Source organism: Ceratotherium simum, chromosome 10 (assembly GCF_057802395.1).
Source record: "Ceratotherium simum simum isolate JZ-2026a chromosome 10, ASM5780239v1, whole genome shotgun sequence".
NCBI classification, from domain to species: Eukaryota; Metazoa; Chordata; class Mammalia; order Perissodactyla; family Rhinocerotidae; genus Ceratotherium; species Ceratotherium simum.
Window position 1 is genome coordinate 29377413 of NC_141909.1, and position 144179 is coordinate 29521591.

The 144179-nt window shown below is 37.6% G+C and overlaps 1 protein-coding gene across 1 annotated transcript; it reads right to left on the minus strand.

The window, feature by feature from the left end:
* Positions 1-52964: 52964 nt before the first annotated feature.
* Positions 52965-118351, minus strand: NDFIP2 (Nedd4 family interacting protein 2). Its single transcript, XM_004423100.3, has 8 exons — positions 118016-118351; positions 81441-81606; positions 76892-77025; positions 71116-71209; positions 63247-63371; positions 58741-58807; positions 55930-56035; positions 52965-54503 (listed from the first exon to the last, which is right to left on the minus strand). The coding sequence occupies exons 1-7, from the start codon at positions 118334-118336 to the stop codon at positions 55932-55934; spliced, it is 1011 nt and encodes a 336-aa protein (XP_004423157.1). The 5' UTR covers positions 118337-118351; the 3' UTR covers positions 52965-54503; positions 55930-55931.
* Positions 118352-144179: the final 25828 nt, after the last annotated feature.

Here is a 144179-nt window from a genome sequence, read left to right on the forward strand (position 1 = left end):
TGTCCTCCTAAGTCAGTCCCTCCAACCCCCTCAATCATCTTCCTGACTTCTTGTCTGAACTTTTTCCAAGAAAATGTCTCTGTCTTTCCTGGTCTCAGGCTCCCAGAACAAGTGTGGTTTTCAGGTGCCATTTCATCCAAATCACTTCCCCACCCTGGGGTAAATCTCTTGAATTCTTCACATCCCTTTGGTCTTTTCCCCTCTTCCTATACCCAGGGTGGGTCTAAGGTATGTCACTGCCCACGGCAAAATGAGACTTTTCTTTTATGCCACAAAATTGGATTCATTTCAGAAAGGTTCACACCCTCTCCTCCCCAGTTCTCCCTTTCACTTCTGAATTATAGAGACACTGCTAAATTATCTGGCTACAAGAGACCATAAATAAATCCACGGTCTTGTAGTATTTGAAGAGGTTACAGGCTCTAGGAGGCAGAAGTGAGAAATCCGGCAATTCACTTAATTTCTAAAAGCCTCAGCGTCCTCATCTGTAAAAGTGGGCGATAATAAGAAAATGTATATAAAAATAAGAAAAAGTACACAAAATTATCTGCAACACTTAAGGAATTATATAGAGTAAGGCTTCTTGTTCTTTTGTTATGATAATTTAGGGTTTGTTAGAAAAAATAATTAGGTAACAGAATGACTTAGAAAAAGTAAACACGGCATAAGGAAGAAATGCTACAGGTAATCCAGATTTCATTCCTTCTCCCTCAAAGATCCTCAAAATCATGAAGGATCTGTTGTTTAAATAGATACTGAGTCAGCTTTAGCCCTATCAGGGAACGGTAATTTGCACACTCCTCAGAGTCTGTGTTGTCCCTTTATTACTCCTTAGAAGCAGCATTTGTGTATCTATGAAAACTCATGTTTTCAAAATCCACGTTACAAAAGCTAATTTTTCGGTCAGAATCTAAAGGGGAAGGAATTTAGAGTATATAAATTATAAGACTCATTAAAAAAAGTTATTTTTTTCTGCAAGAAATTTTTAAATATAAAGGCATTTGCTATAGCTAGCTTTAAAAAAGTCAGACCATTATACTAAGGATACTCAATGTTGAACACTCTCAGCATTTGTTCAAGAGTAAAAGCATTTCTTTTCCCCATTTTTTCTGACACGTTTCTCACTGCCTTTAACACTCATATTGTCAGGATTATCAGCCTACTTGCAATTCCTGTACAGCCTTGCACAAGATAAAGACTAAACTCAATAGTAAAGCAAGACCCACTCACCTCTCTATGCGCACTGAATGTTTGAACTTGCTGGAAGCTGGCCCAGATCCTGCTCCAGGATGGAAGCACTCACTCTCTGTTTATTGGGTGTGTTGATGGCCTACGGTTCTCAGTTACTCCTATCTCCAGTAATAGCCTTGCATTGAACACAGCCCCTCACCCAAGTTTCACTGCCCCACTTACCTGCGTCCGATTGTCAATTAAAGACATTAAAGGCCTAAGAATTGGCTGAGGCCTTTGTTGTAAGTGCATTGTAGTCACTTTCTCCCAGGGCCCAATTCTGCTTCCTTGGTTCCCCCTAGATGTTGAACTCTCGCACTCTCCGATGAACTTCCTGCACCTGATTCTCTGTCTCAGATTCTGCTTTCCAAGAACCTGATGCAGTCCAAGGAAGCAGACTCGAAAGTGGGATTTTGTATAAGGATGAACAGCTGGCCTGCCAGCCATAAGGACCCCCTCACTGGTGGGGGAAACACAGGAAAAAGCTCCTTGCACCAGGAGCAGTACAATTGTTAAAACTTTCACCAGTGGAGATCTGGGCGTGTGTAACAGTGGAAGGGAATGCACAGGCTGATGCAATATGCCAGGCATTTGGATGCATGTTGCGGGGATCAATCGATGATTTGGGGGCAGACAATAAACACCTGAGAGTGATTAATCACCAGTTAAAGTATGTGTCCAAGCCAAGGGCCTCTTTAGCAGTATATAAAAAAGACTGTCATCTTTTGTTTTTTCGGTGAGGAAGATTCACCCTGAACTAACATCTGTTGCCAACCTTCCTCTTTTCTTTGCTTGAGGCAAATTAGCCCTGAGCTAACATCTGTGCCAGTCTTTCTCTATATTGTATGTGGGTCGCCACCACAGCGTGGCTGACGAGCAGTGTAGGTCTGCGCTCAGGATCCAAACCCACGAACCCAGGCCGCCAAAGCGGACTGCACTGAACTTAACCACTACATGATGAGGCTGGCCCTAGACTGTCATCTTTTACAACCAGAGGGCAAGAAAAATTTGAGATTAGATCCAGGACTTAACTTAAAAGTAGCAGAGCTAGAGGAGAGGTTGTATTCTCAATCCCTTGACCAATTTGCTACTCCAGGGTCAGGGCCCTGATTGAGAAGTAATGGAAACCTAAGATACAGGACGGGGATACCTGAGTTGATATATTAAAAAATCCTGAATACTCAGATTTTCCTGAGCCCTCTAGGCTTGCAGAAGTGGTCCACTCCTTCCTATTAAAGGCTAGTGACTGACCTCGCTTTCCTAAAAATTATGAAGAGATGTCTGCCTTACAATATCACACACACACAGACACACCCACACACGGAGGACTCTTGATCTACTCCCACCTCCTGGCCACCAGAGCAATAATTAGAGTTAAGTTAAAATACAGTCCCACTGAAGAAGTATTGGGTCTGCTAAAAAAGCAGAGAGATTATACCTTAACATTGCTGCAGGACCCCAAGATGTACCAGCAGAAACTGGAAGGGTACATATGGGACTGAATTCTGAGAGTACTATGTTCATAGGAGCAGAACATACAACTGGCCTAGAAAGAGTTTCTGTTATGGCAGCACTCTTCTGTTATCTAGAATTTAACACACGGGCAAGGATCCGGAGAGATAATACTAACACATTGTTAGGATGACTCTGGAAAGCTTGGAGAAAATGATGGCCCTCATTAAATGAATAGAAATGCCAGAAATATCATGGTTAATAGTGAAGACAGAATCAAAGGACTCAGAGAAGTAGACACTTTATAGTGGAATAAATAAATGGTAAGAATGAATGAATAAATGATATTGATCTTACCTTTCCTCAGCAAGGTATATTTAAACATGCTGCCAGAACTATCTTTCTAAAATTCAAATCTGATCACATCACTCCTTATTATCACATACCAAATAAAATTCAATTCAATTGTGGGGCTGGCCCAGTGGCGCAAGCAGTTAAGTGTGCGCGCTCCGCTGCGGCGGCCCGGAGTTCGCTGGTTCGGATCCCGGGCACGCACCGACGCACTGCTTGTTAAGCCATGCTGTGGCGGCGTCCTATATAAAGTAGAGGAAGATGGGCACAGATGTTAGCCCAGGGCCAGTCTTCCTCAGCCAAAAAGAGGAGGATTGGCATTGGATGTTAGCTCAGGGCTGATCTTCCTCATACAAAAAAAGAAAATTCAATTCAATTGTTTTAGATTTATTACCATATATATTTTTTATTGTATGTACCTGACACATATCGTACTCAAAAAATATTTGATGAATAAATCAACGGACCTACCAAGCTCTCAAGACTCAGCTCTTTCCACTACCCTCTCTTCTAAATACCTCTCATTTAAAAGGACAGACACAATGACTTTCTCACCATTCCTCAAATACAACAGCCATTCACATCCTGTGCCTTTGTATAAGCTCATCACTCTGCTTCAAATGCTATTTCAACATTCTTTCATTCATTCAACCAACAAATATTTACTGAGTCCTACACACACCCTCCCTGCCAACTCCAATTCACTATTTATGTCATCCTCTCTGAGAAGGGATTCTAGTCTCCCCCAGGAAAAATGATGTCCTCTGGGCCATAGCACTTTGGACCTTCCCCCCTAGAATTCTCCCCTTTGAATTCCTGTTTGTCAGTTTACATGTCTTTCTCTCCACTTCATTGATTACACTCAGTGCAGAAAGACTACCACCTAGCTTAGACCCCAACAAATGGGAAGGTGTGTTGCAGATACCTTTTTCTTTCTGCCTAGTCTCACTTTCAACATTCTTCTAGTAGCAACACTCCTACTTCTTTTAGGGAACTACTGCTTTCTCCCCCTGCTCCCCAATCTATATGGCTCCTACTGCTAACGACAGTTGATTAGTCACAGATGTCACACATGCCCTTAATCACAGAGGGGGGCATGTGACCCAGTTCTGGCCAGCAGTGCACCTCCTTGGAAACCGTGCTTGGTCCAAGGATGGGCAGGTGACCCAAGCCAGACCAATAAGAGTCTTTCTCTGGGATATTATATATGGCCCCTGGGAAGGGAGGAGATCCCTCTTCCCTCTGGAGTCCCTAACTTAAAGCAGCCTGTGGTCATGCCCTCCTGCTCTCACCATATGAAGCAAGGACATCTGAAATAGTGAGAATGTGACCAACCACAGAGAGAAGCAGATCAAGGAGAGCAGACCTGACAACATTATTTTAGTTTCAGAAATCCCCGAGGCCAGATATACTCTAGTCATTCAGGTAAATCGTCAAAAAAAAATTTGTTGAATGAACACAAACAGAATTTTAAAAAATACTTTCAAAACAGTGTTCATTGTCAAAACTCAATTCAAACATATTAAATTATCCCATAAACTATTATTGAGCCTCTACTATGTGCTGGGCATTCTTTTAAATGCTAGTCTGGCACAAGCAGACAACTTACTCTTTTCATAATATAATGCCATTTTACAATGCTCTTTGGAATTAGCCCTTATATTAAAAAGAGTAAAGAAGCCCTCAGAATTTCATTAAATATTTATGTGTTAGAGTAATAAACACAACGCTCTTTTATTGTATTTATATTCTTGGTTATTGGGGTAATTTCTTCTCAATTGTGAAAGCAGATAATACCAAAAAAAAATGGCATGGATATTGGATCAGTACCATAGAAGTCAGCTAACCAGTAAACATAATACATCAAATGGGGTCAAGAATAAAAATGTATACTGTATATGTTCACCTGTAAAACTTGAGACTGACTTGATTTTTGATAAAGCAAGAATGATAATGTAAGAATCGTATTGGTTTTTAAAGATCTTTCTAACTCTGCCACCTAAATTCACTGACAAGTTTTCCCTCAGATAGATCAGCATGGAGTAGACATGTCAGATTGCAAATTCAAGTGGTCCTCCTGAAAAACATGTAGCCCCAAACGTAACATCTCTAAGGATGTGATCCAGTCCAAACAGAATATAGGATTACTACCACCTCCCAACTGTGAATCCTGAATGAAGTTTGGCATTCATGGATTAAATACTTGAGGTATAAACTCTTGTAGAGTAACTCAAAACTGTGATGTGTACTTTTCCCAAGGCACCAAATGATGAGGTAGTTTCAAGCAAATCTAGACTCATGTGTGTTTCCCAAACCTATCTATATATCAGAATCATAGCTTTTTAAAACTACAGCTATCTGGGTACTAGTCTGACCTACCAGTCAGATTCTGAATCAATGGATCTGAGATAAAGCCTGAGCATCTGTATTTTTTTCAGTTCCCAGGATCACAGTGACGCAAAGCCAAATCTGAGATCTAGAAAACAGCCCAGAACTCCTGTCTGACTGAATTTTTTTCTCTACCCGTTATCATGCACGCTCAACTTTTTTTAATGTCCATTAAGTGAGAAACAAAACTTCAGCTAATATTAAAGACGTGGTTAGCTTGTGTCATAAAGATATACTTAGGAAACAAGTGACATATTTCTGTATCCAAGAATTGGGGAATTCATGAAGATCTCAGAACATAACCCTCCTGAATGTCAAGCATCTAGTCTCTCATAAATTTTGTTTAAGATTGCAATGGCAGCCACGTTATATTTAAAATTATTGATTTTTAGAACTCAAAGAGACTTGGGAACTCATTCAGTCTAACTTCCTCATTTTACAGAAGAGGAATCAGAGCTATTAGTGTTAACATATTAATGGATTTCACTCAGATGGCAAATGAACTCTGAAATGTATATTTTAATGTAAATTTTTCAAATTCTGCTTTGATGAGCTCAGCAATCTCCCAAATTACTAAAATCCTTCAAAAATACTGAAACTGATCCCTGGAGTCCATTGTGCCATTGGGTCAGTAAATAAGGAACTGATTCCATCTGTAAGAACCTCTCCGTTGGCAACCATGACTTCTTTCCATCTGTTAAAATGGTCGGTTGACCTGACCATTTATAAAACACCTAATTTTAAAAACAAGGATTCTAGAAATCACGTTGAAAAATCTTGAGAAATTATTGTGTTGCATTCCAAGATGGAGCATATTCTAAAACAGGTTAGATCATGACATAGGTTTGTGACTCAGGTTTACTTTCAGGAAACATTCAATGCTTCTTCAGTTTGATTAGTGAATCTAAGCAGAACATGTAACTTTCTAATCACAACAAACATAATGTTCAGCAATAATACTAGTTATTGGTTTTCAAGAGAACTCTACCTCAAGTGAAACTGATATAACATTCTGTGTAGACATCCATACATTGGCTTATTTGTATACAGCGCCAGTTTTTATAACATCAAAAATACACTGCAAAATGATACTAGTTCTTAAAAGTTATCTTTAAATGTTTAATGCCTGTCTAATTAAGGACACTTGTGACCTTAGGTGGCTTATGGTATGTCAATATTTTATATAGCAACACTTCAAAGAAACCTGTCAAGTGGAGACTAAATTTGTACAAGGCAAAATTCAGTATGAAACATAACCCAGATCACTTCAGACAGCTTCTGCAGCCCAGGGTTCGTGGGTTCGGATCCCAGGCATGGACCTACACACTGCTCATCAAGCCATGTTGTGGCAGCTTCCCACATACAAAATAGAGGAAGATTGGCACAGATGTTAGCTCAGGGACAATCTTCCCCAAGCAAAAAGAACTCTGGTTCAGTACCACATGGGTCTCTCCATAGAGCAGCTCAAAACATTGCAACTTGCTTTACCAGAGGGAGGAGTCAGAAAGAGGCAGAGAAAATGAGAGAGAGTGGGCCCAGCCCCGTGGCATAGCAGTTAAGTTCGTGCAATCCGCTTTGGCGGCCCAGGGTTTGCAAGTTCAGATCCCGGGCACAGACCTACACACTGCTTATCAAGCCATCCTGTGGCAGGCGTCCCACATATAAAGTAGAGGAAAATGGGGCCAGCCCGGTGGTGCAAGCGGTTAAGTGTGCGCGCTCCGCTGCGGCAGCCCGGGGTTCACTGGTTCAGATCCCAGGCACACACTGACGCACTGCTTGGCAAGCCATGCTGTGGCGGCGTCCCATATAAAGTGGATGAAGATGGGCACGGATGTTAGCCCAGGGCCAGTCTTCCTCAGCAAAAAAAGAGGAGGATTAGCAGATGTTAGCACAGGGCTGATCTTCCTCACAAAAAAATAAATAAATAAATGAAGTAGAGGAAAATGGACACGGATGTTAGCGCAGGGCCAATCTTCCTCAGCAAAAAGAGGAGAATTGGCAACAGATGTTAGCTCAGGGCTAATATTCCTCACCAAAAAAATAAAGTCTTACAAAAAGAAATGAGAGACAGAGCAAGAAGCAGGTTGCAATTTTTTACAACCTAATCTCAGATGTGACATTCCATCACTTTTGCATATGCTATTTGTTAGAAGTGAGCCACTCAGTCCAGCCCACATACAAGGCGAGGGGATTACACGAGGGTGTGAATACTAGAAGGTGGGAATCCTTGGGAGCCGTGTCAGAACTGCACACCACACCTGCTCTACCCTCATCTCAGCCCCTGTCACTTTTGTTCTTCAGGCTCCAGACACCTTGGCTGGAGTCCTGTCCTTTGAATACACTGAGCTCTATTTTAACTTAGGGCCTTGCCCTAGCTAGTCCTCTGCCTTGGAAGCTTTTTCTTCAGATCTTCATGCGACTAACTCCCTCATGAGTCCATGTCTTCACTCAGATATCCTGCCTTTCCCTGAACATGCCAGCCAAAGTTATGATCAGCCCCCAGTCCCTCTCTGTCCCACAACCTCTGCTTTATTTTGGGCTTGGGACTAAGTCACCAAAACAATCATTCCTTCTTTCTGATTCTTCCTTCAGGACCAAAAAAAACAATACCAATCAAATCAAAACAAACAAACAAACAACAAAAACACTTAGAACTGGCCAAGTTAACGGACAGATAGTGGAAAGAATTCCCCAAAGGTCTGAAGCATCAAATAAATTAAGAGCAGACAATGCCCCCCTTCTATCTGGTCACAAAATTCATGTTGACTTCTGATGCTATCATGGGCCCTGATTGGACCCTGTGCAGCCGTACAGCAAAAAGTAAGAATGTAGCAAATGCATTTCAGGATGTTTTTCCCAAATTAAATATCTGCGCAAATTAATAAGGCTAATTTATCACTGACCTCAAATTTTCCAGTTGTCCCCAAAGTACGATCAATTAAACATTAAAAAAATAGAAAAAATGCTGATCTCTAGAATAGAGGTGTTGGCATATATGCTGCAAATAGGAATAATTTTAATTTAAACAAGTACATCTCTGAGACACAGGTACTCTTAAAACTTAAAGCAGTGAAGGATCAAAAAAGTTTGATTAGCTGTGAGAGGAAGTTCTTCATGGCAAGTCAGAACATGCAAAGAAGTCAAAACTATTTCATAAGATTTGCACAGTGGTTCCCTACAAACTGAAAGGACTATTTGGCCGTAATCCACATACTTCCCAAAACAATGACACTGTGATTACAGCACATGCCCAACATTGATAAGGATGTCTTTATTACCCAGGGAGATGACTTCAAAAAGGTTCAGGTTTCATGTGCAGAATTAAAGACAAGATTCAAACGAGTAAATAAGTGTTTGTTTAGGTTGTCCTTTTTGAATGTTGGCGTTAGAGAGAAGCTGGTTACGAAACGCTAATATGCTGCTTGCCATGGTCTCCCCTGAACTGGATGACCTTCCATTGTTATTGGAGTCCAAAGGCCACAGCAAGGTACATTAATCCTTGGAAAACACAGCCACAGGATACACTAGCAGAGCTTGCAAAACACTACTGTGAAACAGCAAGGACTGCTTTAGTTGGTATTTACAGTTTGTTTCCCAGCCAAGTCTCTTAGGACAAAAAGCAAACTTGGCATTGCTAAGATTCATCTACCATGCACTTTCAGAGACTTTATGAGAGCAAATTTCCTCTTTTTTTCCCTTATAATATCAGTCAAAAAATCAGTGACTGACTTCAGAGGGACATTTTAACCAAATCTAAAGAGCAAAAATCAAAAAAAGGAAAAATTCAAATTGGACTTTTCCCTATTGCCTAGAGACAAATTTGTCCTGAGAAAGAGAATTAAGCATCTTTAGTTTAAAAACAAAAACTGGACCCAAAAAAAGTGAAAAGACATACTATGCCCTTTGATAGAAAAGCAAAATATCAATTAAGATTTTCCTAGGTTAGTTTATAAATTTAGCTTAATTCTCATAATCATACACATTAAATTTTTTGATTAGGGAAACTAAATGAAAAAGCAAATAAAAATTTCTAACTACAAAATTTCTGAAATAATAATGTTGGTCAGGGAGACTACCCCTCCTAGATATTAGATCAATTATAAAGCTGCAGTTATTACAAATAGTATGGTACTGTCATATGAACATGTAGATAAATCAACAGAACAGAATAGAAATTGCAGAAATAAATGTAAAGGTGCTTAATATTTGATAAAAGTGATGCTTCAAATCGATAGAGAAAAAATAATCAATAAAAAGTGTGAGCACAAATAAGTAGCTATCTAGGGGAAAAAAAATTGGATTCCTGACTTCATAACTTACATTAAAAGAAATCCCAGTTCACTCAAGCATTTAAACATGAAAATAAAACATTGAGAGTGTTGGAAAAAATTTAAATAATCTTTGAGCAGGAAAAGCTTTCTAATATTCATACAGAAATCACAAAATAAGACTTTAAATTTAATGACATAACAATAGAACATTTCCACTTGGTTAGAAAAAGAAAAAATACTATAAATCAGGTCAAAATGCCAAAAAAAAACTGGGAATAATATTTGCAATTCATGTCAAAAAAGTCTAATTTCTCTAATACCAGAAGCTTCTAGAAATCAATAAGAAAAGACTAATAAAAAATAAGCCAAATTTGGAAACAGACAAGTCGCAGAAGAGTAAATACAAATTTCTCTTAAAAATATGAAAATATTTTCAATCAAAGAATAATTTTTAAATACTAATTAAAACTGGACTGAAATTCCATTTTTTACCCATCAGATTGGCAAAGTTCAAAAAGTATGATCATGTATGTGATGGCAAGTGTATAGTGAACCAGGAATTCCATTGCTGCTGGAGTGTAAATGAGTCCAACCTGCATGGAGAGTAGGAGGCAATATCTATCAAAATTTAAATGCACATACTTAGGACCCAGAAATTCCATCTCTAGGAATTTATCCTATGGAAATACTTGCACATGTGCAAAATGACATTTATATAAAGATCTTCACTGCAGCACTGTTTGCATTAGCAAAAGTTTGGAAATTGCCACCAGTAAGGTATTGCTTAAATAAGTGACAAGTCATCCAAACCATGGCAGATACTCTTACCGGTCTATCCAATAATCACTCCCTGTCTTTTGCTACAGGCCATATTTTGCTAATCCTCTCTCCAGCCCTAGGAGATTAATCTGAAGAGTCTAAATCAATCATGCTCATTCCATTCTCCTTGTTGGAATCAATAAAATCTCCAGACCACTGATCTCGGGGGGAAGCCAGTAGCTGGGGGATAGGGACCAAAAGGAGATTTACTGTTCCCTAAATACCCTTTTGAACTCTGAATTTTGCAACAAGAACATGTATGTATGAAAAAAATACATAAAATTTGTAAATAATATCATCCTCCATTTTTTAATTAAGAGACTGAGTCCTAAAAAATAATTTTTGTAGCTTTTGAAAACAGTAGTAGAAATAAAACATAAGCCTACTGTCTTCTAGCTGTGGAGTGAGTCCCAGCAAGGCTCAGCCTTTCTGGATATGAGGTTTGCTGTTATTTGTTTTATATCATCTCTTCTATTTCCATAGAATGGTTAAGAATCTGATGACTCTATCAGGCAGACGAGTTCAAATTCTGTCTCTGTCACTCCTTACCAGCTACATGATTTTAGGCAGGTAATATACTTACCTGATTCACCATCAAACAGGACAATAATGAAACCTTAAGGTTGTGAGAATTCTATTAGTTTAAACGAGATAAATTAGATAAAGCCATTAGCCCTGTGCTGGGCTTTAGTGAGTTCCCTAGTAGATGTTGGTTGTTGTAATGTGCTCATTAAATTAAAGTAGATTTAAATGAATTTTTGGTTCAATACTGGGGAAATTTTCAGCACTTCTGTAAATAATCAGAAACACTGCATCAAAGATCATAAAACTAAGATTGGCATAACTCCTGTTGAATTAGCAAAAGAAGAGTATTCTAGACAGCATTCTCACAAGTCAGCTTTGCCTGAACATTGGAAACACCTGGGGAGTTTTTAAATATACTGATGCCTGGGTTCCACCTTCAGAGATTCTAATTTAATTGGTTTGGGCTGCAGTCTACGCGGCAGAATTTTAAAGAATCTTTAAAGTTCTAATGTGCAGCCAAGGTTGAGAACCACTGGCATAGACTCTTCATTAAATCATCTGCTCTTTTTTTTTTTTTTTTTGTGAGGAAGATCAGCCCTGAGCTAACATCCCAGCCAATCCTCCTCTTTTTGCTGAGGAAGACTGGCCCTGGTCTAACATCTGTGCCCATCTTCCTCCACTTTATATGGGACACCACCACAGCATGGCCTGACAAGCGATGTGTCGGTGCACGCCTGGGATCCAAACCCGGGCCGCCAGCAACAGAGCACGCGCACTTAACTGCTAAACCACGGGGCAGGCCCCCATCTGCTCTTAATTAAGTCTTAGCTATTCTTGTAACATCGGTAGAGATTTTGAGGGCGCATCCATTTCCCTCATAGATTAGAAGTTTCATCAGCGCTAGAATTATTATCTCTTTCTTTATTCATTTTTATTATTATTTTTTTAACCTCCACCTTCTATCTTCCCTTTAGTCTCACTAAGTGCCTATTTGAATCTCAGTCTTCTCTGTTGATTGATTGGCTATTAAAAATTGAATACTGTTACAGCAGCTGGCAGCCTCCTTCCATTAAGGTCTTCTCCTTGGGTGGCAAACCTGCTCAATGAGAATGGCAATCAGGTTTGGCACATCTGCCACACAGCTGTTGCTTCTTCTGCAGGCAAATATTTCAGAAACGGGTTCCGTTCCCAGCCAAGACAGTCATGTTCCCTGTTGTTTTTCTTCCCAATTGTTTTCAACTTTTGCTGGATTAAATAATGATGCACATGAAATCGTGCCGAGAAGAAACCAAATATTTTGGTTTTGCTTTCAGATGTTTAGGGCAGGAATGTAATATAGCAAAAGAGCGCTGGCTTTGAGGTCAGGACACGGCTTCAAGTCCTGGTCTGCCACCTACTCCTGGGGAGTCACGTTGTATCATTGCTAGCTCTCGATTTCCCAATCCATAAGGTGGGTAATAATAATATAGGGTTGTTAAGATAACGAGATCATGTGTGTGATATAAAACACAAAGCATTTTTCAAATGTTAATTATAACATTATGATTAGGAAAGAAGTAAAAACCTTAGGCAACTGATTAAATTGATTCTATATAACGATTACTTAGCATCCCTCATTTAGAATAGAAATAATTTCCCTTGAGTCTTTGTTTGACTAATCTATCAGATCTCGCATCCCTGTCTAAAATTTAACTTGGTTACCTTTATTCCCAATACTGTAATAGGACTAAAATTTGTCGTCTAAACTCAGAGCAACTATGTCATTATTGAGATATACCTTTTCCCAACAAACTCTTCAGAAGGAAGACACAACATAAAAGGCAAAGTGAAGGAAGCTAAAAGGTGCTCTTCATTCACTCATTCTTCAGGTGCGTATTGAGAATTTACCAGGTGTCTTGAGAGCCTGCCAGGTGGCAGGCGCTGTGAAGGATCTGTGGTTGAAGTAATGACCGGGACAGACATGGCGGAGTGTAAGTCTAGTGGGGCACATGTGATAAATGTTACACCTGGGAAAGATGGTGATCGTTAGCAGGAGATCTCACATAGTCAAAGGTTAGAAGAGTGAAGCTTAAGGAATTCTCCAGCCTCAACAGAGCTGGGCAGGATTAGCGCCCAGGCCTGGAGAACAGGAATGTCTGGGCGAGAGAGAGCATTGGTTCATTAGAATAACTGAAAGACGTTCAGTGTACCTGGAGTGTGTGAGAAGGAAAGTGGTGAGAGAAGAAGCTGGAAAGGTAAACATTAGCCATAAGGTGTGGAACCCCTGTCAAGAAATTTGGATTTTATCCTGAGGGCATTGGGAAATCCTTAAACGATTTGAAACAGGAGGGTGATATAGTCAGATTTCTAGGGGTTTTCTTGTTGGTTTTGCTGTTTCTTCGGTTGCAATGTGGAGCATGCATTTGAGGGGAGAAGGAATGAGACAATGAGACTGGATGTAATACTTCAGAGGAGAGATGCTTGTGTCCTGGTCTTGTGTTGTGACAAATGGGGTCAGAGAGATGGAAGGGAGCAATCTTTGTAAAACTCAAATCTGATCATGTCACTCCCGTGCTTGAAACTCTTCAAACTTTTCCCATTGTTCTTAAGATAAAATTTCAAAAATTTTTAATATGGCTTAAAGTGTCCTTCGTGAACTGGCCCCCCCTTCCCCCTGCACACTGACCCTCTCTGTTCCTTGTAGGTACTAAGCTTTATGGACCTGAGGATGATCACACATAACCTGCCTAGAAGCTACATACAGGTCGTAACTGTTTGGTTCACTGAAGAATGAATGATTGAAGTGGATGATTTAAGAGACATGTAGGAAGTCAAATCAATAAGACTTAGAAGGAAGAAGGACATCAAGGATGAAACAAAGGTTTCTGGCTTGAGTAACTGGTTGGTTTAGGGAACATTTGGAAAGGAAGCAGAGAAGATGGTTCCATTTGGCTTATATTGAGTTTGAGGTGGTTGTAAGTTATCTAAGAGGAAATGCTAAACAGGCAGTTGGATCTAAATACTTAACATATGCCAGATTCTGTGCCAGGCACATTCACATATATTATCTCATGTAATTAACTAAAGCCAAATGTAGATAAAAACAATTACCTATATGACCTAATTTGCTCTACACTAATTATGTTAATCTGGACTATGAATAGCCCACACCTATTCATCTGGGGAAATGAGCAATTTATCCTGGGGGAGTTAAAAACCATCTAATGATTTGAATCACTTCATTTCCAAAGTATCCCTATGGCACAATTATAGGAAGACTTAAAAAACAAAAGCAAGTATAGATGGGTTAGTGAATAATTTTATCTCCATGGAGCAGTTTTAGCCTTCCCTAGCCTTTTGCATGAATACTCAAGGCGCCCAGTTTATTTTAAATAAGCCCAAGAGAGATAAAGAGGAAAATATTCTACCGCTTTGACCTCCAACACTCCGCATTCTTTATTACCTTTTACACCCATTTCTGTCAGGGCTCCCCTTTCCTGCTTTTGGCAAGGTATTAAAAGCCAGATCTGTGAAGTATTTCTTCTATCTAGTTTATATATTTTATCCATCTTTGTTGTATGTCTAACTGCAACATGATGCATTCCACAATACATTTCCACTGCATCCTTCAAAACTTCAGACTGTAAGTTCCTCAGCTATAGAACTAAGTTCTTTGCTCCATAATATTTTAGAGCAATGTTTATCAAAGTATGATCAGTAGCCAAACACATTGGAATCAACAGGGCTGCTTTTAAAACAGAGGCTTCGGGCCGGCCCCGTGGCTTAGCGGTTAGGTGCGTGCGCTCCGCTGCCGGCGGCCCGGGTTCAGATCCCGGGTGCGCACCGAGGCACCACTCCTCCAGCCATGCTGAGGCCGCGTCCCACATACAGCAACTAGAAGGATGTGCAGCTATGACAGACAGCTATGTACTGGGGCTTTGGGGGAAAAATAAATAAATAAAATCTTTAAAAAAAAAAAAAAAACAGAGGCTTGGGTCCTTACCCCCAGATCTACTAAGTCAGACCCGGGAATCTGCATTTTTAAAAAGCTGCCCAGGTGCTATTTATTCACACTAAAGTCTGAAAATTCGGATAAATTTTTTTTTTAAGTAAGGTAGATAACTTTATTTTTTTTTTTTCCCTCAGTGTTTTAGTAGTCCTTCTCTGTTCCTTACTTCTTCTATACAGAATTGATGGTCACTTTAGTTTGACCTCTGTCTGAAAGCTGTACTCTTTAACTACCCTCCTCCCTCCTTTTATGTTTTTGATATCATATCTAACCTCTTTTTTGTGCATTTGTATCCATTACGTTCTAATCGTGGAAATAGATAATTTTTCCTATTTGTGGTCTTCTCTTTTCCCCTTAAATCAGTCCCTTTAACATTTCTTGTAACACTGGTTTCTTGGTGACAAACTCCTTTAATTTTTGCTTATCTGGGAAAATTTTGATCTCTCCTTCCATTTTGAACGATAACCTTGCTGGGTAGAGTATTCTTGGCTGTAAGTTTTTTCCTTTTAGCACTTTAAATATATCGTGCCACTCTCTTCTAGCCTGTAAGGTTCCTGCTGAGAAGTCAGCTGATAGCCTTATGGGGTTTCCTTTGTATGTAACTTGACATTCTCTTGCGGCTTTTAGGATTCTCTCTTTATCTTTAATTCTGGACATTTTGATTACGATGTGTCTTGGTGTGGGCCTCTTTGGGTTTATCTTGTTTGGGGCTCTCTGTGCCTCCTGTACCTGGATGTCTGTTTCCTTCCTTAGGTTAGGGAAGTTTTCATCTATTATTTCTTGAAATAGATTCTCTGCCCCCTTGTCTCGCTCTTCTCCTTCCGGGACACCTATAACACGGATGTTAGTGCGCTTGATGTTGTCCCAGAGGTCCCTTAGACTGTCCTCACTCTTTTTAATTCTTTTCTCTTTTACCTGTTCACCTTGGGTAATTTCTTCTAGTCTTTCTTCCAGCTCACAGATCCGTTCTTCTGTATCCTCTACTCTGCTTTTGAGTCCCTCTAATGAATTTTTCATTTCCAGTATTGTATTCTTCATTTCTCATTGGTTCTTTTTTACATATTCCATTTCTTTGTTGACATTCTCACTGAGTTCATCTATTCTTCTCCCCAGATCAGTGAGCATCCTTAACACTCTTAGTTTGAACTCTCTGTCGGGTAGGTTGCTCATTTCTGTTTCACTTAGTTCCTTTTCTGGGGTTTTGTCCTGTTCCCTTACTTGGAATGTATTCTTTTGCCTCCTCATTTTGCCTCTTTCCCTGTGCTTGTGTCTACGTATTAGGTAGGTCAGCTACGTCTCCTGCTCTTGGATAGGTGACCTTATGTAAGTGATGTCTTAGGAGGCTTCCAGTGTGCTTCCCTCAGTTCTCAATGTTCCAGGGGTGGCCCCTATGTGGGCTACGTGTGTCCTTCTATTGTGGCCTATTAGCTCTCTCTATAGGCGCCCAGGGAGGCTGAGTTATGCTCCTGGCCAGCTGTTGTAATGCTCAGCTGCTTGTAGTTGTTGTGGGCCCTTCAGTCTCTTTATCAGGTGTGGGGAGCCCCAGCACAGTTGGCTGTAAGTTCTAATACCACATTTGTGTTGCAGTATTTCTTTTAAGTGAGTAGGCCCCCACCGTGGCAGGTTGTTAGGCTCAGGGCCTTACAATTGCTGTAAGCCTCTAGCCTATTAGGTCTCTTGTCAGCTCTCTGAGGATTGCAGCTGGGTGGGGCTGCCCTCAGGCACAGGAGCACCCAATTGTTTCAGGCTTTGGAAGGTGGGGCAAACCTCCTATGTGGGTCTTTGAGAAGCACAAGTCTTCTGCAGCTGACAAGCCCTGTTGCCCACAGGTCCACACACACAGTCAACACAGTCCTGCCCCATGTGAGCGTCCCGACCTCCCCAAGCGGACCCAGTCTCTCCACGGCGGGAGCCCCACACACTCCGCCACCACCCCACACTCTCCACCCGCTCCTTGTGCACACCCTGCCCCGCTCAAGTCCGCTCAGTTGCCAGTCTGCAGAGAATCCAGTCACCAGTCTATGCAGGCCCACACGTTGCCTGAGGGCTTGTTGTTGGGTGGGGCCAGTCTCTAGGGTGGGCTGCCTGCCCTGGCTGAGCTGGATTAAATCGGTGCTCTAGCGGGTGGAGCAGACCCTGGGCTAGCGTCTGTGTCAGCACGCTCACACCAGGCCACAACAATGGCCGCCGCCAATGTCCCAGTCCCTGGAGAGGTCTCACCCCTCACCGTGATGCACTCAGGGCCTATTAGGTGAGTCTCTTGTCACCGAAGCACTGTGTACCTTTCTTTCTGGTGATTTTAGGATGCTTTCTGGAACGGGTGAGTTTGTGCACGGGCCCTTTAAGAGCCAGTTTTAGTTTCTTTGTGCACCGGGTTTTCTGGGGGTGCTACCCAATGCTTTAGTAGCAGGCACAGTCAGATATTATGCCGCTGGTCTCGATTGTGCTGGGTCCACAATATGCCCACAGCTGGGGCGCTCCCGGCTCAGGACCCCGCGTCTCCAGGGAGGCTGCGTACCTGTGGGCTGCTCCCGGCGGCCGTGAAGCTGGCGGCTTGTGAAGGCGGCGTTTTTCCTCTCCAGAAGGGAGTCTCTGCCTCTTCTACCCCAGTTAGGATTGTCCGTTGTTGCAGGAGTTCCTCTTATCCAGTTTTCAGTTCTGTCTCAGGGGTAATTTTTCCACGAGTAGTTGTAAATTGGCTGTGTCCACGGGAGGAGGTGAGTTCAGAGTCTGCCTACGCCGCCATCTTGACTCCGCCTCTCTAAGTAAGGTAGATAATTCTCATTACACTTCTTGCTATCAGAAATAGTTATGGAATACCTTCTCACAGAGAAGTAATATACCAGAACAATAAATACATACAATAAATTAATGAAAATTTGAATCCCTAAGTAAAAACGAGACTGTTGTTCAAACACTCTGAATTGGACTCCATGAAAGAAGGTTTAAAAAGATTTTAAACCACCTACTGTTGCCACTAGAGTAATTGGTGGAGAACTGAGTTACAAATATTTCACACAGAACTACTAAATACCAGATAAGTAATCACTGATGACAAAAAAATAGGCTAATTGAGAGGGCGCTTTATAATGAAGATGTTTTACTTAGAAGAGGGAAGAGTCACAGTACAGGGTAATTCCTAAGTTATGAGGTTTCTGTTTTTAGATTTTGTTTTCTTTTTTGTTCATTTTTTTGTTTGGCTTTTGCTAAGTGCTTTTCATGGAAGTTTCCTGAAACGAATGGCAGAATTGATTCACTGAATTAAACTCTCAATTATTTCCCACAAACCTTTATTCAATGTCTGTATCACTACTCGTAGGATGACTGTGTATGTTTACGTGTATATATACATATTATATATATAATCTCTATTTACATTTATATATTATATTTCAATATTATATATACAAAATATATATATTCATATATATGAAATAACTCTGAGTTACACACACATCTATATTTAATACTCGACACAAATAGAGATATTTCAGTGTGGCTAAAACTCTTTTTCAAGACACACAAAAAATTGTTATTTGAAAGATGCTGGACAAATAGAAATATATGAGACTAGATCTCTGCTTAATCTGTATTTCTTAAATTTGAAAAAGAGAAGAAAAAATCATTTCTGTGGACATTTTTAATCCACAAAGTTGAATAGTCTTTTTTATTCAGATACTAAAATGTTAATTTTTAAGTACTTTTCTTTTGCAAAATAAATTGAAAATTCTATTATCCATCAATTAAACATAGGTAAGAAGTAACAGACATTGAACAGAAGAGAGATACACATTACACATGCAAGGAAAATTAAAACTTGGGATGTTGGGGGGGGGGCATGTACTTTGATGTACAAAAGAATCATTGTTAATGTGGGACAAAACCTCCCCAGTATGAAACAGAGATAAAAAGAGTTTCTAGCAGATCAAGGTCAGTCGAGATCTATGAATAACATAAATGCTATTAATCTAGTACCGAATGAATCACGGGAGTTCAGCAGGGTATGGTTGTGTGGCAGAGTTCGTGGTAGGAGTGTTTTATGTCACTTTGTATTAGATAATGAGCATATTCATCAAGATTCCTAAATACTATCCAAACTGGCATAGAAGAAGCTTTAAGGAGCTGAGAGAACAAATCAAAGAACTAGATCTAAGGCTCAGAAAGGTAATAGGGATGTTCAAACAGTGCAGCAAGTTTAGATATTTGCAGGCATCCGTACAATCTCACTCTGCAGGAAATAGCGTGAGAAAGGATTTCTTAGTTGGATGGCTAGCAGCTTATTATGAATAATGTTGCCTCCCTCATTATGTCCTAGTTTAATAGTTAGAAAAGATGCAGACAGTAAAACCTGAAAAGACTGTATGCTGGAAAACATGGAATTCTTTTCCTCTTATGACTAATTTAATATCCAAAATAGTTGCTTCTCTTTTCTTCAGGGAAACTTAGTATAAAACCACTAAGTAAATACCATTCCTTTTTGTTCCAGTTTCAAATCTACCTAAATGTTTGAGATCTCTTTGATCTAAGTCTTATGGAAATATATATTTGTTGAAATATACATTGAAATATATATATTTACATTCCAGACCCATACATTTTCAAAGCACAATTATGAGGAGTTGAAAAAAGGGAAAAAGACGTGAAAAGAAGAAAAGGAAGGGGAACTGTAGAAGAAAACAGAGGACTTGTAACTGGTAATAGGTAACTGGTAATAAACTAATCCAACAGAAAATAGGAGAAAACAAAAGAAAGAGAAGAAGAATGTAAAAGCAAGGAAATAATATAAAGATGAGTTTTTTAAAAGTAGACTGCAAAGTAATACAATTTTCGCTAATGGATTGTATTTCTACCAGCCCAACAAGGCATAGAACCTTATACAAATACTTTGGAAACTAATAAAGAGTGAGCACCCTGGAACACTGGCCCATGACATCTTAATTCAACTGCAGCTGGCAATGTATACCAGATACTTAACACTTGGACTCTAGTTCAACCTTATTTATTCATTTATTCAACAAATATAAAATGCCTTGAATTAGGCATTGAGGATACCACAGTGAACAAGACAGATGTAATTCTTACCCTCATAAAGCTTACTGTTTTAAGATTTATTTTGGTAGTTATAGTGGGTTGAATAATGTTCTCCAAAAACTCATGTCTACATGTAACCTCAGAATGTGAACTTATTTGGAAATAGGGTCTTTGTAGATGTAACTAGCTAAGGATCTTGAGATTAAGTCAACCTGGATTTAGGGTAGGCCCTAAATCCAATGACTGGTGGTGTTCTTATAAGAGGAGCAGACACAGAGAGGAGGTGGAAATGGGAAGATGGAGGCAGAGACTGGAATGATACATCTACAAGCCAGGGAACGCCAAGAATTGCTGGTAGCCACCAGAAGCTAAAAGAGAGGCATTGGCTGGTTCTCCCTCAGAGCCTCCAGAAGGAACCGACCCTGCTGACACCTTGATTTCAGACTTTCTGCCCTCCAGAACTGTAAAAGAATACATTTTTGCTGTTTTAAGCCACCCAGTTTGTGATCATTTGTCATGGACAGCCCTAGGAAACTAATACAGTGGTGAACAGAGTTAATGTAAAAATCAGCACCCAGACTTCAGTCTCCCTTATCACAGGGCATACTGAGCACGTGAGTGGCCTGAGGAAACAAACGTGCAGATGGGGCACTTTATTAAGAATTTAACAAAATTCTTAATAAAGGACCAAAGAGTGAGAGTGGGTTCACTGACAGAAAGGACTTGGAGATCATCTAGAGTCATCCTATTCATTTTACTGCCGAAGAAACTGAAGCGGTCTGCCTTTTGGCTTCCTTCCTCCTTTGCTCAAGTGAGATGCAGATGGTCTGTCCTATCTCAGAAGGAAATCTCTGTCTGGCTGACACCCTGAATGATTCAGCTGGATTCCCCCGGCGGGGTGCGGGGAGGATTTCTTGCCAGGAAGATGGTAACTATAAAACCCATTTATTCGACAGTTATTCTAGAGTACCTACTCTCTAAGTTACAATGGGAGAAGCAAGAAATACGAACTCTTATCCTTTAGAAATACTCACACAATCCCAAATATGAGACCTACTACATTTAAACTGTAAGTAAAGTCAAACAAGTATATTTTTGTTCCTTGGATTAAAACTAAAGGCTCAAAACAAGGCAAAAGAAAAGGAAACTGTAGATCATTTCCACAAGTGGCATTTAAAACAACGGCAGGACTTTGCTATCTGGCTTATAGCAGACCAATTCTCCTACTTAGAAAAAATAGAGAAGCAGGACAAAACACACACACACACACACACACGCACCTATTTAATGTCACTGAAGAACCATGAAAGTAGCCAAAAAACTTGAGGGGGGTCAAAGCCCTTGAAAGAAAGAAAATTAATTGAGCCCAGGCAGAGAGGCTGAGAAGCCAGGCGGAAAGTGACTGCTGAGGTGCAGAGAAACTGTTAGCAGTCTCCTGGGACTGGAGAATCAAAAACTGGAGTTCAAGACTCAAGAGCCCCAAAATGTGAGAAACCAAATTCCTAGAGAGAAGGCAAACACAGGAAAATAAGCCTGATAGTCCAAGGTACTTTTCCTCTTGAGACAGCCATCCGTTTGCCTGTGGTGTGGGCCAAGAGAGAGAGAAGCTGATCCAACAAACTCTGCTAAGAGGCTGAGACACTAAGCAGAGCTATTGGCAGTCTCACTGTGCTGGGGAGATAAATAAAGAAATAGAGGGTAGGGGTCGCCAAAGTGGAGGTGCCCAGGCAGACATTCCAGGGTTTCATTTGAGACTTCCTACGCCTTAGAAGTAAGGGCAAACCCCAGATAGTCAGAGCCTTAAAGACTGAGATGCAGTCTCAAATCGGCTTAGTCCCTGATTGGATTCAGGTGATCTGCTCCTATACTAACTGCCTTCCAGAAGCTAAATAACATTCTCTCTGAAAAAAAGGGATTGCCATCTAGACCTTCTACAATTTTTCATACACAAGGTCCAGTATTCCCTGGAAGATTATCAGACACATCCAGAGAGAAGATTAAAAAAAAAAACCGGGTCGGCCCTGTGGCTTAGCGGTTAAGTGCGCACGCTCCGCTGCTGGCGGCCCAGGGTTCGGATCCCAGGCGGGCACTGACACACTGCTTCTCTGGCCATGCTGAGGCCGTGTCCCACATACAGCAACTAGAAGGATGTGCAACTATGACATACAACTATCTACTGGGGCTTTGGGGGAAAAAAAGGAGGAGGATTGGCAATAGATGTTAGCTCAGAGCTGGTCTTCCTCAGCAAAAAGAGGAGGATTGGCAAGGATGTTAGCTCAGGGCTGATCTTCCTCACAAAAAAAAAAAAAACCATAATAGAACCAGACCCAGCAGTGATTCAGATATTGAAGTTATCAGACCCAAACTTGAAAACAAGGGCAGATTTCTCCCCCTACCACAGATAGTTCATAAATGATCACAGACAAACTTGTACCACATGAAACTAGAATAGGAGCTGGCGAGGAATCTTGGTAACTCAAAAATGGGCTTCTCCTCTGAAGGCTATTGTTCTGTGTGGAGAAACCTGGAGTAAGAGGAAGGAATTCTTACCATTGCTTCAGCGCCTCATTCCTTGACACCTTAGTGATTATTCGGATAAAGCCAGTACCTGTCTTCAAAGTCTTCAATTGTTGCAAGGTACTTGAATTTTTGAATAGCAAAGCCAAATTGAGTGTGAGGAAAGGAGATAGGGTAGCCTGGGTGAGTGGTCAGGTGAGGAAGAGGGGCTCAGAATATCACCAGAGAGTTTCCCGTGAGTTGTAGTAGGGGTCAGCCCCTGACACAGACTGTGGGAAGAAAGAAAATGGAGTTCCCACATAGACTTAATTAATATCTCTTTATTTTTATTAATCAGAGGTTAGGGGAGAACACAGAACAGGGGGCTTTGAGAATTTTAGTTCCCCCTCCTATCCTTTTCTGCTCCCACACTCATTAAGTCACAAATTAAAGAATTAATGAAATTGAGACAAGCCTCCCCATTACCTAATTCAGTTTACTTTCTTTGGTCTTTTCTCTCTTGTTTCTCCTTCCCGGGTTCCCTCCATGGATACTGCATTTTACCCTCTTCCCTTAAAATGCCCTAAAAGCTATGTGAACCCCCCTTACGTTCCCCCAAGCCTTGTCATAGGACTGTCCCTGGGGTAACAGATTCGGGGAACAAGACTAGCAAACAGAAAGGAAACAGGGTGCGCCTGGCTTTCTCCACTGGCAGCATCAAGGATGCTCTCAATGAAGGGAGAGTTCTGACCCTGACAAGTGCACACATGGGAGTAAACCATTCACTTCATTGTTCCGGGCCAGATGACAGGCTTTGCTCTGGTCACCACATCTGTGCTCTGAGTGTCTGCAAGCTAAAAACAAAGGAAAGGGTTTTTACCCTCCCTCTCCCTTCCCGTAATTACTTTTAGTGGTGAAGCAGTTAATGCAGTATTCCTCCTCTTGGCTGGAGTTTTCTTTTTTTATTGGCACCGTTTTATCCCCGGAGACAATAGCAGATTGTTTCTGGTGTGCGCAGAAGGATCTTGTTCTGGCAGGCAGGCTTCCAGTCAACAGGCTTAACATCCTCTGCAAAGAACGTGCGTGTGCCTTGTTCTAACCTGACTTTCAAGTGTCTTTTATAACGACAATCATCCTAATCACAACCTGCAACTGCATTAGGAACTTGCACAAAACTGAAACGAAAATACTCTTGAGAGAGTCTGAGGGAGAAGCAAAGAGAGAGAGGAAGCCCAAAAGGGTACAGGGGAAGGAGTCCACGACCGAAATCCTTGGATCAAAATGCACCTGACCTCAGGCTAGCTTCTTGTTACCTGGTTAGAAAAAGCCCCTTTTTTCCCTCATACCTCTGACCTGGTTAACAGCCTTAAAACAGCTATATTGGGTAATCTTAACCACAGCAATCACCCCAGATGGCGAGCTTTCCCGGCAGGAAGGGAAGGAATTTAAAGCAATACAGAACTCCCTACTGGGGCCTGAGGGTCTGTCCCAAGCCACTGACTCTTCCTGAGGCTATAGCTCCTCCTCCACCAGCGGCTGGTCCACTGTCATTGACAGCCAGGAGGAAAGCACCTCATAGATGACCTCCAGGAAAGGCTCTTGGGGACAAGAAATCTGAACTAAGAGAAACAATTACTAAGACCTTTATATAGTCACAGTTTATAAAGCACAAAGCATTTTGGCCTACCATGTCTCAAAAATTTATGGGAAGAAGACAGATTTTAAAGATAAGGAAACAAACTCATCAAGGTAAAGTGACTTGCCAGAGGTCACATGGCTGGCAGACAACAAAGCTGGTTATTAAAATAAACTTTCCAGGGGAGAAAAGACAAATCTGTCATGCAGAAAAATTCCAAATAATTTATGGACATGCTCTGCCCTCAAGGAGGTGGAACTTCACTCCCCCTTCCTTAAGTGTGGGCTGTGCATAGTGACTTCCTTCCCAAGAGTACAGCATGGAATGTTGCTGGGGGAGGGTGGCCGGGAAACAGTAACTTCACAATGGAGAAACCTGACAAACACAACCTCAGGCGGGCGATCAAGGTCAATATTAACAGTGATAAGTCATATTTAGTATGTACCCTTGATATGATGTGATGAGAACAGTACTTTACCTCTGTGGCCTTCCTCCCCAAAACCCATGACCCCAGTCTAATCATGAGAAAAACATCAAACAAATTCCAATTGATGAACATTTCTACAAAACACCTGACTAGTACTCCACAAAACTGTCAAGGTCATCAAAGACAAGGAATATCTGAGAAACTATCACAGCCAAGAGGAGCCTAAGGAGACATGGTGACTAAATATAATGTGGTATTCTAGATAGAATCCTAGAGCAGAAAAAGGACATTAGGCAAACACTAAGGAAATCTGAATAAATTAATGACTTTAGTTAATGATAATATATCAATAGTGGCATATTAAGTGTAACAAATATACCATACTAACATAAGATGTTAATAACAGGGGAAACTGTGCTGGGTATATGGGAATGTTCTGTACTATCTTCCCAGTTTTTCCGAAAATCTAAAAGTCTTCTAAAATTAAGAGTTATTTTTCTAAAATATCAGGTTCTCTGCCCCAACCCTCAAATCTTTCTGTAACAGCATACAGTTCTGCCCCTTATTAAGCATTTTCTTGGAAGGTCTGTAATTCAATTAGTGACTAGCTTCTCTACCAGACACTAGATTCTGAGAAGGCAGAAACTATGCCTGGTTTTGCTGAGCATGAGACCCCTAGCACTTTGCACGCTGCCTGCGTCGTAGTAGATGCTCAATAAATATTGGCTGAATGAATGAAGCTAGATCCAGGAGAGTTTAGAACTTGTTAGTCTAAACACATGAAATTCAAACATTCAATCCTAGGTCAGAAAGGATGCTAAAATATTTAAAGTATCAAAATAAAAAAATAGGATGCCAGAGCCTATTTCAATTGTTAAAGTGTTAATTCCGATGGGGTCGAAGGACATTTAAGAACAAAGCACAAACTAGAGCAAAGTTACAAACACAAATTGGAACCGACAGTACAAAGAAGAAGAATAGAAGAGTCAGTGAACTTCAAGATACATACAAACAATGTGGTATCACATTAAAAGTCATTGATATGAGTGTGTACTCACAGAAATACAATATTTGTAGGCCCACAAGTTATCCTTTCACTCTCTTGGCTTCTTGGCTTTGTTCAAAATACTGTTTACAGTTTGAGATTGCCTACAAAAAGAAGACAGAATATTAAAATGATCACAGAATAGACAATACCCCTATGTAGGAAAATTACAATGTTGAGAAAGTTTAGCTAGAAAAAGGAAAAACTAATAAGTGACTCATTAGCAATTACTTAATATATAACAAGTTTTTGTAAGGACAGAACTGACCTCTTCTGTGGCTTCACAGAAGACCAGACAAGAGAAAAATGAGCTTAAATTGTCATGAGCCTTTATCATCAGAAATTTCCTCTTTTATATCCTGGATAACTTTAAAATTAGAATGGCCAACTATCTGGTCTACGTGGCCTGCCAAGAAAGAAAGGTAGCCCTCGTGCAAGTCTTTTATACCCTGATCAACCTGTGATTCTATTATTTGACCCTGTCTTAACTCTGCCCTTACATAAAATGATGGCCACAGTGCTTTCTCCCATCACCAACCAGACCACAACCTTCATGTAGGCAGAAACCATTTCTGTTTTGTTCACCTCTCTCCTCAGCAACTAACTTTAGTGCCTGGCAGTTGTTACTCAATAAATACTTGCTGAACAAACAAATTAATAAGTAAATCAACCTTGAATCATGAAAAAGATGACCAATGATATTCTGCTTTTCTAGACTTAGGAGAGCATGAAGTAGAACAAGAAAAGAATGTTGCTATCATTAATTTCTATTCAATCATCTAAAAGAACTTAAAGAGATATTCTAAAGAAAAGCCTAGGAAAAGGCATTAACTCAGTGCCTGACGCATTATAGGCACTGTGGCAAATGTATTTTCCAAAGATGACCACATTTAATATATAACCCGTCCCACACGCTCTTCTTACAAAGTGACATTGACACACTTCCATTAGGGTCTATGTTCCCTTTCCTTGAACATAGGCACACCTTGTAACTGTCCCAAGTGTTGCAAAAATGATACTGTATAACTTCTGAAGCCAAGTCATACAAGGGAATATGTGGCTTCTGCCTCTCTCTCTCTTAGGATGCTTACTCTTGAAACCCAGCCACCATGTTGGGAAGAAGCCGAGGCCACATGGAGAAGCCACACATGGTGACACCAATGTCAAGCACAAGACATGTGAGTGTATGAGCCTTCAGAAGATTCCAGCCCCCAGCCTCCAAGTCTTCTACCTGGGGCCCCAGTCATCATGAAGCCATCTCTCTTATGCTATGCCTAAATTTCTGACCCACCAAAATTGTGAAAAATAATGTATGGTTATTGTTGTGTTAAACCACTAACTTTGGGGTAATTTGCTACACAGCAATGGATAACTAATATAGATGCTTACTAAATGCTAGTTTAGTTGGTTTAATTGGCTTGAGTATTCCCGGTTCAGCTAGACAAAGTTGCTCAATGCCAGCTCCCATATGACTGGCACAGTCTTAGGCACTGGGAATAGACACAATCGAGTAAGACATGGCCTCTCCTTTCCACTAGCTTCCTATAAGGGAAGTACACACAAAGTAAAAAGTTAATTTCAGAATAATATAATCTATATTATTTATTATACTAGTGGGTACCTCCTGGCTCAAATTTGGATCCTGAATTGGGGACCTGGCAACCCCTGTGGGCACCTATTTACTTGAAGTAATAAGCATGTAGTCTTGTGGCTTTTCTTGTGAGGGTGCGGACAAGAGATGTGGCTAAAGAAGGAGGCAGAAGTTACGTTTTCAGTGAGCTGAGGCTGCTGAGGAGGGAGGAAGAGATACAGAATGAGGGTTGGTATCTGTTACACACCCTAGGCCCGATTCTGAGTCTCTCTGAGAGAGGAGTCAATTGAGAAGTGGAGGGAATTAAGTTCCAGAAAGTTCTTGTGAGACCCTCAGCACTGTGAGGGCAATTTCAGGGGCCCAGGAAGGAAAGGCACAGTCTACAAGACTTCAACTATTGTGTTACTGTGTTGGTTATTTCTCATTGAATTAATACAGTCAAAGTCTGTTTTTTCTTAATTGTGGTAAAATATACACAACATAAAATTTACCATTTGAAACAATTTTTAGTGTGCAGTTCAATGGCATTACTCAATGTTGTGCAATGATCACCACCATTTATCTCCAGAACTTTTTCATCATCCCAAACAGAAACTCCGTATCCATTAAACAATAACTCCCCTCCCCACTCCCCTCAGCCCATGGTACCTACCATTCTCCTTTCTGTCTCTATCAACTTGACTACTCTGTGTTTGTTCACAAATTGGGAGCTTCCAGAGTGAAATCTGAAACTGGCCCCTGTACACAGAGGGCAAGGAGAGACTCAGAAAGAGGCAGACCACTCCACATTGGGAGGTGGCAGGTTTAATAAGGAAGGGAACTTGCGAGGCTTGTCCTGGGTGCTGCAAGACGAGTAGTTCTCCGTACCCACTCGCCAGAATCTTAAAAGTTTACAGGGAGGCCTTAACGGGGTTCAGTCACATATGACATCCAGATGATGTTAACAATACATTGCTCTCTCAAGGCTGCATCCTTGAAAATGGCTCCCACTGCAGAAACGGTGGGCTGAATGTACATTCCACGGACAGGAGAGGGAGTGAGGAGCCTCAGATTGCCCATCTCAGGTCAACTGGCGGTCACCTCCTCCTGATCACCTCCTTTGACACTCCACTCCTTGTGACCGGCTCTTAAAATCTTACCCACGCCCCCTCTTCCGCAATGTGCCCTGAACAGTCAGCAAGAGGCTTCCTTAGCGTGGAGATGGCTCGTTTGGGTGGCCCTCTGGCTGCATTGGAGTTGGATACCACAGCAACAATAATATGTACATGCAAGAGGTAAACACATATTAAGATAATGATTCCCAAAATAAGTAACAATTTTTTCCATTAAGAGCCCCATGATCAGAACTATTGATTTATTAAGTCTCCTAGGCTGGGGCTCAGATCACTCAGGGTGTTCACTTGTGTCCCCATGTGATTTAATAAAGATGATACATTAGCAGACTCATCTAGTACGGACACACAACTTTCTGTTTGGATAATGGCACAGGTACCTCCTTGTAGTAATAATGCCATCCTATTTTGGAGGACAGCATTTCTCATTAGAGACATTTCAGGCTATTATTTAATGCTTGTTGGGTGAATTTAGTAAGGGCTTCTCTGTGTGCTATTATGTCCTCCAAGCCAAATGAGGGGACAAAGATGGCAGCCAAATGATCATACCAGTGGAAAACAGAATATGCCCATTTGGCCTTGAGGAGAGGGAAGTTGGCAATTTTTGTTACCATGGGGCAGATTCTCCACTGTGCCCAGGGAAAACCCACAGTGCAGTAGCCCAACCACCCAGGTGGAAGCAACAGCCAAAGATTTGTGCCACACGACCATTGAATCCCATCCAGGGCTACCCAACAAATACCTGGGCCATGAAACCAGTCAGTGCCAAACCAGTCATTATCCTTCAATGTGACAGAATTACTACACAATCATAGTGATATCCATCCTATATTCCTGGTATAATTGGGGTGGTTCTGTTTAGGGTGATTTTTCTGTTCCCAACATAGGGATGCCCAGATGTTCAAATGTCCATAACCCAGGATAAGCCACATGCACCCATCCCAAATCTGAGTGCAGCCAGCCGTGGCTCTGATGGTGGTATTTTTAGGACCCTTCCAGTCAGCAGTTTGATAGTCTGCCTGTGTAGTTTGATTGAAGAAAAAGAATACCCATGCCCAGTGTTACTGATGGTGTGTGCCACAGCCATGTTTCTGGATCAGTATTGATAATATCAGATGAATTAAGAGTACTAGTCCTTGCTCTTAAGGTACTGCTTTAGGACCTTCCAATACTCAGGCTCTTGCAGGTGAACTCAAATGTCTTTCCACATATCTTGACCCTACATGGGCTTATCCATGATTATCCACCCTTCTGCTTTCCATTATCCAAACCATAGGGTTAATCCCTTTAAAAGAGCCCAACTGTCAATGCCATGTCCTCTTGATGACCTCCTTCAACACTAGGTACCTCATATAAGTGGAATCATACAATATTTGTCCTTTTGTGTCTGGCTTATTTCACTTAACATAATGTTTTAAAGGTTCATCCATGTTGTAGCATATATCAGAATTTCATTCCTTTTTAAGGCTGAATAATATTTCTTTGTATATATACACCATATTTTGTTTATCCACTCATCTGTCGATGGATACTTGGGTTTCATCCACCTTTTGGCTATTGTGAATAAGGATGCTAAGAACGTGAATCTGAAAATAGCTCTTTGTGTCCCTGCTTTCGATTCTTTTGGGTGTATACCCAGAAGTGGAATTACACTGTATGGATGATCACTCTGATCACTTTCTCAGAGGTTCCTTCAATTTCCCTGTATCTCCAACCCTTGATCAAACTGTCCCCACAAAACCCACCCTGGGATCCATGCTGGCTTCTTGGTCCTTACTGCAGGTGGCTGAGCTGCTGGGACAAATCTTACAACCACCCAGATTGGCTGGAGAACAAAGTCGCATGTCTCCAGCCTCAGCTGGGCCTGCAACACTGCTTACTAATTCTTCCATTATCCTAGAACTCCATGGCTCACCCCTTCAGTGTCTGTTCCAAACCTTCACCACACCCCTCAAGCCCGACACCTTCCCGGGCTCTTTTCTCTCAACTCCTCACCTCATCTCTTATATCAAGGTTCTCCAACCTCCATCATTCAGAAACACCTTCATGATTTTTGCCCTAATCATTTACCCTGGGACTATCATTTACTTAATATTTTTCTTTAAATCATTTTGTCTTTAATTTTTAATTTATTTATTAGCAATAACATCCAGAAGGTCCAAATTGTGCTATGTGAGATATTTTTTCTATAACACAACTATTAAAAATGTTCATCCACTCACTGCTTAAAATTATCATCATCAGTAAGTATACTATAATTTGGAAAAGTGTCTTCTGTAAATGAGAAGACTAAAGACATTCAAGCAAGTGAATGCCTTTACCTCTACAAGCTCTCCTACATCCATACCCAGACGATTCCACCACCTGGAATCTTAATTCTATCACTCATTGTCCTACTAGGAAACTTGATCCGTCAGGAGACTCCTCTCTCTTCTACCCTCCCATTTCTTGACCTCTTCCAGCTCTTCTGGTTCCCGTCTCTTATACCATGACTTCATCATCTGTCCCTGCTTAAGTCTCCAGGCTCTTCTCCCATTACACCCTGCCTCTGACTCTTCACTCAGCAACACTAAACTGCTTGAGTTTTTAACATGTATTGTTTTCTCTCACCTTCTTACCATTGCTCAGGCTCTTGTCTCTGTTTGTAATTGCTTTCTTCTAACTCCGCTCTCTATTTAAAACAGAATAATAACAAGCAACAGCTATGGACCTAACAGAGGATAAGGGGTTTTATTTATTTATTTTATGATCTTGAATTTTAAATAGACATAGCACGTGGACAAGTTATATAAGTTTGCTCAATTTTACCACAATCCCTCATTCCCAGCCACTACTTTTTTATAATAAATGTTTATAATATTTTTTCCATTCTTTATTCTGGCATCAAAATGCCCTGTAGTTTTATAATATTGACAATAACACTATCAAGTCCAGAAGCTTAGCTCTGAGTTCAAGGTAAAAGAAATGCATCAAAAATTTCTCTTGCCACAATATAAAGTCACGCTCAGTAGATATATTTATATGTAACATAAATTAAATCTTTAAACCACATCCCATTACTAAAATAAAAGTTCTCTCATTTCACCAACAGATATCAGACAATATAAATATTTTTAAAATTTATTATACTTAATATACTGATCTTTTGATTATCAATTGATAGTTATAGAATTGCTATATACAATATAATAGTTTTGATTTGTTCAGATTATTTGACCAATGTAATCTTTCCTTGAAGATTTCACACCGATGAATTTGGTCATCCAAGTTTTTGTTCATGGTAATATTTGCCAAAAAAAGAGCTAAAATCTAAACTCAAAACTAGGTTTTAAAATAATTTGACAATGTTTATAGGAAAGATATTCCCTTATAGAGACCTAAGCTTCTTAAGTGTCTTATGAAATTTCTTCCTAAGTTTTATTTTTCCAAGGTCACAAAGAGAAATAGAAAATTTAGTCTACCACCTCAGTTTCCAAATCTAGTATAATGCCAGCAACTTTCTATTGCAATATTAAAGCGGGAGAAATTCTAGGGACTTTCTTTCTTCTCACAGACTTCCCATAGATCCTAGATTCCACTGGATTCTGGACAGTGCTTATTGAATAGGCACATTTCAAATGTCAGTTTTTTACAGAACATGTCTATAAAAATATTAATCATTTTAATATTGTTCATAGTTATCCTTGAAAACTGGTAAGCTAGTAGTTAGGAAATATCCCATATTTTATGCTTCAAGGTTCTCAACCTAATAGAGTCTTACACTGTTTGTTCTTTCACATATCTTACATCATTTCATCTCCATCATAATCCTATGAGGTAGATAAGGTTGTGTGGCAAGTGCCCTCTTCCCTTGTTCCACTCCCTTCTGAGAGAAACTTACCTAGTCCATGTTTTGGAAGGCCATATGCTTTAGAGGAAGCTGGATAATTCCCCTACTTTGTTAGCTTCAGTTGTGATCATTACATTGTCCTTGCCAGTGATTGGTTTAGGAATGGCAAAGAGAGGTGAGGGAAAGTCTCTGAGGGGCCTCTGGAGAAGTTTTAAAACACAGCTGGAGGGAACATCTCTCTTTTCTTGCCTCTGCATGTGTAGTCACAGAGGAAGAAAGTGAGCCCATGAGGGGTTGTTGGGCCCAAGACCTGTACATTAACGGGAGTGAATAGGAGGGAGTAAACAGAAGGGAGAGATACTTATGAACAGTAGGCAACATATGTAAATATAAAATAAATATATGTAAAACATATATAAAAGTGTACAATAACATGCTGACATAGATCCTTAATGCCCCAACCAAAACTACAAAGCAATAATACTCTTCAACAAAAGAGAAATTGGTGCCAAAAAATCAAGGAATGAACTACAACCATATGCATCAACACCGCTGAATCTCAGCATTGAGTAAAAGCCATCCGCAGAATCCACATAGAGTGGTTGCATTCATATCATGTCCAAAACCATGCAAAACTGAAAAAACATATCTTGGTTATACAGATGCAAAAAATCTACAAAGAAAAGCAAGACAATGATAAATACAAAGTTCAGGAGAAGTTCCCTTGTGGTACAGGTAGAGGGAAGGCATCAAGGAGGGTTCACAGGGCCTTCAAGAACACTGAGGTTATCCTATTCTCAAAATGGGTGATGGGAGATGGGTGTTCTTGTGTTCGTGTTACTGTTGTTCTTTACGCATTGCAGGTTATAGATATTCCTGCATAGTAGTCAATATATAATTAAAAAACTGTCTACAGAGGCCGGCCCCATGGCTTAGTGGTTAAGTGCGCGCGCTCCGCTACTGGCGGCCCGGGTTCGGATCCCGGGCACACACCGATGCACCACTTCTCTGGCCATGCTGAGGCCGTGTCCCACATACAGCGACTAGAAGAATGTGCAACAATGACATACAACTATCTATTGGGGCTTTGGGGGAAAAAAAGGAGGAGGATTGGCAATAGATGTTAGCCCAGGGCCAGTCTTCCTCAGCAAAAAGAGGGGGATTAGCATGGATGTTAGCTCAGGGCTGATCTTCCTCACAAAAAAAAAAAAAAAGAACACTGGGGTTATCCTATTCTCAAAATGGGTGATGGGAGATGGGTGTTATTGTGTTCATGTTACTGTTGTTGTTTACGCATTACAGGTTATAAATATTCCTGCATAGTATTCAATATGTAATAAAAAAAACTGTCTACAGGGGCCGGCCCCGTGGTTTAGTGGTTAAGTGCATGCACTCCGCTACTGGTGGCCGGGTTCGGATCCCGGGCATGCACCGACGCACCGCTTGTCGGGCCATGCTGAGGCCGCATCCCACATACAGCAACTAGAAGGATGTGCAACTGACATACAACTATCTACTGGGGCTTTGGGGAGAAAAAGGGGGAAAAAAAAACAAAAAAAGGAGGAGGATTAGCAATAGATGTTAGCTCAGGGCTGGTCTTCCTCAGCAAAAAGAGGAGGATTGGCATGCATGTTACCTCAGGGCTGATTTTCCTCACAAAAAAAAAAAAAAAACTGTCTACAAATAAAAAGCAATAATGTGAAGTGACCAATTAGGTCTGTGGGACATTTGAGACTATTGGAATATTTTTACTTAGAGAACAGAGTTGCTTTCACTCTGTGAGAATGGCAAGGCCTCCTATGTAATCCAAGGTTGTGTGATCAGGTCCTGGATCAAGCCAACTCACAAGTTTTGTTGATTTCTGAGCATGATAAGGTAAATAGGCCTTTTGTGTGAAGTTCTATATTTTTCTAGATAGGAGTCAGTCTGTCTTTACTGTTTGTTGTAGCTGTAAGTATCAGGGGCCAAAATTTTCTCTACCATCATTGTTTTTGTCTCCTCTGTTGTCTTTGGGTGTCCCTAGAGACTCCTTCTTAAATGGGATCTAAGGCTTACAGTACTTTCTGTGGTAATCCCTGGTTATTATATAGGAGCCTTATTTACGTAGTGAGACTTGTCCCTGGGCTGTGATATTCACAAGTGCTTCTCAAATTTTTTTCCTCCTTAGATGAAATAGGAAGGCTAGAGGAGGCTATAATTGGGTATTTTCCTTCCCCCACATGGAAGGCTGGAGGGAGTTAGAACTGGGTATTTCCCTTCCCTTAAGTCAGGTAGGCTCTGATAAAACCCAAGTCAGTTAGGCTCTGGTAAATAACTCCTCTTGAGGGCAGGCTTTTGTTAAGAAGAATGCTCTGGGCATATTTCAAAGTAGCTACTCCCCTTCCTTCCACCATAAACATGACATTTTTCTCCATCTTCACTCTGAGAATATGCTGGGGCTCTGAGAGGTAAACTCACAAAAGTATGGAAGACTGCTAAGACTGGCCTACCCAGGGATTTTCATTCTCTAGTTTATCCACACTCAGCCTCCAGCAATTTGTCAATTAGAGTTTAAGTTTTCCTACCCTGGTACTGCCTTCTCCTCCCATTAAGTTACAATTCTCTGTAGTCACCCATCTCTCTCTAATTTTCAGGACAACCTCATACCCTGTGACCTCAATCTTCTGATGGATCTAAGCAGAGTTGTTGATTTTCAGTTTGTTCAACTTTTTCTTGTAGTGAGGACAGAAGTGATGACTTCCAAGCTCTTTGCGTATCAGACAGCAATCAAGCAGCTCACAATTCACTCTACAAACTTTCAGATTTTATAAATAAAATTTTATAAGACACTTACTTACATTTTCTTCCCTTCTACATAAATAGTATGTTTACAGTCCTAGAGAAAAGGAAAGGAAAGGGAGACAAAATCAAAAGTAAGAGGACTAGATGAGATGAAGGCAAGGCATTGGGCCACTGGTCCCAGATGGGTCACTCCAGAGGATGGAGTAGAGAACCAAAAAAGCAGACCTGTGCAGGAGGATGTGCTATACATGTTCTTCTAAGGAAACACACCAGCAGATATAACTATTCTCTAGAGTAGGTTTAAAATGCTGTCAAGAACAGTTTCACTAAAACACACAGACAAGTTTTGGGAAATGCTCATATCAAACAATGTTTACTTTAAGCCAAGAAGCATTTTTGGAGACAGACATTTTTCATAACAATAAAGTATTCAATGCACTATGAGCACCATAACAATTATAATACTATATATCCAGTGACCTCGCTTCAAAATACATAAAACAAAAATTAGTAGAACTAAAATCCTGGGGTACCACAGCCAACTCACAGGGGGGCCACAGGCTGATGGAAAATTTTGAAAGAAACAGCAACGTGTATCAGACAATGCACAAACTATTCATTCAAAGTGGTTTCACGGCTTCAACATTAGATCACACTACGTTTTTTTCCACGACACCGTATTTTTGTGAAGCTGTTTTCAGTGATTGCTGTGATAAAAAATAAGGGGCCGGCCTGGTGGCATAGCGGTTAAGTGTGCGCGCTCAGCTGCGGCAGCCCGGGTTCACAGGTTCGGACCCACATGCACCGATGCACCGCCTGTCAAGCCATGCTGTGGTGGCGTCCCATATAAAGTAGAGGAAGACGGGCACAGATGTTAGCCCAGGGCCAATCTTCCTCAGAAAAAAGAGGAGGATTGGCATCAGATATTAGCTCAGAGCTAATCTTTCTGACAAAAAAAAAAGTATGCACCACTTGAAAAATCAATACAGAACAGGAAACAAGAGTGATGGTGTTGAATCTGAGTCCAAGGTTTGATAAGTTCAGTAGTACCCAACAGGTGCATACATATCATTGGTAAGTAATTGTGGTTGTCAAAGAATAAATTAGATAAAAAATAAAATTATTTCTTTTCTCTTAAAAAAATGAGATATCAGCCAGGTCATATAGGGCTGGCTCAACAACCTATGTGAGCTGAATTCAGAAAGAACACTTGGATTGTATTGTGTGTGATTCACACATGTTTGAAGTGGGATATGGAAAAGTCAGGGAAATAGAGACCCATATGCCAGGCAAGACCCTCTGATCTCACCCAGGACATTGTAGTAGGGCCTTGTTGCCTAAAGTAGATTTATTTCTTTTCATTAAGTAAGGATACCATTGTAAGTAGGAGTTAAAAGACTCTTGGTTTTATACTCATGTGGCTGTCCAGTTTTCCCAACACCATTTGTTGAAGAGACTTTCCTTTCTCCACTGTATGTTCTTAGCTCCTCGTTCTATTGGTGAAATCTGGGAAGTGAAATGAGGCGGCTATTTCACTTTTTCTAGGTTCATTGAATTTGCTAACATAATCAGAAAAAGCTTTAACTTAGTACTTTTTGAGTAGATTTCTTTCAAGATACACTGATTCTCAGTTAAATTTTGGTCTAGTTGCTAAATCGAAGATACTTGTTAGTGTATCTGAAATGCCACTTTCATAAACTTATGTTTTTTACTGCAACTGAAAATAACAAATCCCATAAAACTTGTTAGATATTCTCAAAAAAAAAAAAGACTCTTGGTTTTAAGTACCAGAAACCAATCTAGCCAACTTAAACAAAAATGATGGAAAGATTTTAGGAAAGCACATGAAATCCAAAGATTCTTGAAAACCAAGCTTTCAAGACTCCGCTCAGGCCTTCTCTGAGAACCTCACCACACAAATTTACAGTGTCTCGGTTACCAAAATCTCCTAGCCTCTGTATTTTAAGTTCTGAATTTCCAGAAAAGAGAATCTGATTGGCCCAGCTTGAGTCAGTTGTGCATCTTTGGACCAATTAGCTATGGCCCGAGACTGTAGAAATGTGACAGCTAGAATAATACCTCCATGGTCTACATAGAAAGCTCTTCTCTAAGAACCAGATAGAGTCAGCTTAACAGGGACCCAGTATTTGGGGTATTCTTTTTCTCCCAAAGGGGAAAAGGCACAGTTCTAACCTATTGACTTCTCTGAATCAAGGTCCTCATTTAAACTTAGTTTTATGTTACAATATGTTTTTCTCCACAAAGGAAACTACTGTAACAGCACTGACATTTACATCACAAGAACACTGTTGAAATTAGAGTGGGAACCCCTTCCAAATGTATTAAATCTTGATGGAATTAATCTATAAAATAAAAACCTCCCTCTAAAGGTTGATATTTAGACTTTTATATGTAAGTATTTTAAGATATTTCATTTTATTTCAATGTGTAAGGTTCTGATATAAATTTTTGACTGGGTCTTTATGCTATTGATTATGTAGAGACATTGAATCTCATAGGCTGCAAATTCAGGTGGGCAAAACATATTTGTTTTTCTATAACTAAACATTTTCTTTCTTGAGCCCTCATTCCATTAATGACATAAAATTAATGCTAGATAAGCAGAATTTCCTGAGCCAATTCAGAATGTTTTTCCCATCCCTTTTCCATTTCTCCAAGATTTCATCTAAGATTCAGAAGGATCTATACCATCCAGACATTGGGAGTGGAGGTTCGAAGGCATCTGGGCCCTGTTGTCATCAGACCATGCTGGCATTTTCTACTGGTCCTCATTCTGACTGGTCCTTAGTGTGGGACATCCACCTCTGCTGACATCTATAGTCCCATGGTCCCATCTGGTCTACAGTCTAAACTCCTTGACAGTTTCTCTGTGTCATAAAACCTAACCTTGGGGCTCTGCAGGTCCAACAGCCCTCCGTGTTTGTTTCTGTGCCCATCTTAGGGACAGGGCAAGGTTTTAAATGCTCTCCATGCCAGTTTGCCTAGGACCCTGACCTGCACTATAATGTAGGAGAGATCTGGAACCTCATCCCTCTCCCAGTTCCCACCCAGGAGATAAAGCAGAGTTACAATGCACTCCTGTACCCTCAAGCATGTGTATGGAGTCTTTCATTCCCTCGTACCATCCCCTAACCATAGCTCTCCTTGTCTACTCTCATCTTCCCCCAAACTGTGGTAACTTTATCTAGTCTTGGTAGGTAGGCTACCTGGATCTGTCCAATATTCTTCTATGCCTCTTGTTTGTGGCATAGTCTTATCCTTCAGTTCTTCAGAGTACTGATATTTGACACTGATTTTCTTACAACTCAAAAGGCTTTTTCTCTTCAACTACTATCCCTGCCATGAATGTCAAATGTGTATTTGAGAACACAAAACTGAACACAGACATTTTCGTTAGTCAAGCCCCTTACTTGTTAGTCCTTGCCTTGCTGTTCTAATAACCAAACACTAAGAACTGTTAGTATTACCCTCCCTTCTGCCTGACTGGGGAGCACATGGCAGGGGTTACAGGAAAGACCAAGAAAAGAAGCATAGATTAATATTTTAGGCTATTATCTCATTGCACTAAAGAAATTTTACAATTATTTTTGATATTTCATTTCAAAATAACATGGCATTAATGATGTAAGATATTTTCCTTTGACTTACTGTAAATAAGTGAAACGGAACATTTATTAATGATATATCAATGAACAGCAAACTTACTCATGAAAACTCTGATCCATCTTTATTGTGGGGTTTTATTTTAACATATTTTGAGGGTCTTTAGTTAAAGGTGATGATGTTAAATTAAAATGTTTCTTAAATATATTTCCAGTGGGACAACTAAAACCCATATCCAATGAAAACCCAAAGTCCCAATTTGACCTGGCCAATTTGCCCTGCTGTATCCCCACAGGACACAGATCAGAACTGCAAGGGTACTGTGGGCATCAACCACAACCTCAGCTCTTTCTGTTGAGGGAACAGTTGCAATTTTCACTGGGAGCTGAATATTCTGGTCTATATTGGACCAGCCCCACCCAGGTTGTCTGCATCCAGGTTTCAGTGCAGTTTAATCCAGTCCCTCCACACCATTTTTGGCCTATCAGGTTACTTTCTCCTATTCTGGTTTCCAGAGCCAAGTGACCTAAGTCAGCTCACCACAATAGTCCTTCCTTATATAAAAACCTGATGGGAGGAACCGGCCCCACGGTTGAGTGGTTAAAGTTCCACCGCTCTCTTTGGCCGCCCAGGGTTCACGGGTTCGGATCCAGGGCGTGGACCTACTCCACTCATCAGTCATGCTGTGGAGGCATCCCACATACAAAATAGAGGAAGACTGGTACAGATGTTAGCTCAGGACTAATCGTCCTCAGGAGAAATTTTTAAAAAAGAAGAAGATTGCCATCGGATGTTAGCTCAGGGAGAATCTTCCTCACCAAAAAAAAAAAAAACCTGATGGAAAAGAATAATGTCTTCAACTTGCCAACTCGTCTCTGCTTATAGCGCTGCCAAATTTTGGAGTGTATTTCACTTTTGTTTTGTTCTAAATACCAACAAGTGGTTAGGCCGACACTGGGGCTCCCTTATCCATTGGTCTTCTCCTCACATTCTGTCTGCCAAGTGAGGCTTTTTGTTGGAGACACAACACAGAGGACAGCACGGAAAGATTGCTCAACCTGCTGTGACCCTCAGCTTCACCTCCAGAGTCCCTGGAGCTGACCAAAGAGCCATGACCAGAAGCTTCATCTTTTTGGCTACTGTTGAAAGCACTAACGTCACATTCCATGCTGTTTACAGGCCATGATTGCCTACTGCTGGACAATGATTGTATTCATTATTTTGTTATATATAAGGCTGTCGTGAACATCTTTATAAAGTATTTGTTTCTTCTGTTGAGTTCTTTCCATGTGATAAATTCTCGTAAATGAGATTATGGAAACTATTACAAATGACAATATGACAATTGTATAAAAATAAAATTTACGGTAAAACATTGTTAAGAAGAAAGAGAACACAATTTGCCTGAAGAATAGCAATGACCATGCATGGGGCCGAGACCTGGAAGTAACGTGCCAAAATGAAAATTGTATCAAGATAATGGGATTATGAGTGATTTTTTTCCCCAAAACTCTATAAAATAATGTTAAATTTTGCTGGAATTTTTTTAGAAGACTACTGAAGTTTTCTGATTATAGTGGCACATGAGTTTCTCATTGAAAAAATATTTATTCTTATTCTTTAAGGAGTACACAGGAAAGGAATGGCTTTTCTTCAGAGCATTGTAGCTTTTATTAACATAACCAAACTACGCTTGTATTGTTTGCATTGTATTGCTCTTTCGATATTTGAAAAGTATCTGAAGAGCAATAACAACAAAAAGATTCTCTAAGTCCCTGTTTTAATTGCACTGCTCTGTCTCATAAATATACACATTTGGGGGGTTGTAATGATGGCTGATCTACTAATTAAACATAATTGAATAATAATCTTTTCATATTTTAGTCTTCATTCATTCAGATTTGATTTTCGTTTACATCTTGTTTGTAAATTCCAGAGGAAAGACAAAATACACAAGAAGAAGGAAATGACACCGAGGATTACAATTTGTTTTGTGTGGACAAGTAACAAAATATTTCCTCTATCTGTAAAATTGTCTTAAAAGATGGCTAGTAGCATTAATGGGTTCTAGTTCCTTACTTTAAATCAAAATATAACAAATCCCATTCCTTTCTTCTTTTGCTTCCAAGTATCATTATGTATCACTTTAGCCTTACTTCAACAATTAGGTAGACTCCAGCATTTAATAAGAAACTTTTGTTCTGTGTCTAAAAACTTTCTACATAGGGTAAAGCAGATACTATTTAAAAAAACAAAAAATCAAATTCATCTCACTCTGAAATCATAGTACAAAAATGCTATGGACTGATGCTGTGAATGCTGTATTTTTTTTCTTAAGAGTTTATTCTGTATGGGTGTGTGTGTGTGTGTCTATGCGTGTGTGTATGTCCTGCCTTAGTAGGTTTAGCAGGGGAAGTACAAGGAAAAGGAAGTTACAAGAAAAAGGTTCCCTACCAACTTGTATTTGCCAATCCGGAAGGGAGTTTTACAAATAGGTCACTCATTAAAAGTTTATATGGTAAATTCAGGAAGGCTCATCCTGAGGAGAACAAGAGTGAAGGTTTTATGGAGCATTCTGGGTGGGCAGATGCATGGGGCAGAACCCAGAGCTTACATAAACCATTACTCTTTCAGATACTCATCTAGTCATTCAGTAAGAATTCAGTTATTACTTACCCTTAAGTAAACACATCTAATCATTTTTTTTCCTCAAGAATCAAAAGGAGACAAACTCGGTTACACAATTAAACAAGTAATTCATTTCTCATACCTCTTTTACAGATATGTGAATGCTAAAGAATGCCAGACCTGGGGGATGGGAGTGATGTAAAATAAATTATTTAAGGCATTAGCAATACTTTTTATTTTTTTACTTAAGAATGTCAGCTTTTTAATTTCTAAAAATTTTCAAAACTCACCCAAAAAAATCTGTGGACTGATCAGCAATAACACACTGGAGATGGAAATTTTTAAGATTTTTAGAGCATTTTTAACTTTTACTGACATGGACAACTTAATAGACGATCTATTTACCTAAAAGAACATAAAACATTCCTCTACTAAAAGCCAAAAAATATTCCTCCCTAAGAAACTTACTAGCTTTATTTTCCACGTATTTCCAGAAAAATTTCAGAGTATACAGGTCCCATTGCACACCTGGATTCTTTAGTCTCTTAATAAGACTGCTTCTTCATGGATCTCTGGATAATCTTTTTTTTTTTTTTTTTTTTTTATTTTTTCCCCCAAAGCCCCGGTAGATAGCTGTATGTCATAGCTGCACATCCTTCTAGTTGCTGTATGTGGGACGCGGCCTCAGCATGGCCGGAGAAGCGGTGCGTCGGTGCGCGCCCGGGATCCAAACCCAGACCACCAGCAGCAGAGCGCGCACACCTAACCGCCAAGCCACAGGGCCAGCCCCAGATCTCTGGATAATCTTGTTCCTCTCGTTTCATTCTCCTTCCAAGCTCTCATCTCCAGGGCTCTTTTACATGTTCAGCCCAGCATCAAAATCAGAGCTTAATAATCATAAAGCTTTACCTGTTTCTCCCCATTAGCATTCTTAAAATACATTGACATAACCAATGACTGGAATCATTTGGATTTTTCTCCAGTCTAAGTTACTTGTAAGATTACTTACTTGAACAGTCCCATGAGCATTTCCTGACATTTTTTTCCTGGTTTAGATTTTAGTAACTGCACGATTGAATCTTTGTTATGACTAGTGATTTTTGAATGAAACCTGGACATTTCATATTATGTTGTGAGACTCTAGATCTGATTTAAGCCTGCTTTAACTGGCTTTCTCTGGCGAGGGAAAGGACCTGCTGCTTCATTGCTGCCCAGTGGAGTGGAAGTCCAGGCTCCTCACCCAGCCTGCGCTGACACTCAAGGAAGGGGTCTCCTTGTTACTGCTGAGGAGGGAAAGGCGTTCCAGCTCCCCACGTGGTGTCTGCTGACACTGAGGAGGGGTGGCCTTGTTATCACTTGATGTCGAAAGTCCTAACTCCCCACTAGGCCTCTTCTGACACCAGAGTGCAAACTCCCTACTTGGCCTTCTCACCCCAGTGGAGAGTGGGGCGCCTTGCTACAGCCTGGCCAGTGTGGAAGTCTAGGCTCCTCACTTTGTTGGTGGAGGTACGGATGAGACCATAGTTTAGTAGAGTGGTTATTGTCTCAAAGTTTTCTGATTGCCCCTTTCCTGGTCCTTTGGTAGAGAGAGCATTTTGCTGGGGGCTATTTTTGTCTGTGTTCTTTGACGTTTCCGGGTTGCTGGCTTCTTCAGCTCCATGTCTGGGATATACAAGGCCAAAGAAAACTCAAGGAACTCACCCCCGCATTTTTCTCTGGGTTCCAAGGTCCCTAGCTGGTCTGTCTTCTTCTCCACCTTTTCTTATGTCTGTTTTATGTAGTGTTCAGGTATAAATCTAACAAAATATGTACAAGATCTACGTGAGAAAAATTACAAAACTCTGATGAATTAAATCAAAGAAGAACTAAATAAATGGAGAGATTTTTCATGTTCATGGATAGGAAGACTCAATGTTATCAAGATTTCAGTTCTTCCCAACTTGATCTATAGATTTAACGCAATCCCACCTAGGATGGACTTTCACATATTTGGTCAGAACTGCTTTGAAAGCAAAACATTCGAGCTTGAAGTTAAATGAAGTTTGAGGGCAAATTGTGGTCATCTCATAAGGGTATAGTTTCTTCAGCTTTTGTTCCAGGCAAAATAAAACTGGTTAAAGGATTTTATCTAGGGCCTCCCACTTCTAGGAAGATGGAGTAGACATAACTTTTCCGATGCCTCCCACTATATACAACTAAAAACCCTGCTTTCACTATATCCTTCATCAAAATTTTGCGACAAATTTTGATGAGGTGTGTTTTCATTTTCATTTCATTCAAAATATTTTAAAATTTCTCTTGAGATTTCTTCTTTGGCCCATGTGCTATTTAGAAGTGTGTTGTTTGGCCCCATGGCTTAGCGGTTAATTGCGTGCGCTCCGCTGCTGGCGGCCCGGGTTCGGATCCCAGGCGTGCACTGATGCACCGCTTCTCTGGCCATGCTGAGGCCGTGTCCCACATACAGCAACTAGAAGGATGTGCAGCTATGACATACAACTATCTGCTGGGGCTTTGGGGGAAAAAATAAAAAATAATAAAAAAAATAAAAAGAAGTGTGTTGTTTAAACTCCCCATATTTTGGGATTTTTCAGTTATCTTTCTGTTATTGCTTTCAAGTTTAATTCTATTGTGGTCTGAGAACAGACATGGTATGATTACTATTCTTTCAAATTTTTTAAGGTGTTCTTTGCGGCCCAGAATGTGATCTATTTTGGTGACTGTTCCATGTGAGCTGGAGAAAAATGTGTATTCTGCTGTTGTTGAATGAAGTAGTATACAGATGTCCATTATATCCGGTTGATTGATGGTGTTGAGTTCAACTATGTCCTTACTGATTTTCTGCCTGCTGGATCTGTCCAAAAATCCTCCTCTAAAAGACTTCAAATATAAGAATTCAGAGAGTCTTGCATTTGAGTTATGTATATTGAAGATGGCTAATGGGACATCCAGTCAACAGCTGATCTAACGGGATGTATATTGTGAGTTTCTGAAGATCCCAATAAAGCACTTCTCTTTTCCATCTGGGTTGTGTATAAATAAGTAATAAAACAAAAGAGTGGCATATAGAGAACTAAACTATTATTACTGCTAAAACTAGATTGGAGGGCATAGTTAAATGAACTCCACAATTGGGAAGATGTACTCTTCCCAAGTAGTGCGGGATTGTGGCTGGCTTCCCTGGGCAGAGGCAGAGCACAGCTCACGCCGGAGAACAAAGCACTACTGGAACTCCTGTGAGCTGCTAGCTCCCCAGAGGAAGAAGAGAAGCCGAGCTGAGCAGACCCAGGTATTTACATTTCAAATTTACCCATCAAATAAATTACTTCCCTGAGGAAGAGCTAATAAAGAGGGGGAGGGAGGTCAGGAGTTAACACTAATTTCATTCCCTCCACATGGAGGAAACATCAGAAGTGGTAGAGGACTTACCCCCACCTTCCAACAGTACACTGAACCTTTAAAAAAAATCTCTAGTTCACAAACATGTAAGATATTAGCATTATTGGAAACATTTTCCTAGAATTTGAGGACCCAGAGATTTGCGAAATGTAGACGTATGGCTGAAGTTAATACACACAGGATGGAGCTCATATTACAAGTAATTTCTCTTCCAGCATTTTTTTATATTTGGCCTTTACTGTTGACTTCAGACAATGATAAACTAGGTTTATATTAGCAAAGAAATGGTGAGAGAGGGAGGAGGGGATAAAGGAAGAAAGGGCAGGAAGTAGGGAGGTAGGAACAAATAAAAGAAAGGGAGAGCAGAGGAAGGGAAGAAGTAATCAGTGTTAACAGGTAGATGTCAACAGTCCCAGACTCTCCGTACATCTCCCCTGCGTTCTGCTACACGGAGTTGAGAGAGCAATCAATTTCCGAATCTGGAACCTGAACAGCGAAGATGTATTTATTTCTGTAGGACTTCTTTACATTTTCTTTCTTTAACTCTGCTGTGAGCAAAAATTATTTTTGTCTGGGGATAGAGTTTGAAGAGGGGAAACATGTATTTCTAACCAATATTAATGGGGAGTGTGAAGCAGCCCTCAAAGCTGTAGTCATCACTGCAGACACATTACAGGGGAGTGTCTGTGCAAGGCTCTCCTGGTGTGGACACCAATGACTCTCAGAGTCATTTATCCTGCACTAGACCGGAGGGCAGAACTCAGGGCAGGTGGAAGTGAAGATTGTGGGTGTCCTTTTGGCCTATATGAGCAGCAAGGTCTTTACCTAGAATCCTCCTTGGCTCAAAAGAAGAAGCAGACAGTTTCATTTCTAAAAATAAAAACCAAGATCATGAAACTGGGAGCTGGATCATTATAAGACAGAATGCCTATTTCACCCGGGCCCTTCTCATTTGTTGTGTTACCAAGCAGAGATTTGAAAGTGGCACCTGCTTTCCTTGGCAAAGTTTTGTTGATGGACAGTGTGGATAGCGTTGAATGATCTTTGAGAGAGTGGTTGAGTTGTGGCTGCTAACATTTTCACTAAGTCCAGCTCTAGAAGCAGTTGTTGGAAAGTTAGTCGCTCTGTGGGACTCCCAGTTGGAGAATGAAGTGAATGAAGGGGTGGGAGTAAAGCAGATATAAACCCACTGCTTACACACTGCTGCTGCAGTGAGTTGATTGACAATCAATAAATCAAGTGCAAGGAGCCTGAGCTGTCAGTAACCCCCAGGGGGAGGTAAGAGTTGTGACTCCTTTTTCATGTTGGTGGCTTCGGATGGCCTGAGTAGCTCTCCTGTCAATTTTAGGGAAATGGATGGTTATGCCTGTGTATCAGTTTGGATTGCTCTTAAATATCAGTTTAAAAAAACCTGACTAACAATAACTAGGCAATTATTTTTCTCTTTGAGCAAAAAGTTGGAAGGTGGGTGGGTCCAGGGCTGGTGCGGTGCTCCATGATGTCAGCAAAATCAAGGCTCCTCCTTCCTTACCAGTCCTCATCCTTAGTCTATCAACTGTTGCCTCAATGGTACAAGATAGCTGCTTTAGCTCCAGATGTCACACTTGAGCTCAAGGCAGGAAGAATTTGGGAAGAGGAAAGAAGAGATTCTAAAGTCTGTTGGCTTAGCTAAGGAACAGTGACTGTCATTCTGGGACAAAATTTTGTTCCTGAAACAAGAGAATTAATTTTAAACCCAGAATCATTTTGGTCTTCCCTAAACCTATCCAGTCTTTATATTCTTGTCAACCCCGACTCCTTTCCTCCTAACAACCTGGTTCCAGAGAACTTCTAACCAAAATGGAGCTATAAGAAGATCATAAAGCCGGACATTTATGCACTGCAAATATCAGATCCTGGAATAGCCCAGCTCTCAATGGCCTTGAAGCCACAAGTCACCCTTCATCTAGAGACTAAAGGACCAAGAAAAGAAACTTTGGTTTCTCAGGAGAAACAAACTACGTTTGCAGGAAGAAAAAGTACTCTTCCCTGAGAGTTGTCTCCCAGAATACAGAGAAAAAGGCACGTTATCTCAGACGTTGTACCTGAGATCACCTCGCCTTTATATGAAATCAGAAGTTATGATGACATCGCAGAACATAGGGCCATCCTAGTAAAAAATGTATGTGGAAAAAGTCTGAAAGAGTACATAATAAATAGTTAACAGTAGTTACTTCTTGCAATGGAGAGGGAGTTGGGAGCTATGTGAAAAGGAGATATCACAATGTATTCTATATACTTTTTTTACCAGCGTATTTGGAGACGAGGGTGCCTGTACCGCTGTTGACTTCTGAGGCTAGTAATATCTGCAGTGGCAAAGTGAGTGGCTCGCAGTGATGTGGAAAATCTCGGACTTTATGTTTCAAAGGTACTTACTATGTGCCAAACACATTGGAGGCTATGAAGTTACACTAGGTACTGGATCCTGCCCTCAAGCAGAAGTGATGAGGCGTGAATGCAAATTACTGTGACCCATAGCAGAAAGTGGTTGAATAATAAGGAGGCTCAGATGAAGTGTCGTGAGAATTGGAAAGATGATTACTTCCTTCTGAGGAGGAGCAAGGCAGGCAGAGCATGACACAAGAGATAGCAAAACACAAAATGTTTATGAAAGGTTTAAACATACTTGCACAACTCTATTTTTTAAGATCTAGTTCCAGTGTCACCTCTATAGTGAAGGGGGCCCTGGTTCTCCCAGAGATCAATGGCTTGGACCCATGACTTTTGTTCCTACCTTATATTAGCACATTTTCCTGTTTATAAATCTTCCTCCATTAGACTCTGAGTTAAAGGACAGAAAGCATTTTATGTATGCTAGTACACACACACAGCCTGGCACTAGCAGCCATCCCCTCCAACGCATCCATCCATTCATTCAATTTATTGAGCCCTGTGCTAGGCTGGGGAGGCAGGCAATGCTGAATAAGATATAATATCTACCATTGAGGATAGCAACACAAAAATCAATAATGACACTGCAGTGTCATAAGTGCCTTGACAGAAACAATACATAGGGCTATGGGAACCAAGAGGACCAGAATCAGAGGTTGAGAGAGAGAGCCTGCCCAATAAGCTCTTTTTGAAGAAGGTGGAAAGAGGACAAGGGTAGGAGATGGATTTCATGTAGAGGCAATAGCATCATCCCTTCAAGAACTATAAACGGGCACTCAAAAATATTTAATTGACCCCAATTATGATCAGAGTAGAGTCTAGGGGACTTAACTCCCATCTAAGTATTTCCCTTTCGAAGTAATAGACTTTTTTTTTTTTTTTTTGGTGAGGAAGATTGGCCCTGAGCTAACAACATCTATTGCCAATCTTCTTCTATTTTGTATGTGGGACGCCACCATAGCATGGCTTGATGAGCAGTGTGTTGGTCCAAGCCCAGGATTGGAACCTGCGAACCCCGGGCCACTGAAGTGGAGCATGAGATCTTAACCACTACACCACCAGGCCAGCCTCTCGAAGTAATAGATATTTTTGAAAATAAATCCAAGATTAAGAACCCATAATTAAGGGGCCGGCCCCGTGACTTAGCAGTTAAGTGAGCAAGCTCCGCTACTGGCAGCCCGGGTTTGGATCCCGGGCGCTTGCACCGACGCACTGCTTGTTTGGCCATGCTGAGGCAGCGTCCCACATACAGCAACTAGAAGGATGTACAACTATGACATACAACTATCTACCGGGGCTTTGGGGAGAAAAAGGGAAAAAAAAAAAAGGAGGAGGATTGGCAATAGCTGTTAGCTCAAGGCTGGTCTTTCTCAGCAAAAAAAAAAGAGGATTGGCATTGATGTTAGCTCAGGGTTGATCTTCCTCACAAAAAAAAAAAAAAAAAAGAACCCATGATTATAAGAGAAAGCTAATGAAGTAATTTATCCTAGAATCAGAAACAACCTGCCCATCAACTTTTTTTCTGATCACTTCCCAACCAGGATTTCAGGGCACTGGCTCCCTGAGCAAAAAACAATGTCACCAACTCTAAAGTAGCATCATCTGATCAATTCACAGTGAGACCCAGCCGCTGGCCTCCGGGGCCTCCAAGCTTCAGCCTGGAGAGGTCTGTGTTATCTTCCTCACACCCCACCACCTGGAGTGCTTTATTGCTTGGTAAATGGGAAAGTCCCTTCCCCTCTTGCGTGATTGTGTCCCTTAAAATCAACTGTCATCTAGCAACCTGTGCTTTAATTCCACTTGCCGCAGAGAAGATATAAGGAGCCAGTACTAGGCCAACATGATCCTATTATAATCACCCTCTTCAAAAGGAATGGCAGATACAATGCCCACATCAGGCAAGGGTTTATTTCACGTCCTGGAGGCATCTACTAACACTAATAGGCAGCCTGGTCAGGAAACACACTGAGCAAAGATTTAATAATGCCTACCTTTTTCTTTCGTATAAATCTCACCTAATCCTCAGGTACATATTGTGCGTCCCAACAAACAGGTGAGGAAACTGAGGCTTTGGTTAAGCAAATTGCCTGGATTTGCGTGAGAGTCGATATTTGAGTCCAAGTTTTATCTGGGTCCAAAACCTAGTCTTTCTGTTACACAAAGACGCCTCTTAATAATCCAAAGGCTCCTCAAGGACAGAGAAGCAAAGATGCTGGTGGCAAGAAATTGTATTTTTTTGAGGCAAGAAAAATCAACTGTATGATAATTAATCCAATTCTGCTTGCTTTACAGGATTATGGAGAAAAGAACTGCCTTCTCAGCACAAACAGTTCCATTCTGTCACAAGGTCCCAGACCGCCCTGGTGATAACAGCCCTGCAGAACCATGTTGTGTGTATAAAGGCATGAAAACCAGAAGGGCTTTCATTCAGAGAGGTCACAAAGCAAGAAGTCAAGAAACGCTCATTAACCCTTTAAGATCTGTTTTATGTGCCTTTTCCTTTCCCTGCAAAAAGTCTAACTGATACATTGATCCTAACACCTGTAACCTTCTATCGCGTGTAAACAAGGAGCTAGATAAGAGCAGACACAAGGAATCAGCAATACTACTAGACCAAAATCCAAGAACTTCAAACTATGGGAAGGAAACATGCTGTCATGGGGCAGATGTATCGCATTGGAACCTCTTGAAATTGAAGCTGGAATGTTAATTTCCCAAAAACTCCCAGTTGATAATAATGTGCCATATTGAAGAACAATCACAGCTCTAGAGAGAGGTCCTAAGAATCATTCCATCAAGAATTCATCCCTGGAGATCCCACAGGATTAGAGAAATGTAAGACTCAGATGTCTTTTAAAAGTTCATAACTCTCAGTGAACTGATGCTACATACGTTTTTATAGTCTGCTCATCATTTTAAAAATCTGGATTTAGGAAGTGATACTTCACACTTATTCCATCACCACCTATTATATTAGAATGTCACCAATAGTCACCAATGCTTGTTAGCAACTAAGAATCTTTGTCTTATCTCTGAATGAATAAAATAGGAATTAAAATTTTAGAGCCCAAATCCCATAGTTTGCATAGCCAAACCAAATCACGTATGTAGGAATTCAGATGGCTGATAAACTAAGCTTAACGAGAAAGGAATAATAAATGTATTTCCACACTAGGGATTTATGCACAAGTACTGTTCTTGTACCTCTGAAGAGTTCATACTTTTCAACAAGGTTATTTGCTACTTTTCATATTCTGAGGGCAGAGGCTGCCCTCCAGATTTCTTCTGAGCTTTGGGCACTTTTGTACTTGCTGATCTTGCTATGCTTCTGGTAAAGGTAAAAGAAAAAAATAAACCATGCTCTAAGGATGGATAGACTATACCCCCCTCTTCTTGTGTCACTGAAGGTAAAATGTTGATTTAATTAAAACAAACATAAAAGGAGTGGAAAAGGAATATAATGGTTCTTTTTGCAAGTGTGAGATAGGAAAACAACGTCTAAGATTCTACGAACAGGAAGTGTGTGATTTCGCCTTGTTATAACCTCAGCTGTTAAAGAGGTCAGACTCTATCTCTTCTCTGTTTAGCTACCGGATTTTTTTTAATGGTTTTCATGAAAATCAAGAGGGTTTTTTAGAAGCAGGTAGCTCAATGTCTCAAAACAAAAACAAACAAATGAAAGCTAAGCTGAAAACATCAGGAAAAGTTAAAACAAGCAAACATGTTGAATTCAAAATAAACATTTTCTTTTTAACTTTTATGAAGTAGGGAATGAACTTTTTGATTTCTTTTTTCTAAATAACTTGAGGCAAGTTTTTGCACTTTAGGTCATATGTCCCAAATAAGAATACAAGCCCATAAGCAGGTCTGACATATGGTGATCTTTTGCAATGTAGAAATGAACATAAATTATTTTCATAAAGCTGATTTTTTTGCATTAAAATGAAACTGTAATTTATCTCCTAACATACAAATTACTGACAAGTTAAATGATGTTCCACACTCCAACCTAATTCCACACCAGCTGCTTTCATCTCCATGAGGTCTACCATATAGACATTTTGTGAGGCCAAGGTGATGATAATATATTGTGGATCTTAAACTGATTTTCAAAAGGATGCATCACAGGTTCACATTTCCACATCTATAAAACTTTATTAACAAGTAAAACACGTCAGCATGTTTTATATATGAGCAAAGATATTCCTATAATACTAAATGGCACATTATCATCTGACAGTTGAACTTTATCAAGAATGAGGTTTTAAAAAATACTACACTAACATTTCATACGACTTTGAAGAATTAAATAACAATTAAAATAACATTTAACAGCAGTTTAAAAATATAAAAGCTCATTGTTTACCATTTACCGTAAGCTGCAAGCATTCCAATACAACTTTTATTAAAAAAAAGAAGATACTATGCAATGATCTACAGGCCAAACAAATGGCTGGCTTTTAGGAAAGGCTGTGACAACACAAACTGGTTCCTGCCCTAATACTCCAGTTCCTTCTCTCAAAGGGCAATGGGCTTGGGCAGTCACTTCTCAGTACAGTGTACAGATGTATATTATATATATATATGATCATACATAATTTATCCTCCAAATTAGGACACTTTTGAGAGAGGAGGCACTATTTAAGCTGAAAAAACAGAATAACCAGGACTGTCCCAGCAAACTAAGGCTATATGCCACTCTAGTTACAAACACTATCAGATGCATTATCGTTACTTTTCTGCTTTTGGGGACAGTATAGAACAGTTGAAAAAAAATTAAGTTAAATTAAGGAACCCTGAATCTTTCCCCAATAGGACTTTTTGGACTCCACTTTTCCTGTTATGAGAGGTTTTGCTGGAAATATTAGCGATTATTGTTTTAACAGATTAAAATTTATGAACAACCTCAAAGGCATGGGATATATCTTACAGACTCAAGATAAAAGGGTAGAGATTAATATTTTTTCTGTTAAACAGAGATTTTCATTTTAACTGAATGGTAAGATTTGTCTATCAATTTTAAATTTCTACAATCTATCCTGAACATACTATATAGAAAAATGTATTTTTACCTTAAATTCAGTTTATTTCATAAAGACACAAAAATGGATTTTCCTGGCCATAATTCGCTTATTCATATACAACAGAAATAATTTAATAAACTTTTGCATTAACTCCCAAGCCCCAGTTCACATTCAAAAATCGTTTAGACATCCTAACAAAGATTTTGATTTTCAATCTTTAATGTGAAGTGTAAAGGTGATTAAGTGTCCCCAAAACACAACAGCAGCTGTTCTGTCCAAGCTCACAGGAAATGAGGGAAAGTATGCAGGGTTTGATAAATCTGGAAGGGAATGTTAAGTTTTTTAAAATAATATTCTGACATCCCTGATTGAATGATGAGATTTAAGGCTACCATTGAATTGCAACAATTATGAAGGATTAGGTAACATGCACAGTTAATTCTTGCAGATTTGGAGGAAATAAAATCAAAACAAAAAGTAAAGTTTTGATGTTGATCAAAAGTGACACATTCATATTCAGAAACCAAGTATAAATACCACAAAAACTAAAATAAAATTTTAATAAATTGATGTGTTGATAGCTGATTTAGTAATTTAAAATTACCGTGTCATCATAGCTTAATTTCATTTAAAAACTATTACGAAGAACAAAGTATAGGTCCATAGGAAGCTAATGAGATGAAGAGATCTAGCATGAGTTTACATTTTTTATAAGTATATTCAAATTTTAATTAATTTACAAATCAGACAACTAAATTAAATATTTTGTTTTCTTTACCCCACGCTATTGTTTTACTTCAAGGGGTACAACACAGGTACTTTAAATCCACCATAAAATTCTATGCAGGGGAGGAGAATGAATGTGGGGAAACAAAAAATAGGAGGCTCAATTAGCAAAACAAAGCTGCATGTTTTATTTACCAAAGACAATGAAATAAATCAGAAAATACAGAGAAATACAAAAGAAGTTATAAAGCATAATAAATTTTATTTTTTCAGAAATGGAAAAATGTCCCTGAATAGTTTTAGATGTATCTTTTAGTAGTAGTGTCTAATAATAAACAAGCAATTTTATATGCTCTATATAGATGTATTAAATGATTTAAGTTTAAAAGATGATATAATTCCCAGAATTTTTAATGTTGGCATTCAAAAGCAAAGATATAACTGAAAAGAAAACAAATAAGACATAAAATGATTTGCAAAATGTAGTAGCTTATGAATGTAAAGTAGATTCCAGTTGTAACAATGGTCACATACACTCATACACTCACAACACACATACACACCTCACACCCCCATATCCCACAGACATGTTTCCATAACTTGAAAACAGATATTTCGCATATCTCAATTCAGGATATGATTTTCACAAGTTATTTCCACAATCGTAAAGCAAGAAGCTGTTAATAGTACAAGTTTTTATTTGCTAAGTTTCAGAAACTAAACATCTAAAGAAAAAATTATTACAATGACGTTGAAAGATACTGTTATTGGCTTTTTAAAAGGTAAATGCAAATTAGAATATCTTACCAGAAAATTTTCAAAAATGTCTTAAATGAAATAAATATAATATCTAATACAATCGCTTCCTGCAAGAATCTCTAAGATGGGCAATGCTAAAAACCAAGCTTCTCATTTGAGAACCCCTAAAACCGGCAAGTCCCTTAAAAAAATTTTTTTTCTTATAAAGGACATGTTGAACACCCACATTTTCTTAAAATTTGAGCTAAAACAATCTATCTTTAACACCCAAATTTTCTCTATATATTAAGTTCACTTAATTTAAAATTAATGAAAAAATATCTAGACACAATTTCTAAGAAAACAATGCAGAAGGTAATTTATGCATGGTTATTTACAGAAAGAGTTTTGCTAAACAATGATATAAATACCATGTTCAAAAATCTGACAAAGCCTTTCTAACAATCAACACTGCGGGTTTCAAAAAACTTTATATATAACAAAGGATGTTTCATGTGTGGAGTTACTAGATGAATCTAAGAGCCAGAAACTAAAGCATTTGACATGGTTATTTTTATTATACTAAATGTCAGGCCAGAAGTCAATGGCATTTCATGCTGGAAGACTGTTTATCACTCAACTCTTTCAATTATTTCAAACACTGATTAACCAAATGTGATTGGACTTGACTGCTACAACTTTATGATTTCTTTCAAGTATACGCAAATCTTTTAAATGGGCACATATGCAAATGTGCAAAACAAATGAAATATAAATATTTAAGAGAATGAACAGAAATGGTTTTTAAGCATAAACCACCCTGCCATTCAATTGTGAAGCTCTGTCTTTTCTTCACTGATTTGTCTTCTGTTTTTAGTAGTCTTCTATCCTATTAAAGTTGTAGGTTTACAGATGATCTGGAAATTTCACATTGGTATAAGAAAGGAATGTCTGGTGGATGCAGTCTAGGGACAAAGAAAGAATTAGTCTTAAAATGTATTAAATTTCAACTGTCTAAATGATAGTACAATAAAACCCATTTTATAGCAGTATTACATCAAGTATATATATAATGTTCTTTTGATAAAGATGACATAAAGTAGCACATAATCAGAATATATTCTAAAATTTAAGCTTCCATAGGAGACTATCTAGAAAATATTTACATTATATTTTAGACTCTTGAAAATGCAAACAAGACAATCACATTGAATACTCACAGAATACCATTTAAATTAGTAAAATGACTTTGCTTTTTATCTTACAGTTAATACTGACAAACTCTTAATGTTACTGCTTGCAAAGACATTTTACTGGTTAAAGAGAAAATGTGACATCTTCTAGGGGGAGGAAAAAACCTCAATGGAACATTTAAAACGGTACTTTAATATGACCCATAAATACATTTGTATTCATTGTACTCTTCTGCAGAAATAAGTAAATTCTGTTAGCTTATGTAAAACTCATATAAGTTATAATTAAAATTTAAGCAACCAAATCACAAACCATACAATTTATTTATAAAAAGAATATTTAATTATAGTAACCTGGAAACATTTTGTACTTGTAGATACATCCAGAAGTCAAGTGTTTTAGTTGACACTGTGCTTATGCAGTCCAAATACTTCAAAAGTTCAAATCATTTATAAAATATAAGGTACTTGCTTTAAAAATAACATAAAGAATAGAGATATGAGGTCTCTTCATGTGCAGACATTACTAGCTGCACAATAAATAAACACTATTAATATATACACTATATCCAGAAACTCACTGGATAACTCCTAAGACAACCTCTGCTCATTTCTTTCTATCACCATTTATTCAAGTTTTAGCCTTTATTATTGATATAAACTGGCACATATTTAAAAAAAAAATAACAGAGCTTCTGTTTTCTTCACACAACTTTTACTCCTTCCTCCAGTTTAAGAACACTGCATAGCAAATTGCTTTTCGATCACAGATTTGTTTTTTATTTTTTTTTCACCAGATGTCTATGTGGATTTCACATTGTTTTATGCAAAATGCCCATCCCTTCCCGTTAAGTGCTTTGTCACATTTTGTTTTTCAAGCCTTCAAATTTTGTGCTGGTGGTTACTGTATATACATCTTGTGGTCAGTCTTAAAAAAGAGGTTTAAAAAATCTGATTTAAAGTTTCAGTTTATTCATAATAAAAAAATTAAAATTTACGAAATTCAATTTTAAAAATCTGTTATCTTAAAAAGTTCACAACTTATGAAATTTCAGTAAGCTGATTAACAGTATAAAAACATATTAAATATACCAAATTTAAGTAAACAATATGAGTACACATTAAGCATTTAATACGCATCTGGTGAATTTGAATACATAAAGGGAATACACAGAGTTAACATACTAATACTTCTTACCTCTATAATAAGAAGAAATATCTTGCTCTATGAGCAGCTGCCATACTTTCAGACATGTTTCTGACTTTTAGATAATTAACGAATCCTCTGAAGAAAAGAAGCAGGCCTAAGAAAGTTGAAATAATACAGATACATTATATTCTTATATAGAGAGGGGGTATGATAAATTTAAAATAGACAATTATAAAGAAGATCCTCCTGGTTTAAGGAATTTAATCTGTAGGGTTCCATTCATTCCATAATATATTTTACACTATAATGATAACTCTATCATAAAGAAATATAATAAAATTTTACTGCCACCCAAAAATTCTTCCAATTTGTTAACCCTCAATGTATCTACCTTAAAGTACAAACTGAAGTAAAGCCAATCCAGCCATGAAAATCCAGAATTACAAAAAACATGCACTTATTAAATGATTTCTTTAAAAAGCAAGTTATCTAATGCCTTTTAATTAATTCAACTCATAGAAAACCCACTTTACACCAAACTTTTCAATAACTATAACTAGTAAGCAAACTAAGACATATTTACTGATATAAAGTATTCAAGAGAGAATACAAGCATGTAATTGCTGACAACTGTTGACAACTGTGGGATAAAACCAATAAGCCAGTCTAGCAATATCAAGTGCCTGTCATCTGTGAAATCTGTATTTGAAGATACGTGCATTATGTAAATAATTTTAATTATTCGTTCTTATTTTCAAGTAATAGTAAAAGACTAATTTATAATAAAAATTAAGATAAGAAGAATCAGGAAAGACGACTTGGGAAGCAGCCACTCTAGTCATTTCTTAAATGATTTGGGATATATCATATCTATCTCAGTGTTCTCCTCTGTAAAACAGTATTTTAAAATAATAACCATTTACATCATAGGTATCTTTAATAATTAATAAAATGACACCTGTGAAATGCTTCAAATGAAAAATATTAGCTAAGTATAGGAAGCATTACCACTATTAGTAGAGTTAAGTCTTTGAAATACTTAAGCATATAATTTTAAGGGAAACATTTATTAACTCCAGTAAATTTTTAACCAGGTAATGGTGGGGAGCAAAAACAAAAACAGAAGACATGTATGCGTGCAACTCCCCTCAACAGGAGGAAGAGTCTGTCAATTTAAAATGCAAAGTCCCAAACTAAATTTGTACCCCAACTCCAAGACAGTAATTGAAGCACTAAAAGAAGACTCATGGTTATAATAAATTAGAGAGGAAAGATAGAAGGGAGATACCAATGTCTTAAACAAGGGGTATAAATTTCAGCTAACTCTGATCCCAGCTGCTTCCCACATCCTAACTCCTTCCATTTGTGACTCCCACTCTGAATTCCACCCTCATGCCCTTCCAGATGCTGTTCAAAGATAATGGTATTGTGATACAAATGTAAAAGTATTACTGAAAAATGTAAACTAAAATTATTTGTGAAATTCCTTCTTTTGTCTAAGAAGCTGCTGTTTCTACGACAGGCATGTTCTGCTAAGGCATTTTTTAAAATAACCCAATTCATATCTAGAAACCACTCACTCAGCGGCTATCACTGCCCAGCGTTCTACAATGTGCTCAACATTCTTTGGAGTACATGTGAGAGCAACATTTTTTTCATTGATTAAATTTTCACATTCCCCCTGAATGCTAGATTATGGCTCTGATGTGGAACCGGGGTTGCCCTCCGCATTTCACTCTGCCCCACAGTTGTCTTCCTAAGACTCCTCAATCGCTTAATAATATTTATAAGCAGATAGGCTCACTTAACATGCTTAAATACCTAATAGACTTTATACATTTTTTCATTTTTAAGTAAGAAAATAAACGAGCACAGAATTCAGGCAGTCAGAACACAATTAACAATACAAAAAATTGGCTAAACCCTTGTATGAGTCTGACTTCCCAAGAAAATCACAACACTAGAATAATTTCACTATAATTATTAGAGAAAAAATCCAGGATCTTCAGTGACCTTAACTGACCACTAAGAATCTGTTTCCCAAAAGATCCTAAAGATCCAAAAGCAGGACTAAATAAAAATTCAAGGAGAACACTGCCACCTACTGAAATGCTATTATTTTCTGCTACAATTATGTTACTGGAGAAATGTGGGCTTTTAAATCTAAGTAGAGACAAAATGTATTCTTCATGTCAGTAAACAAATTTGAAATGTGGATTAAAGGTACAATGTGACTTTAAGGTTAACTTAAGTATCATACATCTAAAGTGAAAAACACAAGGGAATAAAAATTGGAAATCCATAAAATTCATCCATGTTAATAAAAAGACATGCTTTGTACAAAGAAAACTCAACAGAAGTCTGTGATCATTAGACATGAAGCCTTTCCTTACGCCTGGCTGATTAATGATTAACTCAGGGTACATTTCAAAAGTATAAAACGAATGTTTCAATGATCCAAAAATAACAGAATAGATAAAACATTCAACTATCCTACTTTCAACATCTCCTATGATCATTAAAAGAAATTATGCATGTATATTTTCCAAAATAAATGCTGAAAACAATTATTTTTTAATCATCTTAGGATTTTCAAGTTTTGTAGTATTCACTTATCATTCAACCATTGATTCTTTACATTGACAGGCTCTGGATTTTAAATCAGAAATCTAGAATGCTATGTAGAATTATTTAAATAGCTGAGATGATATAAGTGTTTGGATATGAGAATTTTATAGTTGAAAAATTAATTCCACGTAAGTTGCAACACAATGTATTTACATCTTACAATTTTAGGAAATATCAAAGTTAAACTAAATGTAAATTAATCAAACTGAAATGCATTAAGAATAAACTTACCAAGTACAAGAAATATCCACCAAAGCCAATACTGTCCATTGAAATATCCAGTAAAATAATCAGAAAACTATGGAGTGAACATAAATATATTAACCATATTTATGTACCAAAATTTGAAAATCATAGATTAGCCTCAGTTTCAGAATGATTTACCTCAAACAATCTTTAGCACTTAAAACAGCACAAAAAGAAAAATAGAGAAGGAAAAAAATACTTAATAACATATATAATTATTTGAGGAAAAAAATCTCATACAATAGCAAACAAACTTATGCAAAATATTTTAGAAACAAAAAGCAGTTTCAAATGCTTGTAAGAAAGAAAGGTAAATGCTACATATCTGAATCCAACATTTTTTCATTAAAGAGTTCACATGTCAGTTCTTTTTTCATAATCTCTCAAAGCCACAACTACCATCCCAAACACACTGCAGCAACCCGCTGCTTTAGATATTAACACCAAAAGCCACATTAGTTTAATCTTATCAGATGGGGATGTTCTGCTGACCTCTAAAAAGAAGAGCTTTTGACCTTCTGTACACCCCCTACTGTTAATCACTGCCAAGAATACTAGGCACATAAAGACCTCCAACTCATTAGAGTCTTTTTATTTTCAAACTAGATGCTCTAGCATTCAGTTCCCAACAGTGAGCTGAGAACAGCTAAATGAACCTTGAAGTGGCATTTCAACAGTTCCTATTAGTGGCCATGGTAGACAGTTTTACATTCTCTGAAATGAGACTAGGAACAGGCAGATGGAAGGCAGGGTTTGATGATGTTGGACCCAGGTATCTTTTCCTTGACTAAACTCTGGACATCATGATTATTACTTCCACAAGTTTTTTTTAAAAGTCAATCTAATTTTCTTCAAAGTTACTTCAGATAATTCTTCTCTATTACCCTTTAGCACCTAAACAGTGCTCCAAACAGCTGGTTTTTAAAAGTTGTTAATATAATCTATTCTAAAACTACTACAAGTAAGCTTGTTTTATCTACTCTGTTTCCACTGGTCTTCAAACTGAATCTGATTTAACTAAAAATGATTTTGTTAAATGCAGATTTGTCCTCAAATCTGAAATTAAGTAAAAGTATCTATCTCCAACTTTATAGTTAATTATTTCCAACTATTCATTGGTAATTTCCATAAAAGCTTAAAAACCTATAGCTTTGGTAATAACAAAAATGTTTACAAATTGTAAATAACATCACTACTAAGAAAACATATCTATTAAAGATTATCTAAATCTGTTTTTTAAAGACAAAATTTTAAGTATTTTCAAAGGAAGTATTTACAATTAATAAATGAACCATGATCTAAATGTTTAGCTTAGAGTTCTAGAAATTTCAAAGATTAAAAATTTCAAAGTACTATTATAGATGCAAATCTCACATACTGCTACACCTTTAAATATGTACAATGAAGAGAGAACTAGAAAATTGGGGAAATGTAGCTTGTCAAGTAGGACTGCATTACACTATTTTTTAATCAAGTGATGAATAATTAGAAATTAAAGGTTTTCATATAGGTTTTAGAGGCTATAAGAACAAAAAAGAAGAACCTAAGTAATATATTTTTAACTTTCTATTTTTAAATATAATTTTTAAATATAATATTATCCAGCAAGAGGCAACCAGAAAATTAAGAACAATGTTATCTTTCACCAAAAATATTTACCTAAAGCTATTCTTTCTCTATTTACTCCAAAGGGAAGAAAATACTTTCACTTTGAAGACAAAGAGAAAGACTCACTATGTAAAAAGGATAAACTAATAAGCTTTTGGGCTCATTACTAAGACATCAAAAATGTTTTAAAATACTAAAAGTCAGAGGGCTGAGCCAAGTTGTTTTTTTTTTTAATAAATGAATCGATCATGTTGATCGGCCAATCGCAGGCTGCAGAAATAAAATTTTGAAAAATAAATTAACCAATTTTATTTTATTAATATAACACCAGTATTTTATTGTTTACATCCTGTCTACTTTCAAAAAGACTTGCTAGTTTTTAAAAAAAAAAAATATATGCATTTTTAAACAATAAAAACATCAAAAGCTTTAGATCGCAATAATATCAGAATCTTGGGCTAAAGATATTTACACCAGCTCTGAGGTTCACAGTGACACAGAAACAAAAAGAAAAGCAGCAGTATGATTTATAAACTACTTATTGTCTAATACAAGCGAACACTAAGGCTTTTAGGAGAAAACTTTTCTCTCAGCACTGCACTCCAAGGGGAATTTATTGCCTGGCGCATTACAATAAAAGTCAAAGTACAGTGTCACTGTCAGAGGCAGTACAAAATTAGGAGAACAGATACTGAATTGAGACCAGGCTAGATTCTAATCCACATACAAATTGTGGGACACCGAACAAGTTACTAGCTTCTTTTTATTCTTAGTTTCATCATCAATAAAACAGCTGGATTATCACCTGCATCGCTTATTCAGATAGGGCTAAAGAAATTAGCGTTTGTAACAAATTATGCTAGGAACACAGTAAGTACTCAATGAATGGCAGCTACTGTTATTTTATACAAAAGATTTTTAAAAATCCTTTTCTTTCATCAATTCTCAATATACACTAAAGATATAATATTAACCTTAATTCAGCAAAGCTATTTAAAAAGGAAACAGTACTGGTGATCAAACTAGATGCTAGTATATACCTTATGAAACGTTGAGAAACTACAGTCTTTGAATTTAAGTTCCCCATTTTATCATATTAACTGGAATTGACTACTAGATAATTTAACCCCTTCTCAACCTGGGGTTCTATAAGAGAATTAGGCCCTGATACCCTAAAGGCATAGGATGCATATAATGGACTAACATCTTTTTTATGAATCTAGAAGGATACTAGCAATTTACTAACCTTAGGAGAATTGAGAAAATAGTCCTCAAATCATTTCTGTGTTCTGTGACTCAGATGAGAAATCCCATTTGAATAATAGTAATTAATTCTATTAGTAACATAACCAGGGTTGAATATTTCTAGCTCCAACTCTTTTGAGGTTTTTCTAGTAATAACTTGTGCAAGGGCAGGGATTGTCTCTTTATCTTCATATGGTCTATAACGACTAACAGATTTATGCTCATGGTGGGAACCCACTTTACATTTTTTCAAGTAAAATTAGAACAAGAATCTGCCAGAGGGCAGTTCTTACAATGGCTCAGGTTTTAATCATCTTAGAAGAAGCCAGTCCACAGGGTCCCAACCAAGAATCAACTGATTAATAACCACAACCTATAATCTGGTGTGAACAGAGACAGAGTCTGATAAGATTACTGAAACCCTGGGAAGTGATAAAATAAGTTTAAAAATAATAAACACATTAAATCCACAGTTTCAATATTTTTGTGAGGTAATTTTTTAATCAATTTGATAATGCAGACACACAACTGAAGTGTCTGAAGCACTTAAGAGAAGCTGACATATTAGTATGTGATTCTACTGAAAATTTTAGAATTTGACTCATTCAATCAGGAACCAGTAAATAAAAAAATATGATAAATTAAATATGATTCGCAGAAATTATGTATTTTATCAATTGTATAATAGTACTTAAATGTGTGGGTAACTTTTAAGACTTATTAAAACAACAAATAAAGCCACTCTTGATCACTCTCCTAGGCCTTATCCTAAAGAAACCAGGAAAAAAGCTTTGTAAGGAGGAGCCAAAAGGGGACTTGAAGAGGCCAAGGTCAAGAGCTGGGGGAAAATTATGCTAACAATACTGCTGCCTGTACAGCAGTTACAGAGAATGATGTGGGGAACTAGAAAAGTCGTTGAGACGGGAGAAAGAAAAGGACATATTGTTATCTCCCCACACAGCATCTTGTAAATGATAAGTAGACAGAGGGTGATTTGCAGAAACAACAGGAAAATGAGAAGAAAGATTAACAAGGAACATAAGGGGAAAAAAAGACAAGTTCTGATAGCCACCTCAAAGGCCTGTACTTTACTTTTGAGCTCTTAATGTTACAAAAAAAAAGAGTGAGAAGATATTTAAGTCCATGATAATTTTACTAACCAATAGAAATTTTGATGTTTTAACTGATTTTAGGCTTGCCTGCACTACATCACAGTAGTGGTAGCCATGATTTACCGAGCACATATATTTGCGCAGCAACTGGGCAAGGTACTTTAATATTATGGATTTCCATATCTCACCAAAATCCTGAAAGGCAGCTATTGTCAGCCTATTATGAAGAAACGAAAGCTCAAAACAACTTAAAAACTTGAAGTCAGAAGACTGATATAAAAAAAGATGAGATTCAGACTCAAATTTTTCTGATTTCAAAGCTCTTTCTATGCACTAACAAGCTCTCATACAATAAAGTTATAAAATGTTCACATCACAGAGATTACTACAATAAGTATAGAAGTTAAGAATAAGTCTTGAAATAATTGAATTCATATATATAAAATGAACATTTATGAACCACACAGGAAATTTCACATATTTTAATTTTAGAGATAAAAGTGATAGAGGCTATCAAGACACTCACCCTGACAATAAGGATCCATTTGATCAATGAAAGGCCAAATCCACAGATAGCACCATACCTTCCAGCTATGGTATTGGTGATACAGAAGGATAAACAAAATCCAAGCCAGTTGAAAATAAATGCCACTAAAAGCAAGAGAAATAGTTCTTTTAAAGACCACACTTCGGAAACAAATTAACAGAGACATAATATTAACAATACTTCATTGCTTAATGGAAATAGCAATTCCCTTTCCTTTATTTATTTATTTATTTTTTTAAAGCCCCCCCCCCCCAAAGCCCCAGTAGATAGTTGTATGTCATAGCTGCACATCCTTCTAGTTGCTGCATGTGGGACGCGGCCTCAGCACCGCCTGAGAAGCGGTGCGTCGGTGCGCGCCCGGGATCCAAACCCAGGCCGCCAGCAGCGCAGCGCGCGTACTCAACCGCTAAGCCACGGGGCCGGCCCCCCTTTCTTTTAACTCTTACCAATTAAGTGTTCTCTATAAACTATAGTTTATATATTAGTTATTTACTATATATTAACAAATGGGTAAGCTTGATTTCTTGTCAGTTTGGTCAACAGGAATCAATTCCTTAAAGCTTATCACCAATAGGTGAAACTGCATTTTTCAACTAGCTAAAAACCAGGTCACAATGTAGTTCCCATGTGACCCCACCCAAGAAGTCCAGCCTAAGCAATTAGCCAATCAAATTGTTTTTTTTAAAAGCAATATTAAAGATGAGCCAAATAAATGATAAAATATCGTTCCCAGAGTAGATATTGTTCATTGTCTCTTCCTCCTACCTAACAAAACCTGTTTTTCCCCTCCCCCTCCCCAGGAACCCACCCACCTCTACAGAGTCTTCATTTCAAGGAAGGCTGGATCTCATACTTAGCCCCAAAAGGTGGGTCTTGAGTAGTCTGGGAAAATCACAGGAGGCGGAAACTCTGTCAATGATTTTTTTTTTAATAGGACTTCTAAGAAACATTCTTTGGTTCTTAAAAACACAGCAAGGAGAGGGAAGGTGGAATATAGGTTAAATAACAGTGGCTCTAAATTGATCATTGTTGAAGCTGGGTGATGGATACACAGAGGTTTATTATACTCTTGCCTAGTTTATTTGCGAATTTCTAAAATAAAAGTTTTTAAAAAGAAGAAATGGCCCCTCCTCTTCCACTGGACGTCACGTTTGGATGTAATCTCTGGAACTGCTGCAGGGATCTTGCTATCAGCCTGCGGACTAAACCATCACTCCAAGTGGAGGAGAGGGAAGAAAAGCAAAGACAAGCAGAGCTGCGGCACTAATACTTTCTGTGCCTGAGGTCTGTTCGTCCATGGACTTCTTGTTCTGTGAGATAATCTCCTAACTATTTAAAACACTTGAGTAAGGGTTTTCTACTACTTAGAGTAGGAACCATTCTGACACAGGTCCTTGAGATATAATCAGAGTGCCCTATTTGTGTCTAAGATACCAACATTATCAAAATAATAATAGTAATAATAATAAAACTAAAGATCAATTTGAGCCCAGGTTTGGTCCTATTCAGTGCCCATCCTCTTACCCTAAGTATCTTCAACCAACCCTATGGGAGAACAAAGTAAACTACCTAGAAAAATTCTGATTTTTCAGAATTTTGAAGACAAAGATGAAACACTTTATAGTAAGTTTAAATGAAAAAAGCTACTTCTTCAAAGCAATTCCCTTACTCCTATAATTTCTTCCTTCCTAATGCCTTCTAATCGCAGCTTTCTTGATCATTTATGGGAAGCTGTATTATGTGGTGCAATAGTCAGAAGAATTAATTTTGAAATAAGAGACCTGTGTTTGAGTCACAGTGTTCACTCACTAGATATGTGACCTTAGACTCACTGCTGACTTCTATGAGCCACAGTTCTCTGATCTGTAAGCACCTGCTTTACCAGGCTGATAAGAGGATTAAGTGAGATAATGAATGTAAAGAGCACAGTACAGAACCTGGCACATGGTGATTGCTAAAGAAATGTTAGCCATCCTTACTACCCACACAAAATGATCTCTTCACCTTACAGAGTAGGTCCTATCTTTTCTGCAAAAAATATTCAGAAGACACTACTGGAAATAAAGCTTTTTTACTCTCCTTTTTTTTTTTTTTTTTAACCTAGATACCGATCAGTACCTATCCTCTGTACCTGTGCTATCCAATGCCACAAGCCACACTGCTTCTTCCTCCTGCCTCATGAACTCATCCTACTCTACAAAGAAGGCTATTAAAATTTAAATTAATTAAGGGGGCTGGCCCATTGGAGTAGTGGTTAAGTTCGGCACGCTCTACTTCAGTGGCTCAGGTTCTCGGGTTTGGATCCCAGGCACAGACCAAGACCACTCGTCAACTATGCTGTGGCGGCGACCCACAATACAAAATAGAGGAAGACTGGCACAGATGTTAGCTCAGGGTTAATTTTCCTCAAGCAGAAAAAGAGGAAGATTTGCAACAGCTGTTAGCTCAGGGCGACTCTTCCTCAGTATAAAAAAAATTTAAATTAATTTTTAAATTAAACTAAACAAAACTAAAAATTTAGTTCTTCAGTCACACTAGCCATATGTCAAGCGCTCAATAGTCACATGAGACTTGTAGCTACCATGTTGGACAGGGGAGATACAGAATATTTCCATCGTCATAGAATATTCTATTAGACACAGCTGCTCTATATCTAATTGGCTAATATTTGTGTTAGCTGTGGGGAAAAACATCTAACAGTCAATCAAAAATAATTTTATATTTATTTAAAATAAACAATTTATATTAACAAATAGCAGTACAGATTTCCAACTGGTGTGCCACATATGTGCTAGTGACAGGCTGAGATATTTCTCTCCTCAGCCCTCAGGGCAGGCAGGTGAGGTCTGGGGCAGTGGATAGATGGGCACCAGCCCTAAGCACCTTACTTCTTTATCTCAGTGTGCTATAAACATTCTACCATTTAGTAAACATGTCACATTGTTAAAACATAGGAAGCACTGATGGAGAAAATCCAAAACAGCAAAATATTTCAAAAGTGTATTTTTATCTTTAAGTGTGCATATGTTTAGCTTTGGGGAAAAAATAATTCAAACATTATCCAATTTCTTCAAAATCAGACTTCCTAATATCTATTATACATATCATTGTATATGTACATACTCACACTAGGAATAAGAGGCATCATGTTTTCTTTTTACTCTCTGCCAGCAGAATGGGTTCCTGTAAGCTGTGCTCATGCGATATAACTTGTTATGGACTGAATTGTGTTCCCTCAAAATTCATAGATTGAAGTTCTAACCCCCAATGTGACTGTGTTTAGAGATAGGGTCCTTGGGGAGGTAATTAAGGTTAAATAAGGTTATAAGGGTAGAGCCCTAATCCAACAGGATTGGTGTCCTTAAAGGAAGAGGAATAAATACAAGAGAGCTCTCTCTCCATTCACATGTAGAGAAGAGGCCATGTGAGGACACAGCAAGAAGACAGCCATCTGCAAGCCAGAAAGAGAACCCTCACCAGAAACCAAGTTTTCTGGCACCTTGATCTTGGACTTGTACCCTCCAGAACTGTGAGGAAATAAATTTCCACTGTTTAAGCCACCCAGTCTCTGGTATTTCATTACGGCAGCCGAAAAAGACTAATATATAACTTAACCATCTTTACTTGGTTTAAGCACCAGGAAAAGCAATGAATTTGGTGGCTACTTGAACATAGACAGACTCACTTTTTATGCCCCTCGGTCTATAAGACAGAAAGTAAAGCTGAATAGGTCTATAAAGTACAGAAAGGGCAGAAGCATTCAATTCTGGTTCCTCTATGACATGTCTGAGTTGGCAAGAAAGAGAATTTAATAAATGTACACTAAATCTTAAGTGTGTAAAATCCATAAAAAAAATAGCATGTAGTGAAGGCAGGTGAACAAATACATGCCTAGGAAAGAAGACAAGAACAATTTTCTTTCAGCTCTACTTCATTCATGCTCCCCTGGAAACCTAGGACAAAAATAAGGACGCTTAAAAGGTATAGGACACCGGGGGCTGGCCTGGTGGCATAGAGGTTAAGTGCGTGTGCTGCGTTTCAGTGGCCCGGGGTTCACAGGTTTGGATCCCGGGCGCAGACCAACACACCACTTATCAAGCCATGCTGTGGCAGGCATTCCACATTAGAGGAAAATGGGCACAGATGTTAGCTCAGGGCCAATCTTCCTCAGCAAAAAGAGGATTGGCAACAGATGTTAGCCCAGGGCTACTCTTCCTCACACACACACAAAAAGGGTACAGGACACCTATTTCCCACACAGCAAGGCCCAAGATGGAACCCAAAGAACATAATATATACCTAACAGGCTTATATAGCCTATATTCCTTAGAAAAAGTACGATTTGGGGGAGCACGTGGGAGGGGAGCAGGGCAATTAACTCAGAAAAGTTAGTAAAGAATGCTTAGTGTTACTCTGATTACACTTCTCTGCATTCACTTTCTGAGTGCCCTTCTTCATAAGAAAGCAAATCAGGCAGGTTCAGACAGGTTAACGACATCTGAAAGAAGGCTGCTAATCACTTTAAATCATATTACTTATTATAACTAAAAGGTGAATTCCCAGTTAAGGATGCAGAAAGAGAACATTACCACCACCTTCACTTAATAGCACTCTATAATTTATGACATTTCATATATTTTAACTTATTTGATCCTCACATTAGCCTGTTAAGGGCAAGGTCAGAATTAATTCCACTTTACGGAAGGGCAAATTGAGATTTAGAACAGTTAAGTTCCACATAAAGTCACAGGCAAGTAAGAACTACAGCTAGTACCCAAGTCTCTCTTACCCCCTTTATCCAGTGATTTTTTTATTCTGTATACCTCCCACCTACCCATAGAGGTTAACAGGATAACCTAGAAAGCAACTGTGTACTATAGTTTATCCATTAACTAGTAAGTCTATACTTTTAAATTTTCAATAGCCACAAGATACTTACTAATTACAAAGGGGAAAACAGTAACTTTATACTGAATAAAGCTGGTAGACACCACCTTAACCTGATGAGAATTAACATCACCAGTAATAAGACATATCTAGATCACTGCCGCATGATATGACACACTGAGAAAGGCACGTCATTTCTGTGGTATTCTTGCAAAAAAGAAATGCATAACCTGAATCTAATCATAAGATAAATCCAAATGGAGAGATATTCTACAAAACAACTGGTCAGTACTCTCCAAAAGAATCAAAGTCATCAGAAACCAAGAAAGACTAAAAAATTGTTCCGATTAAGGCAGACTAAGGGAACATGGCAACTAAATACAATGTGTAATCCTGGATTCGATCCTGGACGAGAAAAAGAACATCAGTGGGACAATTGGCAAAATTTGAATAAGGTCTATAAACTAGTTAGTAGTATTTCATAATGTTAACTTCCTAATGTTGATCACTGGACTGAAGTTACACAAAATGTCAACACTTGGAAAAGCTAGATGAAAGTTATATGGCAATTTGCAACTTTTTGAAACTTTTTCCTAAATTTGAAATTATTTCAAAATGAAAAGTTAAAAACGTTTTAAATTTTAAAATTTTTATACTTGCTTTGAAAATAAACAAATGAAAATTAATGAATGAATATACATATATTAATATTGAGCACTTACTAATTCTTTTGAACACAGAAAAACTCTCATTACATATAAATGCACCAGGTTTCAAAGACAATAAGTTCCCAGATAAAGAATAATCAATTTCACTATATTTAATTCTAAACTGCATAGGGATAAATTTCTGTCTTATCTTTATATTCTTATTGATATTCACTGTAGTTTTATTTTCACAACTTATATAACCTGAAATGATTATTTAAGTTATAAACCACATTAAAGAAAATCTATTTCTGGACCTTAGAAAAATACAATAGAATAGAATCTAGACAATAGCTTCTATATAGTTTAAGGAGCATGGAAAATATAGCAAGTTGCAATTTGTAGAACAGCCACTAGATGGTAGTGATTACAAACAAATCTATGCTTATCAAAGCAAATAAGCTTAAACATTGGCCTACAGACTATCGGAGAAAATATATCAGAAACTAAAGGTGAAAAATAATTCATAATTTTACTGTTATAATAGTGGTGCAATATTTGTAGAATAGGAAGTGTAAAAATATAACTTGTAGAAACATAATTTACTAAAAATGTAGTAAAAGTCAGATAATTTTCATTAAATAGATTAAATATAAATATGTATTTATATTTATATTAATTAATATACCACCACTGGCCAAATATAAGGTCAACCAAGTGTTTAGGTTATCATACATTTACAACACGGTTCTATCAGTAAAATGTTTTCAAATCTAAAAAAGATTAAAAAGAAGATAGTAGGGTTAAGTGAAATATAGAAATGGAGAAATAACAACTAAGCTCTGAGTCAATTAGATGGTATCAAATAACATGTTTTTATTCCTAAGAAACAGGTATTTCTACTACAAATAGTAAAATAAATTTAAATTCTTTCTTTTCCAATTAAGAATTCTTAAAAGACATAACCATGAAAGGAATTAATGTTTAAGCTACTCTTTTCGTAAACAAAATATATGAGTAGCCTGTTATCAATATAAAAGGTTACCAGTTGAACTAAAACTAAGAAAAAAACCAAGGTTCACTAGACTAATAATATAAAACAGTAGTTATTTGTAGCCAAAGTATTCATTTCCTTTTCATCGTACCTAACATCGTATTTAACTACAAATTGTAACTAAAAGGACAAAATTTTTATTTTGCATATACATTAGCTGTTTGCCAACCTGAACATAATTTAGCAAATTTGAAGAGAAAAATATAACTGTCTGCCCACCCATCCACCCATTTCTGAGTGGTTATCTACTTCTATTCTTCAGCAGATGAAATGAAAGAAAGAAAGAAACCATTTCAAAATGGAGGAAGAAGTAAGTGAATTTCCAGACTCAAAAGTAACTCAACTCAGGAAGTATGTATTTTCTATATTTTCTATTTTTAAAGTTGAATGTGGTACTTTAAATAAGTAAACTATTTCTCAGTTTTATTATCAAAATAAACCTTAAAGTTAAAATGAATTAAATCAGCATTCTGTCAAAGAAGGTATGAAAGCTCAATCATTTAACTAGGTTGAGGACAGGAATTAACCATATCATAAGTTTAATAAATTTACTTACATAAATATTGGGTTTCCAAAACTGATTTTAGCAATTTAAACAGTTTGAGTGTCATAATATTATTTACTGAGTATACTATGTGCCAATCCTTGTGCTAGGAATTGAAATAGTGAAGACTATAACACAGTCTTCCCTCAAGTAGCTTAAATCTACTTTATAAGTCAAATATTAAATTAAGAATTTTGCAAGATGTTAAAAAATACTACTTAGGTTTCTGGTCTTCTAATTACTCACCATTCCCCACAAATAAAACATACTTTCAAACTTTGATGTCTCAAATCACATTGTTCCAGTTGCCCAGAATATCTCCTTTTCCAACCCTTCCTCCTGCTTAAAGACACTCAAATGGAAGTTCTCTGCCCCAAAAGCAGAATTTATAGTTTCATTCAACATGCTCCTACAGCACTGAATGGACATGCAGCATTTCTCACACAAAAATATATTTAGCTTAAATATGCTTATACATCTCTATACAGTCAGCATCTAGCACAATGACTACAATACATAGTTATTCTCGTAAGCGTTTAATAAATTCTAAGATTAGTATTGTAATGTATCATCACAGTTCAATAGCAGACACAATTTACATTTTGAACCAAGTAGACACACACTAACAATATTTGCCTTTCTTCACTGTCTATGTTACTTTAAATTTACACACAGCCAACATAAGCAAAATATTTTGGGAATGAAAGATCACTTACTGAAAAACGCCAGCATGAAAATCCCATCATTACCTACTCTGAGCTGGTCTGCATCACTGAAGTCATCTCTTGGTGGACATTCTTCCTCCTGAATCTGTAAAACATATAACATTAGAACACCTCACTAAAGTAATCACAACTTTACTATCTTAAGTATAAAGATAAGAATTTAAATAAAATCTAATGTCCTCAATATGTTGTATAGGCAAAATGGGATAATGAGTACAATGTCTGGCACACAGTAAGTACTCAAAAAATATTAGCAAGTATAAATTTTTCATGGGCATCCTTGAAAAGAGTAACTTTAAAGACAAATACAGGGGCCGGCCCCGTGGCGTAGCGGTTAAGTGCACGCACTCCACTGCTGGCGGCCCGGGGTTCGGATCCCGGGCGCACACCAACACACCACTTGTCAGGCAATGCTGTGGTGGCGTCCCATATAAAGTGGAGGAAGATTGGCATGGATCTTAGCTCAGGGCCAGTCTTCCTCAGCAAAAAAGAGGAGGACTGGCATGGATAGTAGCTCACGGCTGATCTTCCTCACAAAAAAATAAATAAATAAAGATAAACACAAAAAAGATAAAAATTGAATAGCATCAAATTAATGAAAATGATACCTAGAAAGACAGATGTGACACTGCCATATTACTGCCAAATGGGAAAGAGGAATTTTCATAATTCATGGTGGAGTCTAAATTGGTACAACCTCTATGGTTGGTAATTTGGCAATATTTATCAAAAACAAAAATGTACAGACCCTTTGACCCAGTAATTCCAGCTCTTGAAATATACTGTACAAATATATACATATAGTCTCACCTACAAGAAATAATGTAATAAAGATAATTCATTGCAGCAATGTTAAGAGCAACGGATTAGACAAAATCTAAATGCCATCAATAGTGCACTATTGTTAGGAGATAATTCTGCAAGAGTCTTTCATGTTTCTGCATGTCTTCTAGATACAGGCACTGGCTGCCTTTTTTCTGTACTATCTTTTCAAGGATGTTTATACAGGAGATGGCTTTGGAAGAGAAAGACAGTGTCTCTCTCCAGAGCAGAGATGTAGGCATGCTTACTGACTATTAGAAAATACTGGGTTCCCTACACTCAGGGTTCCACGCTGCACGTGAAGACATTACTTGGCCCTCTTTGAGTTGCCTTGTGGGAAATGAGGCTCAGGAAACTGGTATGAGAAAATACTAATACTCTGGCTACTACTGTTGTGAATAATAAAGTTTTTGTCTTTGATCCAGCAGTCTTGTGTCTTCTGCCAGCATCCACAAAACTGTGACAAGCTAATTAGTTACCTTGCAAGTAGGGTAAAAATCTCAGACCGTTCATAATCCTTGACAGGCCAATGAAATAAATTATTGCATATCTATACAATGAAATTCAAAAAGCAACGTAAAAATTTAAAAATAAATTTAAAAGAACAAAAAAGTTCTTAATATCCTAATGACAATTTCCAAAATATATTAAGTGAAAATCGTTTGTATAGCACAATACCTTTTGTGTATAGAAATACCATACTAACATATTAATGCATTTGCTTGTAAATGCAGAGAACTTCTCTGCAAGTATACACAAAACCTGTTATCACTGATTGCCTCCAATATTCAACAAATATTGATGGAATACCCATTCTACACAAGACTGTTTCCTGGTACTTGGGATATATGAACGTACATAAAACAAAGATGCTTGCCTTTCTGGAGCCTATAATCCAGTGAGGGGAACCAGACAACAAACAAAGACATAATAAAGTTATTTATACTATTATTAAAAGGTATAAATGCTCTGCAAAAAAAAAGTAAGGAAAGGATATTTAGGAATGCTATGAAATTAAGGGTTACAATTTAAATAAGTTGGTCAGATAGGCCTCAGTGAGGTGAGACTTGAGCGAAGACTTAAAGGAGAGGTAAGAGAGTTAGCTATGCAGCTATCTCACAGAGAAAGTGTTTCAGGTAGAGGAATAAGCCAGCACCAAGGTCCTAAGATTGGATCATACCTGGCATGTTAGAGACACAACAAGGAGGCTAGCATGGTTGGCCAGAGTAAATAAGAGAACATATAGGAAGAAATGAGGTCAGAGAGTCCACCGAAGGACTCAGGATTTTACTGAGTGATTGGGGAGGTCTTACAGAGTTTTTATCAGATGAGTGACATGATCTGATTTATATATAAACGTTATCTCCATGTTACATATACATAATCTCAGTTGAGTGCTGATGTTTCAATTTTCTGTTAGTACACACAGAAGCTCAGAGAAGCTAAGTGCCCTGCCCAAGATCACATAATTAGTTAGGTTAAGGCAGGACTTGAATCCAGGACACTGATGTTCTTTCCATCCAATCATGGTAGTCTCACTATGTATGCTGCCTTCTTGGAAGAAAAAGATTTTCAAAACCATATTGTTCATTATTTGGGTAAAAAGATCCCTTAAATTCTGCAATCATGTATCCTAGGCAACTCTCTTATAGTAAATTTAACAATTGGCAGTAATTAAATACATATTAACAAAATTTTATATAATTTCAAGTTAATTCAAGAAATAAACATTAAAGCACAGTATGAGCCCCCAAAAATCACTGTCAATATGATGGCAAAAATACAAATATTTCATACTCTTTTGAAACACCAGTCCAGAGATTTTATCATAGGACAGAATTTTAAAAAATACAGAAGACATATGCACAAAGACGTAATGTCCTTTACAACATTAACACCGAAAAACATTCACACATACAAACACACATCCGCAAATAATGTAACTGTTCACTAAAGAGGAATGGCCGCTAATTTATAGTATATTGTTTCCATGGAATTTAACTCATATATTAAAATAACAGAAAAATATTTATACAAAATGCTTAAAAAATAAAAGATAGTAAATATGTAATAATTTCAACTACATTAAACACTGATTTATAAATTCTAAAATTGGTAAAAGTCACCAAAGTATTTTAAAATGAAGAGCTGTAATAGAATATCTATGGTATTTTCTTCTTCCTAATTTTCCACATTGGCTAATTTAAAGAAAGCAGTCATTAATTTAATTGCCATTTATTAAGCACCAAATATGTGCCAGAAAAGAGCTATGTGCCGGAAATACAAACAAAGTTGCTCACAATTTATCAAGTGCCAGTTTTTATGTCAAAAGACAAGTTACTGACATACAGTTTAAAACAGGGTACAAAAAGAAAACCCCACCCACTATAAAGTTATGAAACTGACGAACAAGCCATGTTTTAAAAGTTTTATAAAGTGAATTATTTGGAATTCAAATATTTTTCATAGAAATACTAAAAAGTAGTTCATTTCCATACATCTATTTAATCATCCCATAATTATACATGCAACCCTACACATTAGAAATAGGAAACTGTAGGAAACAGCATTTTGTCCAGGTCTCCTGGCTACATACATTCTCTCAGTGAGAGCGGTTAAGTGCGTGCGCTCTGCTACTGGCGGCCTGGGCTCGGATCCGGGGCACACACCAACGCACTGCTTGTCCGGCCATACTGAGGCAGCGTCCCACATACAGCAACTAGAAGGATATGCAACTATGACATACAACTATCTACTGGGGCTTTGGGGAGAAAAAGAGAGAAAAAAAAAAAAGGAGGAGGATTGGCAATAGTTGTTAGCTCAGGCCGGTTTTCCTCAGCAAAAAGAGGATTGGCATGGATGTTAGCTCAGGGCTGATCTTAATCACAAAAGAAAAAAAAAAAAAAGAAATAAGCTTTCAGCACATCCAGCTGAGATTCATTTACAGCTGAATATACCCAAATACTAATCAGACCAGTTTTTTATCTGAATCAGGTATAGAAACTCATAATCATACTTTGCAGAAAGAGGGTAGCGGAGCATTGCGTTACAAACTGATGAATTTTAAAAATTTTTTACAAGGACCTAAGTTAGTCTCTTGTGTACAATTCTATTTTGCTTTCTATTAAATTTTCCACAATCCTTACAAGCCAGAGTTACAATATTAGAAGCAGGTGAAAACAGAAAACTTTTCTTTATGGACATGTTCCAGTTCAAGCTGGGGATCACATTACTTTCAAAAACAAGACACAGGAAATGATGACAGTGAAGGGATGGAATAGTAACACTTCAGAGTTTTCTCTCCAAAAGGTAGAATCATCTTTATGCTTTTCTCAAAGCACAGAGAGCAAGACTTAATTGCTTCCTACTTTCTCTTTCGAGTTCTATCCTACTGTGTGGAAGTTAGGGCAGTAGGGGATTCAAGGTCTGTAACACCCTTTAAGGACCTTTGCCATTTCCAAGGTCTCTAGGGAGACACTCCCTAAGAAAAGGAGTTACTGTCCTTCCACTTCACTGAGAGTGCGTGCATCTATACAAATACATGTACAAACATACATGTGCTAAGCAACCTAGAGGTAATTTTGATAGAAACTCCACACTTTATAGATCTATCCTCCTTCTCTATGACGCTCCCCTCCTGGCACCAAAAATCCTTATTGACTGAGCTATATTTATGCCACTGTCTTAACAGAGGCTTACTTTCCTCCTCAGAAGTAAAAGACATAAATAATAAATTTGAGGTTTACTGTCTTTACTTATGTGCCCAAAGCTATTTATGTTGACATTTAACTGTGTGTGTCTTGGATGATGGGAGCGGGAGCACGTATGGAAAGGGTTGTAGCTGATGAAAGAAATCCATCCAGGAAAAACACTCGCCCATCACATAGTCTACTCACTAGGCTCTGGCCTGACGGTGGCAAGAGGAGAATGCTGTACACAGAAACCCTTTCCCTCCCTCTGCCCCTCACCTAATTCCAGCTTTCCTTTGTGAAGTGATTTTTTGTATGTTTTTCCTGAACAACATGGGATGAATCCAGGGATCTGAAATGACATTTCTAAGGTCTGAAGCAAAAAAAAAAAAAGGCAACAAACCCTAGTCTTGCTTGCAGCCACACTAAAATGTAGATAATTTCCACCTTTCACCTGCCTATAGAATAGCACACATGCATCTCAACGATTCTCCACTACTGAGACAGCCAATCCTTTTATCAGAACAAGTAACAACATACATGTACACCACTGACTCTATTATTAAGTCAGGAAGATGAGGAAGAAAGGGCAGGGGGAATCCTTGACTATCATTCCAATATCCTAGAGTTGGAAGTGTTAAAAGAAAAAAAGAACCAAAGTAAATAGACAAACATAATTAAACGACCTTGTAGCTTATTTCTCTGTGCTTTTTAACCTACCTTGAGTTCATTCATAGAATCATTAGACTGGCTATGCTAATATATAAAACATGAATAGAAAAAAAAGATGATCTATCATTAGTTATGGACTACAAAATCTAAACTATAAAAGGAGGAAACTTCTTAAGAACATCCACAGTGAAGAGGTTGATGGGAAGAGGATAACTAGATTGAGAGAGTCAGAAGGATGGGTGTGAAGGTCAGCACACAAGATGAGAGAAATCAAAATTTAGGAAGTGATAAATGTATTGGCAAAGATAAGGTGTAGGATGACCACAAGCTAAGATGGGGTGCAGGGGAAGATCAAGGGAAACAGAAACAGAAGTGAGGAGGTCAAGGAATGGAGAAGGTGAATTTAACTAGGAGAGTGCCAATTTCACCAAAAAATAATGACACACATACGCAGTAGTGGAGAAAATACTAAAAATCTACATGCACAAACACTCAAACACAGAAAACTATTTCTGACATTACTAAATGTACATGTCAATTAACAAAAATAATATTCTCAAAATGAAATGATAAAATTTTCTCACTCTTTGAGATGTTTCTGCTGCTGCAGCTGCCATTGCAGCAGCTTTGGCCTTCTCAGCTTCATCATATGTAGGAAGAGAGGTAGCAACACTGTAGGGAGGTGGCACAGGATAAAACTCACTGTAAACTTCTGTGTCTGAAGAAAACAGATTAAAAAAGGATAACCATTAAAATAAACTATTTAACATAATTTTTATAGCCAAAAACACAATTTAATCATTTACAACAGGCCACTAAAGACTATTACTGCTATTTGTAGTCCTACGTTACAAACTATATAACATACAAAGTACTACTACAATCATAATTATAATTTTAATCCCACATTTACTATAAAGAGAAAGGACTGATAAATATCATCTAAAGGCTGATATACAAAACAAGAACATCGAGAATGAGATTCGGAAAATCTGTGCAAGACACAGAAGGTAAGTAACCATATATGAGCATCCTCTATGTGCCTACTGTTATGCTTAAAGAATTTAATTTACTTGCCCATAATCTCACAACCAAAAAAGTAGAAATATCAATAATAATAGTAAAAAACACTTATATAGTACTAGCCATTTAATATACCACTTCTCTATACACTAATCTTAGCAACTCTGAGGTTCAGAAAAGTTAAGTCATTTGCCCAGGATCACACAACCAGTAAGGGGCAGAACCCAGGGATTTCCTGACTCCAAATTCTTTGCTCTGATAGTATATAAGAGGTTAATTTTTCTACACAGGTCAATTTTAGCAACTGTCCGAATCTCCTAAGCAAACCTGGTATTTCTCTTTGCTAAAAGATTGATGATTTTAAACTCTTGTCCCTTTCTCCTCCCATTTTTCCCACATCTACTTAGCTCACTAGATTTTCTTTTTATGAAGAATTGATTCCTCATCAATTTTTAAACTATTTTTGAAATATGATGTCCAGAAATATATTACAACAGTAAGGACAGACTACTTATTTAAAAAAAAAAAAAAAAAAAAAAAACTGCATCACTTATTGCCAACTTAAGTAGTGTAAGTAAAATGACAGATTACAGGTCAATCAACTGATAAGACTTATGCTAGAATAACTGACATGAAAAACAGGTAGATTCTAAAAGTAGCATATACCACAATGTTTGACATCACTTCTGTGATTTCCTCTGTTATAACAACACTATTTTTACATTTTCTACAGTAGTTTACAATTTTCTCTATCTTTACCAGAATTTCTTGCATTTCCAACATGAAAACACGTTTCACTCTAATAATACTTTTCCCATTGTATTCTCATGTATATAGGTTTTGCAGTAAGTTTTTTTAACGCTATCATTAAGAGCTAAGGATCTGAAGTTGGGCAATTTTTAATCTAATGACAGGAAGTGGTAGTAGCAGTATAATACTGAACGTTATCCACCAGAAGGCACAAGAGTCATAAATTCTTAGAAAAGACTTCTTATTAGGATGTAAAAACACCATACATGGTCAAGTAAATAGATTTCTTTAGTTCTGAAGACTAGAGTAGAAGTAAAATTTAAGTGAAAATAATGGTTATGAATTTTAAGGCAAAAACATTAAAATTATAAATTTTAAAAACTGCAATGACATACATTATTCAAGGAGATGAGATCTTTTACATTAACAACAGGTATGTAAGTTTTCTTAAAATTTTAACACTCAAGTTAGAAAAAATATCCCCACCAGGAACAGATGAAGGTTGGGAAGCTTTAATTTTTACTTATTAATTTTACTGATTTTTCTACACTTTAAGACAGTAGTTCTCAACTACAGGATTTAAAGTCTGGGGAGCTCTGGTTCCAGTTCCTCTTCCTAGAAGTTGTGTGACTTCAAGCAAATCATTTAAGCACTATGAAGTTCCACCTTCTCATCCATAAAACGGTCCCAGAAAGGCTATTACTTGCTACTGTGGGATGGAATAGAAGAGTATTTAAGAGGACTCTGCGAACTGTGAAGCATTATACAAATGTCATTTACTATTATTGATGTTGCTCAGATCTAAAACCCAGCCATCAAGTGACCTCTTGAAGAACATAATCTCCACAGAAAACTGGCACTGGCCATGCTTAAAATATAACAGTACTGACTAAGAAGCTGAAGAAAAATATTATCAATAGTTTTCACTAAATAGAGACTCAAAATTCTGGAATAACTGAGTTCTTGTGCTCCATTATAGTTATGAATGGCCTTTTAGCACAGGTGTAAAAAATCAAAAAGATCAGTAATCACAGAGGAAATTGTAAGAATAACTGAACATCTAGATACCAGGCTCAACTTGTTTTATAGTTGAATTTATACCTTTATAAATGTCATGCCACATTATGAAAACTATTCCAGATCACAGAAAAATGAGAAGCTTCTCAACTCACTTTATGTTGCTTCCATAATAATTAATACCAAAACCATAAAGACAATATATAAAATTATAGATCCCACTAATAAAGCTGCAAAAATTCTAAATAAAATATTAACAAATCTAAATCTAGAAGAGACTAGAACATGATGACAAACAATTTATTCCAGGAATACAGGGATGAATTACCTTAAAGAAGAAATCTATTAATAATATATTTCATTACAGCAAAAATTGAAGGAGAAAAACCATGTAATTTTATGATAAGGTACCAAAAAGATAACTCCAAGGTTTCTGGCCTACTGGAGCCACTTATTGAAATGGAGAAGACTGCCAAAGGAGGTTTGGTGGTGGAGGAAGAGGCAGTATATGCAGTTATGGTGGTTTTAAACCTTAGTCTATTCTTTGAAACTCTTCTTATCAAGAGGTGGAGACTAATTCCTCAAGAGTCTTGAATAAAGACTAAATCAAGTGACTCACTTTTAACAAACCAAATGTGGCAGATGTGACACCATGTGAGCTCTGAGGCAATGTCATAACATGTAATATGGATTCCATCTGGCTTTCTCTCAGAATGCTTGTTCTTAGAACTCAGCTCCCATTCAGTGAGAAAGCCACAACAAGAGACCACATGTAGGCATTCCGGCAAACAGCCTCAGCTGAGGCCCTGGCTGAAGCCTGCATCAAACGTTTGAATAAAGAAACCTGAAAGATGCCTCCAGCCCCAGTCACTATCTATCAGATGACAATCACATGAGATTCTGGAAGAGGATCGCGTAACTGAGCCCAGCTCACCCTCAAAACCATGAGAACTAATGATAATAAGTGATTGCTACTTTACTCCATTAGGTTTAAGGCAGTCTGTTACACAACAATAGCAATGGCAGAACAATAAAGGGATTGCAATTTTACTCTTAGCATCTTCCATCATTCAGACATAGACATCATCAGAATTTTCTTTCTTCAAGATTACCACCAAAATTCTTACAATCTAGGGTAGCAAATTCACTGCACTATACTCTGTAAACTTGAAAAATAACAAAGAAAATTTAGCCCATAATAAATTTTACCAAGCACCAATGCATCTGTTGAATCTTATAACCAAAGACAAATAAAACTGATATAAATCAATATAAAAATTGCATTAAACTGGGCACAGAAAAAGCATATTGATCAAATAAACATTATATACAAATAGAAGGAGTAAGCATTTACTAATTTAACTAGTGAGAACACCTTCACGGAGATGATTTTCAATAACTGCATAAAAAAGTAAATGGATTTAGTGGAAGAAATATTAGGCCTTTTTACACATGCCATATGATCTAGATAAAATCTGGATAAGCAAAAAGGTAACCAAAGAAAGCTGGTATGAGTTTGAGAGAAGCAAATGACATTATTTACAGAATAAGAGGTAAGGAAGATGAAGTACTCTAGTGAAGGATTTTTTTACGTTAAAATGTTTTTCAATAGCTGATTTCAAAAACGTTTCACAATGAATATATAAAATACTTAGAGGTTATTTATAATAGTATACAAAATCGTATTTAAAATATTACACAATGATTAATTCCTTAGCATTACTGGCAAAATACAAATTGGCCAAAGAAACAGATGAGGGTAGTTCTTTAGAACGACCTGAAAGGACAGATGAACAAGAGCAAGCAGGAAATCACTGTCTTGTATCCAAGAATTATTACCATGTGTATAGGATACATAACGTATACCCTTCATCTCCGTTGACACATACTCACCACATTCTCACTCACACTCATCATCAGTGACACCTTGTTTTATGACTAAGTAGATACACACACACATGTATGTATGTATGTATACATGTGTATATTTATATATGCATGTGCGTATAAATGTATATATGTGTATGAATATATACGTGTATATGTGTTTATTTATTTCTTCCAAAAGTTACACACTAGTCCACTGGGAATAGATTCTGGCAAGCATAAGAAAGTTTAAATAAGCCACACTTTTTAAACTAATTTTTAAAACAACAATATGAGACAAGTAATGTATGAAGTAAATATTTTACAAACTATCCTTGGGAAAACCTTTTCTAAAAAATCATAAACCCAAAGAAGCCTATTAACAGACTTGATAAGTACACAAAACCATGCTAAAAAAAAAACAAAACTGAGCTATTAAAAATATTACTAGTTGTTTCATACTAAAAACAACAATACCTGAAGTTGTAGGTACTTCCACAGTAATACTACTGTAAGGTGGAGGAGAAGAGTCAGTTTCGAGTATTGATGCTGAAGGAGCAGCCTGTACGACCTGTGGTGTTGGGTTTGAAGTTGATGGTTGCTCTACAGCAGGTGATTCTGAATTATCCTCTTCATTGTGAAGCTAAGAGAACAAAGGAAAAAGGAAACAATGTGATTCTGATTAATATTTTTTAAAATTTTAAGCTAATTTTTAAAGATCATTTCAGGCACAGGGTCACTTTTTAGCTAAAAACAGTAAAACAATATTTAAAAAGATGAATAAAATTTTTAAGTGACCTAATCAATTCTTAAGAAGTTTAGAATTTTGAGTTTCTTTACAATAAAGATGAAGTTCAAACTTTCATAAAGAAAAAAAATTCATGATTACAAATAGATTCAAATTCATTCAATACTGCAGTAAATATTGCCTACCACGTATCAATCTCTGCGTACTGCAAAGAAAAGTAAAATCCTAGTAATACAACCACAATACCATTTCTATTAGACTAGTATCTAGAATAACTGGAAATGTAAACTGAATTAATGAAATGGAATAACAATGTTCAAACTTCCCAAAAATGTGGAATACTCTAAGGAGGTTTTCCCGAGTACCAAAGAATCACCTATAAAGCAAAAAGAGTCAATATGCATATAAACTTCCAGAAAATGTTCTTCATCACAACAAATTTATTGAAAGCTCACTAAGTGCTAGATAATATGTTGAGATCTTTAATCATTTAACTCATTTAATCCTCACAATAAACCTGTAAGATAGAAACTTCTAGCTCCATTTGACAAATTAAAAGAATAAAAAACAAACTGGGAGTACAGAGACTTTTAAGTAACTTGCCAAACATCACGACAGCTAGGAAGGGTAAAGCCAAGAATCAAACGAAAGCAGTGCGGCTGCAGACCTCTTCATTTATGGTCACCTTTTAAACAGTCATTCCTTAGGAGTTGGTAATCACCACATGCAGGCAAACTAATCTGAGGTGAATCAAAAGCATCAATACTCTGAAAAGTGACCCATCAAAAGGTACTATAATTGATCCTTAAATATATTTGGAAAACAGGTTTTATAAAAATATTTTTAAGATACTTTTAAAACAAATAGAATCTTGGTTTGAAGAGAAAATACAGGTTTTCAACATTATTCAATTTTCTATCTTAATTTATTCCTGTTACTTTCAGAAATTCAATGTCAAAAATAATCCCCCAAAGAAATTGTGTCACAGAGCAAATGTGTACACATACAAAACTGTGTTGTGACACAGTGAAACGAACACGCATTTTTTTTTTTTTAAAGATTTTATTTATTTATTTTTTCCCCCCAAAGGCCCAGTAGATAGCTGTGTGTCATAGCTGCACATCCTTCTAGTTGCTGTATGTGGGACGCGGCCTCAGCATGGCCGGAGAAGCAGCGCGTCGGTGCGAGCCCGGGATCCGAACCCGGGTCGCCAGCAGCGGAGCGCGCTCACTTAACCACCAAGCCACGGGGCCGGCCCTGAACACGCATTTTGGAGTTTAGAAAGAAGACCATGCAAATTCTTCCTCAATCTTTTAGGAACCTGGATAAACATCTTCTCCGTGCCTCAGTGTCTCCACATGTTAAGTTCTGAATGCAGCCAAAACCCTCATAGAATTGGACTCAAAAACAGAAATTATGTGGTGCTCTCTATAAGTCCAATAAGTAGTCACTCTCCTGCTTCTAAAAAATAGAAGAAAAATACGCAAAGTAAAATAGGAACTCAATTTCCTTCACTGCTGTTTGCATATGTCTTGGTAAGTGACCACTCCCGCAAAACACTTCTGTGAGTTCATGAATGTATTATAACTTTTAAAAACACCCTCATAAACATAGTGAAAATCATTTCTCAAGTTAATAAGACAACTTTCTCCACAACACCAGGATTTATGTAATAAAATCCACTCACAGAAACTGAATTCTAAGGCCAAATAATCACAAAGTGAACTTCGTATGAACTTTACATTTACTTGCAGCACTTTTCCAAGTAGGCACTAAGTGACCACCGTCCTGACTAACAGCACCCTGCCCCGGTGTCACAAAGCATCTTCCATGTTTTCCATTACAAGGGCCCCAGGAGAATTCCTAATTTAGTCATCTTTGATCATGCTTTTAAGAACAAAAATGTTAGATGAGCAAGTTAAGGCAAATAAGAGTAAAGTACAGATACATACTTAGCAATATCAACTAAACAAGTAAGTAATAGTGAAGGTGTCAAAAGAGGAAACCACTTTTCCAAATGCACTATTATGCTGCAAAGGTAGATGAACTGCTCTACAGAAAACAATCCTACCTAACAAAACAGCTCTCCTCTAGTTCCTCACAAGAAACCCTCCTCACCACATCAAATGCATAATTGTGCTCTCCAGAAAGACTACCTCATTTTTTAAACCTGTCAAATTTATTCAAATAACTACAATAAAAAGGATAACTACGGATACTTTTACATATGATCTCAGAAGTAAAGCTCTAGAACTTGTAAAACATACCCTAATTTATTTCCACTGCCCTATGTAACACCTCCAGTTTTATTTTTACAAAATTATGATTTTGCTATGTGTCAACAGTAAAACCCAATAACTCAGTCAAGAATCTCTACCCACTATACCATAGAACATCCAATTTATTTTAAATGAAATATTGTAATTTTGATATCCCTGGTATCTCTATAAATTAACCTACTTTGCCTTTTAACTAAATCCATAGAAAGGTTCAAATCAAACTACATGTTTATCAAATGAGACAATCTATATGTGAAAATTTTTCCTTAATCATGCTGTCCAATGGTTCTATTTTACATTCTTTAATAATTACCTAAACATCAAAAAAAGGGGGGGAAGGCAGTAGGATGGGACCTACATATATCCAGGCTCTGTGTCCTATCCACACATCACCTCAAGTTATCCTCCCAGCTTGTCCTATTTATGAGCCTCCTGAAAACACATGGGCAATAGCACATGAAAATTAAAATATGTCTTTAATATAGTGACCAGGGTGACGAAAAGTTGCATACTGAACCACGATTTTTTAGCCTGAAGGATAAAAAGATGATAAGAAGGCTTTCTTAAATGTATCTGTAGCTAGTCTTTATAGATGTATATTGAGTATTTTTAATAAGAAAACTGTAAGCATTATGATTAACTCTAGCTGGAAGTCTAGCCTTCCTGTATATAAACTATTGTTTCTTTTACTTTAATTGGCCTGTCTCCTATACTATAGCCCTTCATTCTATCTTTTTGTTTTTTTTGTGAGGAAGATCAGCCCTGAGCTAACATTCATGCTAACCCTCCTCTTTTTGCTGAGGAAGACCAGCTCTGAGCTAACATCTATTGCAAATCCTCCTCCTTTTTTTTTTTTCCCCAAAGCCCCACTGGATAGTTGTATGTCATAGTTGCACATCCTTCTAGTTGCTGTATGTGGGACGCGGCCTCAGCGTGGCTGGAGAAGCAGTGCGTCAGTGCGTGCCCGGGATCCGAACCCGGGCCACCAGTAGCGGAGCGCGCACACTTAACCGCTAAGCCACGGGGCTGGCCCCCTTCATTCTATCTTAAGGTGATAAAATATTAATCTAATAACTGGAAGCTTTGCTTTTGAGAAGCTAGAGATTTCACTGAATGTTTTCTAAACGTACCAAGATGAGAATGTATGGAAGTGCTGTAAAGTGTTGTTCAGTGAACAACGCCTGTACCAGAGCCTGGTGGGTTAGCCAGTAGTATGGCCTTTTTTTCATTTTTCTTCTCATTTCTTTTCTCCTCTTTTCTGCTTCAACTTGGGCATAGGTCGTAACTACACGGAAAGAACTGTTAAGATTTTTGAAAAAAAAAATTTTTAAGTAGTAAAAAAAAAGGTATCTGGGGTTGAGGGGGTAAAGGGGCACATATATACAGTGATGGATGGCAACTAGACTTTGGTGGTGAACACGACATAGTCTGTATAGAAGTCGAAATATAATGTACACCTGAAATTTATATAATGTTATAAACCAACGTTACCTCAATGTAAAAAAAGGTATCTGAAGAGCTAATATATTTTGTATACTACCATATTCTGACTATATTTAGTACTAGAGGACAAAACTGGGAAGAAGAGTTAGTAGTTGTAAGGAGATAAATTTTAGTTCAATAAAAGATCTTTTAAATTTTTTAATTATCAGAGCACTAGCTTTTCTGTGGGGCAACAAATACTTTCAGGCAAGGCTGTTGTATAATTAGGATGACGATATAGCTATTTTTCCCCGAACAGTTCCACTTTATGCCTGCTGTTCCATGGTTTCACTCAATTTAGCATTTTCTCCATCCCTTTAATTCCCCAAAAGATTATACGGTCAACCTACGTACAATGGAATTCTTGCCCTTTGGACGATATTAATAGATGACAAAGGTTCCTTCTAACTCGAAGATAACATGACTCTAGTAAAAACCTACGTCAGTCTCTATCATTCTATGTTGCCTTATTTAATACCTGATTTAGAGAAGAAAACAGATTAGGGCTGCAATAAAATCAACTGGTAGAGTCAAGCGACTCATTTTCATCACACAAGAAGAAAGTGAGCTACCTTATCTATGATCCCAGGGATAAGATAATAGCAGGTGCTAAGAAATCTCTGCAGATAGCCCCAGTGTTCTAAATCAACAGCTCAGGAGGTAGGTTCCCCAAAACACTGCTGCTTGGCAAACGGAGCTAGACTTTCTACCAATAAAATTGAATTACAGCAGTCTTCCTCATGCACACACACATACCACTAAGCAAACTGACAGAATTTTCTTAAATTTAGGGTTTTTTCCCAAATATTCTTTCCACTAAACCTTTGCTGTCTCTGGACACTTTTCCATAAATGACAGCTAGCTCATGACAAAGCAAAAACACAATTAGGAAAGAATGTACAAGCAACAAATGAATGTTAATGAAAAAACTGCAAGTTGGCAAATCATGCCTAATTTTCAGCTTCTTTTGAAAGTATAGAAGTTTGGTTGTGGTTTTATTATTTCATAATATAATACAGGCATATTTCTGCTAGCAAATACCTTTCTTGTTAGTATGAAAGAATACCATCATTTCATAGTGCTCCACAAAGAGCACCATGAGCTCCAGATACTCCGACACTCACACAAGTTTGTAAAACAACTGTTTAAAACCAAGCATCATTAGGTATTTTGTCAAGGCACAATTAGGTTACCTTTTCAACAAAAAAGGGTTTCTGTTTCATTTTAAAACCGCTGTTGTCTGCTCACAAAATGTCAACTGAAAGAAAGGTGTAGAAGAGTACATACAGTGTAACTGGATTTTTAAAATAATAAGAGAGAGACATTATTTGTGTAATACAGACGTGCAATCAAAATTTCTGGAAGGATACACAAGAAACAGCAAAGAGCTGCGGGGAGGAGAGAGACTTCATAGTTCTCTACTATTTTTTTCACCCTAAACATAAATTAATTTGAAATTTTTAATTTTTAATAAATAAAACCAAAACGCAATAAAATAAAACCTCTTATTTCTGGTTTTGTATGTCTCAGAAGCAAAAATGTTAAGGTAAACAAGTACTATATTCTATGATAAAAACCTTCTCCCACATAAAATGTTTCATAAATCATTACAATAGCTCCCCTAGGTTTATGTACATGCAGTTTTCTGTTGAAAATGACACAGCCTGGAATTGTAACCAAAGAAAAAATATATTCAAAGAATGCAAATCAGAATCTGTATCTGTCTTTCTAAGGAAAAATAAAGAGTAGCGTAATTAATGGGGCAACAGAGTGATTAAGGAATAGAAGATCACATTTATACTGCCAGACTAGACTGTTTTTCTGAGCTTGAAACCTATATATCTACTCGTTAATTCACTTCTTAAAACAACATTAAACATAATTCACATACAAAAAAGGGCTCTTGGCTGTATATGTTCAATTCTTTTCCTCCCATATTGCACTGCTCAGCTAACTTCTACACATTGTTCAGATTTTAGCTTAAAATCAAGTTCTCACAAAAGTCTTTCTTATGTCCCAAAAGTAAATTAGGACTCCCTGACGTAATCTTAACACACCCTGTTCTTCAGAGCACTTATCAAAATAGCAATTATTTATGTAATCATTCATTTACAATCTGTTTTGCCAGCTAAAGTAAGAGCTCTACAAAACAGGGGGTTATATCTGTCTCGCTGAACATCATTAAAATAAAATTAAGCTCCAAATTATCTGGATTCAGCCTTGGTTAAAATTAAAAGAAAATGCAATACAGATCACCAGTCACAATAGTATAAAATGGAAAGCCTTCAGAGAGAATAACCTGGCTAACCCAAGTACTCTCAAGTCTCTAACAGCTAGTTATTGCCTTAGTAAGTGAAAGGAGAAAGGGTTAGAGCATATTTGCATCCCAAAAACCTCCAAGGAACAAATAAGCCAAACAGATGGGGTAAAAACCTTATATAAATTTCTATTTTCAAAAGAATTCAATCTCTGGTTAAATTCCTTTTTTTTGTTTTTTTTTATTTTAACCATTTCTTTTTATTGATGTTTTAATAGTTTATAACATTGTGAAATTTTGGGTTGTACATTTTTGTTTGTCCATCACCATATATATGTCTCCCTTCACCCCTTTTGCCCACCCCCTACCCCCACTGCCCCCGGTAACCACAACAGTTTTCTCTGTCCAGGTGTTGGTTTATATTCCACATATGAGTGAGATCATACAGTGTTTGTCTTTCTCTTTCTGGCTTATTTCACTTAACATAATACCCTCCAGGCCCATCCATGGTGTTGCAAATGGGACGATTCTGTCTTCTTTTACGGCTGAGTAGTATTCCATTGTATATATATACCATATCTTCTTGATGCAATCGTCAGTCGAGGGACACTTAGGCTGCTTCCACTTCTTGACTATAGTGAATAATGCTGCAAGGAACATAGGGGTGCATAAGCCTCTTTGGATTGTTGATTTCAGGTTCGTTGGATAGATTGCCAGTAGTGAGCTAGCTGGATCACTGGGTATTTCTATTTTTAATTCTTTGAGGAATCTCCATACCGTTTTCCATAGAGGCTGTACCAGTTTGCATTCCCACCAGCTGTGTATGAGGGTTCCTGTTTCTCCACATCCTCTCCAACATTTGTTGTTTTTTGTCTTGGTGATTATAGCCATTCTAACAGGCATGAGGTGATATCTTAGTGTTGTTTTGATTTGCATTTCCCTGATGATTAGTGATGTTGAACATCTTTTCATGTGCCTATTGGCAATCTGTATATCTTCGTTGGAGAAGTGTCTGTTCATTTCCTCTGCCCATTTTTTGATCGGATTGTTTGTTTTTTTGTTGTTCAGTTGTGTGAGTTCTTTATATATTATGGAGATTAACCCCTTGTCAGATATATGTTTTCCAATATTTTCTCCCAGCTGGTGGGTTGTCTGTTCATCTTGATTCTGGTTTCGTTTGTCTTGTAGAAGCTCTTTAATCTGATAAAGTCCCACTTGCTTATTTTTTCTTTAGTTTCCCTAGTCTGGGTAGGCTCGTCATCCGAAAAGATTCCTTTATGACCAATGTCAAATAGTGTGTTGCCTATATTTTCTTCTATGAGTTTTATAGTTTCAGGTCTCACCTTCAGGTCTTTGATCCATTTTGAGCTAATTTTTGTGAATGGCGATAGCAGATGGTCCACTTTCATTCTTTTGCATGTGGCTGTCCAGTTTTCCCAACACCATTTATTGAAGAGACTTTCCTTTCTCCATTGGTTAAATTCCTTTTTATATGTTAAAACTGCAACATAAATATACTGGATCCTAAGATTCCCTCTTCGAATACAAAGTGCTCAATCAATATGGCACACTCATTAGTTGTGTTCACAGTCCTTTAATTAAATGACAAATACTTGACCTAATTATTAAACTGTTATAAAATTATCAACAGAGATATTTCTTCAAAATTTTATTCAGCTTACTCAGATCTTACCTAAGAAAATACGTGTTTACAAATCTGCCCTACAATTATGCCTCTTCATCAATAGGTCAGTATGTTCTTAACACAGATTATTAACAGCTTGCTGATCTTATGGTCCTCAAGGACAAAAAAAAAGAGAAAAGAAAAAAAGACAGAAAGGAGAAGAAAAATATTTGAGTGTACTGGGTTGGCACCTTCTCATACTTACTTTCATCTAAGTTCGTCTGTCTTAAGGACTCTGCTCCCTGCCAGCCTTCACTTACCTTCTCAAAGTTTTCTCATAATCTAACAGTCTAGCTCACATTAATTTAGCATGAAAAGACCATAATGTATGCCATAAATGTCTATATACTTCATCATAGGAAGATGTCAACCTCATCTTTTGTGGTTTTATACCAAAATATGTGTTATATATAACATATTTTAAGTTTACTTTTAAAAGATTGCATTTTTTCGAAGTCTGGCCACTAATGGGTTTTTGTCTCACTACAATGCAAGCAGCTTTTTGAGATATATTTCTTAGTGACTATGCTGTAATCTTAAGCAATTAGGCTATCTGTGGAGACATGTCAATGTGTCCCTAAAATCCCTTCCATCCTTCTTTCGTTGTAGATTTACAGTAATTTGGGTGGGACTGAACCCACCCCATTTCAAGACTAGGCCCTGACTATCTACATGGGTCAGGATAATGCTCTCCTTTGGCACAGCAACTAGTTCCCAAACAGCAAGGCCCTCCTTCGTGGGCAGGGTGTCTGGGTCAAAGGTGAGCAGTAAGATAAGCTACCATGATCCACTTAGAGGATACCCAAAACTGTTGTGAATGGTAGGGAAAGAACTGATGACTAGAAAAGAGACAGATATAAAGTTGGGAGAGAGATGAGACCCTCTCCTCCTTCCTCAACACAGCTGAGGAAACACCACGGCACTTTTTAGTATTTGTGTAAATTAACACAGATGAAGAATTTCCAAGACAAATTTCCATCCAATTATGCTTTATTAGAAATAATGATACAGAGCAATTCCAGTGTTTAAGATTTTCTTAAATGGCTAGGGAACCATAATTTAGAAACCCCAAAGGAGAAGGTGTTCCTATGCATTTTTAAAAAGCAAAAGAAATTTCAGATGATGATGTCTGAATTTATAAAACTTTTCAAATCTAAGTTTTCAAATATGCTTTGATTTTTACAAGCTAACATACTGATATTCTATTCAACATAGGCACTGATAAATATAATGATAATAGCAACTTGTAATGAAAGATTTTATTCCTTTCTGTTTTATAATCAAATTAAATAAGAACACTCTGACAGATTCTCCAGAAAGTTTCTGATTTGCATGCACCAAAATAGGTCAGAAAATGTGGTAGCTGGTAAAGTGTAAAAAGGAAAATTGGCTGAGTATACTTCATAATAAAGAACTGAGATTCAAGATATTAAAGAATAGTAAAAAGATCAGAATAGATATCATCAGACTTGAAATAAGCCCCCTTTCAGCAATCAAAATCTGAATACTCAAGAGGTTGTAAAAGCAAACCTATTCAGGCACAAGAATGGAAAACAAGAGCTAGTAAATTCTAATTGCAACCATTTCCTTCCAGGAAACTACCACTTGCAAGTTTGTGCTGTGCTTCATGAGGCCCCTGGGGTTTAGGGACCTCAGCAACTTCTAATTAGATTTGGGAATGTTTCTACCTTCCCAATCAGATCTTAAGCTTCTGAAATATAGGAAGTATGCTTTATTCATCTTGGTATCCCCTAAAACAGTTAGCAAAGTTTAGGGCATAAAGTAGGCTTCATCTTAAATACAGTCCTCTAAGCCTCCTGGAGTTTTTCTTTTACCAAAATGTTGCAAGGAGCTTAGTTAAGTAATGCATACACTGAACATCTCAAGATCAAGAATCACACCTCATAAATTCCTAGGATTCCCACATGCTTTACACACAGTAGAAACGCGAAATATTTAATCATTCAATTTTTGTAGGCAGTTACCATAAATTAATAAGCAAACATTTGCCCCCAAAAGCTTACTAAATTAAAGTATGTTTTTCAAAACCCATACACAGATCACTGAATTATACATCCTAAACAAGAATATAATTCCAACCACATATCACCCGAAGTCTTTATAATAATTACTGTAAAGACAGCAGTTCTTACCACAGCTAGACAAGACAGCCAACAGTAAAGAGAGTCACAAAAATCACAAGGAGCTGGGCCAGCCCGGTGGCATAGCGGTTAAGTTTGCGTACTCTGCTTCAGCAGCCCAGGGTTCACAGGTTTGAACCGCAGGCGCGGACTTTTGCACCACTTATCAAGCGATGCTGTGACAGGCATCCCACATATAAAATAGAGGGAGATGGGCACGGTTGTTAGCTCAGGGCCAATCTTCCTCAGGAAAAAAGAGGAAGACTGGCAATGAATGTTAGCTCTGGGCTAATCTTTCTCACCAAAAAAAAAGAAAAAAAAAAAATCACAAGGAGCTATCCTCTCCCACCACAAAATCAAAGAGTAGGCAAGGCAAAGGTCACTAGATTAGAGATAAACTACCTGACATGCTTTACACACTGATGAAAGGAGCATCAGTGACTTACAGCACAGCACAGTAACAAATGTTCATCACAGGACTTTTACTCATCAAAAAGCAGTTTACTATTATAATTTATATTCCTTCTGTGTACTGTTGTCTCATTTCTTTTTGTTTGTTTGTTTTTTGTTTTTATTTTGTGTGAGGAAGATCAGCCCTGAGCTAACATCCATGCTAATCCTCCTCTTTTTGCTGAGGAAGACCGGCTCTGAGCTAACATCTATTGCAAATCCTCCTCCTTTTTTTTTTTTCCCCAAAGCCCCAGTAGATAGTTGTATGTCATAGTTGCACATCCTTCTAGTTGCTGTATGTGGGATGTGGCCTCAGCATGGCTGCAGAAGCAGTGCGTCAGTGCACGCCCGGGATCTGAACCGGGCCGCCAGTAGCGGAGCATGCACTTAACCGCTAAGCCACAGGGCCGGCCCTGTTGTCTCATTTCTTTTGTTCAATAAAATTTGTTTTCCCTAGAGTTTTCATTTTTGCTAACTTGTATCAACAGATCACCCCTTTTGTGATGTGTTTTTAGTTTTGTAAGCAGTTTACTATTGAAGAATTAGGTACAAAAACATTTAACAACGTTGAACAACGTCATTTAACAACCTTGAAGAGCCTTTGCAATTCCTAGTACAGCTGAAGGTGTGTAGGACCAAATAATTCTACTTCTAGATGTCAACACTAGAAAACTCTTATATTTGGACATAAAGGGACGCGTACTAGAACGTCGATGGCAGTACCACTTGTAAGAGAGAGACACTGAAAACAACTATCTGGTCAGTAAGAAATGAATAAATATTATCCCAAGATTTATATAATACAATTCAACATTTTAAATTGATGAATTAGATCTATATGAATCATCATAGACAAATCTTCAAAACATGCTAAGTGAATAAAGCAAGCTTAAAAAGTATAAAACAGTAAAATACTGAAGCAAATACATTTTCACATAATCTAAAACTACAGTATCTACTGTAAACATACACACATATATGTAGTAAAAGCATGCACAGAAATTATATACACCAACTTCAAGATAGTGTAAGGGGAAGAAGGGAAGGGGAAGGCACGAACATAAGGTAAGATAAGCTTTAGCTTATCTTTCCCTTTTTTTTTGGCTTGAGGAAGATAGCCCTGAGCGAACATCTATGCCATTCTTCCTCTATTTTGTATGCAGGTCACCGCCTCAGCATGGCTGATGAGTGGTCTATGTCCGCGCCCAGGATCCAAACCCACGAACCCAGGCAGCTGAAGCTGAGCACGCCAAACTTAATCACTGCGTCATGGGGCCGGCTCCTAGCTTATCCTTCTTTGACAAAAAAAGAAAGAAAAAATGTTCAAGACCTGAAACAAATATGGCAAAATGCTAGGAACTATTATCCAGGGTGGATATAGAACTATATTTTACATTATTTTCTCTACTTTTCTTATGTTTGAAATGTTTCATAGTTTTAACGTTTACATTTCAAAAAAGGTTGAGCTAGCCAAGTTGTCTTCCATGTATAAACTATACATAGCACCTATGAGTCCTTGAAAACAAACTACTCCATGATGAAAACCAGGCAATCAGAAAATGAATCAAATAACAAGCAAGGAAAGGGGCCGGCCCAGTGCCGCAAGCGGTTAAGTGCGTGTGCTCCCCTGCGGTGGCCTGGGGTTCACAGGTTCGGATCCCGGGCGCGCACCAATGCACCACCTGTTGAGCCATGCTGTGGCAGTGTCCCATATAAAGTAGAGGAAGATGGGCACAGATGTTAGCCCAGGGCCAATCTTCCTCAGTAAAAACAGGAGGATTGGCAACAGATGTTAGCTCAGGGCTGATCTTCCTCACAAAAAAAAAGCAAGGAAAGAGAGGAGCAATGGGAAAAGATATGGCGGTTAGCACTGAATCCTTTTCAGCACAGAACTAATGCTAAATATAGAGCTAAAGACTAAAGGGCTGCCGACGAACAGAAAGCAAACATTACATATCCTGAAAAAGAAAAAATATAAGCAACATAAAAATCAGGAACCAGGGAAAGAAGAGATGAGAGGAAGTATTAGTACCACTCACCTCATCTTTCACAGCAGAGATTTAATCTCTAATATCTAAAATTAAAACATGCAGTTTTAAAAATTACTCTAATTTCTTACCAGTTTTAATAATCTTTTCTTAATTTTAGTGAAATTGCACAGAACCTAATAGCTCTGTGGTAAAGAAACCTTTATCCAGAATTCAGCAGTTCTTTAAGGTTTTTTTCCTTGCTATTAAATTCAAACAAAATTATATTTCATATTTTCATTTTTAAAAATAGCATTATCCCATTCTTATAACATTATTCCTATCTATAAGCACAAATGGAATGATGTTTACCAAATGTTAAGTTATTTCTGGTTGGTAAGATTTGGGTGCCTAGATTGCTTCTTTCTTTGTAGTTATACTGCCTGTATTTTTAAAAATAAGTATATATCACTTTTTATAGAAATAAAAAAAGTCACTACAAAAACACTCACACTTTAGCCTAGTAATTCCCATTTTAAGACTACACCCAAAAAAACTAATCAGAAACTTAAAACAGGATTTCTTTACAAAGCTGTTCATCATAGTGTTATAATAATGGACAAGTGGAAACAATCTAGGCATCCAAAACAGAAGAAACACATCGTGTAAATAAAATGGAATATTTTACAGCCATTTAAGATAGTGTTTCAAAAGGATACTTAATGACATAAAGAAAGGCTCATGGTATAGTGTTAAAGAAGTAACAAAATTGTGTGTAAATCATATATGATTCCAATTTTAAATAAGACAAAATGTTAACAGTTTCAAAATGACTATTAACAGACAAAATGGGCAACATGGGTGCTTGCAAGTTGTTTGTATATTGTGTTTTTTTTTTAACCAAGTTCTCTAGAATAGAAATGAGAGTAAGAAACATTCTTTTTGTTCTTAATGTAGGGCAGAATATAATATGTTATTAAGGTAGGGCAGAATATAATATGTTAAAGAGATTTCCATCTATGCTTAAAGAAATAAATTTCTATCAGTTAGAAACTGACATTTGTAAAATTTCTCAATGATATTAAAAAAAAAGTTATCACAGACTCTACATCCATTCAATAACCTTTTATAACCATTATCATCTCTACAAGAAAAGAAAGTCAGATACATAAGCCCAGATATGATCAAGTTTCTTATTTCCTATCAATTAGTTAACAGTACTAATACATAAAGTAATACCAATATGTATCCATTTGAGTATGATGATTTTCTAATGAAACCCATTTAGAGGTCAAAATGATTCATAAAGGCTTTTTCTTTGTCTCCTTCCCACCTATAACAAGAGTTTTCTTCATGGTGCCCTTTTGTCTTAACTAGTTGCCAATTATATTATATATTTGTCCACATAATCTGCGAAAGCATTCTGTTTTTACAGAATACTCTCTATTCCTTAGAACTCCAACTGCAAGGATGGCACACTAATATTGTGAGCAACATGCCACCAATGTTCCAATTGCTCTATTCAACAACCCAGCTGATAAAAGGCTCTGCAAACTTTCCACAAACAACTCTGTGAAAAAATGCTTATTAAGCACCCAGCATAGCAGCAGTAAGCCACTGTGGCAATAACTTGTGTTGGTCAGTTTTCTTCCACAGCAGCCTTATATGTAAGTGTAAATAGTGCTTCCTCTGTGCAAACTAAACTCTAGAAATCAGATTACTTTCACATTATTTAAAGGCTATACGGTAGGAAAGTACAAAAATGATAGAGATATGTAACAAGGATATAGGAGCAGATTAAAGAGACTCCCACTGGTCAAATCTGGGATGATCTGAGCTTCAAAATAAATGATGATAGTATCAGATTATAACCAATAAAATAAAAATCCATGAATTCATATTGATACAAATGAATAAATAAATTGGAGACAAGGGAAAGTTCTTCCTCATAGAATTATAAATAATAAACGTAGAAGAAATAAGAGAATTAGGAAATCACCATTTGACAACCATCATAGTTATAACTTTTTCAGGCAATAATAACAAATGAATTCTAAAACCAATGGGTGAAAGCATAATTTTTTTGAAAAGGACATTTGTGGGGTATACCACAAAATAACTGATGTGAACCTATCCAAAACATTAAGGCCATGAAAGTCAAAAAAGATCACAGAACTGTTCCAGATTAAGAGAAACTAACAGACATCATAACTGAGCACAAATATCTTATCATGGACTAGATCTTGATCTTAAAAAAATGCTTTTTCTTTTACTATAAAAGATATTAGTAGGGAAATTGGTGAAATATGTTTATAGACTATAGTGTTGTATCAATGTTACTGATTTTGATAATTGGACTGTAGTGTGTAAGAGAATGTCTGTTTTGGGAAAACATACACTGAAATATTTAGACGTAAAGGGATAGCATGTCTGCCATTTATTTTCAAATGTTTCAGAAAAAATATCGTCTGTAGGTATACATATGTATGTATATATATCTCTTTATATGTATGTATATATACATACAAAGAGAATATCACAAACCAAATGTGATAAAATGTCAACATTTAAGGAAACTGGGTGAATAGTATACAGGAATTCTTTGCACTATTTTTTCCACACTTTTCTATAAGTCTAAAATTACTTTAAAATAAAAAACAAAATGCTATATGTAAGAAATTAAAAAAATATATTGTATAAAATAAATTAATCTAAAACTCTACAATATAGCTTCCAACATTTTCCACTCTACTGCTAGAAACCCTGTAGGATCATTAAAAAGCTCTATACCTTCAGTCACTTTACAAAATGATTTCTCCACATTCAACTGAAATCCAACTTTCCCTGGAGGGCACCACATCCCTCAACGGCCTCTGAAACAAGAATGTTAACCTTCCCACCACTCCCCCTTATCTGCAACAAGAAGACAAGGAAAATTTTCTTGGATATTGCCAAACTAGATCAAGAGCCACTCTTAAAGTTCACACTGTCTATACAGACTGCCAGACCCTCTCTCATCCTGTTCTTATAATTAGTGTTTCCAAGGAACCAAATCATTCCCCAGAAAGTAAGACTTAGAAGCCAGCCCTCTACTCTCAACATCACCCCCTCTACCTTAAATCCTACTATAAATACAGGACGGCTAAACCAACTTAACACTTCAGCCATAAAACAGGAAGAAATGATATCCAGGGTTGAGTGGTACAGTAACTACCTCAGTTCTCTACTTCCCTGACCTGATACTCATCTAGAACTGCTTCTACTAAAAAAGATCAGATTTCTACATTTTAGTTCCTGGTCACAACCTCCTGGCCTTTACTTTTCTCACTCCCTTACTTCCACTAAGTCTATTCTTTGGGCCCTACATTCTCTGCCACCTGGCTTTTTTTCTATCCTATGCAGCCTGGACTATAAAGTGAAAAACTTGCATGACACACACCCTCAATGTCCTAGTTCCCATATCCTCTGCCCATCAAGACCCAACTTGGGATAAGTCTTTCTGCTATCTCCCAGTAGAAGGAGAGGAACAAATCACATGACTATGTAGATTGGTGCCACTACGAATTTAGTTTCTAACCTCAGTAAGGCCTTCGGAACTAGTCATCACCATGGCAGGTGTTTCAGCTCCCCCACTCTCCTACTCACCACTTCCAACCTTGGAACTCAGTCAAAATCTCTGCTTCCTACTTCACAGAGGAAAACAGGTTTTCAAGCAAAAATTCCTTCAACTTCTCTCCTCTGCATCTCTAAATTTAGCATTATGGCATCCATCCTAACATATATTCTTTGCTCCTAAATGCCAGACAACTGCACAGAGAAGATTCTGTCTCCCAAAGGGTTGTTTTTTCTTCAAATTACGTCTCTCCTTCCTTTTCTTCACTAACTGTTTTCTCTCTACCCACACGTATATTCTATTCATGCCATACTTAAAGAAGGAAAAAATCTGCCCCCAGCTAAAAAATAGAGATTTTTTTCTCTTGTTTTTGAACTATTTTCATCTCTCCCTTCTTTCCTTCAGTGACAATCATCCTAAAAAGAAAAAAAAAGATATCTATTCTCATTCTGTGCACTTCTAATTCTCATATCCTCCTCAATCCATTACCATCTGGCTTTCACTCAAACAGCTCTTGCTAAGAACACTGACCTTCTAACTGTTAAATTCAAAAGCCTTTTGTCAGTCCTCATCCTACTGAAAAATCTTTAATACATTCAACACAGTTAAAGGTGTACTTCTGGGCTGGCCCCGTGGCTTAGGGGTTAAGTGCTCGCACTCCGCTGCCGGCGGCCCGGGTTCGGATCCCGGGCGCGCACTGACGCACCGCTTCTCGGGCCATGCTGAGGCCGCGTCCCACAAACAGCAACTAGAAGGATGTGCAGCTATGACATACAACTATCTACTGGGGCTTTAAGGGGAAAAAAATAAATAAATAAAATCTTTAAAAAAAAAAAAGTGTACTTCTAACTGTTGTTTCTTTAGCTTCTAGAGAACTATTTCCTTCCGGTTTTCCTCCAACCTTTAACTATTCATTCTGTTTCTTTTGTAGGGGTCCTATTTTCCTCTGCCAACTTTAAAGAGTCTTAGCTAAAACTGAATCCAGAGCTGTGGATACTGCCTCCGACACATAGACTGAATTGAAGCTGGATGCTATGTAATTGGTTTCATTTAGTTTCATTTGCAAGGGCATAAGGCAACTAACCTCATGTAATATTGTTAAAGTTACTATTCAAGCACTCATTTGTCATTTAAAAAATTAGCATGGTATACTATCTTGCTTGATTTCACATTCTTTTAGATGTTCGTGTAGTTACTAAATGAATAAACTAGAAAAGAAGATAATTTGATGCCAGAAGATTGAAATTTAAGATACAGATCTAACGTCTCCGAGCTGCATAACCTTGCCTGGGTCTTTGAGCCTCATCTTTTTTCTGTGATTCATTCATTGTCATTCAGTCAGTCAGTTATCAGTCGCTCAACCAACATTTACAATATGTCTAATATGTTCTAGGTACCATATTGGGTGCAGGAAATAGGTACAAATTCCATCCCATTAATCCCTAAAACTTCTAGCTTCTAACAACTAGAAGCTCCAAGGCAAGGCCCTAATACGGTATGACTAGGGCTGCAGCAGGAGGAATAAAGGAAAATAAAAGCTTGCATATTTTATCATAAGTAAACCAGGGAGCCAATGCCAGTAAGGACCAAGCCTGAAACATCAACTTACTTCAGAGAAAGTTTCATTCCTCTCTCAGCAAACATAGAGAAGCTAAGAACAGAATCCTCAAGCAAAACTAAATGCAGTAATATCAATTGCTAAGGCATGCTGTTGATGATTCACCGACGAAGCATAGCAAACGCCAGATGCCACTGCAGGCAATAGTTAAAAGGCTCATTCATCAGAGTGTTATATGCCAAAGCAAACCCTCAAAAGTTAGCTGATAAATCTAAATACTTAATCTGAATAACTTCATAAAATATCAGAAGCCAAATACATATATACGACACACACACTCTGTTTCTCTCTCTCAAAAAGTTAGCAATCATGTGCCCTATACTGATTCACTCTATATATTTCTTTATTCCTGCATAAATAATATTTATTCTCATGTTACAATGATCACTATAATGTCACATTTCTAAAAGCACTAGTCAACACAAAAACACCGTTACGTCGAGGTTTTCCACAAAACTTGACATTGACTGGCATTTTCTAGTCATAATTTATACACGTGAATTCCATTACTGCACTGATTTGCATTAGGAGCAAAGATGCACAAGACAAAAATGTGTTATAACCTGTGCCTTTGAAGAAACCAGAGCAAAATTACTATCCAGAGAGAAGCTGAGTAGGTGGTTCTCTATGGTACTCAAATTCCAAATGTTAGCAAATCTATCTTAGCACACATAATAAAATACCAAATACTCTTGGAGGAGGAAAAAAACCTGGTAATCTAAATTTTCAACTTTACTTTTCAAAAGACTGAATTTCACTTTAAAGAGAAAACTTGAGTTAGCATAACTAAAATTCTGATAAAGACAGACTTGAAAGTATTTCCTTATACAGTAATTTTGCTTTTAACTAGGTCAATGAAAAGCACTGTGTAGGAATATATTATGTACAGATAAACGAAATAAAATTCTCCAAGCAAACAGTTTGAGCACAAACAGTTCTGAGCCTATCCTTAATCATCTACATGAGCTAAGTATAAGCAGCATACTGGTTAAGCACACAGGTGTTGGAATCAACTTTTCTAGATCGAAATCTTGGCTCCAGCACTTACTAACTCTATGACTGCCTGGGCCTCATTTTTATCATCTATAAAATGGAGACTATTTTCTCATAACAGTTACAAAATTAACACGTGTAAATACTTAGAATAGTGCCTGACATACTGAAAGGCCAATAAGTAATGAACAAAATAAAAGGAATTTTACATATATCATCTACTTTAGTCCCTACAATAACCCTCTGAGGTGAGTATAATGGAACAAACTTTAAATAATTGAATAGACACATCTAGTTGGGGGCAAAGTCAAGATTCAAATTCAGGTTTTACTGTCTCTAAATTCAGGCTCTTTCTATTTCAAGGTGCCTTCAATAAAACTTCACAAGTAGTAATCTATTCTGCCACAAAATTATCTTTATGAGCACTTCTAATGCTGGTTCGAGTACACACACACACGTCTTTGAATTCACCCGTCTACTTCTCTTTGACACCACTACTCTAATCCAAGCCACCAGTATCCCTTACCTAAACTCCTGCCACAGCTTCCTAACTGAACTGCAGACACTGACATTTGGAAGGCCCCCAACGAAAAGGCTGGTTCACCAAGAAACAACACAACACTGAAGCCTACTGATCAACAAGTCAAGAACACACGAATACAAACAAGCAGAGAAGGAAGACCTAAATTTAAAGAAAACCTCCAACATGAAAGAAAAACGAAACAAAAATATTAGGAGGAAAGTTAACGTAGGGAGTAGAAAAATGAAAACCTCAAAATCTACAGGTGGCTCTAGTTCCAACACAGCAGTGCAGGCCCCCTAAGTCCAACCCTTCCACTGATAGCAACTATAAACTTGGGACAAAATACAAAAAAAACAACTACCTGAACATTAAAGAAAATAGGGATATAGAGGGAAGTTAAAACTTAGTGAAGCTACCTGCACAAAGAAGAGTTTCCCCTTTTTTTTTCTTTTTGCAGCTTTGCTCTGAGACAGAACCACAGTTGTGGAGAGGCACCGCGGCTTGGACTGGTAAACCCCAACAGAAATTTTGCTATTTCTAGCCAAAGGAAACATGGAATGGAGCCCAGGCAGGCCAGAAAGTGAGGTGAAATCACTAACCCTGAAACCATGCATGTGTAAGACTGACCCAAAACAGATTAGTAAAGGCCTAAGGAATTAAGAGTGTGAGAGAGTACTTACAATCTAAAGCCGAGCTGACTGCCTCTAAAATAAAATATCTACATTCTCCAGAGGACCATAGCAAAACACTCAGAAGATCCAGGATAAAATCCAAAATTACTAGCGGCCAGCCCGGTGGCGCAAGTGGTTAAGTGCGTGCACTCCACTGCGGCGGCCCGGGGTTCGCCGGTTCGGATCCCGGGCGCACACTGACAGGCCGCATGGCAAGCCATGCTGTGGCGGCATCCCATATAAAGTGGAGGAAGACAGGCACGGATGTTAGCCCAGGGCCAGTCTTCCTCAGCAAAAAAAGAAGAGGATTGGCAGATGTTAGCACAGGGCTGATCTTCCTCATAAAAAAAATAATAAAATAAAAAATAATAAAAAAAATAAATAAAAAAGAAAAAACACATAGGGACAGAGATTGGATTGGTGGTTACCAGAGGGGAAGGGGGGAGGGAGGAAGGTGAAAGGGATAATTTGGTACAGGCGTGGTGATGGGTTGTAATTAGTATTTTGGTGGTGAACATGATGTAATCTATGCAGAAATAGAAGTACAATGATGTACACCTGAAATTTTTACAATGTTATAAACCAATGTTACTGCAATAAACAAAAAATTTAAAAAAAAGAAAAAATAATAAAAATAAATAAAAAAGAAAAAATCAAAAATTACTAGAAATACAAAATATTAGAAAATATAAATCATTCTCCAGGGAAAAGGCATTCAAGAGATGCCAATTCCAAGATGACTCAGATTATAGTTACCATACACAGATTTTAAAGCAGCTATTATAATTATGTTCTAGGAAGTAAAGCAAAATTACCCTGAAATCAATGAAATGACAGAGAATCTCAGCAGGTAAATAGGAAACATATCAAAAAAAAAATGAACCAAATAGAAATTTTAGAATGGAAAAATAAAATACATGAAATAAAAAGTCACTGGATAAGATCAATAATACATGAAGACAGAGAAAAGAGACAGTGAATTTAAATTGATTGACAGAATTTATAATTTTAAAGAACAGAAAAGAAAAAGGACTGAAAAATAAGCAAACAAACCAACAAAACCACAGGGACTTTAAACCTTTAAAATGTCTAAAAAAAAGAACATGTAATTTGAGGCTCAAAGGAAACAAAAAAGAGACTAGAGCAGGAAAAAAATCTGAAGAAATAATGTCCACAATTCTTCAAAGTAGTGAAGAATATACATTTACAAATTCAACCCCAGTGAGGCTAAAACAGAACAAATTCAAAGAAAACCATAACTAGAAACATTCTAATAAATCTTCTAAACATCAAAAATAAAGAAAAGTTATTGGAAGCAGCCTGAGAAAACAATATAGTACACACAGAGAAACAATTCTTCAAATACCTACAGGTTTCTCATCAGAAACCACAGTTGTCAGAAGAAAATAGAACAACATCTTAAAAGGCTGAATGAAAAAAACTCAGCCAAGAATTCTACACCCAAAATAGATATCTATATACTTCAGGAATGAAGGTAAAATAAAGACATTTCAGATAAAAGAAAGATAAGAAAATTGATTAGCGGGTGATCTACACTTTAAGAAATGGTAAAGGAAGTTCTTTAGGCTGAAAAAACTTTGATAATAAAGAGAAACTTGTTTCTTCAGGAATTAAGAGAGACCATAGGAAATGGTAAATGTCTAAGTACATAAAAGATTTTTTCCTCTTAAGTTTTTTAAAATATGTGTTGTTATTAAAAATTGTAACACTCTCTGTTGGAGTTTTCAAATGACTCTATAGGTAATACACATGACAACTATAACATCAAGGTTGGCAAGGGGTAGGGAGTACACAGACCTATATGGTTACAAAGTTCTAGATTTTACATGAAGTGATATGACATTAATGTTAAATATATATACCTAACTTTTCACTGTTTATTGTAAAAACTAATGTAAAGAGGAATAGCTAAAAAGGCAATAGATATATTAAAAGGGACACTAAAATTTTTTTTTAAATCAAATGATCCAAAAGGCAGCAGAAAAGGGTGAATAGAAGAATAAAAAAACAGAGAGGACAAACTGAAAACAAATAATACAATGGTAGATGTAAACCAACCATATCAATAATTACATTAAATACAAACACTCCAATTAAAAGGCAAAGGCTGTCAGAGAGAATAAAAAAGCAAGACCCAATTATATGCTACCAACAAAAGACACTTTAAGGATTCAGACAGGTTGAAGGTAAACAGAAAAAGATACGCCATGCAAAAAACTAAGAAGGCTGAAATGGCTATATGAATATCAAATAAAATAGACTTGAAGACAAAGAGCACTACCAGAGATAAAGAGGGGCATTTCATAATAATAGAGCCTCAAAATATAGGAAGCAAGAAATTGAGAAAAATGGAGATAGACAACTTCACAATCACAGCAGATTTTAACACCCCTTGCTTAGCAACTAAAAGAATAACACAAAAACAAAAATCAGTAAAGACAGAGAAGATCAAAACAATACTATGAACCAACTTGATCTGACATTTATAGAACACTATATCAACAACGGAAGAATATACATTCTTTTCAAGTGCCCATAATACACCACCAAGAGAAATATACTGGGCCATAAGACAAGTCTCAATAAATTTAAAATCAATGAGGTCATACTTAGTGTGTTCTCTTACCACAAAAGAATTACATTAGAAATAAAAAAAAATATCTAAGAAAATCCCAAATAAATGGAAATTAAACCCTTCTAAATAATGCATGGTTCAAAGAAGAAATCACAAAAGAAATTAGAAAACATCTGAACTGAATGATAACAAAAATACAACATATAACAATTTGCAGGACATAGCAAAAACACTGTTAGAGAGAAGCCTATATTAGGGGAAAAAAATGCTTATATTAAAAAAAAAAGTCTAAAATGAATGACCAAAGGTTCCACCATTAAAAGATTAAAAATAAAAAGCAAGGTAGAGGCCGGCCCCATGGCTTAGTGGTTACGTGTGCATGCTCTGCTACTGGCGGCCCGGGTTTAGATCCTGGGTGCACACCGACGCACCACTTGTCCGGCCATGCTGAGGCAGCGTCCCACACACAGCAACTAGAAGGATGTGCAACTATGACATACAACTATCTACTGGAGCTTTGGGGAGAAAAAGGGAAAAAGAGGAGGAGGATTGGCAATACATGTTAGCTTAGGGCCAGTCTTCCTCAGCAAAAAGAGGAGGATTGGCATGGATGTTAGCTCAGGGCTGATCTTCCTCACAAAAAATAAATAAATAAAAAAAAATAAAAATAAAAGCAAGGTAAACCACTAAAAAAGGAAGGAAATAGTAAATAAATAAGGTAAAAGCAGAGATTAGTAAAAAAAAAAAAAAAAAAAAAAAAGAACACAGAGACATTTAACAAAGCCAAAAGCTGGTTCTTTGAATAGACTGACAAAACTGACAAAAATCACAGCTAGACTATTCAAAGGAAAAAAAGAGAAAGCAAATTCCTAATATTAGGAATGAAAAAAGAGTTATCATCACTGATCCTACAGACATCAAAATGATAAGAGATTATGAACTTGATGCCAACAAATTCAAAACCTTATTTTTCTTTCTTTCTTTCTTTCTTTCTTTTTTTAACCTCCAGGCATCTTTTTCAGGAACCTACTGGAAAAGCTGTTCCACTAAAATAAGTGAATAGACAAAAAACAGAGAAGGACTTAGAATTCAAGAACTAGAGAATCCAAGATAGCAAGTGATGGAGAAAAAAGTCTCAGTATGACAGCTGTACACCAGGCTTAGAGAACAAACAGTACAGATAGAAACAGGAGGATGAGGGGCTCTAGGAAGAATGTCTTCAAAGAACAAAATAAATGAATTAATAATTATCCAATGCATTTGACCATGCAAAAAATATAACTGAAAAGCAAATTTTGAAAAATCACCAGAGGATATGCAAAGAATTAACAACAGATACATAGAAAAATAAAGAAATATTAGGCAACTCCATGAAAAATTTAAGACGTTATACAAAATATACCACTTGACTCAGTAATGAACAATATTTTCATAGTCATAAAACGTAAATACTAATTACTGATTTAACCGAAAATTAGGTGCTTTTCATACATTTAATCCTCACAATAATTCTATGAGGTAGGTATCGGCACTATCCATACTTTACAGACGAGGAAGCTATGGCACAGAGAGGTTAACTAATTAGCCCATAGTTACACTGCTTGTAAGTGAGGAGCCAGGATTTGGAATCCAGATGAGACTATAGAGATCACGATCTGGGAAGGGAAAGCAAGTCATGTAAGAAAGCAAAGTAAAATTAATAAACCAACAAGGAGCTGAATATACATATAAGTCAAAAATAGATTTAAACAAACAAAGTAGCTAAAAGAGTTAAAGATTGTTTTCTTTTGAGGAGAAAGTCTTGGAAGACAAAGAGTGGACAAGAAGACTGTTTCTCATTACTTGTATTTTGGTACTCCAACTTTTCAAACTGTATTAATACCTGTATTATTTTGATTTTAAGAAACATGTTGGACAAAGAAAACATGTCTACAAGCTGAACTCAGCCCACTGAACAAATACTGAGTTAAGGCCTCTGGATGATCAGCTGAGTTCACTCATTAGCCAGCCGACTACCAGACTCATGCTATACTATCCGTGCTCCCCATGTCTGGTATCACCACGAATGAAAGAAAGTTAACTATAATGAAAGTTCTATTTTCCAGGATCTTTGATATATTTTAACTCAGGTGATATGTTTACAAGTAATAAAATAAAATCTGTCCTCCAAGCTTTGCTGCATAACCTTGAGCAGATCCTCCCCCAATCTTCTATAAAATGAGAAGGCTAAAGAAAATGATCACTAACTACTTCCACAACATCTGGAAACAGTTTATTTTTCTTCGTTCCATAGGCAGACCAAATAACCTAACCATGGTTAGCTATCTTGCAAATGCAAGCCACCAGTCAGATGAGGAATTATGTAAAAATACCCAAAATCATCTAAACAGATTACTTGGCACTATTCTAAAAGCCAAGTACATACTCGGCACTATTCTAAAAGCCAAGTACATACCCTAATTATGAATATGAACATGGTAGAGGCTAGGCAATACATTGTTACTTTTACATAACAGAACTCTGGAAAACTGTTCACTTTATAAATAAAAGATAACATACCAGTAATCTCATGCATACACTTGAAATCATTCAGAAAAAGCATTCATTTATTTCTTCAATAAGTATTTATTATGCACCTATAATGGGCCCAGAACTATAGTACATACTATTATAAACAAGAAGATCTAAGCCCTACTTCCCATTGAGTTTACAAAATACAGACCATGGAATAAGGACTATAATAGGGGTAAGGGCACAGTGTTAAAAGAACACAGAGAACTTGGTAGTAAAGGGTTGCAAATGCAGGTGGTGGGAGGCAGAGGGTGAGGGAAGGTTTTCTGGAGATAAGAACAAAAAAACAGATTTAAATAAAGAAAAGAAATTAGTCCTGGAGGAAGGAGGAGGGAAAAAAAGAAAAGGGGAATAATATGTTCAAAAGCCAGAAGGCAAGAGAGAGCATGGTTTGAAGTGGTGGCTGGAGAGGGGTAGGGCAAGAGAATAAAAGTATTATAGTTCAAAATATGGCTCGTGTGCGGTAACAAATCAACCAGGTAAGCAGAGGCTCATGTTGTTTTCTAAAGGTTACAAACAAAAACTTAAAAGGGTCTCAAGTGTTATTTTAAGACCTTTCTCTTTTTGGGGAAATCACACAAAAAGTCATACTGATATAAATGAAAGCTCTACCCAAGTGAGAACAAATCATCTATAAAAACTGTCACTATTGCATTTCTTCAGTCCAACATCCAAAAGGCTACAAGTCCTAAGAGCCTCAAAATTAATAAAGAGGTAAAACCATCCAGTTTATTTCCTTATTCTCAAAGCCTCTGCCAAACAGCACAATTTCTTTACATAATATAATGGGTAACTCTGGAGAAATATCATAGACAAACTAAATCACACCACATTCCTCAACTTTTACAATATTAAACTGCTCATGTTCAAACAAATCTTAAAAGTAAGCAAGCCAAAATAATCTGACAGTAAATCTCAGACTACTGCAGCATTTCCCAACTTGCATTTCGCACGTCTTCAACAAGAATTTTACCCACACCTTAATTCCAGCTAAGTGATCAAACTTTTGGAAGAAACCATAACAACATGGCATGAAAACATAAAGGATGATTTACAATCACATGGTAGGTAGGCTAGCCTTAATTACAATGACTTTTTCAGTAAATTTACACTTAATAAACGTCAGCAGAATATATTCCATAGTTACTTAAACTTATGTCAGGCCTACATACACAGACTATATATAAAATTCTAAAATAATATATTATTAATACACATACAATCAGATAATGTTTTAGAATGAAGGTCTGATATTAAGGAAAGAATAAAAAAGAAAAGTCACTAAGTAATCAATATAAAACAGACGATGAAAATCAAAGCAATATCCAGGTACTAAGAAGGGCCCCTGCATATGGCTTCACGGATTACTTACTGAACAACTCTAGGGGACACCATTCATATATATACGTAGAGACAGAGAGAGAGACTAAGCAATATATGTTAAGCTGGAAGGTAAAGCAAGAACACATACACGCACACACACAAAACATCAACCTTAGAGAGGCCCAAGTCTCAGTAGCAACCAAAAAAAGCAAATATAAAAATTAGGGGCCGGCCCAGTGGCGTAGCGGTTAAGTTTGCGTGCTCCACTTCAGCGACCCAGGGCTCGCAGGTGCGGATTCCGGGCACAGACCTACACACCTCATCAAGCCATGCTGTGGCTGCGTCCCATATACAAAACAGAGGAAGATGGGCACAGATGTTAGCTCAGGGCTAATCTTCCTCAGCAAAAAGAGGAAGACTGGCAACGATCTTAGCTCAGGGCCAATCTTCCTCACCAAAAAAAAAAAAAAAAACTAGAATAAAATAACATAGGAAAGTTTTTAAGTCTAGGGAATTGGGCTTGAGCTAGCACCAGTCATTCATTCATTCTTATCAAATACTTCCTAAGTGCCTACCACACGTCAGGTACCGAAAGACACAGCAGTGAACAAAACAGACAAAAATCCCTGTCCTCATAAAGCTTACAATCTGGGCGAAGGGGGGAGGTAGGAATTAAATAAGCAAATATTTGGAATATCAGTTGGTGATAAGTACCATGGAAACAACTGAAACAGGGAATGGGGCCAGGGAGTATTGTGAAGGGGGTGTAGTGATTTTAAATAGGGTGGTCAAGAACGGCCTCGATGAGGTGGCCACTCCAACAGAATGAAGATTCTACCAGACACGAGAAACTTGTCTTTGCCATTCTCACAGGGAATTTTAACTCTATTCCACTACCCATTCATCTCCACCCTCATTCTTAGTGACAGACTAGGTGCCTGCCTGATTAACAAGTACAAGTAAGTGATGCAAAACAACTTGACTACATTCCTAAGGGTTTATTTCAAGAGTGGGTGACAACAAAAAATTAATTTGTCAGTAGCATCCTGCAAAAGGCCCAAGTTTCAGAACTGCAGGAGGTACATTCCTATATCACCTACAGCAGGGTGGGCAAATTACAGCCAGTAGGCCAAATCCAGCCTACTGTCTGTTTTTGTAAATAAGGTTTTCTTGGAACACAGCTACATTAAATTTGTTTACATATTGAGTATGGATAATTTTGCGCTATTATGGCAGATCTGAGTAGTTGTGGCAGAGACCACATAGCCTAGAAAGTCTAAAATATTTACTATCTGGCCCTTTACAGAACAAATTGGCTGGTCTAGATCATCACTACCACTGCTCCCACAGTGAGACTACTTTCACAGCTACCTTCATGAGCACATGACAAGTGTAGGTACCAGGAACCCCACTTCGGGAGGGCCCCATACTTGGGGTTTAATGCTCTATGATCACTGTCTTGAAATTCTTAATAACTTTATCTTTGAATCTGAGTTTTATAAGTGAACTCCAATGGGACAATAAACCACGCGCCAGGGGCTTGGAACCTCAGCTCCTAAGCAGTTTGCCTCCCCAGGAGGGATTCTCTATCAGTTAAACTCCCTGGCTCAGCTCAACCTCCCCGTGCTCAGCCCGAGACTAGAGGTATGGCAAGGTGGTGGCCATCTCCATTCCAGGCTGGCATCACACGATACATTCACAGGCAAACCAGCAGGGTCTCTTGCCTATCACCAATCAGGTATCGAGCAAGTCCTGGCATGTAAGTTGCGATCTCTTGTGCGTCGTCTGTGTGCTGTGGGTGGATACAGTTAAGAGTGCGGGCAGGGGACACTGGCTTCCCTGCCTCAGGCAAGGGCCCCACATTTTCATGTGGCATTGGGCCTTGCAAATGATGTAGCTGGACCTGACTGCTTTCACGAAAAAAAATTACAAAATTTGTTTTTTAAATTTTAAATTTACATAAACAGAGGTTATAAATGAGAGTTCCATTCTTCTATCAAATTCAGCATAAAATTTATTTCTATGTTTTGTCCCATTCCTCTCTGAGCCATTCCCCCTTCCTCTTGCTCTAGCCACACAGTTTTCTTCACATTTCTTAAACCAACAAACTCATTTCCACCACAAGCCATTATCACAACTGAAATACTCATCAACTAGAACATTTCAATCAAGTCTCAGCCTGAGTGTCACACCTTCAGAATGGATGGAGTTCCCTAATTATTCTGATTTCAATCAACCGAGGGGTAAAACCGACTGGCGTGGCATATGGTCTCCAAAGATAGCCACCATCAATCTCTTCCCATCATGTATGTGCATGCCTCTCCCTCATTGAGAGATGGAGTTTATTTCCTCTCCTTTTGAATCTGGGCTGGACTTATGACTGCTTTAACCAGTAGAATGCAGCAGAAATGACATCCTGGACTTCTAAGGCCAAGCCGTAAGAGGAATGGCAGCTTCCTCTTCCTTCTATGATGTGAGTAGCCAAGGGTACATGAAGAGCGCACACAGAGGAGAACTGAAATGATCCAGTCAATAGTCCCAGCTGAGCTCCCAGTCAACAGTCAGCTTCAAGTGAGTGAGCCATCTTAGATGTTCCAACTCAATCAAGCCCCAAAATGGCTGCAGCTCCAGCTAACATCACAAGGAGCAGAAGAACTGCTCTACTGATCAGAGTCAACCCACAGAATCCTGAAACATAATAAAATGCTTGTGTTTGGAGCAGTTTGTTACAAAGCAATATAAAATTAAAACACCAAGATTGAATACTAAACCCATCACAGCTGGGCCTATTATTTAACCTCTTTACGTCTTATTTTTCCTCATCTGCAAAACGAGGATCATGACATTATCTATTTCACAGAAGTGTTCTAAGGAATAAGTGTGCTCATATGTGTAAAGCACTGAGCCGAGTTCTCAGCATATTCCTGACATATTGCAAAATCATTATTGTTCTATTATTGCTATTTTACTATTGATAAAATGTATTATTTATTCCATTAACCTACTTCATTTTCTTCAAACCACCTACTACTATCTGAAATTATGCTTACTTATTTATCTGCCTCTCCTCCACCAAAGTATGAGCCATGAGACAAAAACTTAACTGTCTTGCTCACCAGCACCTAAAACAGAATTTGGCAGAGATACTTCATAAATTATTATTTAATGAATAAATGAGTTATAGGACATTTGTTTTATAGTTAATCAATAATGATATCTAAAAACTGGTCCCCTACCTTATCTTAAGCACGAATCTGACAAGAGGCACTCAAAATAAAGCATATAAACTATATATAACATGGTATTTTCATGATATAATTCCAATGTATTTACTTGTTACTATACAAATATTACACCATTACTAGATCATGTACTGCTCAAACATACCTAACTGATAGCTAATATCTGATTCAGCATCATTATGGTGTGCTAAAGTAGTTTACACATTCGTACAATTTTTTTAAAAAATGAGCTGCACTAAATGCAATCAACGACACACTTAAGTTAATATCACTACATGCAAAGAAATAGCCAGAGAAACTTTAATCTGAGGTCCGTTCAAAAACAAATTACCCTAGAGGAGGATTGGCAATAGATGTTAGCTCAGTGCCGGTCTTCCTCAGCAAAAAGAGGAGGATTAGCACGGATGTTAGCTCAGGGCTGATCTCCCTCACAAAAAAAAAAAAAATTACCCTAGGGGCCGGCCCGGTGGCGCACCAGTTAAGCGCGTAGGCTTCACTTCGGCGGCCCGGGGTTCACAGATTTAGGTCCCAGGCGCGCACTGATGCGTCGCTTGTTAAGCCATGTGGCGGAGTCCCATATAAAGTAGAGGAAGACGGGCTCGGATGCTAGCCCAGGGCCAATCTTCCTCAGTAAAAAAGAGGAGGATTGGCATCAGATGTTAGCTCAAGACTGGTGTTGCTCAGAAAAAAAACAAATTACCCTAGCAACACAAATTAACATAATACTAGCCTTCAAGCTGTGGAAACTTGGTATAAAACACATTTGAGTGTGAATTTCCTCAACTACAGTTTTTTAAAAGTTTAAAACCTATTTTAAAGGTGAAATAAATATCAGACATTCACACAACCCTGAAGCACCTCTGAGGAAAAGCACCAGTCTAGAAGGTAGAAAGACACACAAAAACATAATTCAGTATAACAAGTTCTCTAATACTGTGATTCTCAACTTTTCCTCTGCCTTGATGTAGATGACAGATGCAAGAAACTCGCCCTGCCTCCCTCTTGCAATTATAGTTTCATAGGAGTTTTTACATCTAAGAACAGGATTTTATGAGGCAAACAAACCAGAAGGGTGTGGTACAGAACTTCAGATGAGAAATAAACACATGTAAAGTCAGGGAAGTAAAAGAGAATACATTACAGCTGAAGAACTAATAATAAGTAGGTCCTGCTGGACTCCTACAGTTAGTGCATAAAAATTAAGTGGGAGGATTGCTAAAGTATGGCACTGTGCAAGTACAAGAAGGTCCATTCAAGGAACCTGAACGTTAAGAACAGAAACTTATACTTTAAAAATCCAATAAACCCACTAGAAAAGCTGAAATTAAAAAGACTGACAACACTAAAATTTTGGCAAAATGGTAGAGCAACCAAAACTTTCATACATTGTTGGTGGAAGGGTAAAATGGTGCAACTACTTTTGAAAAAAGTCTGGTGGTTTCCTATAAAATTAAACATACACCTACCCTATTACCCAGTAATTCCACCCAAGAGAAATGACAACACACGTCCACAAAAAGATCTGTACAAGAATATTCCTAACAGCTTTACCCATTAACAGCCAAAAACTGGAAACAATCCAAATGTTGATCAACAGAGCAATGGACAAATGAACTGTAGTATATTCATACAATTTATACAACGAAATACTATTTAGTAATAAAAAGGGATGAGCTACTGATATACACAATAACATGGGTCAATCTCCAAAACTTCCTGCAGAGTGAAAGAAGCTTTGCCCACTATACGCTGTATAATTCTAAAATAGGCAAAACTAATTCGAAGTGAAAAAAAAAACAGAATAACCATCACCTAGGTGGTAGGAATCGACAGGGAACGGTCATGAGGGAACTTTCTAGGGTGAGAGTAATGTTCTCTATCAGGGTTCAGTAAACTTTTTCTCTAGAAGGCAGAACAGTAAGTATTTCAGGCTTTGTGGGCTCTGCCTCAAATACTCAATTCTGCCAGTGTAAATGAACAGGCAGGGCTGTTATACAACAAAACTTTATTTACAAAAACAGGAGCTGGAACATAGTTTGCCGATCCCTGCTCTATAGTTTGAAAGTAGTTTGGGTCACACACAGGTATACAGATTTCTAAACTCATCCAATAGGCCATGTACAATTTGTACATTTCATTTTATGTCAATTTTACCCCAAAGAAAAAGAACTATAAAGAAATACTGAACTCTAGACTAATGATAAGCATGCAGTTTGCAATGAGGTACATTAATATCTGCAACTTACTTTGGGAGCATCAAAAAAGAAGATGGCTTAACAGATATAGCATAACTCGAATATATAACAAACTGTTGCTAATTGTAGACCCTACAGTCGGTATACGGTATATGGGGGTTAACCATACAATTCTTTCAACTTTTCCATATATTTGGAAGTTTTAATATTAAACGTGGGAGGATGGGGAACTCAATAAGAGGCCACTGCAGATTTCTGAGCAAAGAGATGAAAATCAAATTTATATTCTACAAATACGGCTCATGCAGTGCAAACAACAGACTGAAGGAAGGTCAGATAAAGGAAGAAAGTAGTAAGTAGGCTATTACAGTAGTCCATGCCATAGGAAGCATCAACATTTAAAAAGTAAGTACAAAATGAGTTCATGAACAAAAGAAAAGTCAGAGAAGTAAAGAGTGGAAAGCTTCTTCGTATCAGGAATAACGAAGGAATTTCAAGGAGAAAGTTCACAATGTCAATGTAACAGAAATCAAGCAAGACAAGAACTGAAAAGTATCTATCAGATTAAGCAATGGACAACCTTGATGATGTCAGAGGGGTGTGGTAAGAATGTAAACCAGATAAAGAATATTGATAAATTCAAAGGAAACAAACAAGTGAAGATCAAAGGAACTGAGCTAGGCCAAGAAAAGAAGGCAACAAACAGAGAGCAACATAAGGTAAAACACTGCAGTACTTCTTTAAAATGGAAAACAAAAGTAAATGACTGCCACTAAAAATCACGATAGATTATCTCATCCAGAACGTGTACTATTGGGTAAGGCAGTCTGTCACGGGCTTGAGTGTCCCTGCACATTCTTGCTGAGTGTGACAGTCTGCAAAACTTATCCATTTCCTGATACTGCGTGGATTCTTGTCAAAAGTCACATTGGCAACAAAGAAGGTCAAGGTTACCACAGCAGGCAGCTGCCCTCCCAGGGAGAGGTGAACTAGCTTGTTTGTCGTTTGCTGCTTGCTAAAAAAGTACTGGACCCTTGGTCCTGAGTTCCTCAGCTGTGACCCACTACTGCATCCATCTAGACCCATCACCCTCATGGGACCTGGTTGCAAGGAAAACCTACACAAATATACTGAAGTTCACGCAGTTTCCCGTCCCTTGAGTAATAACGCCATTTGTTTCTGACCGAGCCTCCTGTTTTCTGCCAGCAACCATGAAACATTAAAAGACTAACTTATCAGCTTGTAAATATGGTAAAAATCAAATCTTAACACTTTTCACAGTTCTTGACACGGACAACAAAGACTAGTTGAGATTCATATTGCTAAATAATACAAGAGACACAAAGGTGGTGACCAGCAAAAATTAAAATATATATAATATTTTATGATTTACCTTATGTTATTCATAATAATATTTATCACGTAACAGTCCCTATACCATATCTTCTACATATATTACATTGTATAATTCTTATAATAATCCTAAGGAGGTAGGTGCTAATATGAGGAAACTGAAGCTTCAAGATGTTCAGTAACTAAGCCAAGGGCTCACAAACTGTAAACAGCACAACCTAAATATAAGCCCAGATGACTTTAAAACATGTAGTTTTTTTAACCATAAATAGTCAACCTCCTTCCCAGCTGATTTATCAAGGAAAATTCTAATTCTCCAGACACAAGAGCTAAGCATCTAGATCTTTGCAGTATGAATACTTCATTATGTTCATGCAAAAATATTTTGGAAATGTCAAGATAATCTTAAAATTTTTCTTTAAAAACCTGTGGTTAAGGTTTAGGAAGAGCTAGGTTAAACAAATCCAAACCACAGTCTTTACTGCAGAATTTCTCAGGGTTTTAATACACACGTGTATGTTTTAATATGCTAATATATGTTATAAATTCTCTAAGATGATCTATTATCCACATTCTGGAATACAGTTTGGGAAACTACTGCTACAATCAACAGTGCCAATTTAACGTATACACAGAATACCTTTGAAATCTTAGTAGTCAGCTTGGTACAGGTACATAATCCTCTCAAATAGCAAACATCAAAGTTAGAATGTGGCCTAATGCTCCAAGCCAAGTTAACTTACTTCATAGTTTGGCAACATTGCTCATTTCCTACCAAACAAACTGAATTTCCCATAACACAATGAAACTACATATTATACCTGGCTTTTTCTGAAATTAGAAGGGTAACTGTCAAGGCTTTTTGTATCTCTACGTTGTTATCCACTGCTTTACTTAACAAAATTCAGACCCTTTTAACAATGGAAAGGAAGAAGAGACAAAAACAGTTTCTACATAAAACTTGTGCCTTGAGTAACGGTAGTAAGCCATTCTGATGGTCCTAGGCATTACAGCTAACTTTTTAATATGAAAAGCTAAATTTTAACACTAATAAGTGATAAATTAACATCACATACCATCACACCCCTAAGCATACTTGCCTGTTTCCTACTTAGTCATCTCTTAACATTCAACAACTGAAATTGTTCATTGCTCAAGTTTATTAATCATTCCAGAGTTTTCAAAAAAACTAAGCTAAAACTAAGCAGCCACACAACAACTGTGTTCACCGTATCAGCCAGAGCTGCAGAGTGGTCTCTAGCTAAATAGTCCACTGGAAACCCAATTCAGCTGCTTCTCTGGCATATACCTAGATATAGTTATTGATCAGGCCATTCTCAACAAAACCAAGAGTTACACTACACAGATGAAATTACTGTGTAATTATACAGTAACAGGAATTAAAATCCAAATGTAAACTGTGCTAAGATTCTCAAACCTTTGCCTCACAAGGAAAACAAATTGATGTCCTACCTACTTAGAGGGAGTAGAATCTTTAGAAGGACTGATTTTTGCCCTCTGCTCTGAAGCAATGCCTTCACCCATTCAAAGTCTATGTAGGACACATCTACAGTTTGGAAAGAAAAAAAAAAAGGCAATAAAATATGATATTGTCCACTTATTTTGAGAGGCGTTGAAAAGAAAAAATATCTTAAAACTGAAAGAGCAAATTTCAATATTTTGGTGTGAGAAACTTTAAAAAATAATAATTAAGTTATCTTAGCTAGTCATAACTACTGAAAGCAAATGTGACAATTAAGAAATTATTTTAAGGCACAGCTACATCAGGTAAAAAATGGTTTGAGTAGTAACTTGTGTATGAGAACATGGTTGATTCTGATAAGCAAAGAGAAAGAATTTAAATCAGCTAATGTCATTAAGGGAAACAAATAGGAACAGGAAGAAAAGAGATTAGAAAAAAAACAAGTCCCACTGGTAACAGGATTCAATATTTACCCACTGCATTTTATTTTTGCTAATATTTTCGAAAATAAGAATACCTTTAAAAAAAATCAAACCACCAAAAGTGTATATACACTGATAACTTGAAAAACGCCTTCCAAACTGGCAGCAATGATATTTTCCAAACTATTCTGAAAATAGTGACAAATTTTCAGAATATGGGTCATTTGGAGGTTTTAGAGGATGTAAACCAGATGAAATGGAAGGATCATGAGCTTTTATCTTAGAAAAATGCAAAATTACATACACTGGGATTTCATGTTTCAGTAGCCTTCATATTTGTCAAAATGCACTTATCAAGAGAAATTCTTAGTTCACAGCTCTCACACGTGCAAACAGATTTGAAAGGCGAAATCTGCACTAACACATCTACATCTGTAAAATTTCATATAGTACTATTAATTACACCACCAGTGCTCATATTGTTTTTCTCCTCTCCTTCAGTAAACTGGTTAAACTAAATTACCATCACAAAGTTTATAGAACACGCTACCTCGCTGCAACAAAACAGTCAACTATTGCTGAATCCACTTTTTAAATACGGTTTACAGTAGCAACCTCCAATGACACCACCAGAATTAACACTAGAGGAAAAAATATATCAGAAAAATTGATACTGAAAAAATAGAGGGACACTTTTCACTCATTTCAACACACAAAGGTTTATATGGTTAAACTGGAAAACCTTGCATTTAATGAAAAGTCATTTCTCAAACAAAATTAGCATGTTTTCTAGTAAAACTTTGTTTCCCCTCTCGCTTAAAACGTGGGGATAGAAAAAATAGTCACTTTTAATACTAACAAAACGAAAAAAGACAAAACGACAAGGTTAACGAGCTGAGGGACAAGATCAGCACCACGACTCCTCTCCATAGCTGCACAATTTTTAAACCCACATTTTTTAACCAAATCTAGGTCCCACCCTACATAGTGCTTACATCTCCTTCCCCCCACCCACTCCATTTATGACGGCGATCACGTTCCCAGCAGGTATGTGAACTCTACACCATTTCCAGAAGACAATCCACTGGAATGTCTCTTAATGTCCCTGGGTCAGGGGATAAGGAAATGATCGAGAACGTGAGAAATAAAACAGACATAAGTTTTAAGGGGGGTGGAGGAAAGTGTCTTACAGCGGGGTACAGGGTGCGGGTGAGAGGTGGGGAGCTAGGAGGAGACTTGGGTTGACAGACAAGGGTCTCGAAGGAGTCAGAGGCAGGATCCACAGAAGGGTGAAGGAAGGTCCCCCCAGAAGGGCCAAACAAAAATTCGCCAGCACGTCCCCTCCGGGAACAATCTGAGGAAAGGGACCCTCGGGCCACGGTGGGAGGCAGTCCCGGGGTCCCTGGCGGCGCTGGAGGCCGGGGCGGGCCCAGGAACTCACCACCTGGTAGCGGCCAGTCCCCGGCTGGTGATGGTCCATCCTGCCCGGCTCGGGATTCGGCTTCCGAGCGAGTGATTCCCCGCAGCGCTTAGCCCCTTCGGCCACCCCCGAAGACAACGCCGTCGCCAAAGAGCCGCTTCCGCTTCTGTTTCTACCGCCGCGGTCGCCGGGCCGGGCCGCTTCACTTCCTCTCGCTCCCGCAGAAGCCGCGGAGACCTCCGCGTCGACCGCGACTCGGCGGAGAAGCTCCGGGGCGCCGCGCGCGCTACTGAGCATGCTCGGTACGGTCGCGCATGCTCGCTGGGTCCTCCGGCGGCCCATACGCGTTGTGAGGTGGGGCTTAGACTGGGTGGGAGGAGATGGAAAAGTAAGACAAATCTGGGGGTGCTGTGTAGGTTGTCAGCCTGTCTGGCGTGGGCGGTGGCAAAAAGAGCGGAAAAAAAATATCACCGTCCTTGATTGGTCTTTTCTATTGGACGGGTTTGGCGCAGGGACAGGCGGTGCACAATAACACCGCGCAGAGACTGATGTCGAGGAGGGAGGGGACGCATTCATAGGACACCTGAGGACAGGTCACCTATTTACCCAGCATTCGTGCTATGACTCCCCGAGGCTAGGACAATGCAGGGAGATCCGTCTCTAGGACATTCCTAAAACGCTCATTCAAAATCATTAGTGATTTAAGGGATATCTTTTTAAATATTTTTTTGTCCCCCTCTTGATAGTAAGAGATTTAAGAACCCAACAGGGACTCATAAGCCGTACTCATATACCTCGTCAAGAAAAGAGGCCTGTAGAGCCCTAGGTTACTGAAAAGATACAAGAAAATAATGAAATAAGATAGGGCTATTTTGTGATCATACTCACATCAATAATTCCGAAGGGTTTAACAGTAAAGAATCACTTGGTATGCAGCATTGTAGGACTAGCTCAGGGTCTGGTTAACCACACATGACCTACTATGTGTATCTCCATAAGGCACGAAGCATGTTTCTCTAGCGAGTAGAAGAGTATAATGGGGCAGCATAAAATACCTTTTAACCCAAAGACCTGCTTTCTACACCGCGAAAACTATGATCCCACATTATCTGGCCCAGCTATCTTTTTTCCTTTACTTCTTTCCTGAATTGCCAAAGGAGATTCCTAGAATGAAGAAGTCCACTAGATGAACTTGATCAGCTAGTTAAAATAGCAAAAATACAATAACAACAGAACTCATTGAGAGATAATCAACTAAAATATTTAAGCCTTCCTGATAGTTTTATTCAAAGCGTTGATCAGTTCTTCCTGGTTTGCCATCTTGACACATCTACTGGTAGAGAGCATTAATAGGCTAACATAGGCTAACAATAAGTGGCAATCGTATCATCATACTTAAATTTCTTAAAACTTGCTTTCTTTTGATCTAACTTAATGTATGTTAGATCCTAAGAGCTCACCCTCACAATTTCACCCCAAATGGTACCACCTTTCAGTGATCAAAACAGCCAGTGTCAGCAAAATGAAATTAGACTCCTACATCACTTATGTTCTATAAGTTCATTTAGAACTTAATTTTATATGCGCTTGCCTTTTCATTAATCATTTATATGTCCATTTGTTTTTCAAATAGACTGCTGCTCAGGGCAGAGGCCCTTTTTTACACCTAGCACACCCAGAACAGTACTGAGAATATAATAGTGAAAACCAAAGACCTAATCAAAAGCAGACATCCTGAATCCTGTTGGAATAACAGATTCTTTCCATTTTACCCTCCTCCCAAGTTTTGTGAACATGTTGCTAGTCTAGAGAGTAGGTGACAAAATTCAACAGGAAAGTGTTTTTTCAGTGAAGAAGAAGAGAAAGAAGGGAAAGAGAAGTAGAATAACAGCTAACAAGTGTTGAGCCCTTCCCAAGCCGGGGACTGCATGCATGATATCATTTCATCCTCACAACAACTCCATGATGTAGGCATGATTGTAATCCCTGTTTAATAAGTCAGGAAACTAAGGCACTGAGAGGTTCAGGAACTTATCCAAAGCTAAATCACTAGTAAGTGGTGCAAGACTCCAGAGCCTGCACTATATTAAGTACTATGCTATTATACCCGCCCCCACCTCAAAAAAAGCGCTTGTTTCTTTCTGTCCACCACTACTGTGGAACTTGTGCAGAAGACGAAAAAAAGTGATGTATCACAAAGAGCCAATCTGACTTTTTTAAATCTCATCTTCTTGATCTATATGAAATAAATGATTCTTTCTCATCATCTCCAGAAGGGCCATTCTGAGGTCCTTTTGCCCATTGCACAACTAAGCCAGTGTGACCTGTAACAGGCCATCACAGGCAGAGGCCCTGAGTTGTCCCACTAGGAGCAACTTATTTGGGATGAAATGGAAGTAACAATATTCTGAAATGGGAGTAACAATATCATTTTAGACACCTTAAGCAACATCTGATATTTTCAATCCCTAATCTTTTGGTAGTAACAACTCTAGTTACCTAAGGAATTGGTAGCTATAAACAACCTCAGTGGATTTTAGAATTTTAGGGCACTTCACTAACACCTCTTGTTCTGGCCTAATCAATTTTCATCTCCAAATACACAGCCACCCAAAATTTTACTAGTGCCACACTGCGCACTTCAGTATTAGGTTCCCAGATTCCCTCTGAAGAAAGCACACTCTGCCCAGCTGCAAGGAGTGTGATTAACCCACAACCTCCAACTGTTAGTTTCATTGGGGTTTCCTTCAGCTTTCAACCTGAGGTCATGCTATTTTCAGGGTGGCACCAGGCCGTTGACTAAACAAGGCAGTGGTACAGGTCTAGCCACTTTTGCCTAACACTGGACCCCTTTAAGGGGCAATCTTTGCTTCAGAGCTCCCTGCTGAACTGGCAGAGACTTTATCAGCTCTGCAGTATTCTGTGACAACTCTCCCTGCCCAATCTTTTTTCCTTTCACAGATATTAACTCCCCAATAAATGTCTCGCACTCATAACTTCCTATCAGTATCTGCTTCCTAGAGAACCTGACCTGGACAAGTACCAAGATATAAAGTGATAGAACATTGTTAATATTATCAAAGTTGTGTTAAGGGGCCGGCTGGTGGTGTAGTGGTTAAGTTTGCACGCTCCACTTCGGCGGCCCCGGGTTTGCGGGTTCAGATCCTGGGCACAGACCTACACACCATCAAGCCATGATGTGGCGGCATCCCACATACAAAATAGAGGGAGATGGGCAGAGATGTGAGCTTAGGGCCCATCTTCCTCACCAAAAAAAAAAAAAATTGTGTTAAATGACTACAGCTATCCTTTCATAAGATTGATGTTTCATCTCCAGAATAACCCTCAGTACCCTCCATTGTTGTCATTTTCTCATGTGGACTTAATGTACCTACAGCCTTCCCACTAAGAATAACTTTGATGTTATTCTGTATAGTGATGCTGTCAAGTCATGGAACCCCTTTTCCTGGGACATACTTCCCTTTGGGAATCCCTCCTACCTTCCCAGAAGCAGAGCCATTCCCTCCAGAGGTAAACTGATGTCTTATCATCCTCCATATTCTCCTCTTACTTCTAACCAGGTATGTTAAACTGCATATACATGTGCCAGGATTTTTTGTTGAGATTCCCGCGAGTTAAAGAGCAGTAGACATACCATTGCCTGCAAATGGCCATCTACACTGGCCTAAATCACAGGGGGGCAATGCTCCAAATTTTACATACTTCTTCAGTGATTTTTAGTTTTTTTATCACTTCCTCTACGACATACAACTACTCCTTTAGTAGCTACTGATGGTTAGTGTGACCATGGATCCTAATAGTTAATTGCATTTGGAATATGTATGATTTTGTATATTTATCTAGAGAATGATTGAATACAGGTAAAAATACATTCTCTATCTGAAGATTTCTATCTCTACCTAATAAGAAATTCAACAACCATTATTTTCTGTAAATTAAATTCTAAAGTAGATTTTAGAAATACAAGAAATATTGTTTGTTGTTTTAGTGAATGAAAATAAGCATTGTTATTATCCCAAGGTTTATCTCTGTGACCATGTATGTGGATCTTTTAAACAGTTTGTAGGCTTCAACCTCAATTTAGCTTCACATAGTGTTCCTCATTTAACTGATTCTGAGATTCCCATGATCTGTTCAGCTCTATAATTTTAGAGAGGAAGCCTTCTAAAGTGAGCAATTTGACAATCAGGTATCTACTTCCTTTCCCTCTCTTTATTCTTGTCTAGTATGTTGGAAGAATCTAAAATACAGCTAATGGTTTTTATCAGTCAGGGTTCAACCAAAGAAACAGAACCAATAGAAGATATATATTAAGAGATTTATTGCAAGGAATTGGCTTCTGCTGTTGTGGGGGCTGGCTAGGCAAGTCCAAAATCCATAGCACAGGCCACTGGAACTCTAATTTTATTTGTTTGTTTATTTTTCCCCCAAAGCCCCAGTAGACAGTTGTATGTCATAGTTGCACATCCTTCTAGTTGCTGTATGTGGGATGCGGCCTCAGCATGGCCGGAGAAGCAGTGCTTCGGTGTGCGCCCGGGATCCGAACCCAGGCCGCCAGCAGTGGAGCTGCGCACTCAACCGGTAAGCCAGGGGGCCGGCCCGGCCACTAGAACTCTAGAAGAGTTCTAGTATCTAGTAGCTTCTGTATCCAGGCAAAATTTCTTCTTCCTCAAGGAAGCCTCAATTCTGCTCTTAAGGGCTTTCAATGGATTGAATCAGGCCCACCCAGATTATAGAGGATAATCTCCTTTACTTAAAGTCAACTGATTTTGTACTTTAATCATATCTATAAGATACCTTCATGGCAAATCCTAAATTACTGTTTAATTGAATAATTGGGACTATAGCCTAACCAAATTGACACAGAAAACTATCACACGTTTATTTAAATACTACAAGCTGAAATTGTCTCTATATAATAAAGAATAAAGAAAGAAAGGGGAACAGAAGAGAGAAAGAGAGGAAGTACCAAAGAATTAGCTTAGCGATTAAAATAAATTTCCATATTAAGTGTTTCCTACTGGATTTATTTTATATATGTACTGTTATATACGGAGGCATCACCAGGCAACAATTAGGAAAGATTTGAATTCTGATAAGCTGCGTCTCAGTCCTAACAATATTTTTATTTAGCATTTTCATTTTTCCTTTGTTTGGTTGTGAGCAACAAATGTGAGCAAATCAACAGAAGTTTTGCCTTAGGGATTACATATTTTAAATTGGGCCAAGTCATAAGTTATTAAAATGGTCTTTGCTTTACCTTGAGTACAGAAGGCTGTTCTTTGACCATACTAAAGCAGGACTTTAGATGTTGTTATTTGTCTCCTTTTTTCTCTGCAAGCCTGATAATCACTTTCATCATAGAAGAGCAGGGCTGGCACTGAGTATATTGCCTATTATGACAGGTTTCTTTTGACTGACTCATGTATGATGATCGTTTAGGAAAACAAACACTATGTGTGTGCATGTGGGTGTGGGTGTGTATATAAAATACTAAGAGAGAAAGATGTCTTCTGCATGTCAAGGTTTTCTTAACATGTTCAAGATCCTTTGCTCTCTTCTTCCATAACGGGAACCAGACCTCATTTGTTAAACAGTCTGATGTCAGAATGCTACTTCACCATTAACAACATAGTACAACATTAACAAGGTCACTATATAATAAAGTTGCCTGATCTCAGTACTGAGGATAAAAGCCATTCAATATCCGAAGAGACAAAGTGATGACAGTAATCAGACAGAGTGACTTACCAGATGCTGCCTTTGCAGAACTAAGAAGAAATTCATACCCATCTCCTGGCCTTAAGATTCAAATAGGCAAAAATCAATGGCCTGACAGAGCCAAAGTAAGCCAAGATAATGAAAAATGGGAGTTCCTTTTATATCTGGCAGTTATATCCTAGAATAAATAAAATATTTATACTGTATCCCACTTCACTTGTCAATAATATGAACTGTCTGTAAATTCTGCTTCTGAAGAATGATCCCTGAAAAATCTGGCATGGTTTCCCCAATAATGGTAAAGACATCAAGCTCAAGTCTTCTTCTTTATCCAGTGTCTTAGTCTCTTTGGGCTGCTATAACAAAATACCACAGATTGGGTGGCTTATAAACAACAAAAATTTATTTCTCACAGTTCTAGAGGCTGGAAGTCCAGCCAGCATGTTTGGGTTCTAGTGAGGACCCTCTTCGAGGTTTCAGATTGCCAACTTCTCATTATTTCCTCACATGGCAGAAGGGGCCATGAGGTGGTTTCTCTAGGGACTCTTTTATAAGGGCACTAATCCCACTCATGAGGGCTCCACCTCTGGATCTAATCCCCCCCCAAAGACCTCACCTCCTAATACTATCAACTTGAGCATTAGATTTTCAACATTTGAATTTTGGGGGAACACAAACATTCAGACTACAGCATCCAGATACTGATTTTTAAACGCAAAAGCATTAATGTTACAAATATACACATGCACACATAAATATAGCACATAGAGTAGAAAATCAAATTCAATTTTTTTTGTTTAAATGGGACAGATTATTTAGCTCACTATAGGCCCCTGAAATTTCTTTAAAACTCAGTTGTCTGAAAAAGAGAGAAATGTATGTTTTCATGGAGCCATACCATGAAACTTTAGCATTTGTGGGGAACTTCCGGATCACCCATCCCAACACCTTCATTCTGAAGATGTGGAAACTGAGGCTCAGAGAGTAACTGCAGACTTAGAGTGATATCTGTGAAACTACCACTCCACTTCCAGCTTGGTTCAAATATGTTTAACTCATAAAACAATCCAAAATACTCTCTGACTGTTCCCACAGCATCCAACAAGACATAGCCCCCCAAAAGAGTACTAACAAAAATAAAAAATATAGAACTTCAACACATCATGAACTCAACACATCAAAATTTCTTTTGGAAAAAACACTGTAGTCAAATGTATTGCCACCAAAAAGGATAAATTTTAAGATAGTTACTAATCCTCTCAGAGCTTGCTGCTTTGTGACAAGTAAAACATATACTTTTTAAAATACGATAAATGGGCCCTCCAAAAATATAGTCTTTGAAAATATGGTAGGTACCTAACATTAGTTGTACGCCTGCAAGCCTAAAACCCAGGCAATCGCAACCCCATACATACATGTCCATTCACGTAAGGTTGGGAAATAAGATGACCTAAATACATAACGTGAACGGGATGCTACTTCTCTTAGCCCAGCCCCCACCCCTTGACCATGGGATGTTACCAAGATTTCTGACATGATACAGCTACACATACAATACAGTACCCCCTCGCTATATGTGACCATTTAAATTTAAATTAACAATATTAAAAATTTGGTTCCTCAGTGACACTAGCCACAAGTGTTTAGTGGTTACCATGTTTGACAGTGCAGATAAGAAACATTTGCGTCATCACAGAAAGTTCCATTGGACATCACTGCTTAAGCAAAGATTCTCTTACTATTCACTTTAAATTACCCTCCTTGTTTTACTTCCTGAATTATCTGCGTAATTTTCTAATAGCTTTGGTCTCAACTATGCCATATCTTAGCAATGTGGCTCTTGAGCAAGTCACTTAACCTGCTGAGCTGGTTTGCTCATCTTTAATATCAGAATACTAATTCCTTCCCTGTCTGTCTCATAGGTTGTTGTGAAACTCAAATGAAAATGTAGCCATACAAATATAAAGTATTATTATTCCTGGAGGCCCTTTCATTCATTTTTAGTGACTGCCGGGAAAAAAAGTGATGTTTAACGCCTTTTACACTTAAAACGTGGAATAAATATTATAATTTAGGGAAGATGGAGACTACCTAAAAGAACACAGAAGCTGGTTAGGTATCTCAACTTGGCCACATCATATTTTTTCTAAGCCAAGTGACTGGGCTTATACTCTACATAATGTGTCTTCATAAAATAAGTAATAGACTCCAATGTGTGTAACCGCAGAAAATACGTCAGCTGTTTATCCAGGAGTAAAACTACTCCATGGTATATTTGTCAATCCAGGAGTAAAACTGCTGCATGGTATATTTGTCAATCCTTATAATTATGGTAATAATAACTAACATTCATGGAATACTGCCAGCCATTTTACTAAGTGCTTCATATATATTATCTTACTGTATTTCACAACAAACATACAGAGTAAGTACTACTGTTATTATCATTTTATATGTCAGGAAACTGAGACTTAGGCTTAAGAAATTTACCAAGGGTCACAAAGCAAGTGAGGGAAAGGGGATTTGCTGGATTTTTTTTTTTTTTTTACTTTAACAACTGTTTATTGAAATATATATATGCACAGGAAAGTATGCAATTCATAAGTGTACACCTCAAAGATTTTTAATAAACTGAACAAACCCATGCAACCAGCACCCATATTAATAAATAGAGTATTTCCGGAACCCTGGAAAACCCCTTGCCCCACTTCCTGTCTCTACACCCATATGAAGAGTAACCATAATCCTGACTGGAACACCATAAATTAGTTTTGACTAATTTATAGTTTTGACTTTATATACATGGAATCATATTATATGTACTCGAATCTGATTCTTTTGCTTAACTTTACATCTGTAAGATTTATTCATACTGTTGAGTGTAAAAAAATTGTAGTTAGTTCATTTTTGTTTCTATATAGTATTCCATTGCATGAATATACCATACTTTATTTACAGCTGATGGACATTTGAGTTGTTGCTAGTTTGGGGCTTGCATTAGTTTCCTAGGGCAGTCGTAATAAAGTATCACAAACTGAGTGGCTTAAGCAACAGAAATTTATTATCTCACAGTTTTGGAGGTTAGAAATCTGAGAACAAGTGTCAGCAGGGTTGGTTCCTTTGGAGGGAAGTGAGGAAGAATCTGTCTCTGCAAAGACCCTATTTCCAAATAAGATCACAGTCTGAGATATTGGTGGTTAGGACTTCAACATATGAATTTGGGTGGGAGGAGACATACAGTTGAACCCATAATGGGACTACTATGAACAATACTGCTAAGAATATTCTTACACTTGTTTTGGTGAATATATATACTCATTTCTGATGAGTATATTCCTACAAATGGACATGCTGGATTATAGAGTATGTATATCTTCTGCTTTCACAGATGCTGCCAAACAGTTTTCCAAAATGGTTATACCAGTTTTCCCTCGTGTCATCAATGTATGAGAATTCTAGTTGAACCACAGCTTCACAAACATTGGTGTTGTCTGTCTTTTTTATTTCAGCCATTGTGATGGGAATGTTGTTGTCTCTCATTGTGATTTCAATTTGGATTTCCTTAATGATTAATAAAGTTGAACTCCTTTCCATATCTTTATTGACCATCTGAAGATCATCTTTGTTGATCTGTTCATTTGCCTATTTTTCTATTGAATTGCCTGCGTTTGTCTTGGATTTGCAACAACTCATGATTTTTCCAGAAATAATGGGTCCTTTATCGTATATACATATATGTAACTGTTCACTATTCTTGATGTTAGGAACCAGGCTTCAGGCAAGTGGACAGATGTAGGTGATTTGCTTCACTTTTTGCCTCCTTTTCTTATGCGTGTGTTTAAAATGTCAAAGGTAGAGGGGGGAAAATCATACTTTGAAATAGGGACACGAGGATAAATTAAATGGGGGCAGAACTATCCAACAACATCTGGTCTATTTCAAATTTTTCTTTTTTTCTTTTTTATTTTATAATTTTTATTTATTTAATTTTTTCCCCCAAAGCCCCCGTAGATAGTTGTATGTCATAGCTGCACATCCTTCTAATTGCTGTATGTGGGACGCGGCCTCAGCATGGCCGGAGAAGTGGTGCGTCGGTGCGCGCCCAGGATCCGAACCCGGGCCGCCAGCGGCGGAGCGCACGCACTTAACTGCCAAGCCACGGGGCAGCCCTCAAATTTTTCTTTTTAATCTGACCTTTAGTTTCAGAGAGTGAGAGTGTACATGTTTGTCCACGTGAGTGTCAGACTATCTATCTCTCTGTCTATTCTTGTTCCCTTCAAAAGGCTTTAGCCATTTGGCCTGCTCACCTCTCTTTTTTAGAGCTTTTTGTCTAGTCTTCCTTCCTCTGCCTTCAAGCACTGGCTGCAAAGAAGCGTAGGATGTGTCCACTGTAAGTACCTAACATGAGACCTTGCACAAAGTAGGCCCTTGTTATCAATTTGTTGACTATAGTTGATTGAAGCCTCCATTTCATTGCTATGCAATAGATGCATGGCATCCATTCATAGGAGCTGTCTTATTTTTAAAAAATTTTTAATATCAACAAAGAAACCTTCCAAGAGGTAACAAAAATACCAAACTTTGTAAATGAGGTTTAGGAAATCTCTAATAGTTCTCCATGAAATTTCCCCTGATTTTCTCTAAGTATAAACAGAACTAGAGCCGACCATTTAAATGGCATCTCACTGATGATCTCCTTCCCACTTTCATTTATTATTACAGATAGAGTCTCTTATGCTCCTCAACCTTGTATTGGTTCTATAACGGGCTAGAACTCTACTAAAGAGTTTTCATGAGTTACTTTTTATTGTGGTAAAATATACATAACAGAAAATTTACCATTTTAACTATTTTTAAGTGTACAGTTCAGTGGCATTAATACATTCACATTGTTGTGCAACCATCACCACCATTTATGTCCAGAAATTTTTCATCATCCCAAACTGAAACTCCCTACCCATTAAACACTAACTCCCCTTTCCTCTCTCCCCGAACCACTAGCAACCACCATTCTACTTTCTGTCTCTATGAATTTGACTATGCTAAGAACCTCATACAAGTGGAATCATACAACATTCGTCCTTTTGTGTGTCTGGCTTATTTCACGTAACATAATGTCATCAGCTTCATCCATGTAGTAGTATATGTCAGAATTTTAAGGTTGAATAATATTTCATTGTATGTATATACCACATTTTGTTTATCCATTCATCCATTAATGGATATTTGGGTTGTTTCCACCAGGGTTATTTTATTTAATCTTCACGATTACTACCACTGGCAGACCTGAATTTGAAAGCTGGCTCTGTCACTTACATAGCAACTGACCCTGGCCAAGTTGAATTTTCTCTTTGCATATTAATTTCCTCATTTGTAAAATGGAAATTACCCACTTCACTGGACTGGAGTGAGGATTTAATAAGATAACAAAATACCTAGTGTGGCGCCTGCCATATAGTTGGTGTCCAGTAAATGACAGCTAGTAACATAGTGATTCATGTTGATAGTAAACAATCAATAGTCTGTTCCCTGCATCTCAGGAGAAGGCCAGAGTAATGCAAGCCATGTATCCCCCACTTTATGAAAAAGTCACCTTAGGTCATATATGTATGGCATACCCAAAAGGTATTTTTGGCTTCTAAAGTACTCAAATCAGTGAAGGAAGACAAGAATCGCTTGTGAAACATGTACTTTTTATTCCTCCCACAATCTATTTGCCAGCCTCAGAGAGGTTAAAATGTTAGTTCAAAGAATTTTAAGGAGTACCAGTGATTTATCTCTTCAGGGGAAAAAATATTTCATTTTGTTTAAGAAATATGGACTTAATAGAAATAAAAGCACCTTCAGACTCAACTAAGACTAATCTAATGCTCAGAGTGAGCCTCTGGGAAAATAAATAGCCAAACTTTTCAGAAGAATTTTTTGTGAACTTTCATACCAATCTAGATTTAGATTGCCTCTAATACCAAATATTAATATAAACCATAAAGAAGTTTTAAATATGCCTCATAATTTTGTAGCTAAAGTTTTATAATAAACATTTTTCTGATTATAGAAATTTTGAACATACAAAAAAGACAGATAAAAGATTTGTTTCTGGTCTTTTTTCCTAAGCATAGTTTTTTAGGGGGACAGGAGAGTTAACATAGTGAATGATTCTCTATATGCAATTTCATATCCTTTTTCACTTAACCTTATAATACAATAACCTACATAGGATTTTTCCAAAGTAATGAGAAACTCCTTTTTCACTTAACCTTATAATACAATAACCTACATAGGATTTTTCCAAAGTAATGAGAAACTCTTTATAAACACATTTTAAACAACTAATTAATCATTCTTTCCTAATCATTTTTTAGGCAAATATTTCAAGAGAGGAAATATAGCGAAGTGATTAAGAACGTGGACTTAAATTTCTGGGTTCAAATCTCAGTCCCACCAGTTGCAAGCATAAGCTTGAGTAAGTTACTTCTTCTCTATGTCTCAGTTTTTTCATGAAAAAATGGGAATATTAATAGCATATCTATCTGATAGGGCTCGTATAAGGATTAAATGTGTTAATCTTTAACATATCAAATGCATATAAAGTTATTAAGTACATATAAAATGCCTTAATAGTGCCTCACATATGCTAAGCACTCTATAAATGTTACCTATTATTACTATTAACTGTTAAAAATCCTTGGTATGGTATGCTAAATGCTGAAATCTTAAAATAGGATAGATATAATAATTGACTGACTACATTTAAAATCTGTAACATTATTTACAGATAACTTATTTATAATGCTTTCTCAGTTTAAATTTTAACATCTGTAAAGTATTTCAGGTCAACTAGTATGGCTTCTAATTGCCAATTTTTAATTTATGTACTTAACTTTGTGTTTTATTTTTCACTTGTCAAAAGGATATACATCTTTACTGAAAAACATAATTTGTCAGATCTTCTAATGAAAAGTGCTTAAAAATACAAGTGAAAATCAATAAAATTTAAATTTCCGTTCCCCAGTCCCACTAGCCACTTGGTCATACAGGCCAGCTCAATAGCCACATCTGGCTAGTGGCTACCATATCGGACATAGCTGATACAGAACATTTCCATCACTGCAGAAAGTTCTATTGGACAAAGCTGTATTATGTCTTTAGGCAGAAAGTGGCATGTTTGGATTATGTGTCAATTCATGAGTAATGTGCTTTTGTCCCAATTTCATTCAACTAATTATGCAATTTTTAGTAATTAAAATTTTTCTAAGATGATACAAGCTTAATATTATTTGAGATATTAATTCAGATTAATATCTCAATCAATCAAATAACTAATCAATATTATTTGAGAATGGTAAGGATCAAAAGCAAAAAAAGGGCTGGCCCTGTGGCTTAGTGGTTAGGTGCGCGCACTCCACTGCTGGCGGCCCGGGGTTCGGATCCCGGGCGCGCACAAATGCACCGCTTCTCCTGCCACGCTGAGGCTGCGTCCCACATACAGCGACTAGAAGGATGTGCAGCTATGACATACAACTATCTACTGGGGCTTTGGGGGAAAATAAATAAATTAAATTATTAAAAAAAAGATACAAAAGCAAGAAAAGGAATATGTGAGTGTAATATACATGTTTTATTTCACATTTTTCTTTTCTATATTAAGTGAAAAGCTATTCTCACCATACTTAACGTGTCATCTTTTTAAATACTTAATTTAATACTTTAATTTAAATGCAGCTTAAAAAAGCTTTTTATAATGAAAAATTACATTTGCTCAGAGGCAGAGAGACTAATATAATAAACCTTCCTAGATCCATCACCCAGTTTCAACAATTGTCAATTGATAACTAGTCTTTTTTCATCTGTAACCTACTTGCTCTCACTCCCCACCCTCTACTGGATTATTTTGAAGCAAACCTGAGACATTACTTTATTTTGTCTGTAAACATTTTAGTATGTATCTCTAAAAGATAAGATCTCTTTTTCCATTTGTTTTTATTTTTTTTTCTGTTTTATTAAGATATAATTGACATCCAGCACCACATAAGTTTAAGGTGTACAGCATAACGATTTGACTTACAGATATTGTGAAATAATTGCCACAATAAGTAAGAACTCTTTTTTAAACATAATCACAATATCCATTATCACAGCTAAAAACAAACAAAAACCTAACAGTAATTCTTAGTATTATCACATACATAGCCATTAAGCGCTCCTGCCCCAAAAAAAGGCCAGTTACTTTTTTGACTTTAACATCAAATTTCAAGGTTGGGAAGCATGTGTGATATTGTCATCAATTCAAAGTCACTGATCATCTGGTGTCAGAAACACTATAGATCAATATTCAGCAAATGAGAGCAGTATGTTTTATCTATTAATTGCTAACAACAACAAAAAAGCCAAATAAACAAATTCAAAAATAATCAATAGAAACAAAAGTACTTTAGGCTATCCAATTATTGGCCTATATCCAATAGGCCAAATAATCCTGATAATAAAAACGTTACTATCTTACACTCATTAGAATGGTTACTATAAACAGAAAAAACAGAAAAGTGTTGGCGAGGATGTGGAGAAATTGGAATACTTTTGCACTGTTGGTGACAATGTAAAATGGTACAGCTGCTGTGGAAAGCAGTATGACAGTTCTTCAAAAAATTAAGAATAGAATTACCATATGATCCAGCAATTCCACTTCTGGGTACATACTCAAAAGAATTGAAAGCAGGGTCTTGAAGAGATAATTTGTACACCCGTGTTCATAGCAGCATTATTCAAAATAGCTAAAACATGGCAGCAACCCAAGTGTCCATAGACAGATGAATGATTAAGCAAAATGCAATGTATACATACAATGGAATACTATTCAGCCTTAAAACGAAAGGAAATTCTGACACGTGCTACAACATGGATGAACATTGAGGACATTGTGCTAAGTGAAATAAGCCAGTCACAAAAACACAAATACTGTATGATTCCACTTATGTAAGGTACAGACTTAGAGTAATCGTCATAGAGATAGAAAGTAGAATGGTAGTTGCCAGGGCCTGGGAGAAGAGTGAAATGGGGAGTTATTGTTTAATGGTATAGAGTTTCAGTTTCGCAAGATGCAAAGAGTTCTGGAGATGGATGGTGGTGATGATTGCACAACAATGTGAATGGACTTAATACCACTGAATTGTACACTCAAAAATGGTTACGATGGTAAATTTTATGTTATGTATTTTACCACAATAAAAAAATTGGGAAAAAACAAGTTAACACACTACACTATGCTGTTTGCAACTGAAGACAAACTGTGCATAGAAGGTGAAACAAGATAGGTTAAATATTTTGCGATGTGTTTGCAAATCTAGCATATACAAATGCATGAGTGATCCCTCTATTCTTGAAGAAGGAAAATATTACTCATTTAGGGACTCATTTTTGCTTGGAGATTTTATAGTTTCTAGTTAACATGGAGAAAATGGTTAATAGTAAAAGTATGAAGAAAACATAAAAAATTGATGGTAAATATCTGCACTGGTAGAAGGAAATAAGTTGTTTCACTCAGCCAAAATATCCTACTCACAGGCCAGAAGTAAGAGATAGAGAAGGGATTGTGAAACATTTGACCTATTTAGCACAGAGATTCAGATACAGGGATGAACAGACAAGACATACTATCATTCAAATTGAGGTTACTACTTGGATTTACTGGACACATTAGGAAATTTGGTAGCCATTGTAGGATTTTATGGGAAAGAGAAAGGTAAACAAAGGAAAGGCCAAAAAATCAAGGGTACTGTCAAAAAAACCCAGGAAACATAGCTGAATACAGACCAAGTTGCTTCTGATGAGGTATATGTATATATTTGAGTTACATCTAATTTTTTAATTTTTTTAATCTGCAGGCATTTATAAAATGGACTACATGAACTCTGAGATCCTGTTTGCTTCTAAACTTAATATTCTAAGTTTCACTTGCTTTTTGACATTTTAATTGCATTCTAATACTTCTTCCTCAGAAGATAACTTGTTGGCTTTTTAATCGTTTTTAAATTCAATCATTCAGTAGTTCTTCCAGGCATTCTTCCTTTTACAGAGTACTTACGACAATATCTTATGACATTGTGGTATATAATGGGGTCACAAAAATGAATCAGATACCTTGTCTGCCCTCAAGGAGCTCACTATCGACACAGCAGGGCTAGAGAGGTGTATAGGTAATTGCTTTATGTTAAAAGATAAGGAGGAGTGAGGTTAAGAAGTGGGCTGAAGACGTTCCAGGTAGGAGGAATTTGGAATGTGCCCAGTTAAAACCTGGAAAATGAGAATGCCCCAGTGCCTGGACATTGCAGGTAGTTGAGTATCCTTGGAGAGAAGGGTGGTGCGTGGTTGGGCTGCATGGTTAGGAGTGGCCACATCACTAGGCACTCTATTTGGCATGCTAAGGAACTTGGATTTTGTCCCAAAGGCAAGGGGAAGTCAGTTAAGGACTCAAATGAGGAATGTGATAAGATAAAATATGAATTTACAATTAATCTGAGGATCAGGTGGAAGTATATTCAGGAGATTAGAGGCACAAAGGTCAGCTGAGAGAGAGCTGTGGTAATCCTGGCAGGAGTCATGCTTACCTGGACCAAAGCAGGGACAGCTGGCACTCAGAGGCAGGGACAGAACCCAGAGATATTGAGGGGGTAGAACTTGCTAGATGTAGTGAGGGTCCCGCCCCAGGATTTAGTAGGTCTGAAGAAGGATCTTGAGACCAATATTTAATAAAATTTTTCGAGTAATGCTGTTGCTTAGTCAAGTGTGGGACCCACCAGTGCAGACTGGTTCTCACAGAGCTTGAGTGTCAAAGAAAAGAGGAGAGAGAGGATGGCAGTTAGAGGGCCAAGTGGAGGCTTCGATTAAAGACGAAAAAGCCTTGACTGTTCACATGCCAAAAAAAGAGAACCAGCAAGGAGGGAGAAGCTAGAGGAACTGAGATCATGGAATCCATCTTGCAGAGGAAAGCCTTTCAATAGGGGGAGGATTTCAATTCTGACATAGGAACTAAAGAATAAAGGATAGGAACATAGACACAGACAGTAGAGAGGGAGAGGTGGGGACAGTGTTGAGCAAATTCTACCTTATACTCCTCAGGACCTTTTCTGAAAAGGCTAAGGTGCATGAGAAGAATAGTAAGGATCACGGAGGTGAGAGGGGGCTCACAAGAGAAGGATAAGAGTGCTATTGCTTCTCAGAGAGCCCTCTCGAGGAAAGAAACCATGTGTTTGTACTGGTACTGATGAACACACTCTGATTTTGTTCCTGTAGGGTTGCCAGATTTAGCAAATAAAAATATCCCCAACTAAATTTGAATTTCAGATAAGTGGTGGATAATTTTTCAGTCTAAGTGTGTTTCATGCAATATTTGAGACATACTTAAACTAAAAAATTATTCATCAGTTATTTCAAATTTAACTGGGCATCCTGTATATTATCTGGCAACCATATATGAGAACTTGAAAAATCAGATGTGAGGATTATTAACTAATACTTAAAGTTTAGTTGAAGTTTACTATGAAAATCCTCTTCATTTATTAATATTTATTTCATTTGCAAGCATGACTCGCTGTCAGCAGCAGACAGGGCCAGGAACACACGCTCATAACGTGACAACTGCAAGCAAGACTGATTAGCTCGTCACTGCCAAGCTGCTTTTTCCTACCTGCCCCTGTCCCATTCCAGAAACATCCACCTTCACTTCTGACTCTGGGAATCAATGTTTCCTAACAGTGAATCATCTGTTAGGTTTTTGTTATCCAGATCTGAAAAAAATTAATCATTTCTCGTACACTACCCTAAATAAGCTACCCTGATATTAGCTAAAAGTAGGGTAACCAACTGTTCCAGTTTGCTGAGAACTGAAGGTTTTCCAGGACTTGGGATTTTCAGTTTTAGCACTGGGAATGTCCCAGGCAAACCAGGGTGGTTGGTAATCTGCCTTCACCATTATAGATTCCTTTAAGCCAGTGATGTCTCTACGTTGATGATTAAGCTTTAATTCTCACATGAGAATTATAGTTTTTCTCCTCAAAAAACCCCATCTTTATTACTATAATTATCTCTCTCTTTTATAGAAAAGATAAGAATTTATAAAGAAGAAGCTACATTTTTCATATTTTATGCCATGTCACGTTTTAGTTCTTAGAACATTCTCACTGGAAAAGTATGTCAATTATAAGATCATATTTTTTCTAGGCTAATAATTAGTGGTGCCATTTTTAAATGATTGGGTCAAGGAAAGAGTTGATCCTTATATATAGGCTGACTTCATCCCTTATAGCTCAATTTGGAGATATCCTATGATCCATGCGTAATACAGAATGACAAAATACATGTATATATCTGTATATATTTGTATACTAAATGTGAAATATAAATGACTGGCAACCTGTCTTACTTTCAGAACTCAAAAATCTTAGTTTTGTACCTTGAAGTGAATTACCCTATTATAAACTTCAAGGAAACTCGCATTCCACTGGCTCAAGCGTCTCTTTACCACAGGGCAAAAACAAAGACAACATAATTTTGGAGTCATGCTTAGGTTAATTAAAACCTTTATTATGATGGCAATGTTAGAGTTCTGATTTACAGCTGTGAAAGAGACTAGCTGCCAAACCAATATTGATTCTCTTCTTCTTACTTAATAACAAAACTTTGATTTTATTCCAGGTAACAATATGACCAGCTCAAAAACTGCTTTTCACAGCCTCCCTTGCAGCTAGACATGAAACCAGAAAGGCTCCTTAAGAGAGGACAGCCAGCTTGCATGAACCCTTTTTACTTTCTGTCTTTTCTCTTGCTTCTTGCCTGGAACTCAAACATGGTGGCTGGAGTTTTGGTAGCCATCTTGGACCATGAGAAAACCTTGAAGATAGAAGCCCTGGCTACAAAAGGCACAGTAGGAATATAGAAACTGGCCGAGTCTCTGATGACTATGGCACTACCCTATGAGATCTAGACCACTCATCCCCAAACTTTTATCTGAGTGAAAAGCAAAGATCCTGTTACTTTTGTTGTTTATTACTAGCTGCCAAATGTAAATCCCAACTGATACAACTGTTAATTGTGAATATAAAAAAGGTGAGGTGTTGTTTGGAATAGTAATAACAGTAAAACTTATTGAATGCTTGCTGTGTGTCAATTTCTGAAATACTTTCTAAACATTTTAATCTTCATAAAAACTCTATGAAGTACGTATTGTATATACTCCATTTTTCATATGACGAAACTGAGCTCAGGAACGTTAAGTAACTTGCTCAAGGTCACAAACTAGAAAGTGGTGGCATTGGGACTCAAATCCAGACAGGCTGCCGTGAGATCCCTGGCTCTACACTTTTCAAAGGTGAAGGAATACAAGCCTAGTGACAGAACTTGAAGGAGATTTTATAATTTTTAATACCTCAGTCATTCATTTGTGAAATTATCATTGAGTGTTTATTTTGAGCATTGCTCTTTAATAGAGGCTGACTATGTAGGAAAGAATAAAGCACAGCCCATCTTTATAGCTCCTAATTTGGGGAGAAAGGATCTACCAGATATTCCTGTGAATCTGTAGTAATCCTAAGGAAATTATGAAATGGGGAAGGTTTTCCTTCAGAGCCCTCACAATCCTCATCAGTCCTTTCCTTGCCTCTACTTATAGACAGGGCTGTTGCCTGATTATGCAACACAGGATTCTAGAGGGCTCTGTTCACATCCCTAGTCCTCATTGATTTGTGTATTTATGACCATGATTTTCTCGCAGATGGAAGTAAAATGTCTTGAGAAAGTGTGTTTTTTTATAACTTGCACAAGGACGCTATGTGGGCTAGTGGGAAGACGGGTTATGTGCTTCTGCTCCTCTCCTTCTGGCATCCTGACTTGTGATCTCCCACCCAAAGCACCCCTACAGCCTAGCCCATCATATCCTAACCCTAACCCAACAAGCTCTGTCCCAGAGAGCCTCCAATGTCCTGGAATTAACCCTGTCATCTCCATTCAAGGTCTTGCTATCATTTAGCTATCAAGGCAGTGAAGTCCATAAATTGTTACGATAAAAATGGAAATTAGTCTTTATTTTTGGTTTTCTCTCTTGTCAAGACACACTTGGACACTCAGAGTCTTAATTCATAGAAGCGTGTGTGTGTGTGTGTGTGTGTGTGTGAGAGAGAGAGAGAGAGAGGAGGGGAAGGGAGAGGGAGAACAAGAGAGAGGGAGAAGGAGAAAGAGAGAGAAATTTTAGTAAAGTAACAGCCATTTAAAAATACAGTGCTCTTACTATAATCCCTTACCCATCTCTATCTAATTCCCCAGATGAAACTCTTTTTAATGCTTACACTTTTTTTCTGGTATTTACTTCTATATATCTAAATAATCTGCTTACACTGGTATGTCTTATTTATCAATTTCAAATGTATTTATTACTGTTATGGTAAATGAGGATTTACATCTCTTATACCACCAATCCCACTTTCCTTCCATCTGCCACTCTCCCAAGATAGTTATACGACAATTTTTGGTTAAATCCATACTCAGTGTTTACACTTTCATGGCTGTGTAAATATTGACAGTTCAGAGTCACGTTCTATCCTGTAAAACACTGTTATTTAGTATTAATAATTGCCACATTTTGTCATTCCTTAACATTAATCACTGCCTCATTTCTCAGCTTCTCATGAGAAATTTTTATACATGCTCCATCATATCTCTCAAATATCAATATTTTTCAAGTACTCAAACATATCAGAAAATCTATCCATTCTATTTTTTTCCCAGAGGCTCTCCCATCCTCCTTCTCCAGGCTGGAATGATTTATTGCTGGGTTGGTTGCACAGCTGTCATTTAGGATGTCATTTCACTATTACTCTGGAACTTTCCTTTGCCTCCTATCTGTGTTGGATCCTTTCCTTCCTGTAGTCTCTGAAGTTTGCTGTCACGAATACTCCCTCATCTGTTGGAGTATAGTCTCCAGTAGTTTCCTACAAAATTATATATTGGAATTCCCACGTGTCTGCAAATGTCTTTATTTGTGAAAATCATTGTCTCACAAACGTTTGAAAAATGGCCTCATTGTCCTCTATGCTGCTAAATTGCTGCGAACCAGTCTCATGCCACGTGATTCCTATTCCCTTGCATGTGAACTGATTTTAAAGGCACTTTCAAGATTCTTTCATCCCTGATGTTCTGAAATTTCATGACTATGTGCCTTGATGAGGATCGTTTTTTATTTATGCTGCTGCCACTCAATGGGGTCCTTTCAATCTGAAGACTCATGGCCTCGGTTCCAGGAAATTTTCTTGTTCTCTTTTTCTGAAACTCCTCTTTCTTCAGATATTCTCCTAGGTTGATACTTAGAATCTATTACAATTTTTCTACTAATGTCTTTTTCTTTGTCCTTTTGTATTATTTTTCTGATAGATTTTCTTAACTTTATCTTTCATCCCTTCTATCAAAGATTTTATTTTGTCTATCATGTTGTTGATTTCTAAGAGCTCTTTGTTATTTTTCATTTCATCCTGTTTTTGCTTTTTAGGGATGCAATATCTTAGGGATATTAGGTAAGCACCAGGATATTAGTATTTGGGGATCGGATCAGGAAAAGATGGTTGGAAGCCTTCTTTGGAGAAATATGAGGAACTGATGCACTAACACACTTTAAGAAGATCACGAGGAATAACGTAGGCTCAGACTTCTTAAAGTAGCTTCAGGACTGCCCTTATATAAATCTATGGAACAACAATTTTTTAATTCAGATACAACTCAAATGTGTGGATTAGGTTACAGTAAGCATTAGAAATCTAATTGATGGAGAATGATTTCTAACAAAATAAGACTATTTTCTTATTATTGAGCTCTCACCAACACCAAAAGATCAATTTAGATTTTATTTTGTGTTCTAATTTTCTGGGTACAGGATTCCTTAGGTTCAGAAGTAACTCAGAGTGCTTCATAGAGATGATAGGTATTTGCTTGGTTTTCTGTTTTGATATTATGTATAATAATAATTGATGTCCACAAACTTCATCACACAGAATAATTTCTCTCAGTTTCTTTCTTGTTTACGACCCTTTCTCTTAACTGGGCTAAACTTACACTTTGTAATTCTCTCAGTTTTTTTGTTTTTAGGTCTTTCCTAAAAGACCAACCAAGTAGCCAAAAATGTTTGCACCTTACCTAGCTGTTGCATTGCCTCAAATTCATCTCCTTCTCTTTACCTCTTTTTGTCCCCAACAAATGATCTAACTGTATTAACTTCCCTTTGTGAGGTTCTAGAACCGTCTGGGTAGGGACAAACATCATGGCCTCACTCTTCCCTCCAGCTGGTTAGCCAACATTTTTATATGGGGGGAATTGCATTTAATGTGAAAATCAGGGCAACTGGATCATTGTTTAAGAATAAGGGAGAGGCAGTCTGACTCTTTCATTTGAAGACAATGGAGGCCAGCACGTACTGATTATACCGAGAGATCTCAGGCCTGTCTCTAGCACAGGCTGAGCCACTTTCTCTCTTTCAGAAGAGAGTAACTGCCCTGAGTCACTGCCTTGCTGTTGCTAGGTGCTCATTTGCTAGGTAGTAACACACTCCGCCCCCACCTCCCCACACAGAGTTCTGGGGAATTGCCCCAATTTTCAGCTCTGCTGAGGTGGTTTGTGACTCATTCTCTTTTCTCTTTAGTGACCTTTTAAAGGGATGGGAATAACCCTTTTTTTTTCGGTCATTTCTCTTGTAGGCCTCTTCTTATTTATTTGAACACAGGCTATAATGAAGTCTAAAATCAATGACTCTGTTTTGCATACCATTTATATGAAATTGGTTTTCTGTTCTGCCTCCCAGTTAAAATATTTCCTTTCCATGGGGGAAAAAGCAGTGCAGGAGGATCTTATTTCCTATGGGACAGTCGACTACATTTCCCATTAAATGCTATCAGTAGTTGTCCAAAATAAGGTGTAGAACTGCAATCGCAGGCATTCTATTTAGGATCTGTTTATTCATAGCTGTACATGCAATACTACTCCTGGAATGACAAGGATAGCCAGTGCAAGCAAAGTTGCAACATCTGATCTTTGCACTGTTCTGCAATGTCAGGTGTTTTTTTTTTAAATCTTAATTTCAGTACATTTGTTTCTTTGTTTTACTTTATTATTATAGTTTAAAACTGTTATCATAGTTAAATATCTTTTCCCTTTTAGAATTGACAACCCCTTTACCAATACTTTATGTTAGAGTTCTTGACATGCTTATTAGCAGTTTAACCTCCCATGAGGTGGAGAAACCCATGTGGATGGGATATGGAAGACATGTCTTTGTGTGTGTATTTAACTCCTATCACTAGCCCTGGAGCCAACTGGATTAGAGAATTTTAAGCAGCCCAATTTTGTTGGAACATAAGGTGTGAAGGTGGGAATGGCAGGAGATGATGTAGAAGAAACAGTGTTACAGAGCTTAAATTTTGTTATTTTAGAATTTGTCATAGGTCTGGAGAGAAAGGCTGAGCATAATCTAATTTTAGGAAGTCTAAAATCTAAACTAGATCAATTTTCCTAAATTTAAGAAAGTGTATTTCAAAAAATTCAGAGGAAAAAAGTATAAGATTCCTATACAGTCCAAGAGGGTTTAAAACTCCAGAAATATATTTCTCATTATATAATTCAAATGGCACTGGTAATCACACTAATGCTGAGTAGCTGAGTAGATGCTCTACACTATAATGTTATTGGTTTAGTATATGCATGAGTGAGCAGATGGGGAGATATTGAAAGAAACAATGTGATTCACAGGGAATTTTTTGGTAATCTCACATTTAAATAATATATATATAGTTTTGAATGTGATATTACCTATACACACACACACACACATACACACACACACACACACACATATGCATGTACGCACGTATATGTAGTGAAAATACAAAGCACATAACTATGGACAGTGTCAAAGGGCAGCAATATGCCTAAAGAAGGAACCGAGATTATTTTTTAAATACCATAATAGCAAGTTGTTTCTTTCCTTCCTGCTTGCTTCCCTCCCTCTGCCCCCCTTCCTATATTCTTTCCTTTTCTGTTATATTTGACAAAAAAAGACAAGAGAGAAAGAAAGAAAAAATAAAGGAGAAGACCAAGTTCCAGCTCCTGAGGCTGGTACTTGCATGTGGTGGGGCTGAGCCGGGCCTGTCATGCCTCATGGATGTTTGCCGACTGGCCATTGTTGCACACTGCCACTGTACATTGATAAGCCCTAGTCGTTTTTACATAACCTATGGACCAGGTAGCAAGATGGTGTCTATGACACAGTAAAAAATTATACCTAGAACCAGGATGAGATGCGTGTAACATACTTTGCTTAAGACAGTTTTAGAAACCGTATAAGGTAATTATCCTGGATTTCCAGGCGAACATGGTTTAAGAAGAGCAGCAGCAGATCTAGGTTTTGTGGGGTCTGAAACGTATTCAGTTTGGGAGGAGGACTCTACTTAAGAAGAAATAAAAACTGACAAATTCCAAATTTCTATGGTCTCTCTCAAGGCCTGGGGAAAGGCTTATGCAAGCAAGGAACCCTAAAGTTTAAGCTTAAATCTGCCTTTGCTCCAAAGGGGGACTTTCTTTGATGTGGCAGGACCTTACCCTGGACACTCACAAAACCATTGCCACCACCCAAACACATGTCCTCTATGGGACTCAAGAAGCCACATTCTCTACTCATCTGAGCCAAAGAACATGGAAAAGTGATTTGAGTGACAATTTTCACAATTATCCCAACATGGTTACATAATTAGTACCACTCTAGATGCAAAGGAGAGAAGTTAATTCATTGCATACAATGGATGCCTTAGGGCAATATGCCCTACTTCTCTCAGGGAACTAGTTGGGAAAGCCTGCGCTAGTTTCATATCTTCTATTATTCTTTGCTGAAAATTCATGACTGGAAGTTACACGATAAAATGTATGAGATACATATGCCAGAGTGCTCACTTTTGCTACTCTTTAAAGCCAGTGTCTATGAGACTGTCATTACTTTAGACTACAGTCCCAGAAATAGGACTCACTCAGAGTTGACAGATATCATCCTCTGGTTAGTATCAGAGAAGTAATATCATTCATTAGAGCCAAGAGGCAAAGATGAGGTCAAAAACAGAAAGGGAGGAAAACCATCAGGAACCATGTTGGTCAGGAAAGAAATATCGAGTCTAAACATGGAGGAAATGTTGCAACCCTCTTCTTAACTGGTGCTACCCACATGACACAAACACGAGCTTGACAGGATGGGTCCAAAGTGAGAGCCAATGGTGTGCTGATGAGACAGAGAGAGCATACTCCTTATTGTCTATGCTGTTCTAATATTTTCCCTCAAGGAGAACAATCTTTTGATGGACAATCATAAAATGAATATTAGTGAAGAATAGAAACCTACAATTAAAGAAGAGGTTGCAAAGCATGTGTCAATACCCTAAATAAGATGAAATGTCCTAAGTTACTCCAAGTTGGGTAAGTTCCATGTCAGTTGTTGGATATAAAGCATAATTATGTATTCACTATGCCTATAAGGAGAAGGCATCTAGGAAGGATTCTCAGAAAAGGCAAAGCTTGAGATGAATCTCAGAGGTGAATAGAACATTGCAGGTGGACAAGGCAGGGTAAGGAAGGTAAAGTAGTATGAACAAGAACATTCATGGGTATCAGTAATGCTTGAGGGACTGTGAAAGATAGATGCAGAGCAGGAGTAAAAAAAAGATTATACAACATTCAGAAGAGATAAGAAGATCATTCCACAAATTTCTAAAACCGTTGACCCCAAGGAGGATTTTAAATTGGATTATCAAAGAATGCTTCACATCCTTCTAGTTCCCAGCGTGGATTAACTTGAAAAGATCAACACATCCTAAACTCATCTCTCCAAATCCCACACCTACCATTCATTACTGGCAGGAGAGGAGTGTGTCTGTGAGCTTAAAGGAAGGGAGGGGAGGGAAGGAGAAAAGGGGCATTGGCTAAAGGGATGCAATGAAAGTTAGGGTAATATAACACTGAGGATTAAAGCAGGCAACGGGAAGGCTAAGGCAATGGAAAATGTTAAGGCCAGATGATTGAGGAAAGAAAAAGAAAAAAATGTGCCAAGTTTCAAAAATGTTAGAAAAAGAGTTACAGGAATTGAAGGCAGAATATGGTACCAAAAATATGGATCCCAGGATAATAATAGCAAGTGCAAACAGTTTGGGATTAAACGGAAGGAAAGAGAGAGACATGGGAGAAGATAGAGGAAGTAGATCCTGAGTGGTTTCCCTAAAACATTGGTTCTTTAAGTGTGGACCCCAGATGAGCATCACATGAGCATTTGTTAGAAATGAGGATTCTCAGGCCCTGCCTCCAACCTGTTGAATCAGAAACTCTTAGGTAGGATCCAGCAATCTGTGTTTTAACAAGCCCACCGGATGATTCTGGC

Bases quoted from the DNA above. Each gene is read 5' to 3' on its own strand.
- NDFIP2 (XM_004423100.3), bottom strand. From the start codon at position 118,336: ATGGGCCGCCGGAGGACCCAGCGAGCATGCGCGACCGTACCGAGCATG. The intron at 81,607-118,015 runs GTGAGTTCCTGG...TTGTTCTCTTAG, and splicing joins GGACTGGCCGCTACCAGGTG to CTTCACAATGAAGAGGATAA. The intron at 56,036-58,740 runs GTAAGTTTATTC...CAACTTTCTTAG, and splicing joins GTGGATATTTCTTGTACTTG to GCCTGCTTCTTTTCTTCAGA.